A 142,456-nucleotide genomic window follows, 5' to 3' on the forward strand; every position below is an offset into this window, starting at 1 on the left:
TCTACAGAGAAGAGATACCAGCATACAAAAAGTTTTTCCGGTTACTTTTTTCCATTCTCCTAGTCCCATTACTAAAATCCCATGTGCAAAGCCAGAAAAAACAAACAAATAACAACAAACCCCATTTACCCTTTGATTCTATGCACAAGTATAGCAACTCTCAGGAAAATGCAGGTATAGCCAAACAAGAGAAAAAAGAAAACATGAACACTAACTTCAGTGAATGACAAATTTCTCCGCGAATGATACATCACTATAAGGAAAGAGAGTTCCACAAAGGCAAGGGCAGGTCTTATTCAATCTGATTTTATTCCACTTAAGCTTCTGACAGAAAGGCCTCTCTCAGTCAGTTGAGTTCACTCTTCTAGTAAGACCGAGCCCTTCAGAATTCGTGGCCCAGAGTAAACTGCACTCCAGGCTCTGGTGGTTCCTGGATGGATGAGGAAAACAGGGAAGGGAAGTGGTGATGGTTTCAGAACCTCTGGCCTCATCTCATAAATCTCAGTACCCAGTCCAGGGGCCTGTGTCATATCCTGGTTTTGCAGGGCTCTGATTTGGGGATCTACTAAAGTAGTTGCAGCAAAGGTATCGATTAGATAGATTTCAGCTGCTAGAAGGATTTAAAGCAAGAGCTAACAACGTTGAAGGGGCAGCTTGAAGGAAACCCAAGCATATCTCCTTCCCTTTTACAGGTGGTCCCTCAATTGTACCGAACGGTTTTTTGAAAACACAGAAGAAATAAAATGTGCAAAGTCACACTGAGAGACTTAGGTTTCTGGCCTGGAAACCAAAATATAAAATTAAAAAATCCTTAGTTATAGCTCCCCTTTTGTATACAATTTTGAAGTAGAGTTCCAGAATTCCATACATTTTCCTTACTTTTGCTTTTTTTTTTCCCAAATAATAAAAGACTACACGGAGGGTTAAAATTGGTGAGCATCCATTTGAGACTAAGAATCAACTCTTGCCTCACATGATTTTTTTATATCTTTGCCTGAAGTTCATTAGCTGAATAAAACTTAATTTCCTTATCACCATCATTAGTATTTCCAATGTTCGTTCATGTATATAAAAAAATACCAAAAAAAGCAGTAAAATATCCAAATAATTGCACAAATGCTGCTGAACAAAGACATTAATATTGCTGAAACTGGTTACAGTCAGGCCTCTCTCAAAATATTCCTTTGTCAAGATTGAATGACATAATCCGAAACCCTGGCATGAAAACCTGTTTAGCGATGGCATTAATATACTATATGAAAGGGAAGGTTATACACAGTCAGAAATCTGAACAGACAAAGCAAGCCTTTCTATTGTGGAATTCAAATATCAGACACTTCCTGCTATCTCCCTGTCAGTCTTTTATAACCTGGAATGAATTAAGCTGAAGTGATTATCCTCTAATTATATCTAGCTGCATTCTTCAGTATGGAAATGACATTCTGATGGGAGGTGAAGATAGACGTTTGGGGAAGAAAGGCAAAAGGGATTTTAGAAGCTGAGGGGAATTCAGGGGTAAAGCAAGCCCAGGTGAGACCCTGAAGAAAGTGTTCTGAGAAGCCAAGAAACAGGCACCTGGAGGAGCAGAAGAATGAGAAAAAGGGAAGTGGGAAAACAGCAGAACCAAATTTCAACTACTCTGTGTTTTCTCAAATATGCCCTAGTGACTCCAATTACTTTACCCACTTAAGCCCACTCATCCATTCATCAAATATTTACCAAACATCAAATATTCAACAAATAGTAAGTACCCATTCTGTGCCACACGCCACACAAGGCTGTGGAGACAAGATAAAAACTACAGTTGACCCTTGAATAATATAGGTTTGAACAGCGCAGGTCCACACGCAGATTTTTCTTTTTTACATTTTTATTTAAATTCCAGTTAGTTAACACAGGGTAATGTTAGTTTCAGGTATACAATACAGAGATTTAAACACTTCCATACAACCCCCAGGGCTCATCACAAGTGCACTCCTGAATCCCCATCACCTATTTCACCCATTCCTCCCCTTCCTTCCCCTATAGTAACCACCAGTTTGTTCTGTATAGCTAAGAGTCTGTTTCTTCTTCTTCTTTTTTTAATGTTTTTTTTTTATTTTTGAGAGAGACAGAGACAGAGCGCAAGTGGAGGAGGAGCACAGAAAAAGGGAGACACAGAATCTGAGGCAGGCTCCAGGCTCCTAGCTGTTAGCACAGAGTCCGACGCAAGGCTCAAACTCATGAACCACGAGAGCATGAGCTGAGCTGAAGTAGGACGCTCAACCGAAGAAGCCACCCAGGTGCCCCAAGAGTCTGTTTCTTGGTTTGCGTTCCTCTCTCCTTTCTTCCCCCCTTTGTTCATTTGTTTTGTTTCTTAAATTGCACATGAGTGATATCATATGGTATTTGTCTTTCTCTGACTGACTTATGTTGCTTAACATAATACTCTCTAGCTCCATGCATGTTGTTGCAAATGGCAAGATTCTGTACTTTTTTATGGCTGAGTAATATTCCATTGTGTATATACCACATCTTCTGTATTCACCCATCAATCCATGGACACTTGGGCTGTTTCCATAAGTTAGCTATTGTAATAATGCTGCTATAAACATCAGGGTGCATGTATCCCTTAGACTTAGTATTTTTGTGTTCTTTGGGTAAATACCTGATAGTGCCTTTGCTGGACCATAGGGTAGTTCTACTTTTAACTTTTTGAGGAACATCCATATTGTTTTCCATAGTGACCACACCCACCAACAGTACAAGAGGTTTCCCCCCTCCTCCACATCCTCACCAACACCTGTTGTTTCTTGAGTTGTTAATTTTAGCCATTCTGACAGGTCATACAATTTTGTTTTGTTTTTTATATACAGCACAGTACTATAAATGCATTTTCTCTTTCTTGAGTTTTCTTAATAACATTTTTTCTATGTTACTATAAGGATACAGTATATAATACATATAACATACAAAATATGTGTTAATCAACTATTTATTTTATTGGTAAGGCTTCCGGTCAACAGTAGGCTATTAGTAGTTAAGTTTTTGAGGGGAGCCAAAAGTTATACGTGGATTTTCAACTGCTGTGGGGGTTGATGTCCCAACCCCTGCATCAAGGGTCAACTGTACAGAGCACCTGCCTTAGGAAGACAGATGTGTAAATCCCTACACCTAGTCCTACAGAGGAGAATGTTTGAGAGAATTAAGTGGGGATTGTGAGATAAAGGAAGGAAAAAGGTGATGTTCAGTCCTCGTTTTTAAGTATGAGTAGGAGTTCGCTACACACACACAAAGAGTAGAGGAATTCTGGCACTGGGAAAAGTAGGAACACACAGAGGAGGACAGGGAACATTGAACAGCTGGGCCTTGTTTGTGTTTAGGTAATGTACGCATTAGAGGTAGGGTGGAGCTGAGACTGAGAAAAGGTATACTGTAAGCAATGGGAAGCCATTAAGCAAAAGGTGTGGAAGATCAGATCTGATTATACTGTTACTAGCTACACTACACTATACTATACTATACTATACTATACTAGCTAACTCTGCTAACAGTACAATAAAAGGTAAACTGCAAGCCATAACCAAGGAGACTGGATAACAGACTATTTTAAGAGCCAGTTCCTACACTGTCTCTGGCTTATGAACTTTACATTTGTCACCATTGCATTTTATTTCATTAGAGGCTCATCTTCTCTGTTATTGCCCTTACCAAGTGATTTACAATTTATGCTCCAAACAACATACATTTTTAAGAGTGAATGGAAGCACTAATCAGGTGGGATATCAAAGCAATAGACATAAACTCAAACTTTCCATGGCAAAGAAGGTGATAAAATCTCTCCATCACTGGGAGTTATGAGCATAACACATATTTTGATCCTAGAAAAATGGCAACTCTTGACTTCCCATTTACTTTTTGGGGTTTTTTAACTACTTTTGGTATGCTCTGAGTTTACAAACTCTAGCATGTTGGCTGTAAATGGTTCATCTCAGCTGGAGGCTAGTTTACTAATTTGTTGATCAACAGCCCACGAGCTGTCTCACTGTGGCACACATATAGTCTCCGTTATCAAAATGGAAAGATCATCCTTTTTGACTATCCCGGGTTGGTTGCCCTTGCAAAGGAGGATGCCTCCAGGCTAGCCCTTCCAAGGTCATTTAACCTGCACTCAGGAAACATAATTTGAATACTAACCTTAAAAAGCATAATTAGGAAACTATATTTGCTTACAGAAAATCAATACAGGATATCCCAAGGCCAAATATTGACATCCACTAAAAGACTTTCCTACTGTTTCTTTTTTTTCGTACTATTTCTTTGAACAATATAGATAACAAAGAATTACCATATATCTAAAAAGATTTTTTTTTTTTTTAGTTTCCTGGATTATTCCCATACACTCTTGCTATCAGTTTGGCAGTATCTGTTTTTCTAAGCTACACACACTAGTTCAGCTTTAATTAAAAGCCCTGTTGCCATAGTTTCTCAGAAAACAGCTCAAGGCATGTTTGAGTCCATTATTTTCTTGAGGTTTCTAGAGAAATTATAATGTAGCAGTAGCCAGCCAAAATTTCCTAATTTTACCTCCCACCCAGTACAGCATATGATTCAGACATATAGCTAGATATTCTAAATATTTTAAGAGGGTCTAAACAACTAAGAATGTTATTTAAAATTCAGCCTTTGGTTTCTACTGTTCTGCCACATCAGTATTGTAACCAGCAGACTACAGCTAAAAGAGCAGACCAAGGGGGAATTCAGCCCCTCAGTCTGCATCTGACTGCACCTGTGGAAAACACCAGCACATTTTTCTTTCTAATAATAATGGACAAAATGCACTATATTTACAAGTTATAATAATCATATTGCTTCATATATTCTAATAACTCAGAAATTTAAATTCCAATATGCTTGAAAATGACCTCTCAGAAAATAGATTAAATATTGTAAATTCACTCATTTAAGAATTTCAAAAATTAGTGGGTGGAGCTCAGAGATCCATATTTCTTAAAGCTAAAACTTGATCCTATCTGAATCCCATCTTGTGTTCAGATGGCAGTTATCACCGTCTGTAAGTCCTAAAGAGCAAGCTCAAAGGTTGCTCTGAGCTTTCAAGGTTCAAAAATGTGAATTAACATTGATCCCTATGAATCTTAGAAGAGGCAAATGCCAGTTCAGCTTGCTCTAATTCAGCCCCATTCCTCTGATGGGTAGCTATGAGCATGGACTATGCAGGTAAAAGGACCAGAGTTGGGGGGCGCCTGGGTGGTGCAGTCGGTTAAGCGTCCGACTTCAGCCAGGTCACCATCTCGCGGTCCGTGAGTTCGAGCCCCGCGTCAGGCTCTGGGCTGATGGCTCAGAGCCTGGAGCCTGCTTCCGATTCTGTGTCTCCCTCTCTCTCTGCCCCTCCCCCGTTCATGCTCTGTCTCTCTCTGTCTCAAAAATAAATAAATGTTAAAAAAAATTAAAAAAAAAAAAAAAGGACCAGAGTTGGAATTTCAACTTGGAACAACCTCTGTAGGACCTTAGGCAAGTGATGATTAAATGAGATAGAACATATGTAAAGATAGGAAAGCTCTCAGGGAATGGCAGCTATTATCATTTCCCCATCTCTGACCCAGGATGTGGGGCAGGATAAGATCTCACTATTTCCAGGAAAGCCTAAAATCACCCTGCCCTTTTTGACTATCAATTTAAGAGCTAATATAAACTACTTGATTACTGATTTTCTTCAACTCAAATATTACATAGATCGTTTGACTTCCTCATTCTCTAACACTAAGCATCCTTTTATTCTCTTTTTTCTATACAAGATGGACAGATTCTAAAAACTATCTGAGAGATAGTAGGACCATATTTCCAGCCAGGAATATAAGGAAGTAAAAAAATTCCCTATGCATGTTAGATTTGTAGGTACTTGCTAATGAAAAAATGCAGGGTGAATGAATGAAGTTTCCATTCATCACAGCTATGTGTCTCTTTACGTTTCAATCGATAGGTTTATATATTTTAAAAAATCACATACATGTACTATTTTCATGGATCCTCAGAATATCCTGCAAAAAGAACAGTTATTACTATTTCTGGTTTACCAAAGAAGAAAGTAAGCGTTGGCAATATTAAGTGATTTATGCTAGGGAAGCTAAAGAATGGGACTTGTCCTCAGGTCTTTTTTATTTTTTTAAACATTTGTTCGTTTATGAGAGACAGAGAGCACAAGCAGGGTAGGGGCAGAGAGAGGGAGACACAGAATCCTCAGCAGGCTCCAGGCTGTCAGCACAGAGCCAAACTCGGGGCTCAAATTCACAAGCTGTGAGATCATGACCTAAGCCAAAGTCAGACACTTAACCGACTGAGCCACCCAGGCGCCCCTGTCCTTAGGTCTTTTAACAACTAAGTTGGGATCATGTCCACTATACCACTTGACTTCTGCAGCCCTATTACTGCAGCATGGTAAAGACAAGCAGAGATACATTGCCCCAGGGAGTTTTTGTAGCCCCATATATTCCCTGAATATGTATGTCTTCACTGTTAAACAAACTTGGAGCACATCAGCGTCCATGCTGTAAGTAAAAGATGTGAGCTAGAATTTCCAGTTGTACACTATAGATTGAGAATAACTTTATGAATTACTATCTCTCCAAGCATTACTGATAATATACAGGAAGTTATCTACAACATCTCACACCTGAACCATAGTGGGAATTAAAGCTCAACTCACCTCACCCTGCCAAAGGCATTACCCAGGACACATTTTTACCTGGCAGAGATTTTTGAAAATGATCCCAACCCTAACTAGACAAAGATACCTGGTTATCTTAGTGCAGGACTTCTTTTTTTTCTTTTTTTAATTATTATTATTTTTTTTTTTAAAGAGCAAGCACAAGCAAGGGGAGGGGGCAGAGGGAAAGAGACAAAGAATCTTAAGTAGGCTCCACACTCAGCATGGAACCCACACAGGGCTAGATTCCACGACCCTGGGGTCATGACCTGAGCCAAAATCACGAGTCTAGACACTCAACTGACTAAGCCACCCAGGCGCCCCAATACTGCAGGATTTCTTAACTGGAATCTATCTCTGCCCTAGGAATTCACACATGAGCATTAAAAGGACCTCCTTAGTCACTTGCATACGTATATGCAAACGTATATGTCTATGTATCCCTAACATTTCTAGAGATATAGACCATAGATTTCATCAGATTCTTACAATGTCCCTCAGAAGTTGAGATTCCACAAGAGGACTTCAGAACAGTAGACATAGACCTCATGATTATAAATTAATTATTAAACTTTTAAGTTTCTTTTTTCGTTGCAAATTTCTGTTATATTACATCACTTTTGAAAAGCCAGACAGTTTTGAGGCGCCTGAATGGCTCAGTTGGTTAAGCATCCATCTCTTGATTTCAGCTCAGGTCATGATCTCACAGTTCACAGGAGAATTGGGCTCTGTGCTGACAATGTGAAGCCTGCTTGGGATTCTCTCTCCTGTCCCTCCCCTCCACTTGCTCTCTCCTTCAAAATAAAGGAACTCAAACAAACAAAAACTAGATAGTTTCACCAAATCTTCTCAAATATATTTGGGATTCCTTTGGGATGCCCTTTAGCAGCTTTTAAAACAAAAGGCAGTTAGCTACACTCTACATCCGTCTGAAATGCTTGAAAATGTCTGCTTCCTCCTCCATACAGTGCACTGCAGAATGGGTAGTGGCAGGAATTTACTTATTTAACGTTTATTAATGATTCTCCAGAGTTGGCCAGTTAGTTACTTAAAGCTTGTTAATGGTCTACTGCCTAATTCTTAATGTGAGAATTCTATACTCTGTGTAAATAACATCAATAACATGATAAAATGTATATTGTTTTCTCCAAAATCTGAGGGGTGTTCTTTAATCTCAGTCTATTTCGTTTCCAGAAATTAGAAGGAAATCTAGAGAACACATCAATCTGGAGAATGATGAGATTGATCAGAAAAGAAAAGAAACTTTTCCAAATGAAAACATATTAAAGTTACTAAAAATTCTGTATAATGATTAAATAAATGGAATCTGCAGTGTTACATGAGTTATACGTAGCAATACACACTTCATTTTAGATGGCAAAATTCTACAAGATTTTCCAAAAAACAAATAAATAAAAGGGAGAAAAGCAACAGGCTTAAGGTGGAAGGAGGATAGACAAATTAAAAACGTATCAGGGTTTTGAGTAAAGTAGAATAAGCATATGTCTCCCCTTGAACACAACTATATAACTGAACAGAATGCACAGAGCAACTAGCTATCTGAGGATTCTGAAAAGCAACTAGTAACAAGGAACTTGAAGGAAAACTGCCAGAACTCGAAGTATCACCAAACTAATCATGAGTTTGCCATTTTTCGTCTCCAGTATCCCCCAGACTGAATGCAATGCAGCTGCACACCCTGAAACCCAGAGCTAGGTACTGAGGATCAGAGAGAGAGAACTCCAAGAGAAGACCCCTTATTCTGACTTGCAGAGTGAGGAAGGGAGTGCAAAAATCCCCCCCATTTTTTCTCCTAACTTCCAGCGTCAAGCAATCCCACTGGCAGTGACATTAGAAGTCCCAAAAGAATAGGAACTAAAACTCTTAGGAAGGAAACCTTCCTCTCTGATCCCAAGAGACTGAGGTCAACTCTCACCACTTTATATTCTCTCTGTCTTCCTGCCATTTAGCCCTGGATGCAGGCATAGTCACAGAAGTGTGCAACAGAACACACACTAATTTTTAATGAAAGCCCCAACTTTCTGACCAGATAGAAGAAAAAAGAAATCTGAAAGCACTGCCAACTATACAGAAAGACAAAGAACTAAAGGGGAATACTATTAAGCCAACAAATTAGACAATTTAGATGAAATGAACAAATTCCTACAAAGATACAAATGATCAAACGGACTCAAGAAGAAATAGAAAATTTGAGTAGGCATATAAAAAGTAAAGAAATTGAATATTTAATTTTAAATTGATAACTTAAAATAGTCCCACAGAGAAAACACCAGCCTCACATGGCTTCACTGATGAACTCTACTAATATTTAAAAGAATATCAATAATTCATATAAAATAAAGAAAAATTCTAAATGGATCAGAGACTACATGTAAGAATCAAAACTCTAAAATTTCCAGAAAAAAAAATAACAGAAAATTTTCATGACTCTAGGAGGCAAAGAATTCTTAGATATGATATCATAAAGGAAAATAATTGATAAATTAGACTTAACAAAAAGATTTAAATTTTACACTTAAAAAGGTAGCACTAAATAAATGAAAAGACAAACCACAGACCATAAGAAAACATTCACAAATTTTATGTCTGTTAAAGGACTTATATCCAGATTATATAAAGAACTCTTACAAGAAGACACAGAACCCAGCTTAAAAATGGGCAAAGAGGGGCGCCTAGGTGGCGCAGTCGGTTAAGCGTCTGACTTCAGCCAGGTCACGATCTCGCGGTCCGGGAGATCGAGCCCCGCGTCAGGCTCTGGGCTGATGGCTCAGAGCCTGGAGCCTGTTTCCGATTCTGTGTCTCCCTCTCTCTCTGCCCCTCCCCCATTCATGCTCTGTCTCTCTCTGTCACAAAAATAAATAAGCGTTGAAAAAAAAAAAAAATGGGCAAAGATCAGCCCTGGTATGAGTCCACCCTGTGTGGCTATTCTCTGGAGCAGCAGTCCTTTATCTCCATCTACCTTCTCTCCTACCTGCGTATGGACTGAAGCCCCAGAACTATCTTTCCAGGTATGAACTACAAGCTGACAAAAATTATCAGTTTAAGATGGATAATGATAAAAATGAACACCAGTTATCTTTAAGAATGGTCAGTTTAGAGACCAGTGCAAAAGATGAACTGTACAATCATGTATTTGATAATGCATTAATATCCAAAATATATAAAGAACTCAAACAACTCAAGAGAAAGAAAACAACCCAATTAAAAAATAGGCAGATCTGGGGCGCCTGGGTGGCGCAGTCGGTTAAGCGTCTGACTTCAGCCAGGTCACGATCTCGCGGTCCGGGAGTTCGAGCCCCGCGTCAGGCTCTGGGCTGATGGCTCGGAGCCTGGAGCCTGTTTCTGATTCTGTGTCTCCCTCTCTCTCTGCCCCTCCCCCGTTCATGCTCTGTCTCTCTCTGTCCCAAAAATAAATAAAAAACGTTGAAAAAAAAAATTTTTAAAAAAAAATAGGCAGATCTGAACAGAGAGCTTTCTTTTCTTGTACCTATAATCCCATTTATATGTGGAATCTATAACAAAACGAAACAAAAGATCAAACTCATAAACACAGAGAACAGATTGTGGTTGCCAGAGGAGGAGGAGTGGAGGATAAGCAAAATATGGGAAGGGGTCAAAAGATGCAAACTTACAGTTATAAAATAAATAGGCCAAGGAGAAGTCATACACAACCTGGGGACTATGGTTGATAATACTGTATGGTATATTTGAAAGTTGCTCTGACAGTGAATCTTAAAAGTTTTCATCATAAGAAAAAAACCTTGTAACTATGTGTGGTGATGGATGTTAATTAGACTTATTATGGTGATCATTTCACAATATATATAAATATTGAATCATGTTGTACACCTGAAACTAATATGTTGTATGTCAATTGTCTTTCAATTTAAAAAAATCAAATTAAGAGGCACCTGGGTGGCTCAGTCGATTAAGCGTCTGACTCTTGATCTCAGCTCAGATCTTGATCTCAGGGTCATGAGTTCAAGCCTGGCACTGGGCTCCGTGCTTGGCATTATGCCTACTTAAAAATAAAAAATAAAGGACGCTTGGATGGCTCAATCAGTTAAGCATCTGACTTTGGTTCAGGTTATGATCTCACAGTTTGTAGGTTCCAGCACCGTGTCGGGCTCTGAGCTGACAGCTCAGAGCCTAAAGCCTGCTTCAGATCTGTGTCTGCCTCTCTCTCTGCCCCTCCCCCGCTCATGTGCTGTCTCTCTCTCTCTCTCTCAAAAAATAAACATTAAATAAATAAATAATAAAATCAAGTTAAGTCATTAATCTGTTCCTCTACACAATTGATTTATTTTGAGAACATTATATAAATGTTTGATTCTTATATGTAGGACATAACCCATTGTTCATTATTTTTGTTAAATCCTATATAGCCTTTTACCGTTTCATTGGTATGTTTCATTCATTTATATGTATGTGATAATAAATATATCTGATCTTCAGTCTAAAAAAAAAGATGAATTGTACAATGTTGAGGCAGAGACAATGAATTATGAAGGCAGCCCAATTACAGTAACACTGACAACTTTGAAAATGTCTGTACAGTCAATGATTTCCTTTGGGTGCTTTGGCATAACACCACCTGTGGTCTGTGATTCAAGGCTGTGCATTTCTGTGGATAGCATTTAGTACTATGTAGGAAGATGCACAGTCAGAAGATGAAGAGGAGGAAGATGTGAAACTCCTAAATATACCTGGAAAGCGATCTGTCCCTGGAAGTGGTAGTAAAGTTCCACAGAAAAAGGTAAAACTTGTTGTTAATGAAGATGATGATATGATGGAGAGGAGGAGGAAGATGATGATAATGATGATGATTTTGATGAGAGAGCTAGAGGGAAAACCCCAGTAAAGAAATCTATATGATATATTCCAGCCAAAAATGCACAGAAATCAAACCAAGAATGGAAAAAACTCAAGACCATCAATACCAAGATCAAAAGGTTAAGAATCCTTCAAAAGAACAAGAAAAAAAAAAAACCCTTAAAACACAGAAAGGACCTACTTCCGTAGAAGACATTAAATAATGCAAAATGCAAATAAGTTCAGAAAAAGGTAGTTATCTTCCCAAAGTGGAAGCCAAAGTCATCAATTATGAGAAGAATTGCTTTGGATGACTGGCCAGGTGGCATATTCAAGATCTCTGGCAGTGTAGGAAATCTATTTTTTTTAATGTTTATTTATTTTTGAGAGAGGGTGAGCACTAGCCAGTGAGGGGCTGAGAGAAGTGGTTACAGAGGATCTGAAGCAGGCTTTGTTCTGACAGCAGCCTGATGCCGGGCTCGAACTCAACTCAAGATCCGTGAGATCATAACCTGAGCCAAAGCCAGCCCCTTAACTGACAGAGTCACCCAGGCGCCCCTGAGGAAGTCTCTTTTTAAACATTTTTTTAATGTTTATTTATTTTTGACAGAGAGAGAGAGAGAGAGAGAGAGAGAGACAGAGCATGAGCGGGGGAGGGGCAGAGACAGAGAGGGAGACACAGAATCCGAAGCAGGCTCCAGGCTCTGAGCCGTCAGCACAGAGCCCAACGCGGGGCTTGAACCCACAGACCGCAAGATCATGACCTGAGCCAAAGTGGCACGCTTAACTGACTGCGCCACCCAGATGCCCCAGGAAGTCTCTTTTTAACACACTAAACAGTTTGTTAAAATTCTCCCATCTTGGGGCACCTGGGTGGCGCAGTCGGTTAAGCGTCCGACTTCAGTCAGGTCACAATCTCGCGGTCCGTGAGTTCGAGCCCCGCATCAGGCTCTGGGCTGATGGCTCGGAGCCTGGAGCCTGTTTCCGATTCTGTGTCTCCCTCTCTCTCTGCCCCTCCTCCGTTCATGCTCGGTCTCTCTCTGTCCCCAAAATAAATAAAAACGTTGAAAAAAAAATTTTTTTTAAATAAATAAATAAAATTCTCCCATCTTATTTCACTGCTGTGAAAGTTTCTATCTGGCTGTCCTTTTTATGATGCAGAGTGAAAACTTTCCCTACTATGTTTGATAAATGTAGTCCAGGTTCCATTGCCAAGACTGTGTTGTCCAAAATGCCTGTTTAATATTTTTTTAAGTAGGTTTCGCACCCAGTGCAGAGGCCAACGCGGGTCCTGAACCTACAACCCTGAGATCAAGACCCGAGCCAAGATCAAGAGTTGGACGCCTAACTGACTGAGCTATTCAGGCACCCCCAAAATGCCTGTTTAATTTTTAAAGATGGAAGTCCATGTTTTGCTTGGTTTTAAGTATGTATGGAATGTTACAACAGGATATTGTAGTAGTGGTGGTCAGACAAATGGAAATGGTGGGAGACAAAAAAATACAGGTGAAATACTCAGTATTTTAATAAAATAATAAAAATTAAAATGGCCAGGGTGCCTGGGTGGCTCAGACAGTTGAGCGTCCAATTCTTGATTTTGGTTCGGGTCATGATCCCACCACATGGGATTGGAATTCTCTCCTTGGGATTCTCTCTCCCTTTCTCTCTACCCCTCCTCTGCTCTCTCTCTCTCTCTGTGTCTCAAAATAAATAAATACACTTTAAAAAATAATGTAAAATAAAATAAAAATGGCCAAAGATTTGAACCATATGAACATGAAAAGATGCTCAAAATCATTAGTCATCAGGGAAATGCAAATTAAATTTGTAGAATACCACTTCAGACCCACTAGAATGGCTATAATTAAAAAGGCAGACAATAATAAGTACTGCCAAGGATGTGAAGATACTAGAACCCTCATACATTGCTGGTGAGAATATTAAATTGTATAGCCACTTTGGAAAACAGTTTGACAATTTCTTTAAAAATTAAACATAATTTTATCATATAAATAAGCAATTCTACTCCCAGGTATCTACCTAAGATAAATGAAAACATATGTCCACACAAAGATGTTAAGCAAATATTCATAGCAGCATTATTTATAAACAGCTAAAAACTGAGCGGGGGGAATTCAACGTCCATTAACCGATGGATAAACAAAGTGTGGTATATTCATAGAATGGAATGCTAATCAGCAACAAAAATGAACAACAAAGTACTAAAATATGCTACAACATGGACGAACCTCAAAAACATTAAGCTACATGAAAGAAGCCAGAGGCAAAAAGACTACATGTTATATGATTCTACTTATATTCAATGTCCAGAAAAGGCAAATCTATAGATACTGAAAGTAGATCAGAGGTTTTATGGGGTGAGGGGTTGGTTGGGGAGCCTAGGTGGCTCTGTTGGTTGAGTGTCCAACTTCAGCTCAGGTCGTGATCTTGAGGTTCATGAGTTTGAGCCCCGCGTCAGTCTCACTGCTGTCAGTGCAGAATCTGCTTCAGATCCCCCGTCCCCTTCTCTCTCTGCATCTCTCTCTCTCTCTCTCTCTCTCTCTCTCTCTCTCTCTCTGTCTCTCTCAAAAATAAACATTAAAAAAAAAAAAAAGAACCACTATAGGGTGAGAGGTGAGAAAAGGAATTAAATGCAAACAGGCATGAGAAATCTTTCTGAGGTGATGGAAAATATTCTAAAACTGGAAATTATATGTCAAAAAATGTTGAAAAATTAAGCCAGGGCTAGAAATTTCAGGTGGAAGTAATTTACATATATATGAAATCTGAGATATTGGAATAGGCTGTCCAGGGAAAACAATAGAAAAACCTTAAAATGAGTGCTTTGAGGAGTGTAGTACACAAGCAAACCAGAGAGAAATCAAAAGATTACCTATGGTAGATTGCAAATGTGACCACAATTCTCTGCATCAGGACTCTTATTTCCCCCACTCCCTGTGACCTGCCGTGGCCAAAATAATGTGTGAACAGAGGCACTACATATGTTCAGAGCCTAGACCTCAAGAGGCTTCGCTTATTCCACATCTGGAACCCAAATCTAGCCACAAGTGAACCAACTTGGGTTGCCTTACTGGAAGAGGAGAGACCTGTCGAGGAAAACTGAATGTGCCTGAGGCAGACCAAAGACACAGGAGTTCTGGCTGCAATGAGCCAAGCCTGACTCAGACCAGAACCACTGCCCAGCCAGGCACAGCCCAAACTGTCAATCTCTACCTCCTAGGCACAGAAATAGAAAAGGGGTCAATGAGATTGACTCAGGTCTGGGAATTGTCAAAGTCACTGGTGGCAGAGCAAGTCACTGCAAGAGCAAAGTGAGAATAACAGTAAAAACTTCTTTATACAGTCAGCTAAGGGTCTGTACTGAGCAGAAGGGCAAGTGAAGTTAAGTCAGATAGGCTGAAAGTTAGGAGAGACTGAGACCAGAGGTCTTGATGAAGGTAAGGAAGAAACTCATCAGGAATATGTGATGAAGTACAGAGAAAGGAGGTTGTGTAATCAGAGATATTTCAGAATTCAAGATCTGGGAGTTACAGCAGTTCTAAGACATGATGAAATATGCTCAGGATGGAAAACTGAAGGCTATATATAGACATTTGTCCATTTCATCTTCATTGTCAAGTTGTGTAGAATAAAATTGTATAGAATATTCTCTTAGTCTTTTAATGTCTGTGGGTTCTATAGTTACAAACTCTCTTCCATGTATCACAACAGTGATTTTTGTTTTTCTCTTGATCAGTCTAGCTAGACATTTAAATACTTTGTTGATATTTTCAAAGAACCAACTTTATTTTCTCTGTTGTATGTTTTTTCTCTATTTCATCCATGTCTGCTCTTTATTATTTCCTTCCTTCTACTTACCTTGTGTTTACTTTGTCCTTTTTATCCCTTAGCTACTTAAAATTGAAAATTTGTTCAGATTTTATATCTTTCTTCTTTTCTAAAATAACCAGTTAAAGCTATATGTTTTCCTCTAAGCACTGCTTTGGCTGCATCCCACTATTTTGAGATGTTGTGTTTTCATTACCATTTAGTTCCAAATATTTTATGGCCCAGAATATAGTCTGCCTTTGTGAATGAGTCAGGTGAGTATGATGTTCTATAAGTATCAGTTAGTTAATGATAGTTGATGGGGTTAGTAACAGCACCTATATTTCTATTGATTTACTCTATGCATATTCCATCAATTGCTGAGAAAAGAATGTTAAAATCATCAAGCATGATTACAAAATTGTCTATTTCTCCCTCTATATTTTTTTTAAGATTTTATTTAAGTAATCTCTACACCCACCATGGGGCTTGAACTTATAACCCTGAGATCAAGAGTCACATGCTCTACTGATTGAGCCAGCCAGGTGCCCCTAAAATTACCTCTAAATTTGGTAATTTTTACTCCATGTATTTTGAGGCTCTATTATTAGATACATACATGATTATGTCTCCCAGAACATTTAGCCCTCTTATCATTATGGAACATCCCTCTTTACCTATCTCTATTTGCCTTGATACCTATTTCATCTGATATTAATATGGCCACTGTGACGTTCTTTTCATTATCATATGCATCATTTATTTTTTCCATCCATTCACTCTCAATCTAACTGGGTCTTTAAGTAAATCTCTTATAAACAGCATACAATCAGATCTTACTATGTATCCATTCTGATAATCTGTCTCTTAGTTGGAGTGTTTAGCCCACTAATATTTAATGCAACTATTAATATGGATTTAGGTCTAACATTTTATATTTTATTTTCAGCCTGTCCTCTCTGTTTTTTTGTTCCTTTGTTTCTTCACTCCTTCCCTCTTTGGATCATTTGGATATCTTTTAGGATTCAATTTGGGTTTATCTATCAGATTTGCATTGTTTTTATTGGCTATTCTGTGAATTATAATGTGTATTCTTAACTTTTCACTCTACTTAGAGTTAATATGCCACTTAATATAAAATGTAGAAATGTTACAATCATATAGGGAGTCCATTTACTCCCCTGTACTGGTCTATACTATATGGTCAAATCTCTATATATACATCATACATCCCACAATACAATGTTACAATTCGTGCTCTAAACAATGTATTTCAAAGAAATTAAGAGGAATGAAATAGTATTATATATTTGGTATTTCTGATCTGATGCTCTTTATTCAAATTTAGCACCACATTTCTCAAAACTAGTTGAGCAGAGATTACCAAACCACATTTGGCCCTCATGTGGCATGAACGCATAAATTACACATTAAAACTGCCCTAATCTTTTCCCTTAAGATCATGACAGTTAAAACAATACCACCTGAGGGGTACCTGGGTGGCTCAGTCGGTTGGGCAGCCAACTTCGGCTCAGGTCATGATCTCACAGTTCGTGGGTTCCAGCCCCGTGTTGGGCTCTGTGCTGACAGCTCAGAGCCTGGAGCCTGCTTTGGATTCTGTGTCTCCCTCTCTCTCTGCCTCTTCCCCACTCACACTCTGCGTCTCTTGAAAATAAATAAATGTTAAAAAAAAAAATACCACTTGACACCAATGTGATTATAAACAAAACATAAAATTCTGGCACTGGAACTGAGTGACAATACTGGTGATAAGGTATATTGATTACAAGACAATTCAGAATATACTTACATTGACTTTTCATTCTATAAATTGGAGTAAAAACATTAAATATTAAAATTTTTGTTCAAAACTCCCACATCAAAGTATGCAAATCCCTTCAATAACAAACAAAAATGTCAGGGAATATTTTCAATTCATTTTTAAAAGTGCCTGAATCTGTATTTTCAAAGTAAACACACGATGTTAACTAAGGCATAACTATCTGAAATAAAAAATGAAAATCATTTTAAAAAATGAAAACCATATATTTCTCTTTAAGTAAAATTAATATTTGGAAATACAAGAATATTTGGAAATATTCCAAATATTCCAAATACAGGAATATTTGGAAAGTTACAGAATCCATGAAAATTGAGAGTTAAACTGACTTTAGAAAACATCAAATATTCAATCATTTAGCAAACATTTACTGAGCTTTATTCTGTGCCAGACAGTGAGCTAAGAACTAGGGACTTAACACTACCCTCAAGATACTCAAAATCTTGCAGAAGAGACAAACAAAAAACCTCAATTACTATTATGAAGAGGGAGCTAGGAAAGTTTCTCAAAGCAATGACTTATGAACTAAATTTTTAAGGAAAGTCAGAAGTTAGCCTTTCGTGCCTGAGTATTTTTGTTTTTATTGGCCGTGAGTGGGCAATGAGAGGAATGGAAGAGAAAGAGAGGCTTTCTCAGCTGGAAATAATATGGACAAAAACAATAATCCTAAAAGGTCATGGTCTGTTTCAAGAATTGTAACTGTAGACAAATGGTTAGAATAGAACTATCACAAGGACATCAGTATAGGGATCATTTTGATGTTATATTAAGAAAGTTGAACTTGGGAGGCACCTGAGTGGCTCAGTCAGTTAACCATCTGATTTCAGCTCAGGTCACGATCTCACAGTTCATGAGTTCGAGCCCCATGTTGGGCTCTGTGCTGACAGTGTGGAGCCTGGAGACTGCTTCAGATTGTGTGTGTGTGTGTGTGTGTGTGTGTGTGTCTCAAAAATAAATAACAATTAAAAAAAAAAGAAATAAAGTCGAACTTGGGGCTCCTAGCTGGCTCAGTCTGTGGAATATGCAACTCTTGATCTCAGGACTGTAAGCTCAAGAGCCACACTGGGTGCAGAGATTACTTAAAAATAAAAAATAAACCTAAAAAAAAAGTTGAATTACCTTGAAGGAAGTGGGAAGCCACTGAAAGATATTAAATAGAAGAGGAATATGGCTTATCCAACCTTCCTCCCTTGACTACCTCTACTACAGAAACTAGGAAAAATAAAAGCTCATATACCAAGCTTTCCTTTCAGATAGACTCTGACGCAGTTCTGACCTGTGAAGTGTAAGAAAAAACTTAATGTGAAAGGCTTCTGGCAAAAATTTTGATCCTGATGAACATCTTTCCTGTCCCTTCCTCTCCCTTCCTTGAATTTGGCCATGATGTCTGGAGCCATGCTAGCCATCCTGCAACCATGAAGCTCAAGCAAAGGCTGCAGCATCTCCAGACTTCTTGCTATGAGAGAATACAAATCCCTGTTTATTAATAATCCATTTTTATGTTGGGATTACTTGAATAAGATTGTCTCCCTGACTAAAAAAACATTTAAGAATTTGTATTTGAGAATGATCCTTATTAAATTAGTGTGTATGGACTGGGGATGAGGAGGCAGGGAGGCTGCTCTGGAGGCTTATTATAGGGCCTGAACTAAGGTAACCATAGTGGATGTAGTAAAGGAGGCATAGACTCCAGAGAGATTTAAAAGAGGACAGGATAGACAGGAAGGGATCTGTCATATCTTCCAGATTTCTAGTTTGAGCAGCTGCAGAGGGTAGGGGTGAGGGTAGTGCCACTCTTCAAAACAGTGGCAGTTAGGGTTTGGGACTGATGGGTTCACTGTTCAGTTTGAGATACCTATGGTACCTCCATGTGAAAATGAGGGAAAAGTCATTGACTGTCTCTATCTGGAGGTCAAGAGTGAAGTCTGAATTTGAGGTACAGATTTCAGAGTAACCATTATATGTAAGTAAACTAGAACAGTAAGTATGACTAGATCCTGCAAGGAGAGTTTGAATAGGGCAGGCAAAACTAAGGCCCCACACATCTATTAAGATAAAAAAGTAGGTTAGTTGTGGCTTAGGGCTGGGGGATGGAACTAGGAAGGGGGAGTGGGGAGTGACTGCTTACAGGTATGGAGTTTCTTCTGAGGGTAATAAAAGTGTTCTAAAAGTAAACTGTGTGATGGTCGCATAACCTTGCAGATACACTAAAACCCACTGGCTGAAATATTTAACAATTTGGAAATCATTGATGAGCTAACAATGAGTGATATTTTTTGTTTATTTTTTTATTATTATTTTATTATTATTTATTTATTTTGAGGGAGAAAGAGAGCATGAGCAGGGGAGGGGCAGAGAGAGAAGTAGAGAGAGAATCCCAAGCAGGCTCCATGCTCAGCACACAGAGCCCAATGCAGGGGCTCTCTCTCATGACTGTGATATCATGACCGTGAGATTATGACCTGAGCCAAAATCAAGAGTCAGATGCTTAACCAACTGAACTACGCAGGTGCCCCAAGAGTAAGTGATTTTTAGTAGCAGTGGCAGAAGCCAGATTACACAAAGTTGAGGAATAAATGAGAGGTGAGGAACAGAAGGTGACAAAGAATCTTTTTCAGGAAATGTTTCTTGCCAACAGAAGAGCTGGTGGTATAGGGAGGTTTGTATTGTTTTCAAAAGGCAACACAGGGGCTCCTGGGTGGCTCAGTCACTTAAGTGACTGCCTCTTGATTTCAGCTCAGGTCATGATCTCATGGTTCATGAGATCAAGCCCAATGCCGGACTCCCTCGTGCCGAGCATGAAGCCTGCTTGGGATGATCTCTCTGTCTCTCTCTCTCTCTCTCTGTCCTCCCCCCCACCCTCGCTCATGCTCTCTCTCTCCCTCAAAATAAATAAACAAACTTAAAAACAAAAAAGGCAGTACAAATGATCCTTATGTGTTAAGGAAAGGAGCCTACAAAGGGGAAGCAAAAGAAGTTAACAGAGGAGGGGATGATTCATGGACCAACATCCCCCAAGAGCTAGGAAGAAAAGGAACTCACCACATAAGCATGAAATACTAGAAAGGAGGACAGATGGGTTGTCTATCAGACTAGGAGGAAAGTTTAAGATATACTTTGTTTGTAGGAGCCAAAAAGTTTATTGCTTGATGGCACTGATATTCTCTGTGAGTTAGGAGGAGACAAAAGTCACAGGCCAAGGGTGAAGGAGTAAGCTTGAGGATTTAAGGAGGACATAAACACTTAGAATAATTCCTATGGGAGACATATTTGCAAGGAAGAAGTTTAAAAGCAGAGACATATTTCGAATACTTTAAAAAACTGTAATATATTTCAAAAGCTGTTCAAAATGGGCTTGTACATAACAAATTACCTGCAAATTTATTATACTTGGCATTAAGATTTGTAATGACCACACTGAACACATGAGCAGGATGTCACAAATTCCCGGACATATGGTATCTGCAGTTAAGATACAACCCAGGGGCGCCTGGGTGGCGCAGTCGGTTAAGCGTCCGACTTCAGCCAGGTCACGATCTCGCGGTCCGTGAGTTCGAGCCCCGCGTCGGGCCCTGGGCTGATGGCTCGGAGCCTGGAGCCTGTTTCTGATTCTGTGTCTCCCTCTCTCTCTGCCCCTCCCCCGTTCATGCTCTGTCTCTCTCTGTCCCAAAAATAAATAAACGTTGAAAAAAAAAAAAATTTTAAGATACAACCCAGTGAGGGGCGCCTGGGTGGCGCAGTCGGTTAAGCGTCCGACTTCAGCCAGGTCACGATCTCGCGGTCTGTGAGTTTGAGCCCCGCGTCAGGCTCTGGGCTGATGGCTCAGAGCCCGGAGCCTGTTTCCGATTCTGTGTCTCCCTCTCTCTCTGCCCCTCCCCCGTTCATGCTCTGTCTCTCTCTGTCCCAAAAATAAATTTAAAAAGTTGAAAAAAAAATTTTTTTTTTAAAAAAAGATACAACCCAGTGATACTTGAGCACTGGACCTGAAAAACGTTTATCCTGCAAAAGTGCAGCTTCTGGGTGACCAGAAAAGCCCATACCCACTCATTTTCCCAGGCCCTCTGCAGCAGTGGACATGACTCTCCATTCTCCCTGAGCATACAAAAACAAAAAAACAAAAAAACAGTGATAGGGCTGTTTTGCTATAGTTGCTGGGAAAGAAATCAAAAAGTGATTTTTTTGCTTCTCTTGAGAGGGCTCATAGCAGGTGCCTTCCTAAAGTGTTCAAACAAAATAATGTTATGCCAAAGTCCTTTGCTAACTGTCAAGTAGTATGCAAAAAATATTGTTATTGTAGCTGGCATCCACTTATATTTCTACCTCTACACTTCTTTTTGCAATCTCAGGAACCCTTTTTTCTAATCACATTAGCATATTCTGAGCTCTGAAAAGAGGCACATGCCTTCCTAAATCTTTGCCTATCCTCACGTGTTCTGCTGGGGGGTTGCTCTCATTTCCTCTCTGTCTTGCCAGATACCACCCAACCTGAATGCTTCAGTGTAAATATCATCGCCTCCTGCAAGGCCTTTCTGATCACCCTAGCTAGAAGCAGTCATTTCACCAGGACGATTCCAACCATTCCTTTTCTATACATAATTTGTTCCTTGGTATTTTTGTTAATTATATCTTTATCTTCATCTGCCTTAATCTCCTAGAAGGCAGGAATCATGTTTTACATGATGCCTTTTTAGCATGATGCTTTGCACATAGCAGAAACATGGCCTATTACTTCTGGAGGGGCTTCAGATATCATCTTCATGTTACCAGTGAACACCAAGTCTAAGTCTCAGAGATACTAAGAGACTTGACCAAGATCACCCAGTTAGTGGCACAGCTGGAACCCCAAATCAGGATTTTAAACTCTACGCTTACCTTCCTTTCTTTAAACCAATACTTGTTGTTAGCCTAGTTCTATTTTGTAATCCAAATCTCAAAAAAGAGTCACTCTTGAGCCTTAATATTAGACAAAGATTCAAACTTCTCTGGAAAAGCTTTTGTTACAACTTTTATCTAGATGCATTTAACTGGCTTGGATTGCACGGGGGAAAAATGGGTTTCTATTCTTTCTCCTTTTTTTTTCTTTTAGCATTCTGTTTGGTTGCCATGTAGCTAATACAAGGGTAAATTATATGGTAGTGGTGACTCTGGCATAATAAAGCTCTGTGAACAGGGTGAATTTGTCTTTTTTTACAAATGTATTGGCTGTACTTGTACACCCTAGCCTTTGATGCTCTTGCCACACTTGTGATTCATAGTTGGAAACAGCACAGCAGTTCAGTTACCGTAACAGAAGAAACCAGCAACTATACAATTTCAGCACTGATATTGGAAATGACCTAGAAGCAATCGTCAAGGACAGGGCTATACCTCAGACCTTCGGTTAGCCCTACTATCTAACGTCACACTTTGTACAGAACAAAAATGTAAATGTATTTATTTTGAAAATAACTGAGTGAAGCTAAATTAATACCATATCATGTGTAGACTTCAATTTATGACTGATTTAATTAGTATAAATTAATTTAGACCTAGAATTTAGTTCTAAGCAAAGAATTTATTTATAAAGATAATCCAATTTAAAAGAGAGCTAAATAATAAACTATCACTTTCTCTAATTCACTAAATTGGGTAATTCTCAATGAAATACACAAGTTTAACGAGAAGCTATGAAATATGATTATTTCACTGACCATTCTTGCACAGTTTGTTAAAGGAACACTCTGAGAACATAATGAGGCCAAGAGTTTGTGTGGACTATCCTTTCATCTACGATAACTTGGATAATCATTGGAAGTCTAAAGGATTTACCTAATTCAGCTTTGTAAGAAATTCACTCAATTTAGCTTGTCTCTTTCATTGAGAATGTTGAGCATATTATTCTCTGAGCTATGAGTGACACAGTTAAACACCATAGGGCAGACAAAATGTAGCCAGGGAGTTCTTGTCTTACTCAGTCCTTATCTTGCTATGTGACTCTTTGAGAACTGCTTAGCTTGAGTTAACTCTTTTGGTTCCTTAACCTGAAACGGGAAGTGAAGATATTTACTCAAATCCTGATAGACACACAACACAGTCATCCCCTTCCTTATATGAAACAAGGCTCCCCTTATTCCACTGAGCTGATGAATAGGGATCATTTACCACTGTTCACTCCGGGTATTCTCAAAGGGCATTATAATTGTCTTCATCCTATTGAAGTACTCCCAAGGCTCTTTCTTGAAATCTCATGGTACCTCAATTACCCATATCACTTTCTGAAATTTCCTTAAAATCAGGATTGTCACTGCCTGATTTTTACCACAGGAATCCAGTGTAACAGTTAACCATTGTGTAAAGTCACAGCATAAAACATTATAAATCCTCAGGAAAAGTACACTTCTTAGATGTTCAGATTGAATACTTGGGTTTCTAAACTGTGTCCTACTTCAATGTGAAATCACTTCTCTTCATTTGCTATGAAAACAAAAACTACACAAATTCTTTATATTCAGACATAAAACACACATTTCTATCTATCTGATTGGGTCTTTATATCTGTCGGTAAGTTGGAGTTATAGTGTTCAGACCTTGCTGGCTGGTTTAATAATTTCACATTTTCATATACTATTGTTAAAATTTAGAGGACTGTTGGGGCATCTGGATGCCTCAGTCAGTTGAGCATCTGACTTCAGCTGAGGTCATGATCTTCTAGTTCATCAGTTCAAGCCCCACATCAGGTTCACTGCTATCAGCACAGAGCCTGCTTCAGATCCTCTGTCCCCCTCTCTCTGTCCCTTCTCCACTTGAGCGCTCTCTCTCTCTCTCTCTCTCTCTCAAAAATAAATAAACATTTAAGCAAAATTTAGAGGACTATTAAGACAGTAAAGATGAATTTGCAAGTGTTGGTAGATGGTTACATTTCCAAAACATCTTATAAACATCTATGTTATTTAGTTGTAGCTTCATGAGGAAGAAATTAACTTCATGTTGAAGAAATTTGTTTATTATATACTTTGTGAGAAAAACAAAGCTGGAGCTCCTCGGGTGAGGGATGTGACTTTCTTCACAAAGCAAAGTGGGTCTTGATGCCATGGTTTTCCCCTCTGGACAAGTATGACTATCTGGGAAGGAATATCCTGAAATTTCCTGTCCAGTTGGACTCCTTCCTGAGCATGTAGGTAGCAGAAGCAATAACCTCTGCCAAGCAAAGCAGCACAGGGCTAACAAACTTCTTCACATGTGCAAGGGCTTTCCCAAAGCTCTTTCACATTTCCAAATGAGTCAGCATATCCTAAACTCATTTTCCTTATTTGACCACAATGGAAATGCTGAAAGTGAATTAGATTGGAATGAAGAAGGCACTAAGTTCTTAGTTCAGTATGATTATGACTGGTCAAAAACTCAAAACATTTTCTTTGAGAAATATTTTGCAGCAGCTACTGCTAAAAAGCAACAAGAATATCCATTATGCTACTCAAATTCTAATTTTTTGAAAAGCTGGAATCCAAAAAATTCAGAGGTATTTCTCAAGGAGAAAATCCTGCAAGAAATGGCATTTTGATTAAAAGGGAGTAAAAAAAAATAATTCCCAATGTTTTCCTTAAAGGAAAATGTTTTATTTGTGGTAAGCATAAAACAGTGAAAAAATGTGGCACTCTCATGCATTTGGGATGTTCACATAACTTTCTTTGAGTAGTTTACCAAAGAAACTTGGTACAGAAAGACACACAGATAGCCCATCAACAAATTAAGCTAATACTGTATTTAATTTCCTGAGAAAAAAACATTCTAACCAAATTCATTTTGTTATAATTAGTGACTTACATTTTTAATACAAACTCCAGGGCAATTTTAAAAGCTGGAAAGAGATTCAGCAAATGTTGAATTCCAAGCAATATCCTGAGAATGTGCATTTTTTTTTTCTGCCCAACTCTGGGTTCTATTTGCCAATTTATGAGAACTGGCACACACTGAGAAATATTTTTATTCATTCAATAAATATTTATTAAGAACCCACTATATACCAGGCAGTGGGGATACAGCCCTAAAAGGAGAGACATGGTTCATGTCCTCAAAGAGTTCATATGCTAGCAGATTAGGCAAATATGAAGTATAGACAAGATGTCAAATTGGATTAGGAATTGTGTGAAATGAGTTAAAGCATTAAACAACTGTCCCCAGCCTTCCTAACCAAATGCAAGCACAGGATAAATGCTTAACTGAGAGATAACTAAACAAGACATAGTCCTATTGCATTTTTTCATTTGTGTTTTAGCTAAAATGCCTAATGGTAAATAAAGTAATTCATAACAGGATTATTGTGGTTCTATCACTTACTTGTATGGAGCTGGTAATCTCTTCTTAAAATAAAAATCCTAAATTTTGATGTTTGCACCCTGACCATTATTTATTTTTGTCACATCTAAATGAGTTATTCTATTCAATTAAGCAGATATTCAAAAATGTTGCTTCATAACAGAGTTTATGTTGTTTCCTTTAAGTTTGAATTAATTAGTTGAATTAAGACTTCATTTAAATTGTGCAAAGATTTTTATTTTTACACATTTTTAAATTCAATTTTATAACCTGTAATGGTAGCAACCCGTTACTGAATATTTACTATGAGCTAAGTGGGTTGTTTTTTGGGTTTTTTTTTTTTTAACATAATTACTTGTAAATTTCCCCTCCCACTGTAACCCTGCAAGGTACTATTTTACAGATAGGGAAACTGAGATGCTGAGAAGTTAAAGAGAGTTTTCCAGAACCACACAGCTAGTTAGTGAAAAGAGAGAAATGGAACCTCTTGATTATCTGACTGCTTAATTTATTCTCTTAAGTATCCTAAATTGAGAAGAGAGTTCTCACCCACCCTCCAGGGCTACATGCAGTGGGATTACTCACTGTGCAACATTATAGTGATGTTGTAATAATTCAATTAAAGCTTTCAAGCAACCAGAGTCCAAGAAAACATCTATGGTGCAATAAAACATCTGATTAACTAGTGAAACGAAATGTGAAATAACGTCTCAGGTAAATAGCAAGTAAATGGAGGGTGTCTAACTACCAAGTCTTTGCTAAAATGAGTAAACCACAGCAAGCATCGTTACTGGTAACCTCCAAGCCTGGCTGTGTGAAACTCTCCTAAAAAGAGGGAAAATTGTCTCACACTAAGTAGGGGGTTGGCCTGGAAATTCATAAAGGAATGCTGGGCCTGGGAGAGCTTGGGCTTTTTGTTTTGTCCTACCTTCAGTGGGGCTGGTCCTATAACAGCCCCACCTAATCACGGCACCCATATCACCTGCTCACGTAGGGATGGTCCGCATTCGGAGAGCAAAGACCAGCGCACGGGATCAGATAAGGCCGGATCACAACCACCGTCCTTTGCAAAAAGCATCAGATGGCCCGAATAAAACATGGGCAGCTTTATGAGTGAGTAAGAATGTACACTGGAAAGACTAAAATGAAATGCATATGGATCAAATTGCTCTGCACCAACCTCCTAAGAGCTCCCCTCTGTCGTTGGCTCTCCAAGGGAACCACCACAGCCAGCTCACAGCACCCAGACAGCTTCCACCCGCAAATTACATATTGTAAACGAAACTGAGATCCACCCCGTGGCGAAGTTTCCTAAGGTCTGTAGCGCTTTTAAGGGCCGTCTTTCTCCCTCCGGTACAGTGGCTCCACCACACAAGAAATCCGCTAACACCGCCGGTTCGGCGGGCACCAACGGTGGGGAATCGCTTAAAAAGAAACCTCACTTTAGGCTTGGGGGCAGCATGCTCGCCATTCAATGCCCTGCTGGTTTCTTAACACGCATATGATTAATATTGGTACTCAGGAAAGAGAACTTCTTCTGACCTTGAGCGTGCGCGCTAAATAAATTACCTCAGAACGAAAGTGGTGGGATCTCATAACAGCATCTGGGGAGAAAAGAGAAAAACGAGACTTCATTTAACTCCTTGCTCTTCACCTGCCGAGTTACTAAGGCCTTACCTGAGGGACAAGGGTCGGGAAGACACATCCCGGACGCCTTAAATTCAGTGGGGACATACTATAGGGCGGGGAGGTTACTAGGCCATCGATCTCTAGGTGAGTTCTCCGCGAGAAGTTTCAGGGAAAGTTCTGGGAGAGTTGGGGAGCCCCGAACTCTCCGTGCCTTACTTTCTTACCCCTAAGCTCCAGCGATGGATGGGTGGAGGGAGGCTGCCGCAGCCCCGGATTCCGCTCCAATTACCCTTAGGGCTCTAGCAAACTGCCGCTAAGAACTGGCGTCCGTGCCTCCTCCCCTCCCAGCTCTGGGCATCACCGTGGGTATCCCAACAGAGACCGGAGGAAGGCGGTGAGGGCAAAAAGGGCAACCAAAGAACGTTATATACATAAACGTACTCAGCTTGCGAAGTGGGCAGCGATGGGGGTAGGGACCGCAGCGCTGAAGGGAGAGAGAACCCCGCTTCACTCTCCAAATCGGCTTAAATGTTCCTCCTAGCCCGAAAGAAAGCCGTCGCGGCGTGTCTTACCTCGGCTCCTTGAACGACCCGAAAAGACCGATTTCATCGGATGCCTCCCTTTCTGGAGCCTGCGGTGCCAGCAGCAAAAGAAGACGATGGTGGCGATGGTGCCCAGCAGAAGCAACAAGAGGAAGAGGGCACATTGGATGCTGTAGGGTCTCAGCAAGACGAGGAAAGCCGCGGCGATCATGGTGCGGGCGAGGCGGGGGCGGCTCGGCGGCGGGGCTGGAGGGCGGCGGCACAGGCACCCGCGCCGGGCGCACCACGGAGCGGCGGGCACGGGCGAGCGCGGCTCAGCGCGTCATGCCCGGCGCTCGCGGCCCCGCGCCCAGCCCAATGGCTGCGCACCCCGCGCCAGCCGCGCTATGCGAGTGATCCAGGGCTGCGGGGAGCGCTTGCCATGACTCAGCAGACGGCGACGAGGCAGGGACTTGGCGGCGGGGAGCCTCCCCCCTCTCTCCCCAGGCGCCCCCGCCCCCGTCCGTGCGCAGCCCCCGGGCGCAGCCCCGCCAGGGACGCGGCGGGCTGGGAGGAGCAGCACTGCCGCCGCGGCCACCCGGGTCCCGCGCATCGTCTTGCGGCCGCCGCCGGCCTCGGCATCCCACAAGCCGGGCGCACGTGGGTCGGGGCGGGGACTCGGCGCCCGGGCTGCGGCGGCGGCGGCGGCGGCGGCCCGCGGGGGGCGGGAATGGGGCGCCGCGGCGGGGGCTCGCCTGATGACATCACGGCCGGGCTGCGGCAACGCGGGCGCGCGGACATGGCTGCGGCGGCTTCGGCGGCGGCCGCGGGCTGCGCCCGGGCCTGAGCGCCCAGCGCCCTCCCGCGGGGCCGCCCGCCAGCCCGTGCGGTCCGCGGGTGCACAGATCGCGCGCCTCTCCGCTCCCCGACACCTGGGGCTTCCACCTATCCAGCCTCCCTGGGCCGAACTGCTGGGGAGCCCGGCGACAGGGGGCGCCAAGGAGCCAGGGGGAAAACCGTGAGGCGCTGGCGGGAGCCTGCAGGCGGTGCTACCCCCACCTCCCACCTCCCCGCGCCCCGCCCCGAGGTTGGGGCTTTGGAGGATGCAGCCGGGTGAGCTATTGCTTGCGGGGGGTTCCTCGCACGCTAAAGCGTGAATGCCGGGAAGGGCCTTCCCTGGGAATTGGGGTTTTCCAAGAACGGGAGGCCCACCCTCTCCAAGCCTCTCTAAAGTGGGAGCGCTCCCCGGTAGAACGCTCCGGTCTGCAGACATGAACTGTGACCCCCCCAAATCTAGGTGCTATTTCGCAGCCGAGAAACGGGCACTTCCATGCATTTACCGTCAAGCCCTGACTCATCTAGTGCGTTTGGAGAGAGAGGCAATTTAAGATTTAGGGACCTGGCAGATAAAGGAAGTTGGAGATTGGCTTGTAAATATTTTGAGGAGAAATATTTCAGGGAGTGTGAGGAAATAATGATCTGTCACACTCAAAATGAACACATTCCCTCCGGCCCCCTCCCGTTTCTTCATAACCAGCAAAAAGTATATTGTTGATGCCGGGAGATTTTACAGTGGTCGCTGGTGCAATGCCAACGCAGAAGGTGTGGCGGGAGCGCCGCAGTGTGCCTTTCTGCGGACAGCCACCGCCACCTGGCCCGGACGCCGCTGCGGCTGCAGTCTGCGGCATCGGTTGGCCTTGGCAGGCCCAGCGCTCGCTCGCTATACCGCGTTAAGCTGCACCCTAGGCAATGCAGGCGTTTCCTGTGGGGGGCTGTTTTTAACTTGTTTTGTTTTATTTACCCGCATAAGGCAACTGCAATTATAGTGACATAAAGTAACATATTACTGCATTTGTGGAGTTTCTAATAACTACGAAGGTGGACTCTTACTTTGGAACATTTGAGACACTGAAGAAATTGTCATAGAAAAGTAATTTGTAAAATTCTGAAAAGCATTCAAACAATAGATGACAATACTTAAGTTTTATTTGCGTGTAGGAATTTTAAATCAGTATTGTTTTCTAACTATACAAAATCAACAGTACAACTCTGCATAAAAGCTTAACCATTGATGTTCTTAAGGCCTAGAGCACATTACCATGTGTAAGCATTAAAGGAAATTCCAAAAGGCATTGGCTAATGCATTTCCTAAATGCCAGATTCATAAACGTGGGAAATCACGGATTAAATGTTCTTATGTGCAACATGTTTCCTAAAACAAAATAAACAGTCAAGTTGTTGACATGTTGTATCACATTCGGTCGTTTGTCAAGTTGTTGACATGTTGTATCATATTCGGTTGTTTGGGTTTGAAGATGCAAGGACCTTGCTTGCAGATGCTGTATAAGATGCTGTATATGGGAATGTTGAATGTCAGAGAATAGGCTATATACTACAAGTCAGGATAGGCTTCAGAGGCCCCTGGCACTCGCGGTCTGACAGGTAGGATAGCCTCATGTTCACATTGCTCAAAGGTCTCCTGATAACCGCAGCCCACTGCAGTGAGAGATTGTACTCCTGTCCATTGTGCAGGAGTATTGAAGAGTGTCCACAATGTGTGGCACATCAGGAAAGGAAGAATTCTTTACTGCATTGACTCCCAATGGCCCAGTAGAGTAATTTAAAACAACAACAAAAATGAACTAACCTTTTGCAAACATTGGGAGAAATGACTAATAGAATTTAGAAAGGTCAGTTTTACTTTGATACTTCTCACTGACTAAAATTTGTGAGTGAGCTAAAATGGTCTAAATATCCTTGAAACATGTCTAAGACCACAAACACAGCATAGTAACCAATTTGCTCCAAACTCTGCATTTTTAACAACAAAAAGCAACTAAATAGCAATTATGGTTTTCTGAGCTATTACTTTAGCACAATTGTTATCATCCTGTGTCTTGCTGCAGCCATTTATAAGTTTCAAGTATACACAAGAACATCATTTATCTCTCTTGGCAGACAAATGCTTTAACTGCGTGCAGTAGGATTATAGATATTTCTTTTTAGATGCATTTGTGTCTGTTCTTTACATCAGTTACCTCAAGGATACTAATAATAAGGAAAACAGATCATTGATAGAATTTAGTATTTAGGTTCCATTGTTTTCTGATTTGTTGCTAATTTATCATTTCCATCTCCAAATAATGGCATGTTATTAATTGCTTCTTTCTGTGTGTTTATGTAATGCTAATGCATTGTGGAATTTAATAAATATTAAATTAGCCAATCAATCCTTTTTGGAAGTTAATTTAATAGAATTCATATATTTTCTTTCTGCTAGGTTTTCATTACAAAGAATAATTGACATTGTATCAAAGGCACAAAAAGATTAAGGTTTGGCGGTAGGAATGGAGGAGGAAGGTCCTTGGTCAATGTTTCATATGAAGAAATGAGCAATCAAGATGGAAAAGTATATATAATATTTTGATTTTTTATGATAGTGAGTTAGCTCGGTCACCCAAGAGAAGACAAATGAGTTGATAAAAATAGGAGTGTTTGGTGTCAGGAATGTAGAAGATGACCTATCACGCAGCCCTTCTTCCCTTTGGATTCTCAGCCAAATTGGATTGAGAACACACATGAGGAACCAAAAGGAAACAAAAATATTAACTTTATTCAGAGTAAAGTCAGATTGAAGAACATGGCTTAGATTCAAGGCCAAAATGAGATACCTTATTTCTTTTCTCCTAACTCTGCACACCCATCTGGTCACAGCTGAAGAACTACAGGCCTTCCCAACACTAGGGCACTAGGATTCTACTTCTTACCAGGAGACCAGAGGCCAAAAAGAGCGTGACACTCTCCCACTCATGAGGTTTGCAGCATTAGTGAACAAGAGACAGGACCATATGTGAGAAGGGGACCTTTCATATATCAACTGGAAGGCCCTCCTCAACTTCCCCCATCACTGAGTCATTTGCCTCCCAAAGTAAGAGTGAGTAACGGACTTTAATAAAGATAGAAGCTCTGTGGTACTTCTCTAAGAGATGGGAAGTTGTGGCACAAATTCCTAATTCATGGGTCAGGAGAAGCATCAGGAAGAAAAGGAGGCTCCACCCTAAGCTTTGTGGTGACCAACTTAGAGAAAGGGAGGAATGAAGATGACTCAACCTTTGAGCTAGGGTGGTAGGACAATTCTGTAGGAAAAGAGGACAAACTGAATCTTAGACCCATTGAGAGAGAGGCATCAGAATGTCCATGTAAAATTATCCAACAAGCCCACGGAAACATGGGTAGAAACGTCAGAACCGGAGACAGACTGGGAGTCATGAACATGAATTATAGTTGAGGTCATGATGGACAAAATGACTAAGGAAGAGAAACTAGGAAACCAGAACTTTGGAACCAGAACTTTGGAGACAACTTTCATTTGTGGACTGCAGAGGACAGCAGAAGGCAAGTCCACGGAAGCCAGAGTAGGAAGTGTTCCAATTTAGTGGCACACTAGAACAGAGGCACAAATGGGAGGGGAAGGTGTACAAGGACTGAGGACTGGTGATGAGGTGACCTTCCAGAGTACTGATTCATTGTGGTGGGGAGAGGTTAAAACCAAACATCAACATGTTTAAGAGGGAGTAGGAGGTGAAAACAGTAGAGAACCTCTGTCCACAATCTTTGGAGAAATTTAACCCTAAAACTTAAATTCTAACTCTAAAAGTTAATTCATCTAAAAGGGACAAGTAGAGAGACCTGGATTAAAGCCTGAGTAATGGTTTTTTGGTTTTTGTTTGTTTTTTGTTTTGTTTTGTTTTGTTTTGTTTTGTTTTGTTTCTGTTTTGTTTTTTTGGTCAGAATAGCGGTACCTAAACAAGTTTCCAGGGAACCTGAGAAATGGAACCAACAGAGGGAGGGGAAATTGAGAGTTAAAGAGAGGAGGGAAGAAGGCATTCTTCTGGCCAGGTGTGGTTTAGCTGTTTCTTTGAACTTACCTGCAGTCTTCTCCCCACCCCCACCCCCATGGGTTCTTTCTGCTCTCCAGCTGCTTTTGACTCTGCAGTTAACACTCACCCTGACTGGTTAGGATGGCTCCCTGCCCATGGTCTCCTCCCCACCATCCCTGACTACTAACACTCAAACTAGGAGAGTGATTTTTTTTTAGACAAAGATAAGGAATGTCTTGGAATGTAGCCCAGGTTATCTGTAAGCTTTTATTACAACTTAAATGGAAGTGAGTGTATTACCCAACTGATAATCACACAATGACACTACATAAAAATATGACCCCTTTGGAAACAAAAAGTGTAGGTAAGAATGACTCTAGCAACAAAGTTTTAGAAATGGATCTTATTGAGTTTGGACTGGTGAAGCTTTTCACTCTCAGAATTTAAGTGGCATAGGAGAGCCTTGGTGGCTCAGTCAGTGAGTGTCTGACTTAGGCTCAAGTTATAATCTCACAGTTTGTGGGTCTGAGCCCCATGTGGGGCTCTGTGCTGACAGCTCAGAGCCTGGAGCCTGCTTTGGGTTCTGTGTCTCCCTCTCTCTCTGCCCTTCCCCTTCCTGTGCGTGCTCTCCCCCCCCCCCCCCCCCCCCCCGCCTCTCTCTCTCTCTCTCTCTCTCTCTCAAAAATAAACATTTTTTTAAAATTAAAAAAAGAATTTAAATGACATAAAAGGAAAATTGAGAGGTATCTGAGGCAATGTGTTGTGTCACCTATTTATTCACAAATGGCTTTTCATGACAGAGTGAGACCAAGACCTGTGCCAACAAAGCACATGTTCTTGTGTTGAAAGGTAAAGGAGCTTCATTATCTAGAAGAACCTACATCATCTAATGTAATCTTGGAGGCAATTTCTAGCCACCAGAATCAAGGGAGCCATCATGTGGGTGGATGTCTTTTTAAAATTTGTGTTTATGAAGGAAAAATTATTATTTGCAGTAATATCAAATATTTTCAGTACATGGGAAAGGACTCATCTTGCCATAATAAAAACTTTTGAAATAACTTACAGGCATCATTGTAAGAGAAAATATTTCAAGTGAATCATTCCAAATTGTTCTTGTGACATTTTAGGAATTTTAGAGCCTAATTAGGATTTATTGTCCTGTGGGTTACAGAATCTAGAATAATGCTGTTGGGGCATGGGGGGAAAGTTATTTTTTGTGAACATTACAGATTTCTCAAAAAAAAGTCTACGGAGTCTGAGAGTTTTTTTTAAAATGTCAGTGTAATTGAATTCATCTACTCTAGAATGCTTTGCAGACAGTTTTTGGAAAGTAATCATTTATTATCCACAAGCAAATAGAATTCATTTATGTAGTTTCTAACATTGAGTGTGGGATTAGTCATGCAGCAAAATACTAAGTCATTTGGCCAGAAAATTTACTCATAGTTGTATGAACTGCCAATGGAAAATTTGAGAGCTGTTCATAAATCAAATTATAAAGCTCTTAGAGTTATAAATCACTGAGCAGCATTGTTCATTACTATTCAGAGAGTGTAAAATATTTCCACCATTTCTAAGTAAGGGCAATTTACAAAGCAAGTTTGAAAGCTGAAGTTAGTGCCTTCGAGTTCCAAGGTAAGGCTTGTCATATAAGATACAAGCATTTGTACTGCATTCTCAAGTGAAAGAAGAAAAAAAGTAAGATAGGAGGTTTATAGTTGCATGGTAAATATGCAATGATAAAATCTTTTCAAATGTTATTTATTTTTGAGACAGAGAGAGAGAGGGAGGGGGGGGAGGGAGGGAGAGATAGTGAGGGAAGGACAGAGAGAGAGAGGGAGACACAGAATCTAAAGCAGGCTCCAGGCTCTGAGCTGTCAGCACAAAGCCTGACACAGGGCTCAAACTCAGGAACCATGAGATCATGACCTGAGCCGAAGTAGGTCACTTAACCAACTGAGCCACCCAGGTGCCTTGAGATGAATAAAATCTTGACTAATGTTTCTGCATAAAATCCCATATTATCTTAATGAAATGATAGCAACATTTCCAGCTAAATTTCCTCCATTTCTTATAATAATATTTTGTAGCCTTTTTGCATTAAATATTTTGTTCTAATAATTTATATGCTAATTCATCAGCATGCTGATAGCCTGAAAGAATAATGTCACTAAGCAGAGGTAACAAATATCCCAAGAAGAACAGAGAACTTTTTTTTTCATTTTTTTTTTTATTTTTAAATTTTATTTAAATCCAAGCTAGTTAACATATAATGTATTATTGGTTTCAGGAGTAGAATTTAATGATTCGTCACTTACATATAACACCCAGTGCTCATCCAAACAAGTGCCCTCCTTAATGCCCATCACCCATTTAGCCCATCCCCCACCCACCTCCCCTCCAGCAACCCTCAGTTTGTTCTCTGTATTTAAGAGTCTCTTATGGTTTGCCTCCTTCACTTTTTATCTTATTTGTCCTTCCCTTCCCCTATGTTCATCTGTTTCATTTCTTAAATTCCACATATGCGTGAATCATATGATACTTATCTTTCTCTGACTGACTTATTTCATGTAGCGTAATACACTCTAGAAGAACAGAGAACTTTAATGAGTAACTGATGATTAGAAAAACTGTTTTCAGTGACACACAATTCCACAGGTTATTGAAATTATCCCAATATAATGACATCCCACAGATCTAGAACAGAAAGAAAAGTATATCTTAAAATGTCTTGATTAACCTCGACACACTTTCTGGAGTAAAAAAGAGAAACAAAACAGCAAACACACCATATTAGAATATAGTAAAGTTTGCATTTCAATGAAGAAAGCCAAGAAACTAAAGCCTGTTCTTGCTGGTCCTATCTGCTGCAGGAGTTCTTAATCTGGAATTCATAAACAGACTTCTAGGGTCCTGAAATTATGCATAAAAATGTGGGTCCCTTTTAGGGACCATGATCCATAGTTTTCATCAGGTTCTTAAAGAGTTATTAAGGAGAGAGAGATGAGAGATAGAAAGAGAAAGGAAGGAAGGGAGGGAAGAAGGGGAGGGAGGGAAGAGAGGAAGGAAGAGAGAGGGAGGGAGAGAGAGAATCATCAGAACCATACAGATACCACGTTTCTGCAGTATCAAATGATTCTCTCGTTTCATCGACATTAGCATCACCTAAGTACCTCCCCTGAGACTGGGAGAAGTGTCATAAACACTGTCAGTCTAGGATGAGTTGAGGAAACTCTCAACTCTAACCTATAAAATTTCAGGGACATCTCCCAAATGCAGGCAAATGCTGTCCACCCTGAGACTAACTGGACATGATCTGCTGTGAGTTTCCTGTCCTCTTACAACTTTGAACAGGTTAGGAAAGAGGCAAGTGAGTTCCCTAAGGTAATTTTCATTGAGATGCCAGTTCTAACACTGAAAGGGAAGACTGGGTTAACTATCTAGGACCACTTCCATAGACCTCTATCATGGAAAGAAGGGCTAACTTGATTACTGAGCTGTCTTCAGGCCAGTTAAGTATCCCAATTTATAGCTAGATGTTTGGATAGATAAGTCTATTCTGAGCCAAAAACACTGGTCCTAAAATTTAGTTCTGAGCTCAGGGTCTGCAAGGATCTCCATAGTCTTAAGGCTTAAAAGAAAGGCAGAAGGACTTAGTATCCAGCTCCCCAAAACTACTCCTAGACATCCTGGTGAATGTAGCAATTACTCTTACTAAATCCTGCCTCAACCCACAATCTTTGAGGCTTTTCAACATTCTTCCTTCTGTGGAAACTTGGTAACTGGGGCCCTCAATCCAACAAGGATAATCCTTCATTTGGTATAGAAGACTGCCTGTCCATACCAAGCACTCAGCTCCATCTACTCATACGTCTAGCTTCCCACATTTGCCATGCTTATGAACTTTGACTCCCCTGCCCCCCCAACATCACCATATTTTCAGAACACTTGGCCCCAATGTCTCATCACTGTGATCCCATTCTGCCACATCATGAGGCTGGTTATTTCATCATTTGACTTTCTCATTCCAGTGGACAGGCCCAGTTTCCAGGGGTGTTCTGATCTCTCCGTCTGGCTGGTTCTATTTCCTCCAGGTTCCCTTCTGACCCTCTAGACTGTGAAGGGTTTAGTGACACAACATTTATGTGTTCCACACAGACTTTGAACTGATGCCATTACTTACTTAAGTGTCCCAGCCCGCTCTGAGTCTAGTAGGCACTATTCTTTGTAAGTAAGCACAATTGCTTTTTGTGTCCATTTGAAACAAGGCAGGAATCCACCTTGAGAAGACACGATAGGACTGCAGTTAGTGTACCAGAACCCCTGGTGGTCTGCCTTCTGTGAGCTGTTGAAGTCTGGGTTTCAGTGCCTGGATTAAGAGACACCACCAGCAGCACCCTGGGAGTTGGTTGGTCCAATCTTATTCATCTGTCCCTCTCACTCAAAGGGCGTGAGACAACATGTCCTGGACTTTTGCATTACTGAATGGCTGTCCTGGGGTGGACAACCAAGTTGTTTTAGTAAGTAGCTAATACTTCTGCTAAATGTTTCTTTACATACATTTACTCATTTAATCTTCACAGCAACAATGGATAGGTACTACTCATCTCTATTTTATAGATAAGGACCTTGAGGCATAGGGAACAGAATTTCCACCAAGATGACACAGCCAGCAAGTGCCATGATTCTCCAGCACTTCAAAAACCATATGGTTTCTGTTGCATGCTTTTCATTTACACTGCCTCCCTGCCCACTGCAGCCCCTCCCCTGAAGGAATTCCTCCCAGTTAGGTTTGGGAAGCTACCCTTTCTCTCATCTGACTGTCCTTAGGCTAACCCAACTCAGATGAATGAGGGCCAGCCAGATACTCCAGCAGTATATCAGCTGTTTCCCAGCACACAAGAGATCTTCTCCTCCCCTTTGAGGGATTTTCCTAGAGTACTTCCTCTATCCTTCAGTCTAGCAAGACTTCTTTTATTGAAAATTACCATTTCATTGCCCCATCATTGGGTAAATTCAAATCAGTACCTCCAGGAAGCTAAACAGGCTTGGGGGGCCAAGCAGAGTCCCACTTTGGAAAAGGGCCTCTATTAGAGACCATCTTTCTGTCTTTCATAAAAGGGGCACCTGTCTGGCTCAGTGGGTGGAGCATGTGACTCGGGTCTTGAGTTTAAGCCCCACATTGGCTGTGGAGCCTACTTAAAAAAAAGGGGGAGGATTGGTCTAATAATTTTTCTTTATACTTTTAAGTAAGATTGTGGTTTGTCTCATATAGTTCACAGGCATCCAAGTTAATTAACTATGTTTCTTAATGCCTCCCCCACTGCTGCCCCTTGTAAGCCACCACTCACCAAACACACACACACTATATGTGTAATCTAAGCTATATGAAGAGGATCTGGGTCTTTTTCCTTCAATTAAGAATAAAAATGCTACTATTAATAAACTAAATAAATAAATTAATAAATATGCTATTAATATACCTAACATATAGTCTCATAATGGTGTTATGAGACATAATACTGTTATTATCACCTTTTCAAAGATGGGGAAACAGGCACAGAAATGTGACATGGTTAGTAAGTATTGGATCTATGGTTATGGATCCAGACAGTTTGATTGATTCTAGGTCCTGTGTTTGTGACCACTTATGTGACACTGCTTTATTATCTAATATATTTAGAAGAGATTCAGACTGGAAAACTCTCTCAAATGACATACGTAGCAAGACTTTACCTCTACCAAAAAAAACAAACAAACAAACAAACAAACAAACAGAAAAAGGTATTTCAGTCAGCTTTCTATCCTTTGGTAGGAGGATGTTTAGTCCTCCCCCTCTTGCTGTGAATAAGATGAACATCTTCCTGAGGTTCTGTCCCCCCTTGGCTGTTTGAGCAATTTCTCCACTGGAATTCAGAATCCTGGATTCACAACATTGTCCCAAAATGCCACCACCATTGAGCCCCCTGTTCCTCTCAATCTTTGACACTCTTGAACCTTGAGGTTGACTTCCACACTTTGAACTCACAGTACCCATCTACCCTTCCTTGCTTTTATATAGCTCTCTAGACTTTAGCTGGATTGAGTAGATCCATTCCATTTCCTTGGGCTTCCTTCTTTGATCAATACTTGCATTCTCCACCCTTAACTAACTTCCTAGTCCTGACTTGCCCTATGGCTGCCCACACCCAGGTTTGGCAATACAAGTAACAGAGAAGACATGGCCCTTTATATTTCCTTCCCTTTTTATCATTCTATGAATTTATTGATAGAAAAATACTATAAGTTGTAAAGACAGATGAATGCATTTTTCTAATGACCTATACATAGAAGGTAGGGAAATAACTTAATAAAAAGTGTGAAATGTAGGTGATCATTTTTTTAATTTTAATGTTGCTTTAACGTGGTATGAAAAAATATTAGGATGAGAAAGTTATTGGTAGCAGATGAGGGGGCAAACCACTTAAGGTGATTTATTAAGTAAATTATCTCAAGTATGTGACTCAGCATATTAATTATGTTTAGACCTCAACTTTTGAGACCATAAAAGTAAAAAATTAATAGAGACATTGTAAATGCTAACCAGTTATTTCATTAATATATGATATTAATATAGGGTATAATGGGGCAGATATTTCAAAGAGAAATTACTTTGTCCTTTCATGTTATAATTGATATGATAAATTAATATTTGAAAGTTGAATCACTCCTGATTTTTATGCATAGACATTGATTCTTGCATCAGAATTATTACATTTTGTGAATTTTAGAAATTGGTCTAAAATTTAATGTTCTAGAATATGATTACTTGAAGTAAAAAGCATAATGATCTCATCTTGCCCTCAGCTTTCAAGATGAATAGAATGATCTGCATTAATCAAAAAAATGTGAAATGGAAGATGATTTACATGACTTACAGTTATTCTAAAATGTAACTTTTAATTGATTTACTTTCCTTTATGCTTAACTCTGCATCTGTTTCTGATAAATGGGGAAAAGTCACATAAATACCAAGGGTTGGTGGGGGTGCAGGGAAGATGGTAACAGAAAAATAGCCACAACTTCTCACAAAAACTGATGTTTCCTAGAGATTTTGGAGACCCTGGAACCACAGGAAGCCTTGTCCAGAGTCCTTTTAAGTTTTGCATATACTTTCTTGTGCAGGCTTTCAAATAACTCCATGCATGGCTACAAGCTTTTCATAGACAATTGATAGGGATAAGTAACATTGTAGAGGAGGTAAAGATTGTCTTCCACCATTCCCAGCCTCTGGTTTCTGTGCTAATACCTCTCTGTATAAAAGTCTTCTTCCTAAACACATTAAGATGAAAGTAAGCTATCTAACTTCAGGAAAAACAAAAGCTGGATCATTTAGCATCTGGCTCTCTTGCCAGATCAAGAGAAACAAAGAAACTCTAGTATAGATGATGAAGCTAATGTGGATGTCTAGTGTCAGTCCATTCAGGCTGCTATAACAGAATACCAGAGACTGGGTAACTTACAGAGACAATGGAAATTTATTTCCCCAACTTCTGGAGGCTGGAAGTCCAAGATCAGAGGGCCAACATGGTCAGGTTCTAGTAAGACCCTCTTCCAAGCTGCAGACTGCTGACTTCTCACTTGGTAGAAGGGATAAGGATCTCTCTGAAGCCGTTTATATGAAAGCACTAATTCCATTCAGGAGTGCTCCCCCATCATAACCTAATCACCTCCCAAAGGCCCCATCACCTGATACCATGACCTAAGTGGGGTAGGATTTCAAAATACAAATTTGGGTGGGGGAGAGTGTATGTGGAGGGCACCCATTCAGACCATAACAGCTGGGTGTGGGGAAACCAAGAGGAACAATGCTGTACCCCAGGGTTAGTCATAATGGAAATGTTTACAGACATAGGCTCAAAGGGAGAGGAAAAGAAATGGTATTCCAATATGAAAGGAGAAGATCATATAGACAAAGCTACTATAAAAGTCTGAGATGACCCCATAAGAAAGGAGGCAAGAGGTTAAATTCTCTTTGACTCTTTGTCCTCCTTCCCTTTGATCTCCTGCTTGGACACCCCACTGGCTAAATCCAACTGGGAAGAGGATAAGAAGCCCAAACAGGTCAGCTTCCTAATTAGGCAGCAGAATAGAGATGGCTAGAGAAGGGAGATGGAGGGATGAAGGGAGGGTCTCCAGAACTTGTGTCTGAGCAGGACTACAGTCCTAAGAAGCAGGTCAAGACTTGTCTCTCAGGGAGTGGGACTACAAAGCAGAAACTTCAGCAAGGAGGACACTTTAAGGGACTTAGTCAAGCGAAGAAAGCAAAAAACCTAGTTACTGGAGTTAACGGAATCTTTTGCAAGGTGATTTGATGATTAGTTTCTAAGTTCTGGCTCTAGAGACCTTCTTTAGCCTGCTTACGAGTTAGCAATTAGGAGTGGTTGTCAGGGTCCACTAGAAACCCAGTTTCCTCATCTGTCAAGTATGAATTATAATTGTACATATCCTAGAGAACTACTATGAGAATTAAATGAGATAGTAGAGGTAAAATGCTAGCACAGTACCTTATGTATAGTAAGCACTCAGTAAATGTTAGCTGTATTTTTATTGTTATTAAATGAAGGAGACAGGATTGGAGAAATGTCATATAGGGCAGGATGTCATGTAAGAGCAGTAGGGTGACCAAAATTAACTCCTTTCCTAGATAGTGATTACATAGAGGCCATTGCATGGTATCACTGCTTACTAGTTAAATTAGTTTTATTAAAAGTATTTCTGCAAACCCTGGGCCTGTAAGATTGTCTTTTTCTTTTCCCATCATGGAAAGTTAAAAATGTTTCAGGTATACAGTCCTTCAAACATATTTTACATTTCCTAGGCTCACACATAGTCTTCAGTCTAGTCTAAGTAATGTCATTATAGTTTGGCTCTGTTGCTGAATCATCCTAAAGTATATTGATCATCTTTTTAATCAGGATATTGCTGGAATAACTTGGAAATTGAAAATGGGTTAGATGTTCTTTGGAAATGGAAGGAGTAAAAAGAGTGAGTTGAAAACCTCCCTATTGGACATGAGTACAACCTAGTAATTTCTATGCAGAAATCAAGAGCACTTTGATGAGAAAGTCATACAAGCCCCAGTTTTGCTCATAGAGTGTTGTGGATATTGCAGGAGAAGCCATTCTGATCTTGATTTCTCTTCCTCTAGCATATATATAATTTTCTAAAAATACTATGGATCTCCCTCCCCTGTGTCCCACTTTACTAGAGGCTGAGTTGAAACTGGGAGCCCATTTCACAGAGAACATTAAACTGACCAGTGAATATTTAGAATTATGTTGGCACCATTTTCTTGGCACTTTGGAACTCATTTAGAGGGAAGTCTTCAGCCCATATTCTGACCTGGGTAGTGCAAAGGACCTTTTATGTCTGAACATTCCAAAACTGATATGTATAAAAAACAATCCGAAACTTTTGAAAATTATGTAAGGGCAACTAGGCTTTACTATAGTGCTGTACTTGCCTTTCACATTTTTTATTCAGTTCATAACAGAGAATTTATATTGCGATTCAAAGGCCAATGAGAATTACATTGAATTATATTTTGATATTCATCTATTTTTCTTAAATTTGGTGACTTTTGTTTATTACAATTTCAGAGGTGGGCTTCTGCCTTTTGAATTCCGATATTGACTATATCAACTTATTAAAAGTAAACCTAAATGCATTGAGTTTATATTTTTATTAACTTCATTTGCTTTCTTTAGTTATAAAGCTACCCTTTCTCTATGTCTCATTTTGTAGATAGTATGTGTTTCATAATTTGGATGTTGCTTAAAACATTGTTTTTCATACTATGAGCTATAACCTATTAGTGAGCTGTGAAATCAATTTAATACGCTATGATCAGCACTTTTAAAAATAAAACAATATAGTAAATAGACTAGAAATGGAGAGAGTGTATCACATATAGTAAGGGTGAGAATGTTTCATGAATTTTCTTTTAATTTTGTGTGTTTGTTTCCCAGATCAAAATGTAAAACCTCCAAAAAAGGTTGAAAGCCACTGACTTATATTGTTCAACCAACCACATATCATAGGTGCACTCATGGCTGTGCTTATGTTTAATTTCACATTCTACATGTACTATCTAGGGAATTAATGAAATGATTTCTTCTAGCAAAAAATAAAAAATAAAGAAGGGCAGAGAACTACTAGGTGAATCTTCTACTATCAGGAACTAAGAGTGTTTAATACCAAATTCACAATATTCCTTCTGAACTTGCTAATTGGCAGGTAATATAAACATTGAATCATCTGTTTGTAGATGGTGTAACAGAATATTGGCCTGAAGTCTCCTGAAAAGTAGTCATTCTAAAAGAGGTTTGATATGTCCCTTCTGGTTGGTCTTGAAAGAATTGTGTGTTTTTGAGGAAACTTGAGGATTTACTCTTTAACTAAATCATATTACCGATAGACTCCAGCAAAAGTCTGCTAGAGCTGATACATGAATTCAGCAAAGTCGCAGGATACAAAATCAATGTACAGAAATCAGTTGCATTTTTATACACCAATAATGAAGCAACAGAAAGACAAATAAAGAAACTGATCCCATTCACAATTGCACCAAGAAGCATAAAATACCTAGGAATAAACCTAACCAAAGATGTAAAAGCTCTGTATGCTGAAAACTATAGAAAGCTTTTGAAGGAAATTGAAGAAGATACAAAGATATGGAAAAACATTCCATGCTCATGGATTGGAAGAATAAATATTGTTAAAATGCCAATACTACCCAAAGCGACCTACACATTCAAAGCAATCCCAATCAAAGTTGCACCAGCATTCTTCTCGAAGCTAGAACAAGCAATCCTAAAATTTGTATGGAACCACAAAAGACCCTGAATAGCCAAAGTAATATTGAAGAAGAAAACCAAAGCACGAGGCATCACAATCCCAGACTTTAGCCTCTGCTACAAAGCTGTAATTATCAAGATAGTATGGTATTGGCACAAAAACAGACACATAGACCAATGGAATAGAAGAGAGACTTCAGAATTGGATCACAAATGTATGGCAAACTAATCTTTGACAAAGCAGGAAAGAATATCCAGTGGAAAAAAGACAGTCTCTTTAACAAATGGTGCTGGGAGAACTGGACAGCAACGTGCAGAAGAATGAAACTAGACCACTTTCTTACACCATTCACTGAAATAAACTCAAAATGGATGAAGGACCTGAATGTGAGACAGGAAACCATCAAAACCCTAAAGGAGAAAGCAGGAGAAAACCTCTCTGACCTCAGCCGCAGCAATTTCTTACTTGACACATCTCCAAAGGCAAGGGAATTAAAAGCAAAAATGAACTATTGGGACGTCATCAAGATAAAAAGCTTCTGCGCTGCAAAGGAAACAGTCAACAAAACTAAAAGGCAATTGGCGGAATGGGAAAAGATATTTTCAAATGGCATATCGGATAAAGGGCTAGTATCTAAAATCTATAAAGAACTCACCAAACGCCACACCTGAAAAACAGATAATGCAGTGAAGAAATGGGCAGAAAACATGAATAAACACTTTTCTAAAGAAGACATCCAGGTGGCCAACAGGCACATGAAAAGATGCTCAATGTCTCTCCTCATCAGGGAAATACAAATTAAAACCACACTGAGATATCACTTCACACCAGAGTGGCTAAAATGAACATATCAGGAAACTATAGATGCTGGAGAGGATGTCGAGAAACGGGAAACCTCTTGCACTGTTGGTGGGAATGCAAACTGCTGCAGCCACCCTGGAAAACAGTGTGGAGGTTCCTCAAAAAATTAAAAATAGATCTACCCTATGACCCAGCAATAGCACTGCTAGGAATTTACCCAAGGGATACGGGAGTGCTGAGGCATAGGGGTACTTGTACCCCAATGTTTATAGCAGCACTCTCAACAATAGCCAAATTATGGAAAGAGCCTAAATGTCGATCAGCTGACAAATGGATAACAAGATGTGGTTTATATATACAATGGAATACTACTTGGCAATGAGAACGAATGAAATCTGGCCATTTGTAGCAATGTGGATGGAACTGGAGAGTATTATGCTAAGTGAAATAAGTCATACAGAGAAAGACACATACCATATGTTTTTACTCTTATGTGGATCCTGAGAAACTTAACAGAAGACCAGGGGGGAGGGGAAGGGGGGGACAAAAGTTACAGAGAGAGAAGGAGGCAAACTATAAGAGATTCTTAAAAACTGAGAACAAACTGAGGGTTGATGGGGGGTGGGGGAGAGGGGAAAGTGGGTGATGGGCATTGAGGAGGGCACCTGTTAGGATGAGCACTGGGTGTTGCATGGAAACCAATTTGACAATAAATTATATATAAAAAAATCATATTAGCAGGAGAAAATTTTATTACAGGTAAGGTTATTACAAAAGCAACGTTTTTGTAAACTAATTTTCTCCAATATTCTTAGTGTGTTTACAACACATAACATAAACTTTACCATCTTAACCATTTTAAGGTATATAATTCAGAGGCATTAAGTACGTTCACATTGTCATGTGATCATCACCACCATCCATCTCCAGAACTCTTCATCTTGCAAAACTGAAAGTCTATACCCATTAAACAGTAACTTCCCATTCCCCCTCCCTCCACCCTGGAGTTATCCTCAACCCCAGTGACCTCGGAGTCTGATATCCATTACCATCACTAAATGATACTTAACAGGTCTGTATCAGTTATATTTGGCAAAATTCAGTTTTATCAAATAATAACGATTTGCCGTAGGATCTTCTATGTACGTATTATGTCTCTCAAGTACTGATCTTAATTTATTAGTAATAATGTACAGTGAAGTAAGGCACTGAGGAGAGAAAAGTTAAAGCAGCTGGCTTGTTCTACAGGAAAAGAAGTGAAGATGGAAGAAAAGAAAGCAGGTGACAAGGTTTAAACTGCATTTAAATACTGTAACTGAGCCCCTATGGCGTTCAGCAAACTAATGCTCATCTGCTCGCCACCTATTTTTGTACAGCCTGTAAGCTAAGAATGCTTTTTCATTTTTACATCGTTGAAAAAAATCAAGATAAGCATAACATATCATAATATGTGAAAATCATACAAAATTAAAGTTTCAGTGTTCATAAATAGTTTTATTGGAACATATCCACACTTACATGTTTACGTATTATTATGGCTGCTTTCATGCTATGAGGACAGAGTTGAGTTGTTGTGACAGAAACTATACGAGGCAATCTCATCATTTTGTACTGCTGCTCAGTATCCCACAAATCACAGTAATGCAGTTACAATAACTTCACAGTGTTTTAGTGTCATGCATATTGTCATACCAAGGCATTTTATTTTATTTATTTTTTATTACCAGTGCATGACAATCATGTCAAAAAAGAAAAAGAGAGAAAACTGCATTTCAGGTTTTTTTCTTTTTGAGAGACACACAGAGAGAGAGAGAGAACAAGTGGTGGAAGGACAGAGGGAGAAGAAGAGAGAGAAGCTTAAGCAAGCTCCACACTCAGTGCAGAGCCCTAAGCAGTGCTTAATCTAACCACTGTGAGATCATGACCTGAGCAGAAATCAAGAATCTGATGCTTAACTGACCAGGCACCCCAAGTATTACATGCTTTTTTTTAAATGCTTATTTATTTTTGAGGAGGGTGGGGAGAATGAGTGGGGGAGGGGCAAAGAGAAAGGGAGACAGAGGATCTGACAGCAGTGAGCCGGAGGAGGGGCTTGAACTTAGGAACCATGAGAACATGACCTGAGCCCAAATCAGACACTTAACCAAGTGAGGCACCCAGCAACCCCGCCCCCCTCAGGTGTTTCATGCTTTTAAAGCAGAGTGGGGTGTGGATTATTTTGTCATCAAATTGGGCAAAGCATTGCATTTATGATACAGTGACACCATAGGTGTGCTAAAAGAACATGATATATGTCAACGTTACCAAACTAAGCATTCGTCCCAATATTCACAATTCACAAGACAGCAACAGTCAGAAAAATTAGAAAATGTAAAATGAAATATCTCATCCCAGTAGAATTTCTTCACAAAAGTAAGAAATGGGGGGTTCCTGTCTGGTTCAGTCAATAGAACATGCAGCTCTTGGTCTTGGGGTCATGAGTTTAAGCCCCACATTTGGCATAGAGCTTACTAAACAATCAAATGAAACAAAATGAAGTGAAAATGCAACCAAAATAAGTTTCTGAGTGGTTCATTTGATAGCCAAGCAAGGAAAACCATTTACAGATCATGCCAGTAGCTGAAGACATGTGCCCAGAAAATAAACTTAAGACCATTAGACTTTCAGCAAAAAACAGTTGTTCAAAGAACCGAGAACATTGGGGACAACATAATAATCAATTTAAAAACAAGGCAAATAAGGGGCTCCTGGGTGGCTCAGTTGGTTGGGTGTCCAACTTTGGCTCAGGTCATGATCTCGCAGTCCATGAGTTCAAGCCCAGCGTCAGGCTCTGTGTTGACAGCTTGGAGTCTGGTTCGGATTCTGTGTCTCCCTCTCTCTCTGCCCCTCCCCCACTCATGCTCTCTCTCTTTCTCTTTCTCTCTTTCTCTCTCTCTCTCTCTCAAAAAAAAAAAGAATTGTTTTAATTTAAAAAAATAAAAATAAAAACAAGGCAAATGACTGAGTTTTTCTTGGCACTTGATGATTTCAACAGATGCTACTGATACTGCTCAGTTGTTCTTGTTTATTTGGGAGGAATTGCTGAATTTAGAGTGACTGACAAATTAGCCTCTATAAATACTCTTTGTGAAACAACCACAGGAGAGAATATTTTCAAAGAGGCTGGGAAAACAATGATTCAGTACAACCTGAAGTGGAATCTACTAAGATGTGTTACAATTGATGGTGGTAGAAATATGTGTGTAGCAGAAAAAGGTTTCACTGGAAAAATTTACAAACTTGTGAAAATATAAGGTGTTTAAAGCTACTGTCATTCATTTTATAATTTATCAGCAGGTACTTCACAGAAAATATTTTGAACATATTCCATGCTTTTTAAGATAGCTTTATTAAAATATTATTTACATACCTTACAATTTACCCAATTGAAGTTTACAATTCAATATTATTTGTATATTCACAGAGCTGCACAACCATCACCACAATCCAATTTTTAAGAAACATTTTTGTTCTCTCTACATGAAAGGGTATTCTTATATGCATTAGCAATCATATCTCCTTCCTTGCCACAATCTCTTATCCCTAAGAACCCATTAATCTATTTTCTGTCCCTATAAATTTGACTATTCTTGAGATTTCATATAAATGGAATCACATAATGTGTGATCTTTTGTGACTGGTGTCTTCTACTTTGCATGTTTCCAAGGGTCATACATATTGTAACATCAGAACTTTATTTCTTATTGCCTAATAATATTTCACTCTAGGGATATGCTACATTTTATGTATTTCTTCATAAGTTGATAGGCATTTGTTTTTTGTTTTTTACTTTTTAGCTATTATGAATAATATAGCTATGCACATTTGGATACAAGTTTTTGTGCGGATATATGTTTTTTATTTCTCTTGGGTATATACTTAGGAGTAGAATTGATGTGTTACAGGATGACTCAATGTTTAAATTTTGGGGGAATTGCCAGACTTTTCCAAAATGCCTGCACCATTTTGCAATCCCACGAGCAGTGTATAAGGGTTCCAATTTCCAACACTTATTATTTGCTGTCTTTATTATAGCCATCTTAGTGGGTATGAAGGGACATCTAATCATAGTTTTTATGAGCATTTCTGTAATGATTAATGACATTGGCCATCTTTTTTGTGTGATTATTGGCTATTTGTATATATTCCTTGAAGTGATGCCTGTTTAAATCCTTTGCCCATTTAAAAAACTGGATTGTCTCTTTATAAATGCATTGTAAGAGTTATTTATGTATCCTGTATACAAGCCCCTTATGAGATCTATTTTCAAATATTTTCTTCCATTGCATGGGTTACCTTTTTTACTTTCTTGATGGTCTCATCAAGATGATGAAGATAATGGTTTTGTTGTCATATTTATAAAATCATTGGTTAACCCAAGATCACAAAATTTACTCCTGTGTTTGCTACTAACAGTTTATAGTTTTAGTTCTTACTTTTAGGTCTATGATCTAAATGTAAATTTTGAATTAATTTGTGTGTATTGTGTGAGGTAAGATGCGCTCTTTTGCATATGAATTTTTAGTTGTTCCAGTACCTTTTGTTGCTAAGACTCTTCTTTCCACATTTAATTGTCTTTGCTTCCTTGTCAAAAATCAATTGACCATAAATGTAAAAGGTTTATTTCAGGATTCTCAATTCTACTCTAATGATTTATATGTCCATCCTTATGCCAGTACCACACTTTTTTTTTTAAGTTTATTTATTTACTTTAAGAAAGAGACAGCATGAATAGGGGAGGGGCAGAGAGAGAGGGAGACAGAGAATCCCAAGCAGGCTCCACACAGTCAACGTGGAGCCTGACCCAATGCTCAAACCCATGAAACTGTGAGATTATGACCTGAGCTGAAACCAAGAGTCAGATGAATGCTCAACCGACTGAGCCACTCAGGTGCCCCAGTACCACACTGTCTTGATTACTGTAGCTTTGTAGTGAGATTTATAATTGGAAAGTGAGCATATTCCAAGTTTCTTCTTTTTCAAGATTGTTTTGGCCATTCCCAATCTTTTGCATTTTCTTATAATTTTAAGATCATTTTGCAATTTGTGAAAATATCATTATCATTATTGAACCAATAGTGTCAATGGTGAATTTCATTCTTGTGGACTTGGCCATCATCAGTTCCATGAGTTTTTTCAGAAGTAGAAGTTGAATATTCTAACTTGCCCTGCTGTACAGCATTTCAGTAACCTTAGCAATGGTGAAGTTTCACTGCAAATGTTTGAATTCAGGGCCAAGACTGAAATTTTTTGTGAATGAGAACTGCCCTCAACCACTCCTATGGAAGGCTGAATGGCTTTTGGAATCCTGAATGACTAATGGAAATTAGCTTTTGCTGCAGACTGAATGTTTCTTAATGAATTCGTTAATAAACTACAAGACAAAATTGCAAGACAAAACATGTACTTATATGCAAAACTTACACTCAGGTAAAGTCATTTCAATAACAACAAATATGTCACTCATAAGTAATGTCTCCAGCTACTTTATACACTTCCCCTGCTGCCATAAGTGAAAACAAGAATTGAGATGTTCATCCCCATTCAGATTTACACCAGATGTAATTTTCCAGTTCAAATTACAGTTCCAGTATTGTGTCTCAGACTTCAATGAATGCAAAGAAAATGCAAAGAAATGCAAAAACCTATTTCAAAATACATTTAACTGTGCAATGAGGGGCTTCCACCTAACCTTTAATTGGAAGTAATTAATTGTTGCAATGGAGTCGCACACGAAAGGCAAATATCAAAAGAATTTAGTAGAATTCTATAAAAGTCTACTAGGAGGGGCACCTGGGTGGCTCAGTCAGTTGAGTGACCAACTTCGGCTCAGGTCATGATCTCACAGTTCATGAGTTCAAGCCCCGCGTCCGGCGCTGTGCGGACAGCTGGGAGCCTGGAGCCTGCTTCAGATTCCGTGTCTCCCTCTCTCTCTGCCCCTCCCTCACTCACGCTCTGTCTCTCTCTGTCTCAGAAATAAATAAACATTAAAAAAATTTTTTAAAGTCTACTAGGAGATGAATATCCTCAATTAAAATTATTTGCTTATATTGGGAGGTATGAACTATCTTGGGGATGATTGTGTTACATGATTTTTTTTTTAACTCAATACCCGGGATTTGTTTTCTTGCTGCTTCGAAGAATGAAGAAGTAGACACAAAATAAAATGAGCAGCAGGCAAAAGTTTATTAGAGTATAAGATTAAGAACATCTTAACTAAGAATATCTTACCTATATAAGTATAAATAAGAATATTATGAAAGCTCTCTTTGCAGAGAGGGGACATTTGAAAGTGAATACCCTCCCACTATGGTCCCTTGCCTACTATAGGTCCCTTGTTTTATAAGGTTTTAGTCACCTCCCCTTTTCTTTCTCCCTTGTTCCTTTTCAGGTTCTACCGTTAATGGTATGATAACTAGGTGGTGGGTTGTTCATTCCTGATTGGCTCGACTTCATTGTGTGAGGAGTCAGATTATGGTTATACCATCCTTCATATAACATAAGTTTTATGGTTTATTTATCTTAGTTAGGCATTTTGTATTAGGTATTTTGTTTATTTATTTTTGAGAGAGAAGGAGTGCACAAGGGAGCAGGTGAGGGGCAGAAAGAGAAGAGAGAGAGCATCCCAAGCAGAGAGATGGAGAGAGAATGCCAAGGAGGCTCCATACTGTCAGAACAGAGCCTAATACAGGGGTCAAACCCATTGAACTGTGAGATCATGACCTGAGCCGAAATCAAGAGTTGGATGCTTAACTGACTGAGCCACCCAGGAGCCCTTTAGTTAGGTATTGTCATTGTCAAATTCCTTAGGGGAACCAGAAGGGGGAGTCGGTGGTATCTGTTACATTCTTAAGAGGAAACTTACAGCTGAGGGAATTTGCTTGAGGTCAGACATTCCCAGAAGAAATGTTTTAAAATGTGTTTTTCCCCACTCAGGGACCTCAGGTTGTAACCTTTCCCTCTCTGCCTACCAAATCCTATCTTTCCTAGCATAATTGTGCAATATTGTGAATATACTAAAAAACCAGTGAACATACAATTGAAATGATGAAAATAGTGAATTTTACCTCAATTAAGAAAATTACAAACTCATGGATTAATATCAGTATATGACAGCAACTATTGGTGTAAAAGACATTTTCAGATCTGGAATTTATAAAATCTCATTGCAGGTCAGCATTAACAATGAACACCTGCAAATGATTTTGATGGTAAGGAAAACTTTGAACCCCAATTAAACAAGATCTTAGTTTTAAAAATTCTATTCTCATTAGAATTGTCATACAAAAAGTTGTATTCAATTATCATTAGTATATTTTCAATTTTGTGAATAAAAATTTTGTGAAAATTTATTTTTCTTTTGCTATATAAGAACTACATAATATCCTCGATTTTGCCTCTTGACCTGCAAAACTTAAACTATGTGACCCCTTTAACAGAAAATATTTGTCAAACTTGCTCCTGGTAAATGGTTTAATGATATTTGCTAGCAGTGGAATTTTTATCTATGGAATGCTCTTGATTGTATATCCTTGATTTAGGATTGCTTATGGCAAACATACCTAGAATCAATGGCTTTATAACTTCCTGGAAAAGGTCACGCGAGGTATAGAACTCTGAGGTTATAAAATGGTGATGTGTCATAACCTAAACACTCCTCACTGTGTGAGATGACCCTCAAACCTCATGTAGAGGCCTCACTTATTCTAGACCACAGAGTACCTATGTGATCTGAAAAGAGAGGACCTACAAAGCCAACAAAATGCCCTAGAGTGCACCCTACTTGACCTGTGCCTCTTGATTGCTTGTATAATTGAAATTGTTAATAAAGCTTGATGCTTGATAAGATCTCTGATATTTGTGGTTCAGATATGATAGCCCAGTCCCATGTGTGAGCTTAAGTATTCTTCATATATTTGAAAACACAAAGTAAGTTTTCAAAGAGTCACAATAAGCAATTTTGGCAAGACCATCCCACATATTGTTTCACACTTGGAGTAGAGAATGATGAATTTCTCTTAAAGTAGGTACAAGTACCATATTTATTATAAAAGGATTATTTAGTGTGATTTGGTAAGGAGCATATATTACCTTCTGCTCAATAGTGTACATATTTCTTGAAGTCCCTTTGAGCTCACTTCCTTCTGTAGTTAAAGTTTTATTATTTATAATTAAATATCTTTTCATAGAAATAAACCAATATATGCAAGTAATAAGGATGCTAAGACCAAATGTACCATATCATCTGTGTATAGCAAAAATTAAATTTGAACATTTCAACCCTGTTCTACCTAAGAATTATCATCTGCTTTATCAGGTTTTAAAAAATGATTATCCCTCAAAAATTTTTTTGAAATGTATTTTTGCCTTTGAGATATATTTTTCTTCCATTCTTTATGGTACAATTCTTAAAGTTACACCAAGGAAAATCTTCCACCTCAAAACTCTAGGTTTTCAGGAAAAGAAAAAACCTTTAAGCAATTCTTATTGATTTCCTTTGGAATATTTTGATCTTGATGAAATCTGCTATTATTAATGCCTTTTACAACTTTGTCCTGTGAAATACTGTTTGCATAAATTTATAATGTTTCTACGTTGGTTTTTAGACTCCTCATAACTGACTGACAAGAAAAAACTTGGAAAAATGGAAATTTTTCTTACACTATTTCATTTTATAAGTGACAACTCACTGCATATCAGTCACATCACGGAAACATGACAGCCTCGTGATGATGAAATTGGAAGACTTTTGAATCAAATGAAAATGTGTAATAAATTGGTCAGTGGGAGAAAGATAAGAAGCATTTAGTAAAAGTACTACTTGAGTGGCTAGTGCCATTACGAAACATATAGTTGCTAAATATATTATGTATCCCTTTTTGTTTTTGTTTTTAAGGAAAAACATTGATGTTGGGGCTACGTCCAGAATAGCAGCATCTACATGGGCACTCCCTCTTCCTACAATTTCAGAAAATATTTGATAACTACTTGAGAAAATGCAGAAGATCTTGCAAACAGATGACATTACGAATACCCAAGCTCTTAGAAAAGGAAAAAGGAAAAGGACAGAGACAATGGACTCAGAGAATGCAAATAGTGACATGGATAAAGGACAGGTTGGTGTTTTGTTACCTCAATGTCATTTTTGTATCTAGCTCCAGCACAATTCCATAATTCTTTTCATAATGTATGAGTTAGTACTTTCCCGTCTTCTATTAACTTATGCTTCCTTTTAATTCTTTATTCAACTAAGGGAATAAAATGCCCTGTTCTCTTTGTGATGTTGAACAAGTTGAGTGAAAAACTTACTCAAAAGTCATTTTATCTCCTTCCATATAAGTATGACCAATTATGCCATTGTTCAAACTTTCCCTCATATTCTGGGAAATGAAAGACCAGCAAACTGTCAGAAACTATTTTTCCTCTCAAAAAGTACTGAAGAAATTGAGATATCTCTTTAAGATTCAGTTTCTTTTCTTTTGTAACTCCAATTTGTGGCCCACGTTCATCACTGGTTTGGTCTAGGATCCTTTCTTATTTTTATTCGTTTATTCTTTTTTGATTGGAATTCCCCACTCCCATACTCCTCTTATGCTTTGGACAATCCATCAGTGTGTTTATTCTGGATCTTTTTATTTGTGTGTCCTTGCAATATATATATTTGTGTATGCCTTTATAATACATGTAGTGTTTATGTGCACGTATTCTTATACAATTTTTTAAATACATACTATACATTCTCATAGTTTAAAATATTTTTTGGTCTTCCGGGGATGGTGTCTAGGGGCATTCAGGATGGTCTGGCATTTGACACACTGTCATAGGCGTACAACACAGCCTCTAGCAAAACTAGGCTGTTCCAAAACCCTGGTAATGGAATTGTTTACCTTTATACTAAGAAAGTTAGTAAATCACCAAAATTTGCCTGTAGAGTGTGCTCGGTCCATCTTTAAGGAGCTTGTGTGTGAGACAAGACCTAAAGTTCTTATGAGGTTCTCTAAAACGAAAAGACATGTCAGCAGGGCCCATTGTGGTTCCACGTTGCCAAATGTGTGCTTGACAGGATCAAGCACGCTTTCTTTATTGAGGAGCTGAAAGTCGTTGTGAAAGTGTTGAGGGCACAGGAAGAGTCAGAAAGCAAAATAAATTATAAAGCTTTTCTGAGTTAAAAAAATCAAAAGGCATATATATATATATGTAAACATACACACATTTGTGTGTGTGTGTGTGTGTGTGTGTGTGTGTATTTTTTAAGGGGAACTGTGAAAAGTCTCCCTCACATCCCTGTCTCCCGTCCACCCTGTTCCCACTTCCCATCCACCCCCAATAGGTAAACCACATTTATTGCTTTCTTGTTTATTCTTCCAGTGTTTCTTATTCGAGTAAAGCAAATATAAACATAGATATTTTTATCCCCTCTTTTGTACAAAAAAGTAACTTACCAGACATGCTGCTTAGTACTTTGCTTTTTTACTTGATTTTTTTAGTTTATTTTAATGTTTTTTAATGTTTATTTATTTTTGAGACAGAGCATGAACGGGGGAGGGGCAGAGAGAGAGGGAGACACAGAATCTGAAGCAGGGTCCAGACTCTGAGCTGTCAGCACAGAGCCCAACGTGGTGCTCAAACCCATGAACCGTGTGAGATCATGACCTGAGCTGAAGTCAGATGCTTAACTGACTGAGCCACCCAGGCACCTCTATTTATTTTCAGAGAGAGAATGAGTAACTGACTGAGCCCTTTATTTAATGTTTTTTGAAGATCTTTCCACTAGTACATAAACAAGTTTCTCTCTTTTTTTCAAATGTTTATTTATTTTTGAGACAGAGAGAGTTGGGGGGGGAGGGGCAGAGAGAGAGGGAGACAGAGGATCCAAAGCACAGAGCCTGATGTGCGACTGGAACTTATGAACCACAAGATCATGACCTGAGCCGAAGTCAGATGCCTAACCAACTGAGCGACCAGGTGCCCCAGAACTTTCTCTTTTTCACAACTCCATATTATTCCACTGTATGTATGTACCAATCTTTACTTACCAGTATTACATTGGTATAATATATACCTCAACCCGTGTCAGATTTTTCAGTCAGCACTGTTTTTAACATTTATCTATATTGCTATTATACATCTGATTCATCATATCTAACCACTGCATAGCACCAGATTTTACTTGCATTGTCCTTTTCTCCAATGATGAATACCTAAATTTCCTGCACCATCTTGCTACTACAAACAATGAAAAAAAAAAAAAAATACCCTCATACCTGTCCTTTTAAGAAACAATGTGAGGGTTTCTCTGGAATAAACACATAGGAAGGATGACTTATGGCTTATAAGTTATATGTTTGTTTCTAGTTCATTTGACCAGATTTTATAAGATTACTTTCCAGAATGTCCACATCGGTCCACATGCCCAGAAGCAGCACACGAGGGACTCCTATATTTGTACTTCCCTACCATCACTTAACATTTATACTCATATTTTATATTTCTGGCAATGATGGGAGAAAATGACATCTTTTCAATTTATTGGTGCAGATTTCGGGGATTCAGTAGTTCACTAAGGAGTAAAAAAGTCACAAGATCTTGCAGGCCAGTGTTGTGATTTCTTTAGCAATTTATTTTCTTCAGAAAGTTAATAGCTTTCCAGATTACTTATTTCTATTTGATTCCATGGTTAGTAACTACAGCCAGAGATCTTGGACCAGAGATTTGGTCATAAATAAGCTTGAAAACTCTCCTCTTTTATTATGGTATCTGTGTTCATCCTCTTTTCTCTCCAATTTATGGCAGTTATCTAATGGCCATGCGAAACAATAAGCTCAAAGGTAACACACTGAATTTGATACTTATCATTGGGACAGATCTCAACAGATATCAAGAGAAGCTCTTGAGAAAGCCTCAAGGTTAGTCTTACCTCCTGCTGTTTAGATATGGCAGTAATTGGCTTTTCAAACCTTGAAGATTTAACATTACTGATTATTGGTAAATTTAGATTGTAGGCTACATTCAGGTGAAAGGAGGTAGAAAGAGAAAACCTTCCTCTTTGCAAACTGGTTAACTGACAAGAAGTCCCTGGTATACACCAAATTTCTTTTTCCAGGCTCAGTAAACACCTGGTCTGCCTTCCAAAGTATTCCAGATGACAGGTTTACCAAATATGTCACAAGGTCTGACAAGAGTCAACAGCTTTCCAACACATTATATCTCTGCTTTTTTTGGACGACAACCTGATCTCTAAATGATTCAAACATATGTCAGGTTTTGGATATCTTGCTTCTAGGTACCAAAATCTGTATTAGTTATGATGCATGTTTCAAAGGCTGTAACAAGGCCCAAATATAACAGTGGCTTTATACATGATGGAGGTTTACTTCCCTTTCACATAACAAGGGCAGCTCAGGCTTACTATGGCAGCTCCACAAAGTTGGGGCTTTCTCTTATCTTGCTGGTCTACCTTACTCAACACAGAGCCTCTGTCTCTGGGTCCAAAGTGACTACTCCAGCTTCCACCATCATGCCTTCCTCTCTGACAACAGAAGAAGAATATAGGTGGCAGACATGCCTGTTCCTTTTAAGGTCATGATCCAGTAGTGGTACACATTGCTTCTACTTCTATCTTATCGGTGGACGCTTAGTCACATAGCCACACTGAGATGCACAGGAGCCTGGGAAATGTAATCTTCAGCTGACAGCTACCTGCCCAAGTAAAAACCTATCACTCTAAGAAAAATGGGGGAACACATACCTGGAGAGAAGTAGTAGTCTCTGTCACTGTCCACTTTTCTATTGGACTCTTATCTTTTCTGTTGGTTTTTTTAGTCTATTCTAGAGGGTTTCTTGTTCTATTCTTATCGATTTGCACAAATACCATTTCTACTGAAGAAATTTAGTCTCTTATGGTTTTTGTTTTTGCAAATATCTTCTCCCAATCTGATATTTGTCTAATTAATTTTATATTTTCCATTGATGTTTACAAATAGATTTGCTTTTGCCTCATTTCATTTATTTCTTTTAGGAATTTGCTAAAAATGGTAAGAACTAGGCCACAGATTCTAATTTTTTCGAATTTCTCTCCATAGATTTATGGCATCCTTCAGTTTTCAAAAAAAAAATCTTTCATTTTTATTTAGCTAAATCCATCATTTTTTTCCCTTTATGTTAGCTACCAGGATTTATGTGGCTAATGTGAGTACATTAGCTACTTGCCTACATATGATAATAGTAATTTTCATTAGCCTTATATGTATTATATATGTCACATAGATGCATATATATAATAATGAAATACATGAACATATACATATACTTGTATATTTATAAAATAAGGAATGAGGTTGAATGTATACATTATAAATCATGCAAAAATGTAATTGTATTTTCTATAACTGATCCTACTGGGCTTTCATTTCTCCATCCCTGCTTAACAAGAAAGAAAAAAGCTTCAACTTGCTTATTCACAGTGAATTACATTTAGAGTTTTCTAGTTTTTAAAAGTCGCTTTGAACTATTGGTATTTTAGTTTCAGTCACTTCCAGGTCCTTTGAGAGTTCTGTTGGCACAGCAGGTAAAGTTTGCCATCCTGGCCCCCACTTCCATACTCTTGTTTATTCTTTTTTTCATCTTGATAAGTGTACTTTTTAATCTCCTTCACCGATTTCACCGATCCCCCCACTCACCTCCTCTCTGGTAACCAACAGTTTGTTCTCTATAGTTAAGAGTCTGTTTCTTGGTTTCTATCTCTCACTTTTTTTTCCCTTTGTTCATTTGTTTTGTTTCTTATATCCCACAAATGAGTGAAATCATATTGTATTTGTCATTCTCTGACTGACTTATATTATACTCTCTAACTCCATCCATGTCATTGTAAATGGCAAGATTTCATTCTTTTTTATGCCTGAATAGTATTCCGTTGTGTATATATACCACATCTTACTTATTTATTCATCTATCAGTGGACACTTAAGCGGCTTCCATAATTTGCCTATTGTAAATAATCCTACAGTAAACAGGGATGCATGTATCCCTTTGATTAGTGTTTTTGTATGCTTTGGGTAAAAACCCGGTAGTATGATTACTGGATTATAGGGTAGCTCTGTTTTTAATTTTTTCAGGAAACTCCATACTGATTCCACAGTGGCTGTACCAGTTTGCATTCCCACCAATGGTACACAAGTGTTCCTTTTTCTCCACATCCTCATCAATACTTGTTGCTTCTAGTGTTTTTGATTTTAGCCATTCTGGCAGGTGTGAGGTAATATCTCATTGTAGTTTTGATTTGCATTTCCCTGATGATGAGTGATGTTGATCGCCTTTTCATGTGTTTATTGGCCATCTGTATGTCTTCTTTGGAGAAATATCTGTTTATGTCTTCTGCCCATTTTTAATTGGATTATTTCTTTTGGGGGTGTTGAGTTGTATAAATCATTTTTTCTTTTATTATTATTTTTTTAGAGAGAAATCAAGTGGGGGAGAGGGCAGAGGGGGGAAGAGAGAGAGAGGGAGATCAAATTTTAGGCAGGTTACATGTTCAATGTGGAGCCCGACACAAGGTTCAATCCCATGACCCTGGAATCATGACCTGAGCCAAAATCAAGAGTCAGGTGCTCAACCAACTGAGCCAGGCACTCCTATACTATAAGTTATTTATGTATTTTGGATACTAACTCATTATTGAATATGTCATTTGCACATGCCTTCTACCATTTAGTAGGCTGCCTTTTCATTTTGTTGACTGTTTCTTTCGCTGTGCAGAAACTTTTTTATTTTGTAGCCCTGACAGTTTGTTTTTGCTTTTACTTCCCTTGTCACAGGAAAAAATGTTGCTATGGCCAATGTCCAAGAAATTACAGGCTGTACTGTCTTCCAGGATTTTTATGGCTTTAGGTCACACATTTAAATCTTTAATCTAATTTTGAGTTTATTTTTGTGTATGGTGAAAATGAGTGGCTTAGTCTCATTGTTTTGCATGTGGCTTCTTCAACACCATTTGTTGAAGAGATGGTCTTTTTTCCATCGTATATTCTTTCTTCCTTTGTCAAAGATTAATTGACCATATAACTGAGGGGTTATTTCTGGGTTTACTCTTCTATTCCATTGATACATGTGTCTAGTTTTAAATGTCAGTACCATACTGTTTTAATTACTAAAACATTGTAATAATAACTTGAAGTCTGGAATTGCGATAATTCCAGTTTTATTTTTATTTTTCATGATTACTTTTGGGGCATTTGGGTATCTCAGTTGGTTGAGCGTCTGCCTTCAGCTCAGGTCATGATCCCGCAGTTCATGAGTTAGAGCCCCACATGGGGCACACTGTTGTCAGTGCAGAGCTCACTTAGGATCCTCTGTCCCCCTCTCTCTGCCCCTCCCCTGTTTGCACTCACTCAAAAGTACATAAACATTAAAAAAAAATGCTTTGGCCATTCAAGGTCTTTTGTGGTTCCATACAGATTTTAGGATTGTTCTAGTTCTGTAAAAAATGCTTTTGGCATTTTGATAGGGATTGCATTAAATCTGTAGATTACTTTGGGTAGTATGGACATTTTAACAATATTTTGTTTCTCCAACCCATGAGCATGGAATGTCTTTCCATTTGTCTGCATCATCTTGAATATCTTTCATCAGTGTTCTATAGTTTTCAGAGTACAGGTCTTTTACTTCTTTGGTTAAGTTTATACCTAGATATTTTATTGTTTTTGGCGCAATTATACATGGGATTGTTTTCTCTTTTTTTTAATGTTCATTTTTGAAAGAGAAAAAGACAAAGTATGAGTGGAGGAAGGTCAGAGAGAGAGGGAGACACAGAATCCGAAGCAGGCTCCAAGCTGTCAGCACAAAGCCCCGTGTGGGGCTTGAACCACGAACCGTGAGATCATGACCTGAGCTGAAGTCGGAAGCTCAACCGACTGAGTCACCCAGGTGCCTCTCTTTTTTTTTTAAGTTGATTTATTTTGAGGGGTGCGTGGGTGGGTGGCTCAGTGGGTTAAGGTCCAACTTCCGCTCAAGTCATGATCTTGTGGTTTGTGAGTTTGAGCCCCGCTTCAGGTTCTGTGCTGACAGCTCAGAGCTTGGACCCTGCTTCAGATTCTGTGTCTCCCCCTCTCTCTGCCCATCCCGTTTTCATGCCCTGTCTTTCTCTGTCTCTCAATAATAAATATTTATTTATTTATTTTGAAAGAGACAGAAAGAATGTAAGTGGGAGGAGGGGCAGAGAGAGGGGGAGAATCCCAAGAAAACTCCACTCTGTCAGCACACAGCCCGACACGGGGCTTGAACCCACAAAACCTTGAGATCATGACCTGCGCAGAAATTAAGAGTCAGATGCTTAACTGACTGAGCCACCCAGTCACCTCTAGGATTGTTTTCTTAATTTCACTTTTTGCTGCTTCATTATTAGTGTACAGGAATGCAACAGATTTCTCTCCATTGATATTTTATCCTGCAACTTCATGAATTCACTTATCAGTTGTAGTAGTTTTTTGGTAGTCTTGAAAGTGTTCTATAAATAGTATCATGTCATCTGCAAATAGTGAGAGCTTTACTTCTTCCTTACCAATGTGGTTGCCTTTTAATTTTTTATGTTGTCCAATTGCTGTGGCTAGGACTTCCAGTACTATGTTGAATAAAAGTGGTGAGAGCAGATATCCTTGTCTTTTTCCTGACCTTAGGAGAAAAGTTCTCAGTTTTTCACCATTGAATATGATGTTGGATGTGTGTTTTTCATATAAGCCCTTTATTATGTTGGGGTTACCCTCTAGATCTATTTTGCAGAGGGTTTTTATCATGAATGGATGCTGTACTTTGTCAAATGCTTTTTCTGCATCTATTGAAATGATCCTATTATCCTTTCTCTTATTGATGTGATGTATCATGTTGATTGTTTCACAAGTATTGAACCACTCCTACATCCTGGGAATAAACCCACTTGATTGTGGTGAATGACTTTTTTAATGTATCACTGGATTCATCTTGCTAATATTTTGTTGAAGATTCATGACAGATATTGGCCTGTAGTTCTCTTTTTCTGTGGTGTCTTTATATGGTTTTGGAATCAGGATAATACTGGCCTTGTAGAATGAATTTCATGTTTCCTTTCCTCTTCATCTTCTGGAATAGTTTGAGAAAAATAGGTATAAACTCTTCTTTAAATGTTTGGTAGAATTTGCCTTGAAGCCATCTGTTCCTGGACTCTTGTTTTTTGGGAGTTTTTAATTACTGATTCAATTTCATTCCTGGTAATTTGCCTGAACAGACCAATTCTTTCTTTAGCTTTGGTAGGTTATATGTGTCTAGTAATTTATCCATTTCTTCTAGGTTGTCCAATTTGTTGGCATATAGGTTTTCATAATGTATTACACTTGTTTCTATTTCTGTGGTAATGGTTGATATTTATCCTCTTTAGTTTTTTTTTAATGTTTATTCATTTTTGAGGCAGAAAGACAGAGCACAAGCAGGGGAGGGGCAGAGGGTGAGGAAGATCACAGAATCTGCGGCAGGCTCCAGGCTCTGAGCTGTTAGCACAGAGCCTGAGGTGGGGCTCAAACTCACGAATCGCAGGATCATGAACTGAGCCAAAGATGAACACTTAACCAAACGAACCACCCAGGTGCCCCCTCATTAGTAATTTTGTTTATTTGGGTTCTCTCTCTCTTTTTTTTTTTTTTTTAGTGAGTCCAGATAGGGGTTTATCAATTTGGTTGATCTTTTCAAAGAACAAGCTCCTGGCTTCATTAATCTGTTCTACTGGAGTTTTTTTAGTTTCTATACCACTTATTTCTGCTCTAATTTTGTTTTCATTGATGTCCTTTTTTTCTTTCTTTTTTAAATTTTTTTAATATGAAATTTATTGTCAAATTGGTTTCCATACAACACCCAGTGCTCATCCCAACAGGTGCCCTCCTCAATGCCCATCACCCACCCCTCCCTCCCTCCCACCCCCCATCAACCCTTAGTTTATTCTCAGTTTTTAAGAGTCTTTTATGGTTTGGCTCTCTCCCTAACTTTTTTTTTCTTCCCCTCCCCCATGGTCTTCTGTTAAGTTTCTCAGGATCCATATAAGAGCAAAAACATATGGTATCTGTCTTTCTCTGTATGACTTATTTCACTTAGCATAACACTCTCCAGTTCCATCCATGTTGCTATAAAGGCCATATTTCATTCTTGCTTATTGCCAAGTAGTATTCCATTGTGTATATAAACCACAATTTCCTTATCCATTCATCAGCTGATGGACATTTAGGCTTTTTCCATAATTTGGCTATTGTTGAAAGTGCTCCTCTAAACATTGGGGTACAAGTGCCCCTATGCATCAGCATTCCTGTATCCTTTGGGTAAATTCCTAGCAGTGCTATTGCTGGGTCATAGGGTAGATCTATTTTTAATTTTTTGAGGAACCTCCACACTGTTTGCCAGGGTGGCTGCATCAGTTTGCACACCAACCAACAGTGCAAGAGGGTTCCCGTTTCTCCACATCCTCTCCAGCATCTATAGTCCCCTGATTTGTTCATTGTAGCCACTCTGACTGGCGTGAGGTCATATCTCAGTGTGGTTTTGATTTGTATTTCCCTGATGAGGAGTGACGTTGTCTGCTCTAATCTTTATTACATCCCTCCTTTTCCTGGATTTGGGGTTTTGTCTGTTCTTCTTTTCTAGCTCCTTTAGATGTAAGGTTAGGTTGTTTATTTGAGATTTTTCTTGCTTCTTGAGGTAGGCCTGTATTGCTATAAACTTCCCTCTTAACACCACTTTTGCTACATCCCAAAGATTTTGGACCATTGGATTTTCATTTTCACTTGTTTTCATGTAATTTTTTATTTCTTCTTTTATTTATTAGCCGACCCATTCATTATTTAGTAGCATGTTATTTAACCTCTATGTATGTGTGCTCTTTCCAGATTTTTTCTTTTGGTTGATTTCTAGTTTCACAGCATTGTGGTCAGAAAAGATGCATGGTAAGATTTGATTTTCTTTTTATTTTATTGAGACTTGTTTTGTGGCCTAATATGTGCTCTATTCTGGAGAATATTCTATGTGCACTTGGAAAGAATGTGAATACTGCCATTTTAGAATAGAATGTTCTGAATATGTCTGTTAAACCCATCTAGTCCAGGATGTCATTCAAAGCCACTGTTTCCTTATTGATTTTCTGTTTGGATGATCTGTCCATCATTATATAAGTGGGGTGTTACATTAGTTACCATAGTAGTCCCCTACTATTATTCTATTACTGTTGATTATTTCCTTTATGTTTTCTATTAAATGTTTTATGTATTTGGGTGTTCTGATCTTGAATGCATAATTATTTACAATTGTATCCTTTTGTTGAATTGTCCCCATTATTATTGTATAGTGTCCTCTTTGTCTCTTGTTCCAGTTTTTGTTTTAAAATCTATTTTGTCCTATATAAGTATTGCTACCCTGGCTTTCTTTTGACATCCATTTGCATGATGAATGTTTCTCCATCCCTTCACTTTCTTTGCTGCTGTTGTTGTTGTTGTATAAGAGAGGTGCAGAGGGGCAGAGAGAGAGGGAGAGAGGGAGAGAGGAGTGGGTTTCACCTGAAGCAGGGCTCATGTTCACCTGAAGTGGAGCTTGAGCTTACCTGATGTGGGACTCAAACTCACGAACCATAAGATCATGACCTGAGCCAGAGTCAGATGCTTAACTGACTGAGCCACCCAAGTGCCCTCCATCCCTTCACTTTCAATCTGCAGGTGTCTTTTTTTTTTTTAAAGAAGAGACTTTTTAATTTTTTGCATTTTTAAATGTTTATTTATTTTGAGAGAGAGAGAGGATGAGCAAAGTAGGGGCAGAGAGGGAAGGAAAGAGAGAATCCCAAACAGGCATCAAGCCCAGCATGGAGGAGCCAACACTGGGCCTCAGTCCCATGACCACGAGATCATGACCTCAGCCAATATCAAGAGTCAGATGCTTAACCAACTGAGCTACCCAGGCAGCCCTGAAATGAGCCTTTTATAGGCAGAAAATAGATGGGTCTTGTTTTTTATCCATTCTGTCACCCTATGTCTTTTGATTGGAGTGTTTAGTCCCTTTACATTCAAAGTAATGATTAATTGATATGTGTGTATTGTCACTTGTATTTTTTTACTTCTTTGTAGTTGTTCCTATAGATTTTCTCTGATCCTTTCTTCTCTTGCTCTCTTTCATGGTTTGTTGGCTTTCTTTAGTGATATACTTGGATACTTTCTCTTTATTTCTTGCATATCTCCTGGTTTTTTATTTGTGGTTACCACTAGGTTTTTATATAACATCTTCTGCATAGAGTAGTCTATATTAGGTTGATGATTGCTTAAGTTTGAAACCATTTCTTACTCCTCCCCAACGTTTTAGGTATATAGTGTCATATTCTACATCCTTTCATTTTATGAATACCTTTGACTGGTTTTTACAAAAATACTTACTTTTACTGCTCTTGTATATTTTACTTTTCATACTCTCCTTTATGGTCTTTCCTTTATATTCAAAGGAATATTTCTTGAAGGCTTGTTAGGTAGTCATGAACTCTTTTATTTTTTGTCTGAGAAACTTTTTATTTCTCCTTCGATTTTGTATGATACTCTCTGATAGAGTTTTCTTAGCTACAGCTTTTTCTTTTCAGGAGTTTGAATGTATCATTCCACTTCCTGCTGTCCTGCAAAGTTTCTGCTAAAAATCCACTGATAGCCTTATGGAGTTTCCCTTGTATGTAACTGTCTTCCTTTCTCCTGCTGCTTTAAAATTTTTTTCTTTATCATTACTTTTTGCCATTTTAATTACTATGTGTCTTGGTATGGACCTTCTTGGGTTGAATTTGGGGGCTTAGGGGAATCTCTGTGCTTTCTAGATCTGGATATCAGTTTCCTTCCCCAGATTAGGGAAGTTTTCAGCTATTATTTCTTCAAGTAAATTTTCTGCCTTCTTTTCTCTCTTTTCTTCCTCTGAGATCTCTATAACATGAATGGTATTATGCTTAAGGGGGTCACTGAGTTCCCAAAGACTATTCTCAATTTGAGCAAAAGGAAGGAAAGAAAATGAGTTTTTCTTAGCAAAATTAGTTTTTGCTCAGCTTAGTTACTCTCCATTACTTTGTCTTCCAGGTCATTAATTCATTCCTCGCTTCATCTAGACTGCTATTTATTCCATCAAATGTATTTTAAATTTCAATTATTTTGATCTTGATCTGATTGTTTTTTTATCTCTGTGTTAAAGGTCTCACTGATGTCCTGCCCTCTTTTCTCAAGTCCAGTGAGTATCTTTATGATCATTACTTTATTATTTTATCTATCTATCTATCTATCTATCTATTTTTAGAGAGATTGAGAGAGCATGCATAGGGGAGAGGGACAGAAGGAGTAAGAGAGAGAGAATCCCAAGCAGGCTCCATGTTCAGCACAGACACAGGGCTTGATCCTACAATACTGGAATCATAACCTAAGCTGAAATCAAAAGTCAGATGCTCAACTGACTAAGCCACCCAGGCACCCCTTATCATTACTTTAAAATCTCTATCAGACATATTACTCATATCCATTTTGCTTAGGTTCCTTGCTAGTATTTGTTCCTTTTCTTTCATTTGGGACATATTCTTGCATCTCCTCATTTTGTTTAACTCTCTGTGTCTGTTTCTCTGTGTTAGAAAACTCAGCTACTTCTCTTGCCATTTACAATAATAACGTTACAAAGAAGAGGTCCTCTATTGCTCTGTACTGCAGTGTTCCCTATTCCCCAGGGCCTAACACTTCAAGGAGTGTCTCCTATGTGTGTTGCATGTGCTCTGCTGTTGAATCTTGGCCTTTTTTTCCTTCAGTCCAGTTGTCTGCAAAAGTTTTCTTTGCCTACTGTGGGCATTGTTTGGTCCCTAGCAGGAGTGGGGCCCACTGCCACCTTCTAAAAGGTTCTGGAATTGTGTGGTCTCTCTGTCTACACACTGAACTATTTCTGTTTCACCAGTTTCCTCAGCACTTACCTGTTTCCTGACAAGGACAAAGGGACCATTTGGATTTTCTAGCTGCTTTGTAAGAACTCTGGAGAGTCTGGCTGCTCTCTCTGGTCCAACTGTCTAGATACTAATATTGGCCATTTCAGATTTATGACCCTGAGAAAGACCATGTTGACATGATGCTAATGCTGGACATCATGCCTCTTTGGGGAGTTTTTAATGCACTGAGAGGGAGGGAGCCAATCCTATTGCTCTAAGATTGCCCCTCATTTATCTGGATGTTTCTAACATATACCCTTACCCCGTGATCCTTCTCCCTTCCCCTCAAACAGTGGGGTCAGGAAGAGCAAAGACACTTGAATATGATTTCCTGCCATTCCAGCTACTTATTCCCTAGGCTCCTCCTGGCACCAGAATGTCTCTTCCTTTCCTGTACAACAGAAACTTTCTTTATGTCATACCTTTATCTCTTATATTCTAAAGTTTATTTTTAAAAACTTTATACTCCAGCCTTTTAGGTTTGGATCTTTATAAATTCATTACCAAGGCAAATTTGGTAATTTGAGGAAATCCTTTTCTGTCTCAACACAGCCTGTGTTTTGCAACTCAAATGTGTATGTTTCAGAGTATTGTCTTGCTATTGATCTTAAAAATTATTTTTAAAACTAAAAGGAAAGCATGAATGTTTTGTTCTAGGTGAATCTTCTCTCTCTTTTCTCTGATGCAATAAACCCCAAAATTTCTAACAGTCTCAACAGAGAGACTGTGAGTGAAGAGTTAGGGGGAAAATGGAGGGTGGGGATGAGTTACAAATATTTGAGTGGCAGTCTGGTTGATCCTTCTCTGTTATACTATTTTCCTACTTTATATTCTTCACTGAAGTTAGACAGAATACTGATTTTTGCTATGTGAGAGATGTGTGCATGAAACTTTGATGTCTTACCTTTTTCTGAGCTCTCCTGGAGAGAGGAAGACAAAGCTGAGGCTAGTTCACTAGGTAAGACATCTGTAGCAGGAAATGCCCAGGAGATGAGGGTTTTGTAGGTCCCTTCAGCACACAGAACATGGGATAAACCATTAAAGTCACTTTGAAGCTTTCTTTGTTGTGCCTGCCTTGTATTTTAGAGAGACCCATATTCAGGAAATGCCTTTCTGCCTGGTGAGAGCTCCAGTGAGGAAGAAGAGCCTTTAGCAGAATTGTCAAAGGAGGAATTGTGCACGAAAATAAAAAGCCTGAAACAAAAACTAACAAACACCCGGAAAGAAAACAGCCGACTTCGACAGTCTTTGGTCATGCTTCAAGGTAAACTTTGAGAAAACTGACATTTTTAGATGAAAGGGAAAATACATGATAAATGAAATCACCTGTCAAGAATGAAAAAGAAAATCACTACCTTAGAGAAAAAAATCAAACATCACATTTAAAAAAAATCTGTGATTTTCTAAGCACTCTATTGAAGCCTTTAATTTATAGCTTAGACAATTTTAGATTATTCCTACAAAATACCAAATGTTGTATTCACTTAATAACATTCAGTGGATACTTACTGAGCATTTAATAGAGGCTACTTACTGTGGTAGGCCCCAGAAAGAAAAGATTACTAAGACAGAACAAATACACAAAGGTGTTTATGATGTATTGATCTCATTCCCCTCTGCCAGGGAAAGCACTAGAAAATGAGGCCTGTTATGATCTATTACAGAATTACTGGAATTAAAGATCCCATATATTAAATTGTAGTTTTGTAATTGGGAAAAGTGGTTTGAGAAAATAATCACAAATTATTGAGAAATAATCACATTCCATTGAAGACTGATAAATGAGAAAGATCCATCTTTGCAAATTAAAAACCACTTGGTATAATGCCTTCTGTATGGTCTTATATTGTATTTAAGTATTTATTTTTCAAAAATTATGTTTTCCATTTGCAGTTCAGCACTAGGCACTATTTTGTGCTGCTGAATATTTGGCAATCATATGCTATGCTGGTCAGCATCTTGTTGTAAAACAGTAAATACACAGAACATTTTGAAAATAAATCCCTCTGGCTTCTGCACAAAATGAGTGCAAATAACACAAGGAAGAAAGTGAAGAAGGATCACTCTCTAACAGTACTGCAGTCATCCAGACTAACAAGATGGCAGCCTAGCCCAGGGTGATAGCATGGATGCAAAGAGGATAGTTCCACATATTTTTGGAGGCAGAAATGATCAGAGACAGATAGAACATGGTGATGAGCTAGATTTACAAAGTAATGACTCACATGCTTTCCTAAGTATATTTATTAAATTGAAGACTTCATAATTTTATATAGAAACAGCTACATCTTAAATATGTTTATTGCATCACCAAGCCATTATCTCTTTATTTTTTTGACTTTAAATATTGAATTTTTGTAACCAATGTTTTTTTCTGGTGAGGTTTTTGCAAATTTCAAAGAATAGATAATTTTCATTTTTATTTAATCTGTTCCAGAACTTAGAGTATGATTAAAAGCTAGTTTATAAACATAGCATAAATTGCTGGTTCGAAGTATTGATTTTTGAGTTATAGACTTTAGTTTGAATCCCATCTCTGCTTATTAGCTATATAACTTTGGCCATGTCACTTTCCTGGGCCCTCAGCCCCACCTTCAATCTTCTTATCTACAAAATGGGGATGAGGGTAATCTGTCATGTCCTTCCTGCTATGAAGATTAAAAGAGATCATTGGAAGAAATGCTTTCCCCAGAGCACATGATAGGTGGTCAGTAATGGCATTTATTATTATTATTGTCTCTGTTTTTATCAACACCAGAACTTGACACATAAAGCCCAAAAAGAAAATTATTAGACCAATCTTTGTTACACATTTAGATGAGAAAATTCTAAATGAAAGAGTAGCAAATGAGTCTCAATAGTATATGAAAGGAATCACTATGACCAGTTTTTTCTCTCTCCCATACTCCCAAATACCATTTCATTTTCTTCCCTCTCTGCCAATTTCTCATACCTCCTCCCATATCCTCGCTTTCAGGTGATGACTTTGCTTCCAACTTCACTGTGAAATTGGAGGATATGAAAGAGACTGTCATCTCCCTGCACACATGCTTTATTTATTTTATTTTTTTATATTTTAAGTAAGGATCTCTGCCCAACTTGGAGCTTGAATCCATGACCTCAAGACCAAGAGTTCCATGCTCTACCAACTGAGTCAGCTGGATGCCCTATCCTTGCACCCATGCTTAATGCTTCACTCTCTCCTGTCGCTCATGATGACCTATCCTCTTGTAGGGCCAAAGGCAGTATCTGTGCATCAGATACCATCTTCTTTTACCTAAGAACAGAGCTCTGGAGGTTCTCCCTGCTCTCTGCTACAAGATAAAATTTTCTTCCTCTAATGAATCATTCCCATTAAAGTCAGACATACCATTATTTCTCCCATTTAAAAAACAAAACAAAACAAAACCCCTTTCAGGCATTTTGCTTTTCCACCTTCTACCCTATTTGTCTCCTTCCCTTTAGAGGAAGAACTCCCTAAATGACTTGACACTACACACTGTGTTCAGTTTTTCCCCTTTTATTGTCTCTGGCTCCACTTCAATTAGTTCCTTTTCCTTCTATTGTAACTTCTTTTCTCTTGATCAGCAATAACCTCCATATATAAGCTTGCTAGTAACAAAGTACCACAAATTGGGTAGCTTAAACAACATAAATGTGTTGTCTCCCACTTCTAGAAGCTAGGATTCCAAAATCAAGGTGTCAACAGGGCCACACTCCCACTAAAGGTGCCAGGTAAGTTCTCTCTCAGTTTCTGGTTGTTCCTTGGGTTGAGGCCACATAATGCCAGTCTTCATATGGTGTTCTCCCTGTATGCTTCTCTCTCATCATGTTTAAAAGTCCCCCTTCTTATAAAGACACCAATCATACTGGATCAGAGCCCACCCTAATGATCTCATTTAACTTGATTACATCTGTAAAGACCCTACTTCCCAAGAAGGTCACATTCTTAGGTACTGGGGTTTAGGACTCCAAAGTTTCTTTTTTGAGGGGACACAATTCAACCCATAACATTACATATTGCTAGCCTCGAAATCCACTTCTCAATGATCATCTAACTACCCTGTAAGAGCAGACTGCAAAGTGGTTATCTTTTGCTCAGTAATTCTTTAAAACTCTCTGAACTAATAATCAGGGATCTTTTTCAACTTATAAAGCCTACTAACTAAGAAAAACAGCAGAATATATATGCCACTTTAGACATTCAGAATGGCAAATGTATTTGTGCTATATATGTATGTGTTAAGCATTTGAAACTTATCTTGTGGACCACAACTGACTAACACCATAAGATATAAGAGGCAGGGGCACCTAGGTGGCTTAGTTGGTTAAGCACCTGACTCTTGATTTTGGCTCAGGTAGTGATCTCACGGTTTGTGGAAGGAGTGCCACATCAGGTGCTGCACCGATACCACTGAGACTATTTGGGATCCTCTCTCTGCCTCTTTCTCTGCCTCTCCCTTTCTCAAAATAAATAAATAAACACTAAAAAAAGAAGATATAAAAGAGAAAAAGGTGACATATCTATTGTATAGAAGGTATCCATTTATTTTGTCATTATTTTTAGAAAATGAATGTGTACCATAAAAAGGAAAGCATTGACTAAAAACTCAAGTCTCATAACTAATGAGATTACAGTGAAGAATAAAAAATTAGTTAAGTTTTGCCCAGATTTCTTTAAGTATGATATAAAGCTTAAGTGAAATATGTGTGACTCTCCCTTCTTTCTTGAAATCCTGCTAAAAATAAACTTAAAATGCATAAAAGGAAATGACAAGAAAACCTGAAAGAAGACCACAGGAGATAAAAGATACCAATAAAATTTTACAACCTGAAAAACAGATGGATGAGTAGTGACTAACTCTGTAGAAATCTGAAAACTCAGTGTCTGTGATGGGGGTGAGGAGGGGATAGAGGTAGAGAAATTAAAAAGAAATAAGTCATATCACACCACAGAACTATAAATGGTTTAGGAATTGTCCGTGTGAAAGGGATTAGGATAGTGCTGGTAGTGTGAAAAGACCTACATGAAGAGGTCACTGAAAGGAGGAGTCACTGAAAGACCTACACAAAGACACTTTGGGACCACAAAGTTACATATTCTTCTCATGCTGTCTGCAACTACCACTCTTCACCACAGCAAAAGATGGAGGTTTTCTCTCAGGAGGGGTTGAACCAGAGCTATGAACTCAGGGACATTGGGCACACCTGAGGGAAGGTGATTATTTGAGGAAACCTTCTATCATGGAAAACAGACCAAAACAAACTAAGAGAAAAATAAAGTCAAAGGAAACAGATAATTCAGGGAGCAGAAGAAATATACATGATATAAGAACAGGGTAATTTAAGAAATGAATATCCACCCAGGGGCGCCTGGGTGCCTCAGTTCCTTAAGCATCTGACTTTGGTTCAGGTTATGATCTCATGGTTCATGGGTTTGAGCCCCTCATTGGGCTCTGTGCTGACAGCTCAGAGCCTGGAGCCTGCTTTGGATTCTGGGTCTCCCTCTCTCTCTGCCCCTAACCCACTTGCATTCTGTCTCTGTCTCTCTCAAAAATAAGTAAACATTTTTTAAAAATTAAAAAATAATTTAAAAAAAAGGAGAAAAAGAAAAGAAATGAATATTCAAAGACCAAGCGGGGAGAAACCTAGAAATTCACTAAAATGTCTGGAAGTTAAAGTTAAGAAAATCTTGTAGATATTAGAGTAAGAAGACCAAGAAAAGGAAAATAGAGAAGATTGGGAAAAATAAAGAATTAGTCCTGGAAGTCAAATGCTCAAAGAGAAGAAGTTCTTTTTTATTTTAATTAAAAAAAATATTTTATTTCTTTTTGAGAGAGAGAGCAAGAGCGGGGAAGTGGTAGAGAGTGAGGGAGACACAGAATCCAAAGCAGACTCCAGGCTCTGAGCTGTCAGTACAGAGCCTGCCCTAGGGCTTGAACCCACAAACTGTGAGATCATGACCTGAGCCAAAGTTGGAGGCTTAACAGACTGAGCCATCCAGGCACCCCTTAATTTTTTTAATGTTTATTTATTTTTGAGAGGGAGAGAGAGAGAGACAGAGTGCAAGCAGGGGAGGGGCAGAGAGAGAGAGGGAGACAGAATCTGAAGTAGGCTCTAGGCTCTGTGCTGTCAGCACAGATCCAGATGCGAGGCTTTAACTCATGTACTGCGAGATCATGACCTGAGCCAAAGTCAGTTGCTTAACCGACTGAGCCACCCAGGTGCACCCAAAGACAAAAAATTCTAAAAGATGAAAGAAGAAGGAGAAGCTAACTGACTAACACAAACTTTTAGATTAAAAGATATCACCAAAAGCAAAAAGACTTGACTAAGTCATAACACTGTGAAGTTTTAAAACACCAGAAGTAAAGGGAAGACCCAAAAGCTTTCAGAGAGAATAAGCATGTCCCAGGCTAAGGACTGGAAATCAGAATAGCATTGGCCTTTTCACCAACAACAAAGGAAGCTCCAAGATAATTATGCAATGCCTTCCAAATCTAGACTTCTATACCCAGTGATTTATCAGCCAAGTTTGAGGGTAGAATAATACTTTCACACTTATAAAATCTCACTAATGTGCTTCCTATGATTTCTTTTTCAAAGGTAACAGAGGATGCACTCCTCCCAAATGAGAGAGTAAATCTAGAAAAATAAAAACATGATATCCAGAAAATTGGTGGTCCAATTCAGGAGAAAGACAAAGAGGGGCCATAGAATGATAGTGAAGGGAAGCTCCAGGATGACAAGTATACAGTGGCCTAGAAGCAGCTAGCCCAGATTATGGAGGGGTATGGAGGGCTCCAGGGGAGAGAACTCCAAGAAAAATATGAAATTGATAAATGACATGATGTATCCAAATATAATGAAAGGAGATTTTACACCTCCGACAGGAAGTTTAGAGATGTATAAGTGAAACAGTGTAAAATAATAATAGTAATAATAATAATAATAATAATAATGTAATTATTAACTCTATGGAAAAATGTTTTAAAGAAAAGGAATTGTGAATAATATTTGCATCACTATAATAATGTAAGCACAATATTTATTGAACTAACAATTGTGTTACCACTATTCTGGGGTGATGAGAAGAGTGTGTACATGTTTGCATGTGATTAGCAGGTGTGTGTGTTTCTGTGTGGCTGGGGGAGGATTTGAAAGAGAGCAATATTGTCATACTACATAGTTGAAAATCAGTAAGTTGGGTTGCCTGGCTGACTCAGTCATAGATCATGTGACTCTTGATCTTGGGGTCATGAGTTCAAGCCCCACATTGCACGTACAGCTTACCAAAGAAAGAAAGAAAGAAAGAAAGAAAGAAAGAAAGAAAGAATTATATGGATCTGAAAAAAAACAGTAAATAGTTGTATATGCATATTATTATTTAAGACTATGAAGGTAAGTACCAGAAGAAGCATGTAAATGGATTGGAATTGGTGGTCTCTAAGAGTGTTAGTCAAGAGAGGTGAGTGACAGGGCAGAGGACTACTGTTATTCATTATAAGCCTTATTTTACTTAAAAACTGATCAATAATGAGTACATGATAGGTGTTCAAATCTAGCAGCTATCATTTTTTTTTAATCAGTAATTTCCTTATAGGTCAGAAATTGCCAGTTATATTTCTAGAAGAGAAAAAAAAATCTAGTCACATTAATTACAAACAACTATAAAATATCTACTAACAACCCTAATAAGAAATGTATGTGATCAACGAAGAAAAATTAAAAAATCACTGGAGGGGCTCCTGGGTGGACCAGTCGGTTGAATGTCCAACTCTTGATTTCAGCTCAAGTCATGGTCCCAGGGTCATGGGATTGGGCCCTGCGTCAGGACTCTGCATTGGACATGGAGCCTGCTAAAGACTTTCTTTCTCTCCCTCTACCCCTATCCCCAGCTTGTGCTCTCTCTCTCTCTCTCTCTAAAATAAAAACAAAAACAAAAACAAAACAAAACAAAAAAAAACCCAAAACCTCACTGGAGAAATATACAAACCTAAATTAATGGAGAGGTTTGTCACATTCATTGATGAGAGGAGAAGATACCAATTCATCCCCAAATAACTAATACTTTGAGTGGAATTCCAACAAAAATACTAATGATTTTTTGTTTTGTTTTGTTTTTGGGAATTTGGCAATGATTATTATAAAGTTAACCTGAGAAAATAAATAGGCAAAATCAATAAAGACCATTCTGAAAAAGAATATGTGTATAACCTATCAACATTAAATCATATAATTTCCAATTATTAAAAATGACTTGCTAGTGCAAGATCAGAAGATCAGTGGAACAGAATTTATATCCCCCAAACAGAACCTTATATGTGATACAGAAACTATCCTAGAGGCCATATGGCGTAAAGGTAAAGAGTATAGATTTAGAGGGGCCAAACCACCTGGGTCCAAACCCCGGCTCTGCCACCTACTAGCTGTGTAACCATATTCAAGTTGTTTAACTGCTCTGTGCCTCAGTTTCCTCATCTCAAAACTGGAAATAATAAAAGTACTTAGCTGGGTGACATGCGAAGCATTCAGAACAGAACCTGGCTGTGTAAGTATTTGCTATTCCAGGGTTCACTATCACATATCATCAGGGCCAGCGTCATGGATGCCTGACCTGTACAGTCCCTGACAACCCTACTCTTAGAGAGGTCCCAAATACTGGTTAAAAGCTCTGCTGTCACCATATTAAAATTTTAAAAAAGGTTTGAACAAGGAGTGCTGCATTTTCATTTTTGCAATGGGCTTGGCAATTTATGTAGCAAGTCCTGCAAGTTAATCAGAAAAAGGATAAATTATTCAACAAATGGCCCTGGGGAACTTGATATTCCAGTGCGTGTTGGGGGGAAGGTTGGGCAGCTTCAAATTAGGTGGTCATTTCACACCATATGGCACACTAAAATCATAGCTATACAGTTTAAATAAAAATGCCATCTTCTGAATTTTGAGTGGGAAGTACTGGTTTAAACACATGATGAAATTTATCTTTAAAAATTAATAATACGTATTTTCTAATACTGTTTGTTCATTGAATAGGCCTAGACACATGAACTCAAGAGCAAAGAGCCCTTCTAGCACCTAGATATGGTCTTATAATAACATTTCCTTCTAAAAGGAGCTAGGGGGGTTCCTTGGAGAAATGGCTGATTCCAGAACTTGCACAGGAAATATACAAAATGAGCCTTGTTGGGGCCTAGAACAGGAAATATAGATGAAAATCTTGTCATACCAGCAAGCAAGGCAGTTAGCAAAGACTATGTAGACATGCCAACCAGAAGAGGTTCCCACTGGCCAAAGATGGGACAATTTGAGTTTCAATAATAATGATACCCGCAACAGGTTATCATGTATATTTAAATGCATGAGTTCATAATGGTATTCAAAAAAGAAAAAACTTAATGATCATCTGGAAACTGGCAAATATAGATAAAAAGTCAAGTATTTGCCCTGTCATTATTTATTATATGAAATGAACCGAAGCATAACCAAACAGTTGATGGGAGGAAGTTTCCCTTTGTACAAGAATTCTAGCCAATAATTGAAGAAGAATTAGAATATCACCATTTTTCAACCCCTTATGATGTAATGAAATATAAATGGTGATCATCAGTGACAGCTAATACCCCAAGAAACATTAACCATGCATTCTATCACTACCTGATAGAATTTAAAACACTACCTAAATCTTATCAAGACTTTATATGTAATTACCAATTTAGAGCAAATACAGGGAACAGAATAATAAGTTAAACATCACTTGTAGATACAATCAGCAAAATCCCACTGCAGGAAACCCTGTAAAACTTACAGCCCAATTTCTTCAGTTAATAAATTCCAAAGAAAAAACTAGGACAGAGAGGGAAAAAAATCTATAGTTTATAAAAGGACAGTAACTAATCATAACATATGGACTTTATTTGGATCCTGATTCAAATAAAGAAAAAAACAACAGTGATGAGAAAATCAGAGAAATTTGGACATTTATTAGTTTTTTTTTAACGTTATTAAAGAACTGTTGATTGTCACAATGGTGTTGTGTTTCTATTTTATATTTCTGTAATATTTTTATATTTTAAACATATATGTTTATGTTTTCTTGCCTTTAGAGATACATATGGAAATATTTACAGATAAATGAGATGCTGCCTATGATTTGTTGGAAGTATTCTTGTGGATGGAGAGAAAGTGGATGGGGGTTTAAAGAGAACAAGACTGGCTATGAGATGAAACTGAAGGATGGATATATGGGAGTTTACAATTTTTGTTTATGTTCAGAACTATCCATTAGAAGTTTAAAAATTATATCCAGGTGGAAAAAGCTCATTTGTAAAAAAATATTCAAACCATACAAAATATATGACTATTTTACTGATCTGAAAGGTGAATGACTTTCTAAGCATAAAATAAATAATACACTGAAGAAGACTGCTACTTTACAATAAAAACTAAAAATGTGTGTATGCTTTCAAAATATCATGAAATTAAAAGATAAACACTCTAAGAAAAATGCTTGCAACTTATGACAAATAAAAGGTTAAAATGCTTAACATATAAGGGAGTAAATAACAATAGCTAACACACTGTGCTTATAACACATTAGGCACAATTATAAGCACTTCACAAAAACTGAATTATCAAAAATAGAAAAAGTACTGTCTGGCTCAGGTGGTAGAACATGAAACATTTGAACTCAGGGTCATAAGTTTGAGCCCCACATTGGGCATAGAGATTACATTTTAAAAAAGTACTGGGCACCTGGGTGGCTCAGTCGGTTAAGCAGCTGACTTTGGCTCAGATCATGTCTTGTGGTTCATCAGTTCAATCCTCAAGTTGAGCTCTGTGCTGACAGCTCAGAGCCTAGAGCCTACTTCAGATTCTGTGTCTCCCTCTCTATCTGCCCCTCCTGCACTTATGCTCTGTCTCTGTCTCTCTCTCAAAAATTAAATAAACATTAGAAAAAAGTTTTTTAAGTACTAATATTCCATGGTCTAACAGATAATTCATAGAAGGTCAAATAATCAATAAATAAGTATATATTTAACTTCACAATAATAAAATAATTGCAATTTAAATTTTATTAACATTTCAACCTATCTAAATAGTGAAGATTATTGTTAGTGGTTAACACCTGTTGTTGATGCTGGAGTGAAATGCTGACTTCTTACATTGTTAGTGGGTGTGTAACTTGGAAGAATCTTTCTCGAGAGCAAGTATTAGTTGAGGTTGGACAATATTTATACCTTTGACCCTATTATTATGCTTTCAGGAATTTGTAGCATTGTTGTGATCAGAGATACATATGAAGATGTATGTGCTAGGCAAGGCATAAAAGTTTTGTTTGAAATAAAGAAAAATTGGAAGCAACCTAAATTTGAAAAAAGGGAGCATTTAAATACATTATAAAACATCAATACCTCAGAATATTAGGGAGCCATTAAAATCATGTTTTCAAGTGGAAAATAACCCATCAACAGGTGAATGAAAACTTTAATTATGAAGTATCCACATATTAAAATATTAGCAATGAAAAGGAATGAATAACTGATACAACAACATGAATGAATCTCAAAACATTATGCAAAGCAAAAAAAAAAAAAGTCAGACCAAAAAAACTAAGAATATACCATTTGAAACCATTATGTGTAATTCTAGAACAGGTAAAATTTATCTCTGACCAAAAAGTCAAATCAGTGGTTGCCTCTAAGGCAAGTTTAGAGATTGACTCGGAAGGGACAAGAGACAACTTTCTGGATGGATGGATATGTTCTATATCTTGTTGGGTGTCCATTAACTGGGTATATCACTTTGTCAAACTTATCCCCTTTTACCTACTTAATTTCTGCTCACACTTTGTGTAGGATCTTGCCTTTGAGTCTATGTAAATTATACCTCAAAAGATCGTATTTTCCAAGAAGATTTAGTGAAATAGGCAAATATTAAACTTACAGTTTTAATTGGAAAAAAGAACCATGAAACAATGCTATGTATATAGTACAGTCCTAGTTATGTAAAAGAAAATACATGAATATGGGTGAAGATACACAGAAATGACAAGAAGGATACATTCCAATGAACATGTCCAACTTTCATTATTAGGAAAAAATCAGTAAATATTCTTCAAACCTCACTTTATAGAAAATTCCCTTTTTCTCTTTACATTCTAGCTGCCTTCTTACAGTTCCTCAAGTATAGAACTTACATTTCCTTTGCTTCTGATGACCTCCTCATTTCCTCCAGCTATTTAATCCCTGCTCAGCCTTTGGCTCTCAGGTCAATCTTGATGTCCCCAGAGAAGCCCTCCATATGCCTCCCCTCCCCAGGCTGAGTTAAACATATTATGCCCGTCTCTTGTGACACTTAACAATTGTAATTTTTCATTTCTTTGTATGTACCTCAGGTTAACCCAACTGCAAAGTTAAGGGCACTGCCCTCTAGACTGCTACATTTGCCTAACACTTCGGATGCCAACTATAAGCTCAGACATTTTCCAAAACCACCCTCAGCTCCATTAATTTTCTAGAGAAACTCACAACCCACTGAAAATTACAGGAAAAGAATACAAATTAGAACCAGCCAAAGTTGGAAGACACACATAGGGCAGAGTCAGGGTGGCTTCCAAATGTGAGCTTCTGTTGTCTTCAGGACGCATTGCCCTCCTAGCATTTATGTTACAATATGCATGAAGTATTGTCCATCTAGGAAGCTCACTGGAACTCCAATGTTCAGAGTTTTTATTGAAGGTTCATTGTGTAGACATGATTGATTGATTGGTTGGTTGCGTATGTTGAACTCAGTCTCTAAATCATTCTAGCTTTCTGGCTGTGGTCTGCTTCCACACTAAGACTATTGGGTGTGATTGTCCACATGCTGAGATATATCTTAGCATAAACTATCAGGTGTGGGCTGAGAGGCTCACCCTGAAAAACAAAGACATGCCTCCTGTCACTCAGGAAATTCCAAGGGTTTACAGGCTACCTTTCAGGAACTAGGTGGTTAGGTGGAGGCCAGATCTCTCTTTAAGCAGGCCAAATTCTTACTCCACACCATGGTTGGGTAAATAGTGCTCCTCCCCCTCTTTCCTCCACCTCAGTTCCAAAAGGCCAGGATCACATTTGGTTTTGCTCCCAGTCTCAGTCTTAGCATTTAATATGGTGTTTAGCAAATGTTGACAATCTACATAACATAGTTGTTTATGGCATGGAATTGCCTAAGTCTGAATTTGAATCTTGGTCTTCTTTTCAGTAACTGGGTTGACACTGGATGGGATTTTTAACTTGTCTCACTGCCTAATTGTCCTCATCTGTAAACTAGGGGTAATGATAATATCTATCTCAGAGACCAATGAGGATTAAATGAATGAACATCAGTAAAGTTCTCAGAATAGTGCCTGGAACAGAGTAAAATCTAGATAAATGTTTATTATTAAATGCTCAATAAATAATGCTTATTGAATTAGTGTCTGGCACATGAGAGATGCTTAGTAAATATCAACTGAAAGAATATAAAAGAAGATTTTCTTTAGTAAATTTTACTATTTTTCTATTAATATGGTACCAGGTGTATTGATTTGTACATATTATCAATATGTTGGTTTTCAGCTTTCAAATCAAATAGTGGTCTAAAGATTATGGCTTAATAATGTGCTTAAGAAAAGTCCAAAAATGCTTTAGAGTCTTTTTATTTCTCCAACATCCAGTACCCTCAAACATAGAGTGGGAGCTAAATTAGATAGGGCTCAATGTGTCTTCCAACTCCAACAAAATGTTATTTGTCCTTAGGAAACAAACTAGATATAACAACAGGGAAGACCATTTTACATGGAGACATGATCACCTTTGAATGTGTAAGTTTCCATTTAAAAAGGAACAAAGAGAACATTCAGCTGATTACCAAAATTCATCTTTAATATGTGAAAACATAGTTTTGAATTATGGCAATAGATTTTTATTAATTTGATGAAATTTGACTCCTTGGAAAACCACACACAAGCATCATTGAAATGTTATTTTAATAAATTTAAATAGAAATGGTTTATTTTACTGGTCACTTAAATTGGCCTGATATATTGGGAAGGTGATTGGTAATAGAATCAGCAATGTCTCCAAATGAGATTTAAAACTTCCAGATAATACTATTAACGATTAGAAAAAAAGAATCAACTCTTTAATTCATTTTCATTATTTTATAATTCATTTAGTTACTTTAGTTATGAAGTAATGCATATATATTTTTTTAAGATTATTTATTTATTTATTTATGAGAGAGAGAAGGGAGAGACAGAGAATCCTAAGCTGGCTCCACACTGTCAACACAGAGCCCAACATGGGGCTTGAACCCACAAACCATGAGATCATGACCTGGGCCAAAATCAAGAATCAGACGCTTAACTGACTTACTCACCCAGGCACCCCCAATAACCAAATATTTTTAAATTGATTTACCATTATTAAGCCATTGTTAAATTAAATAATAAAAAGTGAGTATGTCCCAATTACTTTTCTTGCCATGCTTAGTTTCTAAAAGTAGAAAATGTTAACAATTTGTCCCACCTATTTCTATACACGCAATATAATATACGTATACCACAATAAAAAATAAGAATACATGCCCCTGTTATTAAAAGTATTTGTAAACTGTTACTCTTTCTTGCCATTTTAGTGTTACCACAGGCAGTCACCCAGTTTGAAGAATTGGTTGGTATGGCAGAGGCCCTACTTAAGGGTGGAGGAACTATGTCTACATCTGCGTCCACCCTCTGGAGAGCAACAAACAACTCCTCACCAGATTCATTTGCCTCAACATGCAGTAATTCTAATTCTAATTCCAGTTCACCAATTTCCTTGAAGGCTGAAGAAGAGCATCATACTGATGAGAAACAGGTGAGTTGGAATACTCGCCCTTTCTTTTTCTGGGATATAGTAAATACAAAAGTTAAAAGAAGACTACAAAATGATGGAGCTCCTGGCTGGCTCGGTCCGTGGTCCATGGACTTGGTTTGAGTACCATGTTGGGTATAGAGATTACTCAAAAATTAAATCTAAAAAAAGAAAAAGACTACAAAATAATCATTGTTTTATCAGATAACTTTAGGTAACTTTAGGTCATGACCATAACACTGCAATTACATAAAACAATTTTTTTACAATAAATCAAAACAACATTTGTTTCACAAATATCCAATTTAGAAAACTAAAGTCAAATTGTGGTCAATGATGAGGTTATTAAACTGGAAAACTCTTTTTTTTAAGTTTATGTATTTATTTTGAGAGAGAGAGAAATGCAAGTGAGGGAGGAGCAGAGAGAGAGAATCCCAAGCAGGCTCCAATGCTGTCAGCACAGAGCTGGATCCAGGGCTTGAACTCACAAACCATGAGATCATGGTTTGAGCCAAAGGCAAATGCTTAACCGACTGAGCCAACCAGAAAACTCTTAAACCAGTGATAGGTAACTTTGCATTAAGGATTACAAAATTACATCATTGGGAGAAGGTAAATTTCAGCCTCTGCATGCTGAATAAACATAGTTCTTTTCCTACTTCCCTAATTTCTCTTCATCAAGTAACAGAAGCTGAAAAGACAGAGTTTCATTAGAATGAGGTATCAGCTTTGAAAATATGCCTTCCAGAGCAATAATTAAATACTACCAATCTAACATTGAGAATATTTGAATCTTGGTATATCAGTTTCTTTTTGCTATATAACAGAAGACCACAAACTTTGTGATTTGTAATAATACAAATGCATTATCTCAGAGTCCTATAGGTCAGAAGTGTGGTAAAATCAAGGAGTCAGCAGGTGCATTCCTTTCTGGAGGCTCTATGGAAGAATCTGTTTCCTGCTCATCTAGGTTATCATAGAATTCAGTTTCTTGTGGTTGTTGAACTGGGTTCCCGTTTTCTTGCTGACTATACACTGGAGTCCATTCCCACTTCTACAGGCAACCATATTCCTTGGTTTGTGGTCCATTCCACCATGACAGGCAAAGCCTCTCTCACTCTTCCACTCTGTTCTCCTTCTTCTGCATTTTTTTCTTAATATTTATTTATTTATATTTGAGAGGTGGGGGGAGCATCAGAGAGAGAGAGAAAGAGAGAATCCCAAGCAGGCTCCGCACTGTCAGCGCATGACCTGAACCGAAATCAAGAGTTGGACGTTTAACCAACTGAGCCACCCAGGTGCCCCCTGCATCTTTTTTCTGATCCACTCTTCTGCCTCCCTCTTCTTCATCTAAGTGCTCTGTGATAAAATTAGGTCCATCTGTATAATCCAGGATACTTTTCTCATCTCAAGGTAGTTAACTTTAATCACGCCTACAAAGTTGTTTTTCCCTTATAAGGTAACATATTCACAGACTCCAGGGATGGGGGTATCTTCAGTGGGCCATTATTCTGCCTACCACATTTAGTAGGAGGTGTTGGGGATGGGACTCATTCTTAAACCATCAAATCCAGATCACATACAAGAATTTGTATGTACTCTGGGACAAACACTACATAAATATTGGGAGTTATATCAAGGATAACATTGAACTTGAACCCCTGAAATGTAAAATACATATTAAAAGTAAATTCATCACCAGGGTGCCTGTGTGGCTCAATCGGTTGAGTGTCTGACTTCCGCTAGGGTCATGATCTCACAGTCCGTGAGTTCGAGCCCCTTGTCGGGCACTGTGCTGACAGCTCAGAGCCTGGAGCCTGCTTCAGATTCTGTGTCTCCCTCTCTCTCTGCCCCTCCCCTGCTCGTGTTCTGTCTCTGAAAAATGAATAAACCTTAAAAAAAATTTTTTTTAAAGTAAATTCATCACCTTAAAGAACGTTAATTGTGTTTTCTAGTGTGTCTTAACTCAATCAGTAATATATTTCTGCAGATACTTTCCTTTTCTTTGTTCAGGTTCAATCATTATTTTGTATTTTTTAGTTCAAGATTGAAAAATGGCAGATTGCCCGTTGTAACAAGAGCAAGCCTCAGAAGTTTATTAATGATTTAATGCAAGTACTTTACACGAACGAATACATGGCCACACACAGCCTGACGGGCGCAAAGTCCTCTACTTCGAGGGACAAAGCTGTAAAACCAGCTATGAATCAGAATGAAGTTCAAGAAATCATAGGTGATAATATAATTGTAGTACATTGTCACATTAATTTGAAATTCTTTTATCATTCCAAGTTAAGTCATTGTTTCATGGTCTTTTTGTTGTTTATTTTTCTATGAAAGGAAAATCTCAAGATAGCCTAAACCTCTTATTAAATATGGTATATTTTGCAGAAAAAATTTATATTAAAGCAGTCATTAAAATGAAACTAAATCTTATTTCAGTGACATGTTTGAAGTTTTTAAATTCATAGCTTTAGAAAAATGCTTTTCAAAATCCTTTCAAACAAAATTTCAAGTAGCAGTTTATATCTTATTTTCTGTTTCTTGGTTGTAAATCCCTTATCTTTTATGCTAGAAAAATAGAGGCTAATTTCCTATTTATGGTTTTTAAGTTAATGAATCTCCTCAAATATAATAATCTAGATTACCAAATAATTTTTTTTTTGCAAATATCAAACAAATTTAGGAAATCACTGAATCTGAGCTCTCTGTATTTTAATATACCATTTCTTAGCTACAAAAGGATCAGTCAGAATCTAGTTGTTTCAACTGTTTGCTGGGAATGGATAAAAACAAATTCCTAACATTGTGGAGCAAGGGGATCTAGAGTTAAGAGCAAGTAGCAAGGTTAAAGTTGAGTGGTACCATAGGAAGACATAGACCTTCCATATCTCTTGCTTTGCTTTGAAAACCCTGCCTATATACTCATCTATTTAAATATCTCATGGGTGTTTGGGCTGCCTTTGCAAAGTGGAGACAAAAGTATAATGTGAATTGTTTGATGTTTTATCTCAGTTCATACCTTATGATGCAAAGGCCTCAAAAAGTGTTTTTGTGTATTTGTTGTTGTTGTTGTTGTTGTTTACAGGAGTCACAAAACAGCTATTTCCCAACACAGATGATGTTTCAATTAGGAGAATGATAGGGCAAAAGCTAAACAACTGTACCAAGAAGCCAAATTTAAGCAAAAATCTGAACTCTCAGGATATTAAGTAGATCCTTTTGGTAAGTCTGCTCAATCTTCACAATCCTCTCAATGGGGCCAAAAGATGTAATACTTTTATCCCTGGAGTAGCATTCCGTGAACACTCTTCTAGAGAATACTAGTGGCCTGTGAAACACTAATAGGTATTCGTGGGGGTGAAGGTGAAGATGGGGAAGGGGATTTCAATTTGGGAAATGCTAAGTTCAGATACAGATTTTCCTTTCCCAGAGCTTCTCCGCATATTTTATACTCTTTAAAATGCCCAAGTGCACCAGAAATCTCTAAAATAGAGATAAAGTATGAGAGGTTTTCAAATGTGTTTTACTGAGAAACTTTTCTTTCTTTTTTTTTCACAGAATGTATGTTAACTTATGAGTGGGGGTAGAAAGGAGCCAGAGGAGGGACACTTGATAATTTAAGAATTGTTTCTCTAGAACAGGGGAGACACAGACCCCAGGGAGATCTCTGAGGTACATCAATGGGACTGAACTTACAACTCCAAACAGTGGTTCATGCACCAACTCCTGGCTGGAAGTCCTGAAGGGTCCCTTCTGCCATCCTTCCTTCTGCTTCTCGCTGTCTTTAAATCTTTAAATCAGTTGTTATAGTTTTTATTTGTTTGATAAGGATTTTTACCAAGATGTTTCTACTATACTAAGAGAAAGAATTATTGCTAGTGAGTTTTGAGGGAAATACACTTCATGATCAGGCCCTGCCCTTAGGCAAAACTGTTCAAGTGGAATTTTGTGTTTGCTTTAGCAACCCAGTGTCCCAGCTGGTTCACTTGTGCTCAGCTTTCCTCTCCATTATTTTGATGGAAAATATGTGGGGAAAAAATGCACTATTATGTTTTTAATATTTTTTGATAAACAGGTGTATGGGAAATACATGAGGGCGGGTTTTTCTTCCATTTTCTTGACTTCTATCTTTGACTTTGACTTTACTTGTTCTCTGCCTAACTCGAGCTACCTTTGACACCATTTTATTTTGCCTTTATTTTCTGTCCGTGTTTTAAATGGGATTTGGGCCATGTGTAATGCAGTAATTCTCCCCACCTATCCTCCACCCTGACTACTACCCCCAACGCCTTTGATGGCCCCTTACTATTTTGCTATATATAACTGAAGCCTCACTCTGATGAAGGTCAACAATAGTTTCTCTTCCTTAAAAACAAAACAAAACAAAACAAAACAAAACAAACAAAAAACCACTTATAACGACTGCAGGGGGTTCCTTCCCTTGGCTCATCCATACTGGTAGAATGACTTACAGATTTATAAAAGATAGGATATTTGTATTCTGATGAAAAATTTCAGTAGGCTGTGAATCCCACAACTTCCCAGTTGGGAAATAATTGCTTAAATGAGCCCTTAGAACTGCTTGTTTTGACATGAGGCTACCCAGGTATCCAAGTAGCTAAGTTCCCTTGCTAAATGCCATGTAACCAGAACTCCAAGGGTCTGCTATATAGGGCTACCTTTTGGAGCACACAATTATATTTCAGAGCTGTGCATAGTATTTCAATATCCCAACTTCTGCCTTTTTAATGCCTCAGCCTGCCAAGGGTAGGCACAAAACTCAACTCTGACTATCAGTCAGCAAAGTGTTAAAGAAATTAAAGCTAAAAGGGTTTTATATCAATTTTGCTTGTACTCGCAACTCAGTAGTACTGTTATTAATCACCTGACTATGGCAATGATTAAAATAGAAAAAAGGAACAAATCTTTTGCTAAGAACACAGCATGTTCTGGTGCCTTCTGGGCCTGAGCCTCACTTTGTTGACAACTTGCTTGGAATGGAAATGTGCATATTTTGAATCAGAGGTGGAGATTAACCCTAGAATGGAAAAAATTTTTTTAATTGGCAGGTATCTTTCATTTGAAGTATAGCTAAATCCAAATTAATTGGCAGGTAATTAATTTAATTGGCAGGTATCTTTCATTTGAAGTATAGCTAAATCTAAATCATTTCAAAAGGCCTGAGAAAACATGCTGGGAAAGACAGGGTCATATCGAACTTAATTTAGCCATGTTTCATGAATAAGTCTGATATAGCACCATCTAGTGGAATGCTGCTATGTTTTTCTCTTCTTGGTCATTTAACAGGAAGGAGCCTGAAGATGACTGCACTTACTCAGGCAAACCATACTCCCTCCTCATCCCACCCCCAAAAGTATTCTTTGGAAAAATAACTTTCTTTGCATTACTATTAGCAAGGCAATATGCACTGCAAAATCATGTAGACTTCCACAAATTCCTGTGCATCCACAAAGCCCAGCAACCCCCACCCACGGGCCCTGTGGTAGACCATGCCCTCCACCCAGTGCAAGGTTGCCACTGGTGGCTTGGATTTGAAACAACTGTTTCCCAGATAAGATTAATTTCTGAGAGGATAGGTCCTAAATTCCACCGTTCTTCCATTTTTATCTATTCTCTCTCTCTCCTATGACTGCCCTCAAGTTGCCTGCAGCTTATGCTTTGCCAAGAGCTTTATGTTGCCAACCTTTCTGGCCTCCCTCCATTTTTTTTTCTTATAGGAACTGAGGCAAATAAGAATTACAGAATATTAGCATATCGCCTCTATAACATCCCACTAAATGGTCAAACAGCCTTCTCCTGAAATTTCCAAAGCTACCTCAGCCTGTATAATCTCCACAATAACATTACATATGCATTTATTATTACTTAAAGATGATCCAATATAGCAGTGCTCAAATAGGATGGGACGGATTTTTGTCCCCTGCCTCCCAGCTAGGAGATACTTGAAAATGTCTGGAGATATACATCATTGTCACAACTGGATGATACTACTGGCATCTAGTGGACAGAGCCACAGATGCTGCTAACCATCCTACAAAGCACAGGACAGTCCCCCTCACGACAAAGTATTACCTAACCCAAAATGTGAATTGTGCCAATATTAAGAAATCCTGGTCTAAAATGATTTCTTTACTTTGCAGATAAAGAAACTAAAGCCAAAATGAAGTTAAGTGAATTGCCAAGATGATCTGATTAGTAACTATTAGAAAGGCAACACGAACATATAGTTCTTTGTATTTTTTGAAGAACCTTTTCTTAATCATTTTTTAAATTTGAGTGTAGACACAAAATGTTACATTACAGGTGTACAACATAGCAATTCAACAAGTTTATATATTATGCTATGCTCACCCTAAGGGTAGCTACCCTCTGTAACCATATGACACTATCACAATACCATTGACTATATTCCTTATGCTGTGCCTTTTATTTCCATATTTATTCATTCCATAACTGGAAGCCTGTATCTCCCAATCCGCTTCACCCATTTTGCCCATTCCCCCCAGTCTCCCCTCTGGCAACCATCAGTTTGTTCTCTGTATTTGCAGGTATAATTCTGCTTTTGTTTATTCTTTTTATCTTAAGATTCCACATATGAGAGAAATCATATGGTATTTGTGTTTCTCAGCCTGACTCATTTCTCTTAGCAAAATATTCTCTAGGTCCATCCATGTTGTCACAAATGGCATGATTTCATCCTTTTATGGCTGCATAATACTCCTGTGTGTGTGTGTGTGTGTGTGCGCACGTGCGCGCGCGCGCGCGCACACACACACACACACACACACACACACACACACACTATATCTTCCTTATCCATTAGTCTATTGGGCTTTTAGGTTGCTTCCATATCTTGGCTATTGCAAATAATGCTTCAGTAAACACAGAGGAACATATATCTTTCCAAATTACTATTTTACTTACCCAGCAGTAAGATTATTAGATCATATGGTATCTGTTTTTTATTTTTTGAGGAAACTCCATACTGTTCTTCACAGTGGCCGTACCAATTTACATTCCCACCAATGGCGTGTGAGGCTTACTTTTCCTCCACATCCTTGCCAATGCTTGTTTTTCTGGTGTTTTTGATTTTAGTCATTCTGACATGTGTAAGATAATGAATGTCTCACCGTGGCTTTGATTTGCATTTCTCTGATGATTAAATGATGTTGAGAATCTTTTCATGTGCTTATTGACCATCTGTATATCTTCTTTGGAAAATTGTCCATTCAGGTCCTCTGCCCATTTTTTTAAGTGGATTGTTTGGGTTTTGTTTTGGTTTGGTTTGGTTTTTGATGTTGAGTTGTATCAGTTCTTTATATATTTTAGATATTAATCCTTTATCAGATATGTCATTTGCAAATATCTTCTCCCATTCAGTACGTTGCCTTTTTGTTTTTGTTGATGGCTTACTTCCCTGTGCAAAAGCTTTTTATTTTGAAGTAGTACTATAGTCCTTTGTATTTCTTATTGCACTAGTCATAGTTCTCCAGAGAAACAGAACCAATAGGATGCATATAAAGAGACATTTGAAGGAATTGGCACACACAATTGTGAGGTGTGGTGAGTCTGGAATCTGCAAGACAGGCTAGCAGGCTAGAGACCCAGGAAGAGTTGATGTTGCAGTCTTGAGTTCAAAGGCAGTGTGAAGGCAGAATTCCTCCTTCCCCAAAAAACTTCAGCCTTTTCTCTTAAGGCTTACAACTTACTAGGTGAAACCCACCCATATCATGGAGGATAATCTGCTTTACTGAAAATCTACTGCTTTAAATGTTAATCCCATCTAAAAAATACCTTTATGGCAACATCTGGACTGGTGTTTGGCCAAACAACTGGGTATCATAGGCTAGCCAAGTTTACATATAAAATTATATGTTTTAGGGTCAGAAAGTCTGGTTTTGAAGACTGTTCCTCTTCTTAATAAATGTGTGGCCTTTGGAAAGTCACTTGAACTCTCTAAATATCAATTTATACAGGGATAATACTACTACCTACCTAGGAATGGATTCAGGATTTATGGGACCTAAGGCTTAATAGTATTTGGAGAACTCACTTTAAGAAATACAAAATTATGAATACACAATCAGCTAAAATTCCACAGAGGCTCCACATCCAAAATGGGGCTCAAACTTATGACCTCGAGATCAAGAGTTGCATGCTCTACTGACTGACCCAGCCAGACGCCCCAATATGACACACTGTTTAAAAGTTAACAAATTTCTCAAATATCACATAATGTAGGGGAAATTATATAATATTTTGCTAACAGCTCTATAATACTTTCATCCTACTTTTTTTGAGTTGCATACATGTTGATTGCCTCTTCATTTGACAAGTTTATAATAGCCTTTTCTACAGAAAGAATAAAAAAATAATTTGGCTATCCTCTAGTATAGTAGATTAAATATGTATTTTTTTTCTTTTTGACATTTTTAAGAGTTTTCTTTCAAATTCTTAACTCTTTTGTAGCAATATAAATTTTAGGATTGTTGTCAAATTTGGGGAAACCTCTGTTAAATTTCTATGATACCTGAGCTATAAGATTTCAGGGCATTTCAAGCTTTCTATGGAGTGAGTCCTCTTAGACATTCTTTGAATTGACCATAGTCATATTTTTGCTAAAGGATACTACAAACTGGAATGGCCACCATTAATATAACTACAAATCAGAGACATGACAAAGCACAAAAGGATATCCCAGTCAATCCGTGGTAAAATCCCAGAAATACCCACTGCCACCCCATGGTTACAATCAGAGAGAAAATATGGCTAAGGGGCAGTTGAAAGGGAAAGGCAGTGGTCTCAACTGATTATAGTCGAAATATCTAACTTTTGCAAATTTAACAAAAATAAATAAACATGTGGGGCGCCTGGGTGGCACAGTCGGTTAAGCGTCCGACTTCAGCCAGGTCACCATCTCGCGGTCTGTGAGTTCGAGCCCCGCGTCGGGCTCTGGCCTGATGGCTCAGAGCCTGGAGCCTGTTTCCGATTCTGTGTCTCCCTCTCTCTCTGCCCCTCCCCCGTTCATGCTCTGTCTCTCTCTGTCCCAAAAATAAATAAACGTTGAAAAAAATAAAAATAAAAAAATAAATAAATAAATAAACATGTGAACATATTGGAAGGCACTCATGCAAGCAATCTTTATTAACTTTATAGTAATTCTGCCTCTAACCTAGCTCATTTGGTTTTTGTGACTTTTGAAAGAGGTAAACCAGATTTGGGGAATTGCCTGCTATTTAAGCAGTCAATAAATGTTACTGAAGAATGACAAACAGAATTGGTGATAATTTTTTTAGGATGATTGATGGGTATGTGGGGATGGTTCATTTTACTTTGTGGATTTGAAATTTTACCCAATACAAAGATTTTTTTAAGTCATTTGAGATAAAAATATATGTAAAATATTTTAACTGTTGTCTATGCTGGAATTTCTCTGAATAGATGATAAAATAATTTCTAAGTCACGTCAGTAGTAATAGTTCCTATTAACAATTTGTATTTTTAGGCAAAAATTTATAGTAGGCACAATAACTCATACAACTGTTAAAAGCACTGTAAGAACTCTAACATAAATTTGTTTTTTTGAAATTTGCTTTCTCTAGGTATTGTAGGTATCTGAAATAAAACATCTTCAGTTTTGAATCTAACATTGGATTTTGTTGGAGAATCTGCAACCTCCCTGGCAGTGAGCACAGAGAGACATGGTGACAGGCTGGGAGATGTCTGGAATATCGCTGGCTCTCGATGGAGCAACAAGCTTGCTGAAGAAGCTGCATGTAGATTCCACCATAAATATCAGTGATGCATCAAACCAGAGAATTTCTAGTAGTCAAATAAGCATGCAATATGATTTCTTGGAAATATGCATTTTCCTGTCCCCAAACGCTTCTCTGCACAGCTAACTTAACACAATAGAGCTCTTACCACAGCAACAAAAACTTCAACCCCTACGATTTGTCATTGTCCTAAATAATCAGTCACTGTACATTTATTATAGCCAACGACTTCCCAGTTTAGTGTTTGGATCTTTAGCAAAAGCGCATGCTTGGAAAAGTAAATAGTAAATAATCAATGTACCTGAATGTGAGGACAGCAAAGTTGGTCTAAAATTTGATGATCATATCTAACCAAGTAATGGTGTTTTCACAATGAAGTTACAGGGTTATTCTTCCCTGTTACCTAAAAATGTATAAAACAGGAATCTGAAAAAAGTGAAAGCAACAAGACCTTTTTATTTTATTTTATTATTTTTTTTTAAATTTTTTAACGTTTATTTATTTTTGAGACAGAGAGAGACAGAGCATGAATGGGGGAGGGTCAGAGAGAGAGGGAGACACAGAATCTGAAACAGGCTCCAGCCTCTGAGCGGTCAGCACAGAGCCCGACGCGGGGCTCGAACTCACGGAGTGTGAGGTCGTGACCTAAGCCGAAGTCGGCCGCTTAACCGACTGAGCCACCCAGGTGCCCCAAGACCTTTTTATTTTAATATGAAACTATTCCACTGCACTCCTAGGAAAGAAAGAAACCCAAGTTTTTGTGACTGTTGAAACAATGTATTGATTTCAGAAAAATTTTTCTGTTTGTTTACATGCTTCTAACTTTTTATTGCCCAAAGTATATTAAATACAGATGTGTAATATAAAACATAAACATCATCTAAAATATCCTATATAAGATATTACATCATATATATTTGGTTGGTTTTATTGCTACACTCCTTAGTTTTAACTGGTTTGATTCCATAGTATCAGTAGAAAAAAGAATTGAAAACAAAATCATATGGGATGGATAATCACACAAAAAGAAAAATACCATTTTTTAAATGAATGAAAGATAAAACATTCTTCATCAAGAGGCTTCTACTTTGATGTCAGGTTGTCACACATGACAACTTTGCAATGACAAGCCATGCTTCTTCAGTGTACAAGGTCATGTTTAAAGTTGGAAAAGAGGATGCATATAATAGTTGGAAAGTTCAGAGTTGTGGACCCAGGGAACATTCCATAATGCTGCTTGATAAAAATGTGGTCGTACAAAATAAATATGATAAAGGAAATAACTTATGTTAACGTTTGCTACTTTTACTTAAATATAAATAAATCCCATTGAAAACATAAAAAGTATTTGCTTGTTTCTTATTAATGTATAAAATCCAGGGAAAAAATCTTTTTCTGGGCTGATTTTCTGTTGTCTTCCTACATGGAGATGATAGTTTCCTTAAGATTTTTACCTAGTAGATGGAACACTAAAAAAGAAAAAAAAGAAAAAAAGAAAAAGAAGAAAAGAAAAAAAAAAGATTTTTACCTTGTAATGGAACGTGTGGTCAGTGTCTTCATCTGTTCTATGACATCATTTTCCTGTAAATGTCTTTGATGCATTTGTAATTTTTGTAGCTCTTTTCACATTTTCTCTTACACAATCGTTGTGCTGATGTCCTGCCATAGCCTTTCTTCAACATTAATTTATAATGACATGGTTTTTCCTGGTCCGGCTATTTGCAGGTGAGTGCATGGATGGTGGAGGGGCCAGGGTTCCCTGCCAGGCGTCAGACCGTTCAGAAGCCCTCTCTTCGCAGTCACAGAGACCACAGATTCCAGCCAGCATGGCTCCTCTGACAAGATATTGTGTAGCCCTCCTCCCTTTGGTCCTCTGACCCAAGCTGAGTCTGAAAGGATTTCTGTTCCCAGCCCTGCATTCCCAGGCCCTTCACCAGCAGCAGCAAACAGGACAGAGCCCTTGCACTTACCGATGAGCCCTTGACCTTCATGGAGTAAGATTCTGCTGGATCTTTCTGAGATGTGCTGTTAGGAGCCCTCTCAGAGAGATACTCTGTGCATTTTCTCTGCATCCCAACTTGTGACTTCTGCTGAAGCTCAGCTTACGTTACCCCTCAGTTATTAGATTTATAGGCTATAGCGTTTGCATTTCTGGATGAGTTTCTCCTTTCAGGAAGTATGCTTTGCTGCTACTTTCTGAGGCCTGCTACTCATAAGGGGCCTTGACATTGTCCTTGCATTTTCTGCACAATTTAACCTTTAATAGCAACTTTTAAGTCCTTGGTTTCTGCAGGTATCATCCATTGCCTGTTTTGCTAAAAATAGCAAGACAGGGCACCTGGGTGGCTCAGTTGGTTAAGCAACTTGGTTTCAGCTAGGGTCACGATCTGGCAGCTTGGGAGTTCGAGCCCTGCATTGGGCTCCGCACTGACAGCGCAGAGCCTGCTTAGGATTCCCTCTCCCTCCTTCTCTGCCCATCCCCTGCGTGCACATGCTCATATGCTCTTTCTCTCTTTCTCTCAAAATAAATAAACAAGCTTAAAAAAAAAAATAGCAGGACAGGGTGTTGTGCAGGTGTTGGTTTTTTCCCTCCTTGTTGCTTTGATTTCTTACAGTAAGGAAAAGGTAAATAAGGCTTACTTGGATGTTCTTACCAGAGTTACATCCATTGTTGCCACTGTAGGATTGCTGGAAGAATTAAATTCATCAAGTTAAATCTGAATCAGATTAACAACAAATTTTTTAGTATATCCTTTGCAATATTTAAGATATACTTACACTAAATACTCATCCGTCTTAAATTCAAATTTAACTAGATGTCCTTTATTTTTATTTGCCAAATCTGGCAGCCTTAGCCTATCAAGAGCATAATGGGATCCTAATTCTCATTCTTTTATTCATGATATGCTTTCCCATCTTCTCTGAGGTTCTTTTGACCTTGTCTTTCCCTGATACATTAAAATTTTATGGAAATGTCTTGTTCTCCATCTCTTTTTATTCATTGTTCAGGAAACATGCTTGTCCTTTTCAATATGGATACCTCTAGCTTTTAATTCTGGGAAATATATATAGGACATATATAATTAATATAATATTAATAATTAATATAAACACAATTATAAAATATAAATTTATATATTTATATATTTATAAATTATAAAGTATATATTTATACATAAAATATAAAGTATACTTAAGTATATATGATACAATATCTATATTATTTATATTATATTAAATACTGTTACACAAACTCTCAGTGTCCCAGATGGTCCTGGCTATAATAATTCTATTAATGATGGTGGAGATAACACGTTTCTCCCTTCTTCCACCCAAATTCTTCCTTACATTGCTGTCCTTTGGGATTTATTAATTTTTTAAACATCCTTTTTTATTTTAATTTTTTTAATGTTTATTTATTTTTGAGAGAGAGAGACAGAACATTAGCAGGGGTGGTGCAGAGAGAGAGGGAGACACAGAATCCGAAGCAGGCATCAGGCTCTGAGCTGTCAGCACAGAGCCCCTGACTCAGGGCTCAAACCCACAAACTGTGAGATCATGACTTGAGCCGAAGTCGGATGCTTAACCGACTGAGCCATCCAGGCACCCGTAAGTATTCTTTTTAGGAAAGAATCAGGAGAAAAGTGAAATATAATAACTATTCTTTTTCACAAATTTCTTGATTATTCTCATAATAGTCATAAATTTCTTCCTCTAGATGATTTTTAAAATACTTCTGTCAACTTTCCACTCTCAAAAACAGAAAGGCTGAAATTTTTATTGGGATTATATTTATATACTTACATTTATTTTTTCCGTATAGTTCCTACACATATTTTTAAAAAATTTTTCTAAGACTTTACTTAATTTCACTTGTTAGTTAACATATAGTGTAGTATATGTTACTTAAGTCAGTTAACATATAGTGTAGTATTGGTTTCATGAGTAGAATTTAGTGATTCATCACTTACATATAACACCCAGTGCTCATCACAACAAATGCTCTGCTTAATGCCCATCACCCATTTAGCCCATCTCCCACTCTCCTCCCCTCCAGCAACCCTCAGTTTTTTCTCTGTATTTTAAGAGTCTCTACAGTCTGCCTCCCTCTCTGTTTCTATCTTACTTTTCTTTCCCTTCTTCTATGTTCATCTGTTTTGTTTCTTAAAATCCATGTATGATTAAAATCGTATGGTATTTGTCTTTCTCTGACGGACTTATTTCACTTAGCATAGCAAACCCTAGTTCTATCCACGTTGTTGCAAATGGCAAGATTTCATTCTTTTTGATTGCTGAGTATATTTCATTGTACATATATGTACCACATCTTCTTTACCCATTCATCAGTTCAAGGACATTTGGGCTCTTTCCATAATTTAGCTACTGTTGATAGTGCTGCTATAAACAGAGGGGTGCATGTGCCCCTTCAAATCATTAATTTTGTATCCTTTGGATAAATACAAATCCTTTGCTAGGTTGTAGAATAGCTCTATTTTTAACTTTTTGAGAAAACTACATACTGTTTTTCAGAGTGGCTGCCCCAGTTTGCATTCCCACCAAAAGTGTAAGAAGTTTCCCCTTTCTCCACATCCTCACCAACATCTGTTGTTTCCTAAGTTGTTAATTTTACCATACAGTTGTGGGTCCATTTCTGGGTTCTCTATTGATCTATGTTCCATTGATCTATGTGTCTGTTTTTGTGATAGTACCATACTGTCTTGATGATTACAGCTTTGTAATACAGCTTGAAGTCCGAAATTGTGACTTTGGTTTTCTTTTTCAACATTACTTTGGCTATTTGGTGTCTTTTCTGTTTCCATACAAATTTTAGCATTGTTTGTTTTAGCTCTGTGAAAAATGCTGGTGTTACTTTGATAGGGATTGCACTGAATGTGTAGATTGCTTTGTGTAGTGTAGACATTTTAACAATATTTGTTCTTCCAACCCATGAGCATGGAATGCTCATTTCTTTGTGTCTTCAATTTCTTTCATAAGTTTTCTATAGTTTTACTTCTTTGGTTAGGTTTATTCCTAGGTATCTTATGGTTCTGAGCACAATTGTAAATGATATTGATTCCTCGTTTTCTCTTTCTCCTACTTCATTATCGGTGGATAGAAATGCCACAGATTTCTGTACATTGATTTTATATCCTGTGACTTTGCTGAATTCATGTATTGGTTCCAGCAATTTTTTGGTGGAGTCTTTCAGATTTTCCACATATCATGTCATCTGCAAAGAGTGAAAGCTGGACTTCTTCCTTGCTGATTTGAATGCCTTTTATTTCTTACTGTTTCCTGATTGCTGAGGCTAGGACTTCCAGGACTATGTTGAACAACAATGGTGAGAGTGGCCAACACTGTCGTGTTCCTGATCTTAGGGGAAAGGCTTTCAGTTTCCCCCACTGAGGAGGATATTAGCTGTGGGTGATCTTACACATATTTCAAGGCCTAGATATTGTATTTCATACAATGTTAAGTAATATAAGTGATAATAGGCATTTTCATCTTATCTTTCAGTTAGTCTCTGACAACATGTTAGGGGATGGATGCTATCTATCTTCTTATAGTTCAGTTTGCATCTCTCTATTCATATATGTATAAGGGGACATCTGTATTACTTCTCTTGTAAACAGTCTTTCATAGTTAACTTACTTAAAATCTCAAGTCATTAAAAGCTAGAAGGGATCATGGAGTCTCTTGTCATTTTACAGATGTGGAAGTTAATCCAGAAGTTAAGGGCCCAAGTATTGTGTTTCAGAAACATAAGTTTACCAGATTCATTACCTCCAGATAAGTGTGGTCAGCCTATGCAGGAAAATCCAAAGTGAGGGAAAAGATAAATTAAGAGAATGAGAAATGAGTTTATAACCCCCTTGTAACATCTTAACTCATAAACCACTATAACTGACCCAAATCTCAAGTGAAACCTTAGGATATATTTCCCCACAGTTAAAAAAAAAAAAAATCTGGCTTTGAACCCTGAACCAATCAGCAAATAACTTCTTTTTCCAATCTTCCTATTCTAACCAGCTCCCTACTTTACAAAACACCCACTACAAGCACTTGATCCAAGCATTAATATACATGTATGTATGTATGTATTTTGCCCTAGAAGAAAAGACATTTACTCTGCTCTGTACACACCTAATAGTCATTTTATTTAAGTTTATTTATTTATTTTGGGAGAGAGAGAGAGTGCATTCGTGCGAGCAGGGGTTGGGGGGAGAGAGAGAGGGAGAGAAGGAATCCCAAGCAGGCTCCACACTGTCAGCATGGAGCCCAACGCCGGGCTTGATGTTACAAACTGTGAGATCACAACTTGAGCCAAAATTAAGAGTTGGTTGCTTAACCAACTGACTGAGCCACCCAGGCACCCCGCAATACTCATTTTAAAAGTCCTCCCTGACCTTCCCAGATTAACATGATTCTAAACTGTGCCTATGGGGCATTCTGTCTTACTGCAGAAAGCTAAATGTACTTGGTTTATTAAGACACGGGCAGGTCACTGATGTTCTTCTGTTGTAGAGTTTTAACAATCTGAAGGTGCTGCCTAGATTCTGTTGAGATCCCTGTTTCCACACTCCTTGATATGGCAAGAGGGGGCAAATTTGAGAATCTTTGGGTCTGCACCCATTCAAATTCACTTGACCCATAATAATGAAGTAAGTTTCACACTGAATGAAGCTCTGAGCTTTATTAAGCTCTTTGGCACTAAATTTATTTTTGATTCCCAGGACTAAGAATAAAACTTTGGGTTCTGTTTTGTTATCCTTTGTCCTTTTGTTAAAAGTGGCCTGTATTTTTTACTCCTGTTTAATTTTTGCTTTTGTTTTGGTTTGTCTCTATGAAGTCTATAGACAGAAAACAGGCATATATTTGGTAAGCCCACCATTCAAATTACTTGTGGAGAATAAAGAATAAAAAAAAAACAAAACATCATTATACTGGAATCCTTTGAACAAACTTGGTTTAGGTCATCTTTCAAAACTTTGTAAGAACACTCCTTAGTCTTATCTTTGTGCTTCTGAGAACTGCCTTGATTATTTTCAACGCCTGAACTGGGACCAGAGGTTTTCATGCATAGTGGTAATGACAGCAAGCCATTAGTTAGGATATGGAGACACAGAAACCATAAACAATGCTTCATCCAGGTCAGTTCTCATGGGGTTCTCTGCCTCTCCATTACATCACTACAGTTCTTACTCACCATGCCATCTTTTCAAATGGCACAATTTCACTAAGAATAATCAAGAACGACAGTGGCATCTTGGGGGAATCTTTAATTATGACTGATTGTCCTTTTCGGAGGGACTTAGAACAATAAGGGGACAAAATACCTAACCAAGAAGGTCGGCCTTCTTTGATTGCCATCAGAAAGAATCAGAGCTTAGTCTTGACAATAGAATTGCTTCCCAAAAGAGTCTATGGCTAAAGCTAATGAAAAAATGTGAAAAATTTAGTATTGTTTCACTCTTGGGAATTCCCTATTCATCTTGTGTCCTTTCTCTACTCCATTATACAATCTCCCTTCCTTTTTTTAAATTCAAGTATAATTGACTACAGTGTCATATTAGTTTCAGATGTACAATATAATGATTAAACAATTCCTTTTTTTTAAGATTTTATTATTTTTTAAGTAATCTCTACATCCAGCGTGGGGCTCAAACTTGTAACCCCCAGATCAAGAGACACATGCTCTACTGACTGAGCCAGCCAGGCATCTGTAAACAATTCTATTCACATACACAATCTCTCTTCTTTTTATGTTCCACCTACCATTTAAACACACAAAGGTCATCTCCTTTCCCACCTGAACTTGTAATTGTAAAGTTGAAATTTTCACTTAAAATTATCAAGAGTAGATTTTGAACCAAGACGAAGGCAGATGTGAAAGCCATATTTAAAGAATTTCTAAAACCTCAGGAAAAATTAGATACATTTAAGAAGGAATTCTGAGTGCTCCTATCTACTCAAAATCTCAATCTTCTTGATTTAAACTAATTAGTGCATTTATTAATATGCCCCAAGGAAAAAAACACTTGATTACAAAAAATGAATTGGAGAATGCCAGAAAATGACCTAAGTGTTCTGAAAAACTATAGAACTGAAGAATACTTAAAAATGCTGTAGTAATCAGGAGCACACCTGGCTGGCTCAGTCAGAAGAACATGCAACTCTTGATCTCAGGATTGTGAGTTCAAGCCCTTTGTTGGGTATAGAGACTACTTAAATAAAAAGGGGCGCCTGGGTGGCTCAGTCGGTTGAGCGGCCAACTTCAGCTCAGGTCATGATCTCGTGGTCCGTGAGTTTGAGCCCTGCGTCGGGCTCTGCGCTGACAGCTGATAGCCTGGAGCCTGTTTCAGATTCTGTGTGTCTCTCTCTCTGACCCTCCCCCCTTCATGCTCTGTCTCTGTCTGAAAAATCAATAAACATTAAAAAAATTTTTTTTAAATAAATAAACACTTTTTCAAAAATCTTTTTTAAAAATGCAGGAGTAATTACATTAATCTTCTTAAGGCTATATCTCAAATCCGCCCAATTTCTAGAATTGAGTAGAAATTGATCCAGTCCTGTAAACAAAGGTAAGAAGAATCCAATGAGGATATAAAGTATCACCCAGTAAGAATTTTTAGGCAGTATTCTGGAACGGATATATAGATGTTTCCACACCATGTCCATCTTCTTTAGAAATGGATCAAAATGTGAATTTTTAAGTTAGCTGTGTAAACAAAAGATTGTGTGGTAAATCATCCCTTGATCCAAGCTACAACAAATGTCAGAATCTTTTGTAAATGTTCCAGTGACAATGAGTACACCTAACACCCAGATCTTGGTTAAATACCATTTCCCACCAAAGGAAAAGGGGCTTCTTATAGAAATGGCTGATTCCAGGGCAGGGGCAGAGAAGGTACCAAATGTACTTGGAACATGGTATGTTATGCCAGAAAGTAAGGGACTGCTCAAAGAATGATGGCCATGTGAGGCTGCAAAAGGGACTACAACTGGCCAAATGTGGGACAAACTGGCATCAAAATAAATTAGGACTGTAATGGATTATAACCCATTGAATAAAACAGAAATCCATGAATCCATAATGATAATAAATCAAAAAGTAAGGGAGACGGGAAGACCCTTTATTATATAGCAGAATGCCAATTAAAAATATGGGAAGGGTGGTAGAGTTGGAAAATTACTATTTACAACTATAATAGTAAATATTGATCAGGCAAGATTGAAGTGTTAAGTTTCATGAGAAAAGGGTATTTGCATATTCTCAGTGAATTATCCCACAGATTGATTATACACTGCAAGGAGAAAAATCTAACTATGCAGTAGAAAAAAATAGAAGAAAGTGGACAATACTTTCACCAGATGATTATCACCAATAATTTTCATCATCAATAAGGGGCAGATGGATATCATGTGTCTCTGAATGTGATTCCCTAAAAGCAACACAAGATCATGTATGTAGTATTCTGGTCAGAGACATAACCTGCATGTGATCATGAGGAAACACTGACAAACTTAAACTGAGGAATATTCTATAAAATAATGGCCCATATTCTTCAAAAATATCAATGTCATGAAAAAAAGAAAGGTTGAGAAACTGTTCAAAATTAAAGAAGAATAAACAGATATAAAAATTAAAATTAAAAAAGGAAATCCTGCCATTTACAACAGCATGGATATACCAGGAGGACATTATGCTAAGCTAAATAAGCCAAACACAGAAAGATACTGCACGATTTCATGTGTGAAATGTAAAAAAGCTGAACTCAAGGAATCAGAGAGCAGAATGGTGATTACCAGGGACTGTGGGGATGAGGGAAACGGAGAGATGTTGGTCCAAGAGTACAAACTTTCAGTTATGAATAAGTTCTGGAGACCTAGTGTATAGCGTGGTGACTATAATAATAATGTATTATATACTTGAAATTTGCTGAGAGTAGATCCTTTTTTTTTTTAAGTAAGCTCCATGTCCAATGTGGGGCGTGGATTTGCGACCCCAAGATCAAGAGTTACACGTTGTACCAACTGAGCCAGCCACGTGCCCCAGGATAGTAGATGTCAGGTGTTCTCACTACACAGACACAAAAATGGTAACTATTTTTGTGATGGATGTATTAATTAACTTAATTGCGGCAATCATTTCACAATGTATAATAATATCAAAACATCATGTACATGTAAATATACACAGTTTTATTTGTTTACCATACCTCAATAAAGCTAGGGAAAAAATTGCTTTATTTCTATAATAGCAATGAACAATCAAAAATCATAACCCATTGAATAAAAATAGAAATCTATGAATCATGATAATGGATAGATATATCAAAAAGTAGGGGAGTAGGGAAGACCTTTTTTATAGTAGAATGACTACTGAAAATGTGAAGGGTAAAATTTCTAGAAGGAAATAAAGATGAAAATGTTTGTAACTTTGTTTAGGCAAAGATTTCTTAGATATACCACCAAAAGCATGATCAAGAAAAGCAAAAAATTGGCAAATTAAACTCAATCAAAAGTAAAACTTCTCTTTGAAAGACAATTTTAAGAAATGGAAAGTCAAGCCACAGACTGGAAGAAAATATTTGGAAATCACATATGTGTTAAAGGACTTGATTCCAGAATAAATAAACAACTCTTAAAATTCAATAACAAGAAAATAATTTACAGGGTGGGCAGAAGATCTTAACAGACAAGACTGATGAAGATACATGGATGGCAAATGAATGCATAAAAAGATTTTCAACATTATTAGTAATTAGGTTAATACAAATTAAAATCACAATGGGATATCACTACATACCTATTAGAATATCTAAAATGGAAAAGACTATCCACGCAACAATTACTGAATTGAAAGGCATAACCATATTTGGGCTCCAGCCACATAATCACTGCCTGTTTTCCAAGAATGTAACTAAATGACTCCCACCTGCAACCTTTCAAAGTACTTGTTCCACTGAAATCCCACCAGCACATTAAAGAAATTGTTTAAATGCAAATCTCTCCTAGACTTTTAAGAGATTTAAAAATGGTTAATTTACATACAGCTTTTGAGTCTATCATCTTGGCAGATGTTTCTTTTTCTCAATTTTCATCTGCAAGTCCCAAATTAGCTGGTACAAATGCACCTGCAGTTTTAGTCCACTTTGTGGAAATGCAAACAGATTCATCAAATACTAGCTAGGATGTAAGTAATCAAACACCATGTTCTCCTTTAGACCAGCAAAAACAAGCCTTCAAATGAGAAAGTAAATATCTGCTGGGCATAAATAACAGACATAGATAAAGTCAGCTGAAAAATTAACAGACAGTATTTCTCCCAAAGAAATACTGCACTTGTAGAATCAAGGTGACCTTGGTGACTACTATCTTATTTACACAATGAGAAAATTTGTTCCCAAACTCATAGAGTAACAACATTGTTGTTTGAAAATCTATCAGTAAGAATGAAATAGCCCTTCCATGGCTGGTCACTGACACACAGAGAGCAAGCCACATATCAAACCAAGTGCAAGGCTACAGGTAAGAGGGTTCTGGGCCAACAATTAGTATGTATGTTAATTTTGTAGTTTTTAAGTTAACAGGACTCTGGGTCCAAATTGTAGTCCAGACATGACGTTGAACTCTTACACACAGCCCTAATTGGCTTTGAACCTATCAAAATACTGTTTCATTTAAATTTCATCTACCTCTACCTTCCTAAAAATTTCCTAATTACTCTATTGCTTTGTCTTGTGAGATGCCTTAGTTCCTCTGCTGTGTGATCTCACGCATTGTAGACCACTGTCAAAATCATAAAGGGGATTTTGTGGGACCACAGATAGGTTAGGTGATCTTGGTCTGATAGGGCTAGGAGGAAAAGCTTTAAAGTATATTCTCAGTTAACACATGTTTTCATAAACTGTATCTGTTCACATTCGTTAATGTGTAAATACTGAAAAGAAAAAAGTTGGCCACTATTTAGTAAGGAAGTATCTGAGCAAACAACGAAAGAGCATTTTAACACTACTGATCTAAATTATCTAGAACGATATTTGTATTGAAAGAGGAGGAGGAGAAGAAAAAAATTAAAAAGTAGAAGAAAGGTGGGGAGAGGGAGACAGATTAAGAAAGAAAAGCCATCTATTAATACTACCTTGGTACCGTAAAAGCCTAGAGGAACGCAACCGCCACATCTCAGAGTTCCTTTCCACTTTTCAAATATACGCGGGACGGTCTCGGGCGGCACTAGAACTACAACTCCCAGGTTCCTGCGCGGCGCGGAGAAGGCAGGCCGGGACTGTGCGAAAGAGACTCCGGGGATAGCGGGCCACAGCCGGCCGCTCCTCCTTTTGAAGCGGTTTCGCACCTCTTTCCGCCCGCGGCGTCGGTGGCGTCGGCGGCGTCGGCGCTCACGCAGGGGCGGGTCACGGCGGCGCGAAGCGGTGCTGGGCGGGAAGGGAAGTCGTGGCGGCGGTGGCGGCGGGGACCGCAGCAGCGGTGGTGCTGTCAGTTAGGCCGTCGGAGAAATGGGAGACCCGGGGTCGGAGGTGAGTGGTGGAGCGTCGGGCCGCGGCGTTCTCAGCCGCGCCGCGAAAGGGCTTTGTGTTTTGTTGAGTGTGCGGCCTGCCGTGCGCCCGCGGGGCGAAAGCCTCGGCGTCTCGGGCCGAGCCCAGCGTTCGGGCCTGGTGCGGGTCCTAACGACGACCCAGCGGTAACAATGGCCGCCCGGCCGCCCCCGGTCCCCTACGCCGGCCCCGGTGCTCCCTGTTGTCGCCGCTCTGCCCGCGAGAGCGACATTTTGAGACAGGATCGCCCTTCGGCGGTGAGCGCGCATCCCTCCTCCTCGAGCAGATAGGGGAATTCGCAGGGGCTGGGGAGTCGTTTTCGGCGTCCGCTCCCCATGGCTCCGCGTCTGCAGAGGCAGAACGCGACTCCATGGAGTTCTGTTCTTAGTCGGATTTGCATGCAGTTGTGCTGTTAGGTTTCCTCAAGAGCTCGTGGTTTTAAAAAGCTTTTTCTTTTTCGTTCCTTTTGGGAAAGTCTCTTCCACCAAGTACGTGGCTGTATAGATAAGCGTGTTTTGGCTTCTTTTTATAGACAATAGAATCTGTCCCTCCAGCTGGGCCCGAGGCATCTGAGTCAACAACGGATGAAAATGAAGATGACATTCAGTTTGTTAGTGTAAGTAGCAACGACATTCGGGTTTTTCCTAGAGTTCCAAGACTGCGCGTGGTAAGCCATTATGTGATTGTACTGCATCTGTCCACCCCTCATTGAGCAACTGTGTACGAACGTCCGATAGGTACTAGACACCGGGGAGCGTGGCGTAGGATTAGGAAATTTACCCAAAGAGGTCTCTGAGCAGCTGCGGTAGCCGTCACAAAGACTGCCGAAAGTCCGTGGTGCTCACTCCATCACGCTTTTCGTGCGTTTACTTAGCGCTGTTTTAATGCTTAGTCTAGGCGTGTTTCCAAGAGGGACAGGGTTGTCCTGTAACAGATGACGATGCAGGCGAGGGAGAGAGGACAGGTGATGATGAGGAAGGAGGTAGAGAACAAGAAGGCTTGCAAGAACTCAAAATCTGAGCGTTATGTAGCTGCATAACATGAAGGCGACTAGCTTGAAGACTTCCCTGACCTGTGAGATCATGGTGTTTGTTACAGCATAGTGCAGGAGTTGATGTTCATATGGAGATCCCTGCATCACCAGGAACACACATATTTTTCAGAATTTCGTCCCTTCGGGTCAGTGGTCTTTAAGCATTACCAAGCGTAAATGTGCGGATTGCGGGGCCTCACCCTTCCATACCCACTGACTCAGAATTTGTAGGTGGGACCTAAGAGTCTTTTGGAAAGATGAAAGGACGTATGAATCTCTGAACCACAGTTTGTAAAGCCTTGGTTTAGGCAGAGTGGGGGTTATGACGTATTTGGAGATGATTTTCACCCAAAACTGTAAAGAATTCCAAAGACTCAGCTTAGAGTGGTGTCTTAGCTACCTAAAAACTTGTCCAAACCAGTAATTACTTGAGGTTTGCTGTGAAAGGTGTATAATTTTTTTTTTAAATGAGTGCCTGTTTAATGTATGTTTGTTCTTGAATTGCTATAGATTTAGGGCAACCTGATAAACCACAATTTTTTTCATAAATTGTTTTTTAAATCAAATAAATTCTCATCTTTAAACGTTGTGGTGTTAACATGTTGTTTCTTGTAGGGTCATATAGAAATTATTTACAAGATTATTTCTATGACATTCTTGCCCATTAATTGTACACATGGTACTCCCCCTTTTTTTTGACACTTGGTACTTTATAATTTTGGGGGTACAAAGAGAGGTTGTATGCTAACTCTGCCTTCCCTGTGTTGTGGAGTAAATGATGTAACTATGAAAATTGAAGATCCACAGTGTCTGTTTTTGTACTGAAAAGTATTTGGAAAGAGTATTTCATGGGTCTTCAGGAAAAGTAATTTTGGTTCCTCCTGACTGTGGTATAAAAATCAAAGCAAATGGGACATTATGATCTTCATGATATTTTGTGCAGCCAGAACTAGGAGTGGCATAGATGTTATATGACACATGCCTTTGAGAAATGGAAGGACTCTACAAAGTTAAGGTTGGAAAAATGAATAGGTACAGGTTTGTGTAACACTCTGTGGATTAAAGTATTATATTCTAAATTCTTACTGAGTTGCTATCTGATTGAGTTGCTTACTGAGGTTTAAAACTCTTAATTTGAATTTAATTTTAAATACAGAGAATCTTTTGTATCTTTAAAAAAAAATTTTTTTTTAATGTTTATTTATTTTTGAGAGCGACAGAGACAGAATGCGAGTGGGTTGGGACAGAGCGAGAGGGAGACACAGAATCCGAAACAGGCTCTGAGCTGTCGCACAGAGCCCGACGTGGGGCTCGAACTCACGAGCTGCGAGATCATGATCTGAGCCGAAGTCGGACGCTCAACCGACTGAGCTACCCAGGTGCCCCTGTATCTTTGCATCCAGAGTTTTGTACCTCCAACTTGATAGAACCTCTTATTTAGCCTTGTTTCCAAAAATTGATCAAATATTTGACAGCTCCATAAGGAGAAATGAATTATATAGGCATACCATGTTTTATTGCACGTCACAAATGCTGTGTTTTTTACAAGTTGAAGGTTTGTGGCAACCCTGTGTCAAGCAAGTCAGTTGGCACAATTTCCCAATAACATCTGCTCACTCTTGTGTCTTTGTCATGGTTCAGTAATTCTCACAGTATTTCAAGCTTTTTCATCATTATTTTGTTGTGATCTGTGATCAGTGATAAATCACTGAAAGATCAAATGATGTTTAGCATTTTTTAACAATAAAGTATTTTTTAATTAAGCTGTGTATGTGTTTTTTAGACATAACACTATTGCACACTTAAAAGACTACAGTATAATATAGACATAACTTTTATGTGCACTGGGAAACCAAAAAATTCATTTGACCCACTTTATTGTGATATTCACAATATCATTCCTGGCAGTATTTTGGAAGTATGCTTATGTGGATCTAAGTAGAATTGCAGTATCAGAAAGGAGAGTAGGGATGCGTGGGTGGCTTGGTTGGTTGAATGTCCAGCTCATGATTTTGGCTTCAAGTCATGATCACATGGTTCATGGTTTGAGCCCCATGTTGGGCTCTGCGCTGGTGGCATGGAGCTTGTTTAGGATTCTCTGTCTTCCTAGGCCCCTCTCCTCTGCTCACACACTGTCTCTCTCTCAAAATAAATAAGTATAACATTAAAATCTAAGAAAAAAGAGGGGCGCCTGGGTGGCGCAGTCGGTTAAGCGTCCGACTTCAGCCAGGTCACGATCTCGTGGTCCATGAGTTCCAGCCCCGCGTCAGGCTCTGGGCTGATGGCTCAGAGCCTGGAGCCTGTTTCCGATTCTGTGTCTCCCTCTCTCTCTGCCCCTCCCCCATTCATGCTTGTCTCTCTGTCCCAAAAATAAATAAACGTTGAAAAAAAAAAAATTAAAAAAAAAATCTAAGAAAAAAGAGGGTAAAAATATTTCTGTTGCTTTTAAATGGTTACACACACACACACACACACACACACACACACACACAAAACTGATGATTTAATTCTACTTTATTTTTTAATTTAATTCTACTTTAAAATACATTCAGAGGGGCACCTGGGTGGCTCAGTAGGTTAGGTGTCCGACTCTTAATCTCAGCTCAGGTCATGATCTCACGGTTCATGAGATTGAGCCCCAAGTTAGGCTCTGTGCTGACAATATTGAGCCTGCTTGGGATTCTCTGTCTCATTCTGCCTGTCCCCTGCTTGTGTGCACGTTCTCTCTCTCAAAATAAATAAGCTCTTAAAAAAACTCTTTAAATAAAAATAATAAAATTAAATAAAATACATTCAGAAACAGAATTTACTTCCCTTTGTAACCCCATTCTGTGCTGGGTTCCACCAGGATGTGCTTATTTCTTCATGTTTTTTATATTACCATCTAGTAAAGATGAAATGCTGCTGGGTATGGTTCTCTGCTTGAGGATTCTTCAGATACAAAAAGAACATTTTTTTGTGTTCCTTTTATATCTTTTATCAAGAAGTATGTTACTGGGGTGCCTGGGTGGCTCAGTCAGTTAAGTGTCTTTCTGCCCAGGTCATGATCTCACAGTTGATGAGTTCAAGGCCCACATTCAAGCTTTGGATCCTCTGTCCCCCTCTCTCTCAGCCCCTCCCCCGCTTGCAATCTGTCAAAAATAAACATAAAAAAAAAAGTATGTTACCACTTGATGTATTCTAGTATGGATTCCTTAGTCTTTTCATATAAATTTCTTTCCAGCCTTCATTTTGCATTAGAGCATCTCCTTTGTGTTCTGCCATATAAATATATATGTATGTGCAGCTAAATAAACACAGTATCCTGAAAGAAAGGAATGATAGAAATTTGGGGGTACAAAAAAAGCCCTTTGTTATAAATTTTACTATAATATATATACAGAAGACTGTACTTCCTCATTGTTAGTCTTCACTCTATTTCAATACATTACTGTTTGTCTGGATTATCTTGTTACTAGTCTTCCCACACTTCATACTTTCCTCATCTTGAAACAGAGCTCTAATTGTTGTTCCTATCTCAACACTATTGATTGATTCATTTACCTATAGAATAAAATCTAGGTTTTTGAGCCAGGTATTTAAGGCTTCATGTGTGTTGCAGGTAGTATGTATGTAAAGAAAGAATTGAGAAAATCAGGGCTTCATGTTTGCTTGTGTAGGATGTGGAAGGTAAAGCAGAGCTATTGAAGAACTATGCAATTTTGAGCTTAGATAACTAAAAGATTATTGATAGTCATACATTTAAAAAATACACTACCATGAGGTCTGTGTCTTTTTTTTTTTTTTTAATTTTTAACGTTTTTTATTTATTTTTGAGACAGAGAGAGACAGAGCATGAACGGGGGAGGGACAGAGAGAGAGGGAGACACAGAATCGGAAGCAGGCTCCAGGCTCTGAGCCATCAGCCCAGAGCCCGACGCGGGGCTCGAACTCACAGACCGCGAGATCGTGACCTGAGCTGAAGTCGGACGCCCAACCGACTGAGCCACCCAGGCGCCCCTGTCTCTGTCTTTTTAATACCATCCCTGTACTCTTCCCATTTTCAAAGGAATCCACATAGTTTTATTCCTCTATGTAGATTTAGTTTTTCTTTGGGTTTTGTCATTGTTACTTCTTCATCTCCTCTGAGTCTTTCATGTGCTGCTTTTGTTTCTGATTATTCTGTTCCACCTACAAGACTTCCTCTCTGGAGGAATTCTTGCTAATTCCAACAACAACAACAAAAACCTATTGATTGTAAATGCAAGTTTGGTTTGAATGGTTTTCATGACTTGTGAATTTGCTCAATCCTTTTTTAGGAAGGACCATCAAAACCTGTTCTTGAATACACTGATCTGGTCTGTGGTGATGATGAAGAGCGTAGCATCTATCATAGTGATGTAAGTACATTATATCTGTGGTTTTTCAGTTCTGTCATCAAGTGCAAAATGTGTTAGAGGTGGCTTGAACTGGCTTGCAAGAACTGATGGTTCGATTTTCAGTTTTATGAGCTGATTTGTTAAACATAGCCGTTATTAAAAACTAAAGTGTATAAACCTACAAGGAAATAAATTACTACATTTAAGGTAGTAAATACTCAAAACTCCTCATAACTTTATTTATTTACGTCTGTTGTATCTGTATGATAGAAATATTTTATAACAGCATACTCCTCCTGCAACATGATTGGAGTATTTACACCACGGTAATCAGCAAACTCAAAATTGGGGCTTGATTAATTATTTATTGATTATCTGAACTTCAGAAAGTGATGGATAAAATGTTAATGTAGAGTAAGCCAAAAGATGTAAATTACTAAACTGTATGTAATATGAACAATTGAGGAAAACTTGCATTATTTGAAAACTCTCCTTTGATTCAACAAAGATGTTGATATCATTGGTGACTGAGTGGAGTTCTGATATAAATCTTCATTTTTTTCACTTTTTACCTTATTTGTTAAATGAAAACGTTAACCACTTTTTACATTGGAACTATACTCATTTTTAAATCATATGAGCAGCTTCTTTGTTGGATGATAAACATTTGTAGTCAGATTTCATGACATTACTGGTTATAAAATTTTGAAAACTGGGGTGCCTGGCTGGCTCAGTTGGAGGAGCATGTGACTTGATCTCAGGGTTGTGAGTTTGAGCCCCACACTGGGTATAGGGATTACTAAAAAATAAACAATAAATAAACTTAAGAAAACAACGTGGTAGTGAATTTTTCAACAAATAGCAAGTCGTATTGAAGTTATAGGTACAAACTGAAAGGCAAGGTAAGTGATTTAAAATTTATTTCTAAAATCATTAACAAATTTTTTTAATGAGGTTATTTTTGGTTTTTTAGATATAGGGCTCTGTTACTTCAACCTAGAGTGTTTTCTCTTTTTTTCTTAAAGTTTTTTTTTTTGTTTTTTTGTTTTTTGTTTTTTTAGTTTATTTATTTGAGAGTGACAGAGACAGCACAAGCAGGGAAGGGACAGAGAGAGAAAGGGAGAGAGAATCCCAGGCAGGCTCCATGCTGCCCATGGAGAGCCCAATGCAGGGCTTGAACTCATAAAACCACGAGATGATGACCTGAGCCGATACCAAGAGTCTGACACCTAACCAACTGAGCCACTCAGGCACCCTGTAAGTTTTTATTATTATTTATATTTATTTTTGAGACACACACACACACACACACACACACACACACACACACACACACACAGAAAGTGGGGGAGGGGTGGAGAGAGGATCCCAAGCAAGCTCCACACTCAGCGCAGAGCTCAACACAGGGCTCGAACTCACAGACCATGAGATCATGACCTGATCTGAAATCAAGAGCTGGCCACTTAACTGACTGAGCCACCCAGGCACCTTCAGGTTATTTTATTTAATTTTTTTTAAGTTTATTTATTTTGAAAGAGACCATGTGAGCAGGGGAGGGGCCGAGAGAGAGACAGAATCCCAAGCAGGCTTCACACTGTCAGCACAGAGCCCCACTCAGGGCTTGAACTCATGAGCTATGAGATCATGACTTGAGCCGAAATCAAGAGTCAATGCTTAACTGACTAAGCCAGCCGCCCCCATTAACAGAAACTTTTACATCAACTCTTAAAGTGTTATCGTGAACTTGACTTATATATGTAAAATTATTTTTCAGATTCTGTTCCCTAAAATGCCAAAACGACAGGGAGATTTTTTGCATTTTTTAAATGTGAAGAAGGTGAAAACAGACACAGAAAGAAATGATAACAGAAATCATTGTGGACTGTCCAAGTCAGAGGAATCAAATTTCAAATATGTTGAAAAACCAGTCATTGAAGAAAATCCATCATGTTCATCAAAGGAAGAAACAGATAATCTTGTGCTTCCAGATTGTTGGAATGAAAAACAAGCATTTATGTTTACAGAACAGTACAAATGGCTTGAAATAAAAGAAGGTAAATTAGGATGTAAGGATTGTTCAACAGTTCGGCATTTGGGATCAAAAGCAGAAAAGCATGTCCATGTGTCCAAGGAATGGATTGCATATTTAGTAACCCCTAATGGCAGTAATAAAACTACTAGACAAGCTTCTCTGCGGAAAAAAATTAGGGAACACGATGTTTCTAAAGCCCATGGTAAAATTCAGGATCTGTTGAAGGAATCAGTTAATGACTCAATTTCTAATTTAGTGCATAAAAAAAAAAATAAAAATATTGATGCTACCATAAAAGTTTTCAATACAGTTTATAGTTTAGTAAAACATAATAGACCTTTGTCTGATATTGAGGGGGCAATAGAATTACAAGAGAAAAATGGAGAGGTCAGCTGTTTAAATACACGATACAGTGCAACAAGAATAGCAGAACATATTGCAAAAGAAATTAAAATGAAGATATTTAAGAATACGATAGAAGAGAATGCCAAAATCTGCATCATAATTGATGAGGCATCTACAGTTTCAAAGAAAAGCACTCTAGTGATTTATCTCCAATGCACAGTTCAGTCGGCTCCCGCACCGGTTATGTTGTTCGTTGCTTTAAAAGAATTGGTCTCCGCCACAGCAGAGTTTATTGTCAATACGTTATTGACTACTTTAAATGATTGTGGGTTTACTAATGAATATTTGAAAGCAAATTTAATTGCATTTTATTCTGATGGTGCTAATACAATGCTGGGAAGAAAGTCTGGAGTAGCTACAAAGTTGTTAGAATATTTTCCTAAAATCATTATTTGGAACTGTTTAAATTATCGATTACAGTTGTCACTTGATGATTCAATATCTGAAATAAAACAAGCTAATCATTTTAAACTATTTCTTGATAAAATTTATTCCATTTATCACCAGTCTAATAAAAATCAAAACAAGCTTTTAGAAAATGTAGCTAAAGATCTTGAAATTGAAATTGTTAAAATTGGCCGGGTAATGGGACCAAGATGGACAGCATGTAGTTTACAAGCTGCTACTGCTGTATGGCATGCATATCCTGTATTATATATGCATTTTTCTCATTCTTGTTCTGGTTTGGCAAAGAGATTATCTAACATTAATTTCTTACAAGACCTGGCTTTAATGATTGACATTCTTGAAGAATTTTCACTACTTTCAACTGCATTACAGTCAAGATCAACTAACATTCACAAAGCACAAAAATTGATCAAACGCACCATAAGAGCTTTGGAAAATTTAAAAATCAGTATTGGAAAGCATGAGTCTCAAATTGAGGGTTTGATTAAGTCAGATAAGTTTAAAGATATTCCATTTAATAAAAACAATGAATTTAATGCTCTTCCAAGGAGTATGTTACTAGAAAATATAATTGAACACATGCATTTACGTCTTTTATCTGACAGAAACCATGACGAAAGTATTTTTAATTATTTTGACTTGCTAGAACCTTCTACATGGCCTTATGAAGAAATAACTTCACCATGGATAGCTGGTGAAAAAAAATTATTTCATCTATGTGAAATTTTAAAATATGAAATTGATTTGAATGATTTTTGAGAATTTGTACATGATAATATAAAATCAAACAATGTTTCAATTCCTATAGCTATACAAAAAGCTAAAAAGATAGTTAACACTATTGCAATCAATAATGCTGAAGCTGAAAGAGGTTTCAATTTAATGAGTATAATTTGCACAAGGGTGAGAAATAGCTTAACAATAGATCACATATCAGATTTAATTGACAATAAATTTATTGGGGAAGGAGTTAGCAGATTGGGATGCAACTCCATTTGTAACGTCCTGGTCAAATTGTAACCATAGGTTGGCTACAGATAAAAGAGTTAGGCAAAAATCAGCAAAAGCCTTCTGTGAGAATCAGTTGGCTATATGGAACTTACAATAAAGGGTATTGTGTATGTTTTTATCATTTGTAAATTGTGTGCTATACATCTCTTATACATAAAAAATTCTTTGAAAGTCAATTGTTAAACTTTTATTAACATGTTGTTTAAAAGGCATTCTCCAAAAAGCTAAAGTTGATTGTTTTTAGGAGTTACATAGTTAGAGATTAGCCCACGTCTGCTAGAGGGCCATGATATATATTCTGTACAGAACATCCAGCCATTTCCACTTTTGCTGTCTTACTTTTTACTTAAGATGCAAAAGAATAACAACCCAGTCAAGTTCTAAGCCCTAGAAATTATATGGATGCAAAATGAAATAAAAATTGCAAACCTTTTGGCTCTTTCTCATTTCTGTATCTGTGCTAATACAGTAATCTCTAGCACGTGTGGCTATTAAGCACTTGAAATGAGCTCAGTAGGACTAAGCAAATTTTTAATTTCAGTTAAATATAAAAAAGTGTAAAATATTTTAAAAACTCAACTTTTAGAAATACATTTGTTACCTTGCTTATGATTCTTGTAGCGTGCCTGTCAGACTCATGTGTCATGTCTAGTATTACATAAAAACACATCACTGAATTGGTGTCAACAGATTCAGTGCACATAACTTTTTTTCTATGAATTGATATAGCATTTTTATCTGAGTATTTTATATAGACAACAGGAACTAGTGATACTTATATAAATCATACTGGTAATTAGATTGAAATACCTATTTTAATTGTAATTATTTTTCTAGTTTAGACATGAATATGAACACATTTTTAAATTTAAAATGAAGGCATACTGAAAAAGAAGTAGAGATGCAGAAGCTAGTACTACAACTGGAACAGTAAACAAGCTGGAAGAAGGTACGTTACAGATTTCATGATGAATGGTAATTGCAGTGGCTGTGGGCAGAGGAAAATGAGCTGTTACTTAACAAACACAGTAGACTGGGTAATATTGAGACTGTTTCAGCAAATGCATAATGACTGAATGAAAATCTTTCAAAGTCAAAAAAGAATTGAAATTTAGCTACTTGAAATCAGAATTAAATGTTGAACAAAAAATTTTTTTAGCAATTTTTAAACGAGTTGAGCTTGTAAGTTTGGCCAGCTATAAAACAGCTTAAATTTTTACATGAAATAGAACTGGTTTTAGATGGATAGATAGTGAAATATTCAGTAATAGAAATTGTTAGAAAATTATGAGGTAAAGCCTAAAAAATGTTTTATTAGGAAAGTGCAGAGTCCTTAGTTAAGTAACCAAACTTTGTTTATACAAGACCTTTCTTACATATAAAAGATAAGTTGATTTAAAATCTGAAAAATTCCTTTTTTTTGGATGAGTTATGTAATAGGTGCAACTCAGGTGAAACTTGGAGTGCATTTTGTCTTACAGGACTTAAACGTTTATGAAGCAATAGTTTGAATTTGTGGCCTAAAAAAATGACCCTTGTGTAGCTTTTTTTTTTTTTTTTGTAAGCTCTGTGCCCAATGTGGGGCTTGAATTCACAACCTCAAGATCAAGAGTTGCTTCCTCTATTGATGAGCCAGCCAGGTGCCCCTGTGTAGCTATTTTTTAATCTTTTACATTTGTCACAGGAGTTTCAACTAGAGAAAAAAGTTACTTCTATCACAGTAAATGGTACTCCAGCCAGGTTAGGTAAAATGTCATATTTTATTGAAATTTTTAGATGAGACATTTCCCTTATTGGTTCATTCTACCTATATGATACATTTTGAAGATAGTTGTCAATTTTCTGAAATGGTCTCTATGAAAGGTGTCATGGATACAGTTAAATATTCATTTAATGAGTGCAAACACTATGAATCAACATCAGCTTAAAGGATTGCTGAAAGAATTAGAAGAATGAATTTAGTGATCTTATGTACTCTGCCAGTTGGTTGAACTGTGGAAGTAAAAACTTACTGTAATGTTAACACTAGTTCAGGATTTTCTTTAACAACAAAAAAATGCTAGCCAAATATTTAATACTTAAAAAGAGAAAATGGTGGAGGCACCTGGCTGGCTCAGTTGGCAGAGCATGTGACTCTTGATCGGGGGGTCATGGATTCAAGCCCCATGTTAGACAAGAGCTTACTTTAAAAACAAGTTAAAAGAAAAAAGAGTAAATGGTGGTTTTCTCCCCATTGAATCTAAATTAGATCTCCCCAGTGATCTAAATTTGAAGCTGCAAGGAAAAGAAAAAGCCTATTTGTGTCCTACTTAGACAAGCACTAAAATTTATTTTGAAATAGAAACTTTTAAAAATAAATACAAATAATTTCACACGTTTTTCTAAAAGTCCGTATGCACAAACTTTTAACTGTATTTGACATTGTTATGTAAATTTACTATGTAAACTATAAGAAAATTTGAAAAATGTTTTATTTATTGATTAATTTGCTTTTAAATTTATTCCATAATTCTGAATTTGATGTTAACAGTACTGAGCTGACCCAAAATTAATTGAATTTACTTAGACAAATACAGTCTTCAAATTGATATGCTTTTGCTCTGAAGGCAAATCAATTCTTTTTAAAAAGATGAATGGGATTTTTTTCATTATGGATGTAATTATTTTCTTGGAAAATATTCTTTTCTTTCAGTTATTAGAAAACTGGAATAATTTGAGTATATGAATCTATTTTTCAACTAAATTTTATGAAATTTATATATAAATCAAGTATTTGTGATAAAAAAGGCATTCAGATTAATAGATGTGCTTTACATGTAAAATACACATCAGATTTTAAAGACTTAGCATGTATAATATCACATTAATAATTATTGGTAATATGTTGAAAAATATTTTGGTTCTATTGAGGTAAATAAAATATTAAAATTAATATTATCCATTTATTTTTACTTTAGAATTGTATATGTGGCTTACATTATTCTGTTGGACAGTACTACTCTATATGATGGTTACTGTCAAGTAAGGATTCCTTCAATCCAGACTTCATTCTTGACTTCAAGATCCATAGTCAACTTCCTTCTCATCATTTTCACATTGTCCCATAGGTATCTCAAACTGAGTATGTCCAAACCTGAACTTATCAGACCTTCACTATATTGGTCTCAGAGAACAGCACAAACATCCATCCTGTTGCTCAAACTAGAAACTTAGAAGACACTTGAAATTATTTCATCATTTTGCCCTATCTCTAACATCTTTTAAATATCTCTGTAATCTATATTTTCTTCACTATCCCCACTGTAGTTACCTTAGTTCAGGCCCTTGTTTTTCTTGCTTAGAATTCTTTAATAACTTCCTAACAAGTCTCAGTACCTTTATTTTGCCCCTTCCTTTTTCTGTTTTTTTTTTAATATGAAATTTATTGTCAAGTTGGTTTCCATACAACACCTAGTGCTCATCCCAACAGGTGCCCTCCTCAATGCCCATCACCCACTTTCCCCTCCCTCCCACCCCCCATCAACCCTCAGTTTATTCTCAGTTTTTAAGAGTCTCTTATGGTTTGCCTCCCTCCCTCTCTAACTTTTTTTTTTCCTTCCCCTCCCCATGGTCTTCTGTTACGTTTCTCAGGATCCACATAAGAGTGACAACATATGGTATCTGTCTTTCTCTCTTTGACTTATTTCACTTAGCATAACACTCTCCAGTTCTATCCACGTTGCTACAAAAGGCCATATTTCATTCTTTCTCATTGCCAAGTAGTATTCCATTGTGTATATAAACCACAATTTCCTTATCCATTCATCAGTTGATGGACATTTAGGCTCTTTCCATAATTTGGCTATTGTTGAAAGTGCTGCTATAAACGTTCAGGTACAAGTGCCCCTATGCCTCAGCACTCCTGTATCCCTTGGGTAAATTCCTAGCAGTGCTATTGCTAGGGTAGATCTATTTTTAATTTTTTGAGGAACCTCCACACTGTTTTCCAGAGTCATTTTGCCCCTTTCTTAACCCATCCTCCACACTAATTCAGGAATGGACATTCTAAAATACACATTTATTCTTACAATTTTTATTAGTTAGAAAAACATTCAGACTCAGATGGCAGAAAACCAAACTTAAATCACTTAAATGGGTTTATAATCTTGAATAAGAAATCTGGAGATGGCTGCAGACTCAATAGTCTCATTGCTGTGTTATCTAGGATGCTTTCGGTCTTCCCCTTCAGGTTATAGGATGGCTGGCACAGTTGTAGACAGGCTGGAGTTAAGCCATGAAGGCAAGGGGTGGAGCAAGCCCTGTGTAGTCATCAGGAAATCAAAAGCTTTGCCAGAAGCCTTTTCAAGTAGATTTCTATTTTACTGACAAGAACTTTGTCAACATGACCATCTCTCACTGCAAGAGAGGTTTGGAATATGAACCTCTACCTTTTCTAGCTTCTTTAGTAAATATAGACAGTGGAGAAAGGGGAGTGGATGTTGGGTTAGCCAGTCTGTTAGGTTACCATATTTCTCTACTACTGAAAATCCTTCACTCGTTCCTCGCTTTCTTCAAGATAGTAAAGTTCAACCTTTCTGATTCACTTATAAGAAGGCAATGTTTTTGCCTTTGTCCTCTACTAGTGAGTGTCTTAAAAGGAGTCTATAATCCTGGTTAGTAGCAATGTCAAGCACATAGGAAAGTTCAGTAAATGAAGTTTCATACATATGAATTTATTTTTATGAATTGGTTATCTCACCAAATATTCCTATTTCCCAGGGGACTTCTAAGGGAAATAAAATACAGTTTTTAATTTTAGACATATTGGTATGAACTAAAATTTCACATTTACTTTGAAGACATACTGGGGTAATTCTTTAAAATGAGTTGAAAACATTGCCTGTTTTATGTAATATTTCAGACATGTTACCAGTTTTAGACAGAATTTTCAGCAAGAATTTCAATATCTAGCATTTTTTAAAAATTACAAGGGACGCCTGGTTGGCGCAGTCGGTTAAGCGTCCGACTTCAGCCAGGTCACGATCTCGCGGTCCGTGGGTTCGAGCCCCGCGTTGGGCTCTGGGCTGATGGCTCAGAGCCTGGAGCCTGCTTCCGATTCTGTGTCTCCCTCTCTCTCTGCCCCTCGCCCGTTCATGCTCTGTCTCTCTCTGTCCCAAAAATAAATAAACGTTGAAAAAAAAATTTTTTTAAAAATAAAAATTACAAATGATAATGTGAAACAGAAACACAAACATCTTCTTATCTGTACTGCCCAGTTTCATGACTTAAATTTGTGTTTTAGTTTCCAATCACATTGGTACCAAATGATACTTGTTATGAGTTAATGAGAAAGGTCAAGAACAGTCTTACTATATAATTTATATGTTTATCCCGAAAGGGGGACAGTGGTATACTTTGGTTGTATTTAAGTTCAAGTAGTTTTGAGAAGTGGTGCAGATTTGACAAAAAAGCATGAGAAATGGTAAATAAGCAGATATAAAAGACCATTTTCTTGTTAATTTCTTTAAGATATAGCAAAATTAGGGCACCTGCTTGGCTCAGTTGGTAGAGCATGCAGCTCTTGATCTTGGTGTTGTAAGTTTGAGCCCCATGTTAGTGTAGAAATTACTTAAAATTGTTAATTACTTAAAATTTGTAAAAAAATTAAATACAGCAAAAGTTATAACATTGTTTCATGATATACACTAAAGGATAAAAAAGTGGAGGTGATGGTATAGGAAAGTATTTGGTTGTAAAGTTTCTATGTATTACATGAGATGATACAATGTTAATTAAGTAGAAACAAAGTTAAGAATGTACATCTTAATTCTTAGAATAACTAACTTACTTAGAATAACTAAGAATCCAATCACTTCTTGGAATTCTCTCTCTCTCTCTCTCTCTCTCTCTCTTTCTCTTTCTCTACCCTCTCGTATGGCCCTCTCCCCTGCTCGCATGCTCTCTCTCTAAAATAAAATGTTAGGGGTGCCTGGGTGGCTCAGTCACTGAAGCATCCAACTTTGGCTTGGGTCATGATCTCACCGTTCCTGAGTTCAAGCCCCATGCCGGGCTCTGTGCAGATAGCTCAGAGCCTGGAGCCTTTTACAGATTCTGTGTCTCCCTCTCTCTCTCTGCCCCTCCCCCCCCTTTCAAAAATAAAAAACATTAACAAAATTAGTAATAATAAAATTAAAATCAGAGTTACAACTAAAAAAGCAATTGATGGAACTTTGTTAAATATTCAAATATCGAAAAACAGAGCAGGGAAAGGTACAGAAGAATAAAAAACAGAATAAACAAAATACAATTGTAGATTTAAATATAGCCATTGCATTAACTACAAATGGTCTAAACATACCAATAAATAAGGCAGATTGCCAAAATGAATAAATAGCAATACCTACCTCTGTCCACTAGAAATCGATTTTAGATAAAATCACAAGTCAAAAATACCTGGATGGAGAAATGTACTTTGCCCTGTTCCTCCTGCTGTGTATAACTAAAAACCCTGAATACATTATATATAAATAAACACATAAGAAGATTGAAAGATGGAGAGAAGGCAGACCAGGTAGGGAGGGGCCTTAGAACTCAATAGAACCACAGAGTGGTGAGTTTCTGGAGTTTTCTGTTTGCCTCATATATCTCAGGCTGAAGAAGCTGAACAAGCTAGCAATCTGGAAATGCCAATGGATGCAGACAGAAAAAAAAAAAATGCCTGCCTTGTCATGGTCAAAGGATCAGGAAAGGGCAGGCTAGCGAGACAAAACGTATTATTTTACACAATAACGTCTCTATTTCAGGCAAATACTATGGAAAAACAGTAGCCACACTTCCACTCAAGGCTGCCAAGGCCAAGTGGGGAGCCTGGACTCCTATCCTGGCCAATTTACAATGAAGTACCCCTAACCCTAATCCTAATCCTAATCCCCATCCCCCACTGAGATGTGTCAGGGGAGGCCTAATGCAGAGTCATGATTTTTACCTTTGCCCAGTATAAGAAGCCCTTCCCTCACCACCTCAGGTATTACAGAAGTTACTTAGGGGGCCTGGACGTCCTCACCACCTGGGAGTACATGGCAGCAACATCCCCTTTCTGCTCCTATAGTGGTGTCTGAGAAGAACAACTAAAGTAGAAAGTTTATGATGTAGAATCTCAAAACAACCAGTATGGCAGTATGTCTAGGTTCGTTGGTTGGTTGGTTGGTTGGTTGGTTGGTTGGTTGGTTTTGAGAGAGAGTGCAACCAGGGGAGTGGGGGAGAGAGAATTCCAAGCAGGCTCTAGGCTAACAGCATGAGATCATGACCTGAGCCCAAATCAGGAGTCAGACACTTAACTGCCTGAGCCACCCCGGCATCCCTGTCTGGGTTTCAATAAAAGATCACATGTCATTCCAAGAACCAGGAACACCTTAAAAAAAAATAGATGGCAACACTAAGTTGACAGAGATGTTAGAAATATCTGACAAAGATTTTAAAGCAGCCATCATTAAATGCTTAAGCAAGCAATTAAGAGCAAGCTTAAAATAAATGAAAACAATGTCTCAGCACAGAAACAGGAAGTCTCAGCCAAGAAATAGAAGCTATAAAGAACCAAATGGAGATTTTAAAACTGAAAAATACAATAACCTAAATAAGAAACTAAATGAATAGGCTTAACAGAAGAATGGATGAGACAGAGGAAAGAATCCATGAACTTGAAGATGGAACAAAAATTACCCAATTGGAACAACAGAAAATAGACTGGAAAAAAAAAATGAGTCCAGCCATAGAGACCTGTGGGACAATGACAGAGGATCTAATATTCATGTCATCAGAGAGCTAGAAGGAGAAGAAAGGGCAGGGCTGAAAGAGTGTATTAAGAAATGTTGGCTGATGGGGTGACTGGCTGGCTCAGAGCATGCGACTCTTTTTTTTTTTTTTTTAATTTTTTTTTTTAACGTTTATTTATTTTTGAGACAGAGAGAGACAGAGCATGAACGGGGGAGGGTCAGAGAGAGGGAGACACAGAATCTGAAACAGGCTCCAGGCTCTGAGCTGTCAGCACAGAGCCCGACGCAGGGCTCGAACTCACGGACCGCGAGATCATGACCTGAGCCAAAGTTCGGCCCTCAACCGACTGAGCCACCAAGGCGCCCCTGATCATGCGACTCTTGATCTCAGGGTTGTAGGTTTGAGCCCCACGTTAGGTAGAGATTACCTAAAATTACAATCCTAAATATATTGCCTGAAAATTTCCCATACTGAGCAAAGACAGAACCTCAATTCAAGAAGCTGGCTATGGGGAGGAGAAAAACAAAAACCAAAAGAACTTTAAACAGGATAAATCAAAGAAATCCAAACAACATATATCAGAATCAAATCTATGAAAACTAAAGAAAAAATCTCTTTACATATATATATATATATATGTGTGTGTGTGTGTGTGTGTGTGCACACACATACACATATACACACATATGTGTGTATATGTGTGTGTGTGTATATATGTGTGTGTGTGTGTGTATATATGTATGTGTGTGTGTGTGTGTGTATATATATATATTTAATATATATTTAATATAATATATATTATATATATATTATAAATATATAAATATATATATATATTTAAGTTTATTTGTTTTGAGAGACAGGGAGGTGAGGGGAGAGAGAGAGAGAGAAAATCCCAGTCAGGCTCTGTGCTGCCACCACAAAGCCTGACACGGGGCTCAAATTCATGAACCTTGAGGTCATGACCTGAGCTAAAATCAGGAGTTGGACGCTCAACCGACTGAGCCACACAGGTGCCCCTAAAGACAAAAATCTTGAAAGCATTAAGGGAGAAAGACACCTTATGTATAAGAAGAAATAATTTGAATTATGGAAGAGGCAGGAAGGTGGTGGTACATCATTTTCAAGTACTGAAAGAACTATCCACAAAGAGTGCTATATGCAGAGAAAATACCCGTGAGGAATGAAGAATTCAAAATATTTTCAAGATGGAAGGAAAACTTCTTTAAGAAAATTTGAACTCAATGCACCTTTGCTAAAAGAATGACTGAAGGAAGTTCTATAAACAAATGAAGCCATTAAAGAAGGAATCTTAGAATAATATTAGAAAGGAAGAAAATACAGTAAGTAACAATAAAGGCAAATAAGCAGAACAATGTTATTTGAAAGTGTATTCGTTGTATGTAGATGTATGTTGCAAATGCTAGAGTAACCACTAAATTTTTTTTTTTAAAGTTTATTTATTTTGAGAGAGAGAGAGAAAGAATCCCAAGCAGGCTGCATGCTGTCAGTGCAGAGCCCGACACAGGGCTCCGTCTCATGAACCCCGAGATCATGACCTGACCTGAAATCAACAAGAGTCAGACACCGAACCAACTGAGCTGGGTTAGGTGCCCTAACCACTAAAAGTTTTTTCAAGTATAATTGAGATGCTGAGAGAGGAAATAAAATAGAATTATATAAAATGTTCAATTAAAACCAGAGAAGGTTTAAAAAAAAAAGGACTGAAACACAAAAGAAAAGAAAGAGCAAGCTAACACATAGAAAAGTAGTATATATTAATCCATCTATACCAGTAATCACTCTAAATATGAATGTTCTTTTTTCTTTTTTAAAATCCAAGTTAGTTAATATACAGTGTAATAATAACATATAGTATAATTCAGTAATAGAATTTAGTAATTCATCACTTATGTGTAATAACCAGTGCTCATTCCAACCGAGTACTCTCCTTAATGCTCATCACCCATTTAACCCATCCCCCCACCCAACAACCCTCAGTTTGTTCTCTGTCTTTAGAGTCTCTTATGGTTTGCCTCCTTCTCTGTTTTAATCTTGTTTTTCCTTCCCTTCCCCTATGTTCATCTGTTTTCTTTCTTAAATTCCACATATGAGTGAAATCATATGATACTTATCTTTCTCTAACTGACGTATTTCACTTAGCATAATACATTTTAGTTCCATCCACGTTGTTGCAAATGGCACTATTTCATTCTTTTTGATCACCAAGTAGTAGTCCATTGTATACATATATATGTTTGTATACATATATACACATATATGTGTGTGTGTGTGTGTGTAGATATATATATATAAATGTGGATATATGGATAAATGTGAATGTTCTAAATATACCAATTAAAAGAGATTGTTGAATAGATTTAAGAAAACAACAAGATCCAACCATATGTTGTCTACAAGAAATATTTAGGTAGAAATCTAACAAAATATGTAAAAGATCTATATGAGAATAATTATAATACTCTGATGGAAGAAAGCAAAGAAGACCCAAATATATTGAGAGTTATCCCAGGTTCATGGATAGCAAGACTCAGTATTGTTAAGATATCAGTTCTTCCCAGCATTATTTATAGTTTTAGTGTAATCCCAATCAGAATCCCCACAAGATAATTCTGTGGGTATCAACAGACTGATTCTAAAGTTTATATGGAAAGGCAGAAGAAACCCAGAGTAGCTAATACACTGTTAAAGAAAAAGAACAATTTTGGACGATTAACTCTACCTGACTTCAAAACTTGCTATGTGACAGTCAGGACAGTTTAGCATTGGCAAAAGAATAGACAAATTTGCAGAACAGAGTAGAGAGCCTAGAAATAGACCCATAAACATATAATCAACTGATCTTTAACACGGGAGCAAAAACAAGAAAGGATAATCTTTTCAACAAATGGTGCTGAAACAACTGAATATCTACATGTACAAATTGCTATGGTACATCTGCAGCATAGAATACTATACAACACAAAGGAACAAACTATTCTTATTTTTTAAGGTAAACTATGCCCAACGTGGGGCTCAAATTCATGACCCTGAGATCAAAAGTTGCATACTTTTGGACTGAGCAAGCCAGGCATCCCCAACTTATTTAAAACAACTTACATGAATTTTATATAATTATTCTGAATAAAAAAAAGTCAATCTCAAATGATTACATAATGTAGGGTTCCATTTGTGTAACATTCTCAAAATGCAAAATTTTAAAAATGGAGAACAGATTAGTGGTTGCCAGGAGTTAAGGATAAGAGGGAAGTGAGTGTGTCTATAAAAGGGCAGTGTTAAGGATCTTGTGCTGATGGAAATGTTGTACATCTTGATTATATCGCTATCAGTATCCTGGTTGTGATATTGTGTTATAGTTTCATAAGATTCACCAAGGGAAAACTGAGGAAAAGATACATAGTATCTCTATTATTTCTTAAAACTACATGTGAATCTAGGGTTATCTCAAAAGAAAAAAATTTTTTTTCTAAACATTTATTTATTCTTCAGAGACAGAGATCAAGTGCAAGCGAGGGAGGGGCAGAGAGAGAGGGAGACACGGAATCTGAGCTGTCAGCACAGAGCCCGATGCGGGGTTTGAACTCATGAAATGCAAGATCATGACCTGAGCCAAAGTCAGATGCTTAACCAACTGAGCCACCACCCAGGTGCCCCTAGAGTTATTTTCTAAGGACGAATCCATGAGAAAATAAATGAAAAAATAACTTCTCAAATAACTGTCAAGTTGTGAAATCAAGAAAGAAAATCCAAGGGAATAAAAAGTATATATTTTTTAATGTTTATTTTTCAAGGAAAGAGAAACAGAGTGTGAACAGAGGAGGGGCAGAGAGGGAGGGAGACAGAATCTGAAGCAGGCTCCAGGCTCTGAGCTGTCAGCACAGAGCCCGACGCGGGGCCCAAACTGATGAACTGTGAGATCATGACCTGAGCCAAAGTCGGACACTTAACTGACTGAGCCATCCATCACCCCACAAAAGAAAATTTTAATTAAACTAAAAACAGTCTAGACATGTTTGATGATGTAGTCAGTAGTAGTAGTATACAGCTATGGTTTCTCTCTTGTCCTAGGTTGGTAAACTCAACAGAAACCTAAGTGCAATTACACTGATTCACTCCTATATATTATTGGAGGGGAGCGAATTTTCATTATGAGCAAAACCATACTAGTACAAATCAACAAATTTTTATAAATTTGAATGTGTGCAGGAAGCCTAGCAACCCTCACTGCATACCCTGTGATAGATTGGGCCTTCCACCCACTACTAAGTTCAATAGATGCCATTGACCTAGTTTTGAAGGGCAACGTAAAGATGACCTAGTGGGATCTGTCTCTTTCTTTTGTTTTTGTTTTTTTTTTTCGTACACAGTGAAACTGAAGTTTCCAGAGGTCAACAAAATTGCCATGGCCACATAGTTTGTCATGAACAGTTAACCAATACTATCTTATGGTTCTATTCAATATTTTGGGGAGTGAAAATGTGATTTTATGTCATATTTCACCTTTTAATATCTACATGACTTTGGAGAGTTGATTGATCTCTCTGAACTTCAACTTATTAACCTTTCAACAAAAATAATGTAATAACTTCATGAACGGTTCTAGGTTTTGTAGGTTTTGCACACTAAATTTGGCAAGCTCTATTTAAGAAAAAAAACCCACAAAATTATGAATACCATGTTACATACAATTTGAAGTATTTCTTAGGCCAAGAAAATCATACACATGGAGTCTCTCTTCATTTAACAACTTTGTAATTATAATTTTCTTTTTAATTTTTTTTAATGTTTATTTTTGAGAGAGAGCGCATGCTAATGGGGGAGGGGCAAAGAGAGAGGCAGACACAGAATCCGAAGCTGGTTCCAGGCTCCAAGCTGTCAGCACAGAGCCCGACACAGGGCTCGAGCCCACGAACCACGAGATCATGACCTGAGCTGAAGTCGGACACCCAACCAACTGAGCCACCCAGGTGCCCCATGTAATTATCATTTACTATAGGAGGAACAGAAAACTAACTTGGAGTATCTTCTAACATAAGCTGATGGAAATTTGCCTTTTATTTTTGATAGCTCACAGAGGTTTCTTTCAAATTCTCAACTCTCAACTAGTAATGCAGTGTCATTTTTAGGATTGTTGTCAAATTTGAGGAAACCTCTATTGACTTTCTTTGATATATCTGAGCTATGAGATTTTAGGGCATTTCAAATTTTCTGTAGAATGAATGTCTTAAATATTTTTTGAATTGGCCACATTCAGGGTATTCTTAGAAGACATCCCAAACTGGAGATGGCCAGCAATAATGTAATTAGATATGGCAGAGAGATTGCAAAGCACAAAAAATATTTCCAGTCAATCCTTAACAAAATCTCAGAAATACCTACTGCCACCTCTACTTCCGCTACAACAGGAAGGGAAAATGTAAATAAGGGGCAGTTGAAATGGAAAGAGACAGTAGTCTTAACTGACTATGGTAGAAACAGACATTTTTACATACTTTACAAAAACATAATAAACATGAAGATATTGATAGGGCCCCTTTTTTGGAAGGTATTCATGTATAGAAACTATTAGCTTTGTACTAATTCTGTCACTGACCTAGTTCATTGGGTTTTCTTGAGTTTTGAATGAGGTAAGGCAGGCTTGGGATGTTTCAGACACTTAATAAGGAGTCAGTAAATGTTACTGAAGAATGACAGAATTGTTGATAATTTTTTTTTTAATGTTGCGTGTGTGGGGAGAGAGGATTCATTTTACTTCGTGTTTGTTTTTTTTTTCAACGTTTATTTATTTTTGGGACAGAGAGAAACAGAGCATGAACGGGGGAGGGGCAGAGAGAGAGGGAGACACAGAATCGGAAGCAGGCTCCAGGCTCTGAGCCATCAGCCCAGAGCCTGACGCGGGGCTCGAACTCCGGGACCGCGAGATCGTGACCTGGCTGAAGTCGGCCGCTTAACTGACTGCGCCACCCAGGCGCCCCATTTACTTCGTGTTTTTAAACTTCCCTAATGAATCTTGTTTACTTATTTATTTTGAGAGAGGGAGTGCATGTGTGTGTGCAAGCAGGAGAGGGAAAGAGAGAAAGGGAGAGAATTCCAAGCAGGCTCTGTGCTATCATTGCAGAGCCTGACATAGGACTCAGTCCCACGGCCATGAGATCCTGACCTGAGCTGAAATCAAGAGTCAGACGCTTTACCGACTGAGCCATCCAGGTGACCCTATGCTGGAATTCTTAATAAATTATACAGTTCCCAACTCGCCTTATGAATAATGGTTCTTTACAATTCGTATTTTTAAGCAAAAAACTTGTTGATACAAAAATAACATACAACTATTAAAAGTATTACAAAACAGTGCCATAAATTTGCCCTATTTTTAAAAATTTGCTTTTTATAGGTACCTGAAACAAGGCATTTTCAGTTCTGAATCTAACTGGATTTTGTTGGAGAATCTGCAGCCTCCCTGGCAGTGAGCACAGAGACATAGTGACAGGCCAGGAGATGTCTGTAATATCACTAGTTCTCTTCATGGGGCAAAAAGCTTGCTAAAGAAGCTGTACATATATTCTACCCTAATTATCAGTGATTGATCAGGTCAGAGAATTTAGTAGCCAAATAAGCATGAGGTATGTTTACTTTGGAAATATTCATTTCTCTATCCCCAAATAAAATTGGTATGTGGAAAAATTGTAAGTTACATTCCTACCTCATACCAAATTCCAGAAAAAAAATTAAAGATGGAATTAAGAGTTAAAATTGAAGCTATAAAAGAAAAATTAACATTGGTGAATATTTTTATGTTCTTTAAAAGGAAAGAACAGTCTTAATATAAAAGATGCAGCAAAAGTGCCAAAGGAAAAACTAATGTATGAGTTCCTACATGTGTATTTGGTAGACTGCTTTTGTGGTAGAATGTGTGGCCAATATTTTCATCTGTTCTATGACATCATTTTCCTTTAAATGTCTTTGATGCATTTGTAATTTTTATAGCTCTTTTCACATTTTCTCTTACACAATCGTTGTGCTGATGTCCTGCCATAGCCTTTCTTCAACATTAATTTATAATGACATGGTTTTTCCTGGTCCGGCTATTTGCAGGTGAGTGCATGGATGGTGGAGGGGCCAGGGTTCCCTGCCAGGCGTCAGACCGTTCAGAAGCCCTCTCTTCGCAGTCACAGAGACCACAGATTCCAGCCAGCATGGCTCCTCTGACAAGATATTGTGTAGCCCTCCTCCCTTTGGTCCTCTGACCCAAGCTGAGTCTGAAAGGATTTCTGTTCCCAGCCCTGCATTCCCAGGCCCTTCACCAGCAGCAGCAAACAGGACAGAGCCCTTGCACTTACCGATGAGCCCTTGACCTTCATGGAGTAAGATTCTGCTGGATCTTTCTGAGATGTGCTGTTAGGAGCCCTCTCAGAGAGATACTCTGTGCATTTTCTCTGCATCCCAACTTGTGACTTCTGCTGAAGCTCAGCTTACGTTACCCCTCAGTTATTAGATTTATAGGCTATAGCATTTGCATTTCTGGATGAGTTTCTCCTTTCAGGAAGTATGCTTTGCTGCTACTTTCTGAGGCCTGCTACTCATGAGGTCCCTTGATGTTCTCTTTGCATTTTCTGTTTAATTTTATTATTTTTTCAACATTTATTTATTTTTGAGAAAGAGTGCAAGTGATGGGAGGGGCAAAGAGAAGAGGGCAGAGGATCCAGAGCGGGCTCTGCTCTGACTGACAGCGGAGAACCCAGTGCAGGGCTCGAACCCATGAACTGCCAGACCATGACCCAAAGTCAAGACGCTCAACTGACTGAGCCACCCAGGCACCCCTCTATTTAATTTTAATTGGTTTTCTTTTGGGTTCCACAGATTTTGTCTGACACCTCTTTGCTGAAAAAGTGGGGCAATATTTTTTTAATCCTCTTTCATTTTGTTGTTTCTAATTTTTTCTTGTTGCTTTGATTTCTCAGGAGGAGAAAGAAAGTTAGGTTACCAATGTGTTCATACCATAGAGTTACATCCAGTTATATCCAGTGTTCAGAAGCCTAATGCAACTCTGATTCTCATTCTTTTATTCAGAACCTGTTTCCTCATACTCCTTAAGGTTCTTTTTGTCTTCTCTTATATACTAGAACTGGATGAAAATGTGCCTGTTGTGTATCTTTTCATATGCATTGTTTGGGGCACATGATGGACCATTTAAATCTGGATACTTGCATTTCTTCAATTCTGGGAAAATTTATTACTTATTATATAATTTTTAAAGTTCTCCTCCCCATTTTTCATTTTATCTCTCTCTGGAATTCCAGTTGTCCTAGAAGTCCAATCATTATGGACTGAATCTCTAGGTCTCCTATCATTTCTGTACAATTTTTCTTTTAAGTCTCAGCTTTTTTTAAATCTCAGCTGGGAGATTTCTTGGCTATATAACTTGAACGTGTCAAAACTCTAATTTTTTTTTTTTTTAATGTTTATTTATTTTTGAGACAGAGAGAGACAGAGCATGAATGGGGGAGGGTCAGAGAGAGAGGGAGACACAGAATCTGAAACAGGCTCCAGCCTCTGAGCTGTCAGCACAGAGCCCGACGCGGGGCTCGAACTCATGGACCGTGAGATCATGACCTGAGCCGAAGTCGGCCGCTTAACCGACTGAGCCACCCAGGCGCCCTAAAACTCTAATTTTTAAGACCTGTTTTTTATTCTCTGATAAGTTTCTTTTTTATTAAAATACTTTATTTCTGGATTTCCTTTAGCCTTATGAAAAAAATTTAATAAATTATTTTGTAGGCATTGTGTTTCACTCAAGACCCCTTTTCCTCATTATCTTAAATTTACTTTTCTTTTCCAAGGCCTTTCTGTTTGAATCCTGGATGTTCTTTCATATTTAATCTGTTACCTGGGTAGCTTCACTTATGAGTCACTGGATAGAAAGCCATTTGTTTGGGGGGGGGGGCATCCTTCATATCAGTTTGATACTGAATCTTGTGGTTGGTGTTGAATTGCTCTCCAGATCTTCTGGTACTCCTGGCTGATAATATTTTACATACAAGACAGAGAAAAGGGACTGGAAGTAACAGTGTTTCAATGACAGACTTTGTGTGAATTCCCTTTTCAGTTCTCACTCATGCCCACAACTATACCCAGTGCCTTGGGCCCTGAATGTCTGCTTTTGACTAAGTGCAGAAAATGTCTTCTGAATAGATAGGTGGAGATGTGTAGGAGGAGAGATTTATAGTTCCTGTATGCAGTCTCTCAAACTCTCTTTGATATGTGGAACCTTATCCCCATTATCCATTATATCTGGTATCAATTATGAGCCCCTCCTGGGTTTTCTGGGGCAAACTGGTTTGCTTCCTCTTCCCTTGAAGTAAGTTACTACTCTATTTTCTGTCTCCCATAGTTTTCTCAACTGTCTAATGGAAACAATATCAGATAATCCCTCATAAGGTTGTTGTATGAGTCAAATGAAGTTACGTATGTAATATGCCTAACAGAGCACCGAACTTGAAGTAATCATTCTACAAATGGCAGTTATTAGTGTTATAAAACCTCTCAAAATCCCAGACAGTCCTATTCATATTAATTCCCTAAACAGTAGTGCCCAAAAAATCTCTGTTGGTGTTTTTGTGGACTTAATAATTTCTGTATATTCATCTAAGGAATAAAATTGGAAGAGAAGTAAAATAAATTCATGCTTTAATTCTGCCATTTCAGTGTCTTAATTACTAGAGATTTATAAATTATAGCATCTGATAGTTAATTATAACTCAATGTTTTTTAAGAATATTATTACTATTTTCATAAATTTATTAATCTAGATGAGTTTTAGAATCATCTGGTCTTCCCCAACTCCCTTTTCCCCAAAAAATACCCTTGGAACTTTTACTGGAATTACACTTAAGTAATTTTCAAATCTGGGAAAAAGTTGTATCTTTACAAAACTGATTCTTCCAATTCAAGTACATGGACAGTTTAAATTGTAATTTTTCTTTTCTTTAGTAAATATTTGCATTTTTAAAATATAGGTCCTATGTACTCATAAACTTAATTCTTTGGCATTTCATATTTTTATATGTTGCTACTCCAAATGGAACATTATTTTTATTTTTGTAATTGGTCGTTGTTATATAGAAAAATAGTGATATTAATATGTTTTCCTTTTTAAAATTTTTTTTAATGCTTATTTTTGAGAGAGAGACAGAATGTGAGTCGCAGGGTGGGGGGGGGGGGGGGGCAGAGAGAGAGGGAGACACAGAATCTGAGGTAGGCTCCAGGCTCCAAGCTGTCAGCACAAAGCCTGACGCAGGACTCAAACCCAACTATGAGACCATGACCCGAGCTGATATCAGACACTTAACCAGCTGAGCCACCCAGGTGCCCCAATATGTTTTCCTTTTAAGTCTCCATATTACCCTTTTGATTCACATTAGTTTTCCAAGTTGGGGGGGAGGGGAGATTTCTTCTTCAAATAATGGTTATTTTACCTCCTCTTTCTAATGCTTTTTGCTCCATTCTTTTCCTTGGAGCATTACTTGTGACTTCTAGACATAGGAGTAGTAGTAACAGGCAAGTTTATTTTCTCTCTTAACTTAAATAGGAATGTCTTTAGAGTTATGTCTGATTATTTGTTTTGGCTGGAGACAAGACATTCTTTAACAAATGTCCCATTGATTGGTATTTTGCTTTTGCTGCTTTAAGCAACAATGAACAAGAAAGTACACACATGTGCATACACGCACAAATCTTGCACATAACTTTCATTAAAGGAAGACAGTTATTTGGGATTCTAATACCTGGGGCTTTTGTGGTAAATAATCAAGCTCTATCCTCAGAGGAAAAAAAAAAAATAGACCATTTTATATTTGAGTGACAGGAGCCAGAGGTGAAAAAGAGGGAAAAGGAAAAGAAAGGAACTGTGTCTAGCTCCTTGGAGTTACCTGCCACACAATCCTGGTAGCACTTCCAGGATCATTTGCTTCCCACGTCATTCTGTTTTATGATCACACTAGAATGGTGTGAAGACTATACCTCATGATTTTTAAAGTAATCTATTTGGCATTATTTTTTTCTATTGTGAATTAAGTTGAACATGTGAACAGCAATTGCTACATCATAAATTCAAAAGTGGTTGAGGGACGCCTGGGTGGCTCAGTCAGTTAAGCGTCCGACTTCGGCTCAGGTCACCATCTCACGGTTCATGAGTTAGGCCCCGTGTGGGCTTTGTGCTGACAGCTCGGGGCCTGGAGCATTCTTAGAATTCTGTGTCTCCCTCTCTCTCTGCCCCTCCCCCACTCTCACGCTCGCGCGTGCTCTCTCTCTCTCTCTCTCTCTCTCTCTCTCTCAAATAAACGTTAAAAAAAAAAAAGTTGTTGAATAGGTAGAGCCATTTGCTCCTTAACCAAATGACCTTGATTGTATTACTTCTGTGGGTTATTTCATGTACATTTTTTCTAATTTTTGTCTACTCACTTTCCAACTGTTCTCTTTTCCTATAATTTTCAGTATGCTTACAGGTAGTAAGTCTACTCTATTTCTGTTATCTGCTACTGATCATCCTGGACTCAAGAATGCACTACACCCACTTAATGTAATTAAAGAGTAAATAGGCTCGGGGCACCTGGGTGGCTCAGTCGGTTAAGCATCCGACTTCGGCTCAGGTCATGATCTCACGGTTGGTGGGTTCCTACCCCACGTCCCGCTCTGTGCTGACAGCTCAGAGCCTGGACCTCGCTTCGGGTTCTGTGTCCACCTCTCTCTCTGTTCCTACCCTTCTTGTGCTCTGTCTCTCTCTCTCTCAAAAATAAATAAACATTTAAAAAAAAAAAAGTAAATAGGCTATGACAGGTCTGAGGATACCCCCCATGATTAGTAGAATAATTTTTAGGTAGTGACAAATTTATTTTGGGTTCTAGAGAACTAACAAAAATTATTTAAATTAATCAATTATATTAATTTTGAATGAGTAATACATGCGCACAGTAAAATATTTTAAAGATCCAAATGCTTCCATATTGAAAAATGTCTTATATCGAACACATGGCCCAGAGGCAACCACTCCTATCACCTTCCTATATTTCCAGATTGTCTATGCGTGTACAGTCATGCACATATATTTTTCAAATTGTAGGATTTTGTATACACTATTCTGATCTTTGTGTTTTTTTAGTTAACATAAAGATAATTGCATATAAATACATAACACTTCTTTATTCATTAGAATTTTTTTTCTTGAAGTATAACATACATACAAAACAATGTATTAGCTATGAGTGTACAGTGTGATGATCTTCCACAAATTGAACATACTTGTGTAACCATCACCCCAGAAGGTCATTTGTGCCCCTTCCAGCACTATTCAACCACAATTTCCCAAATATAACCACGATCCTAATTTGTTTTTAAGTAATCTCTACACCCAAAGTGGGGCTAGAAGTCACTACCTGAGGTTAAATGTCACATGCTCTACTTACTGAGCCAACCAGGCACCCCAATCCAAATTTCCAATAGCCAATTTTGTATGGTTGCAACTGTTTCCACTGTATGGGTATATCCTACTTTATTTGAAATCACTTTGAGTTGGACGTTTGGGTTGTTCCCAGTTTTTTATTGTTACAAACAGTCCTGCTAGGAGTATCCCTGTGCATGTGCCGTTTCAAGTATTTGTGAATACATCTGAAGGGTAAGTTCCTAGAAAAGAGTATTACACATTTTGTTATTACCGAATTGCATTTTGTTAATAAACTTATAATTCTAGCAATCCTATAGGATGCCTCTTTCCCCACATCTTTGCTTTGTACAGCATATTCTAAAATTTTTATCTTTACAATATGTATAGATGAAAATTATGTGTACTTTTAGTTTTTACATGTTTCTTTATGGATAAGTGTAATCATTTCTTATATGTTTAGGAGGCATCTTATTTTCTTGTGAGTAGTCTTCATATTCTTTACTTTTTAACTGAAAGTCATAGGATATTAAGAGTACAAAGGAACCCATGTCTTCATTTGTATTCTGTTTTTATATTTTTAAAGATTTTACTTTTTTAAATTTTTTCCCCAAAGTTTATTTATTTTGAGAGAGAGAGAGAGGGCAGAAGTGGCAGAGAGAGAGAATCCCAAGCAGGCTCCACACTATCAGCACATAGCCAGACGTGGGCTTCAAATTCACAAACCATGAGATCGTGACCTGAGCCAAAACCAAGAGTCAGACGCTCAACCACCTGAGCCCCCCAGGCATCCCAGTTTTTATTTTTAAGTAATCTTCATACCCAATGTGGGTAGTTGAACCTACAACCCTGAGATCAAAAGTTGCTTGCTGTACCCACTGAGCTAGCCAGACACCCCTCCATGTCTTCATTTTTATTTTATTTTTTATTTTTAAATAGATTCCACACCCAATGTGGGGCTTGAACTCATGACCCGGAGATCAAGAGTCAGATGCTCCACCGACTGAGCCAGCCAGGCACCCCTATGCCTTCATTTTTAAAATATGGAAATTTTTCCAAGCAAAGTTATATCGCAAGATATTATTGTATTTGAGATAATAATGGCTATCAGAATCATTACCTCTAAATAAATGAGATGTACTTATACATGAAAACCCAAAATGAATCAAAAGCTAATTTAAGGGATTGAGAAATATGCTTATGTACCCAGTGAAGATCTTAACTCATAAACTACAGTAACAGACTCAAGGCCCAAGTATCCCCTTAAAGTTCTTAACTCGGGCCACATTAACAGACCCAAAGTAAAGCCATAAGAAACATCTTCCTCCAGTTCAAAAATCTTGCTTTGGGGTACCTGGCTGGCTCAGACAGTGGAGCATGTGATTCTTGATCTCAGGACTGGGTTTTTGAGCTCCACATTGGGTGTAGAGATTACTTCAAAATAAAATCTTTAAAAATAAACAATTTTTTTTTAATTAAAAGTCTTGCTTTGACTGTGATGAGCACTGGGTGTTGTACGGAAGTGTTGAATCAAATCACTACATTGTACACCTGAAACTAATATTACACTGTATGTTAACTACCTGGATTTTAAATAAAAACTTCAAAAAATAAAATAAATATTCTAATACAGGGGGGAAAAAAAATCTTGCTTTAAGCCTGAATCAATCAATAAATAACCTTGCTTCTCCAAACCTACCTATTCCTGTCAGTTACTCACATTTAGGACCTATATTAAAACCACTCAGCACAAATATTAATACCCATTCAAAGGCCCTTCCTAACCTTCTAAGATTGTGATTCTCCTAAACTTTGCCCTCGTGTGTGTCTGTATTGGGGGAGGTAGGGGTTCTCCTTTGATGTAGCAAGATAAGTATAATTGGCTTATTGTTACTTTGGCATGTCACTGTTGATCTTCCATTGGTGGGCTTTGGCAGTTTTGAGGTCCCACAGAGACTCTGTTAAGATCCTTATTACCATGGACCAGGAACTTCAACATGGTAGCTCTGTGCATATCTGAGACTCCTGAAATCTATTTGCCCATAATGATGTGGTACTTTCATAACTGAATCTGAGCTTTAAGCTTTCATGGTACCTTTCAACATAAGTTTATTTTTACTCCTAGGATTAAGAATAAAATGTTAGATTCTGATCAATTTGTGTTATTTTGCCTTTTGGTTAAATTTGGCTCGTATCATTGTCTCCTCTTCCTTTTAAGCTTTCATTTTGATGTCTTCTGCGTTGTTTTTCTGTAAAAGAAAATCTTTGAGGAGAGGACAAAGCATAGGGCTGATGAGCCTACCATTTGAGTTAGCCCTAAGTACTAAAAAACAAAGTCTTGTTACAGTGTCATCCTTTCCACAAACTTTGACTAGGGTCATCTTTCAGAATCTTATAAAAACTCTCCTAAGTATTGTTTCCTTGCCACTTAGAACTCACTTGATTATCCTCACCTGTTTGAACTGGGACTGCAAGTTGTCATGCCTACAGTTAATGACAGTCAGCCATTAGTTAGAACATGGAGACAAAAGGAGCAAAAACACCACTCTCTGAGTTTTCATGGGTTAATCTACCCTCCATTGGGATGGGCACGTGCTTCTTTTTATGTTTTCTCATTATTGTCGTAACTAATGCTCCTATCTTTCTAAATGCCACAATTTTACCAAAGGAAATTGAGAACTACGTTGGACACTTTGAGGAACTTTATGAGCAAAACTGTACATTTCAGAGGGGCATATGAGAGATACATTTGATGGTAAATTTTGAATTAATCTGGAGAATTTAAGTCTTGGCTTCCCTGAATTATACCAAATAGCATTTTTATTAGTATGTCCCTAAGGAATTAAGTCTTTGTTAGAAAAGGTGGAGATAGGAGCACCTTGGTGGCTTAGTTGGTTAGATGTTTGACATTTGACTTCAGCTAAGGTCTTGATTGGGCTCTGTGCTGGGCACGAAGCCTACTTAAAAAAAAAAAAATGAACATAGAAAATTAAAAAAAGAGGGTCTAAATATTTCTGAGGTCTAAAGAACTCCATCTAAACATCATCCATGCCAGCAAAGGCTGATCAGGGAGTTCAGATTTCTTCTCCCATCAGCCTGTAAGCAGGTGTGCTCATCCCACTCCTCCCCCACGGGGCTAAGAAGAAAAATCACATTGTACTAATCAATTGACACCGAAAAGGCATTTAACAAAATCAGCGCTTATTCGTAATTTTAAAAAGTTTTTAAAAAAACACAAAAACCCTATAGTTAACATTACACTTGGTGCTGTAAGAGTTAATAGTGAGATTAGGAACAAGACGAGGATATCCATTCTCATCACTTTTTCAACATAGTTCTGGACATTCTAGCCAGTACATGGAGGCGAGAAAAAAAATAAAAGGCATACAGATGGTAAAGAAAAAAATCAAAACTGTCCCTATTTGCAGACAATTGACTATATAGATAATCCCAAGGAGTCTCAAAAAAAAACAAAACAACAACAACAAAAACCAACCGAAAACCTTGCTAAAACTAATAATAAGTGAGTTCAGCAAGGTTACAAACACCAGATCAGTATACAAAACCCAACTGTATTTCTGTATACTAGCAATAATCATATAGACACCAAAGGTAAAAATACAACTGTTTACCATCTTTCTACCAAAAAACCTTAAATATAGGATTATATGCTAAAAACTACACAGTGCAAATGAAAGAAATCCTAGAAGACCTAAATAAATGGAGAAATGTGTTCATGGATTGGAGTACTCAATATAGTAAAAATGTCAATTCTCACCAAACTGATCTACAGCTTTAATGCACTTCCAATCAAAATCCCAGCAAGAATTTTGTAGATTTAGACAAGATTATTCTAAAATTCATATGGAAAGGCAAAGGAACTAGAATAACTAAAACAATTTTGGAAAAGAAGAATAAAGTGGGAATAATCAGTCTACTTGATTTCAAGACTTACTATAAAGCTTAGTAATCAAGATTGTGTGATATTGGTAGAGGGATAGACATAGCTCAATGAAACAGAATGGAAAACCTAGAAATAGACCAACACAAACATCTCCAGCTATTTTTTTTCCAGCTGAAAATATAGCTGAAAAAGCTGAAATATAGTTTTTTCAACAAATATTGCTGAAGCAAATGGACATCCATAGTCCAAGAAAATGAGCCTCAACCTAAACTTCATACCTTATAAAAAATTAACTCAAAATCGATCATAAACTAAAACGTGAAATGTGAAATTTCTATAGACTTCTAAAGATTTATAAAAATTTTTAGAAATTTAGAAATTTATTTTTTATAAATTTATAAAGGTTTCTATAAAAGTTTTAGAAAAACCAGGGTAAAATCCTTGGGATCTAATGTTTGACAAAGTGTTCTTGGAGTTAACACCAAAAGCATGATCCATAAAAGGAAAAATTAATAAAATGGATTTCATCAGGATTAAAAGTTTTGCTCTGTGAAATACACTGTTAACAGATGAAAGACAAGCTACAGAGTCTGAGAAAATATTTAGAGACTACATATATGATGAAAGACTAGTACCTAGACTATATAAAGAGGTCTCAAACTCAATAGTAAAAAAAAAAAAAAAATCCAGTTAGAAAATAGGCAAAAGACATGAAGAGACATTTTGACACACAGAACATACAGATGGCAAGCACATGAAAAGATGATCAATATCATTTACCATTAGTAATATACAAATTAAAGCTACAATGTGACAGCACTACACACTTAAAATGGCTAAAATAAAAAATAGTGACAATACCAAATACCAGCAAGAATGTGGAGAAACTTGATCACTCATATATTGCTGATGGGAATGTAAAGTGTTACAGCAACTCTGGAAAACAGTTTGGCTAAACCATTATGACTCAGTTATTGCACTTAGGGGTATTTATCCCAGAGAAGTGAAAATTTACGTTTACATAAAAATCTTTACAGAATGTTCATAGCAGCTTTATTTGTGACAGCCAAAAGCTGGAAACAATCCAGCTGTCTCAACATTTGAATGGTTAAATTGTGTTACATCCATACCTTGGAATACTACTGAGCAATAAATAGTAATGAAGTATTGCTACATGAAAGGACCTGGAAGAACCTCCCGAAAATTATTCTGAGTGGAAAAGAAAGCCAATTCCAAAAGTTATATATTGTGTGATTCCATTTATATAGCACTATCTGTATCTATATATATCGTCTCTATATATAGATATAGGTATGTATAGCATTCTTGAAATGATAAAATTATAGAAGTGGAGAACAGATTAGTGGTTGCCAGGGGTTAAGGAGGAGTTGGAGCTGGGAGGAAAAAGGGTATGGCTAGAAAGGGGCAACAGGAGGAATCCTTAGACATACAAAATATCCTTACACATAAAAAATCTAGAAGAGGGGCGCCTGGGTGGCGCAGTCGGTTAAGCGTCCGACTTCAGCCAGGTCACGATCTCGCGGTCCGGGAGTTCGAGCCCCGCGTCAGGCTCTGGGCTGATGGCTCGGAGCCTGGAGCCTGTTTCCGATTCTGTGTCTCCCTCTCTCTCTGCCCCTCCCCCGTTCATGCTCTGTTTCTCTCTGTCCCAAAAATAAATAAACGTTGAAAAAAAAAAAAATCTAGAAGAATCTCCAAACAGATTTTATATCTTAGCTGTATCACTTGTCAACATCTTGGTTGTGATAGTGTAGTACAATTTTGAATAATGAATAATGTTACATTGGGGAAACCGGGAAGAGGGTATATGGTATTTTTCCATATTCTTTTTCTCTTGTTTTAAGCAGCTACTACTACCTTTGCAGGCATGGATGATATTTAGATGGAGTTCTTTGAACCTCAGAAATATTTAGATCCTTTTTTTGATTTTCCTATGTCCACCTTTTTTTGTTTTGTTTTGTTGTCTTAGATATCCTATTCCATGCTTCTCATGAAAACTAGGCAGCCTACAGCTTATCTTGAATGTCCTCCCAATTGCCTTTCACCACAATTTCCTCTGTTCTTGAAAGTATCTGTAGGGTTGAAGTTAACCACCACCCATTGCAATGAAGTCAGCTCCTTTGTGAAGAGGTTGGGAGCCATGTGTTGCACAGCTTGCTTCTCCTCTGAGGTAAAATTTCTAAACTAGGGCTCTGGACACTGGCAAGCTTCTCTTTTAGTGACACCTCATTCAAGGAGCTAACCAGTTGGTGGAGGAATGGGGGCATCAGCCTGAGGTCCTCTGGTCTTCTCTCTTCTTGCACAGACATTGCCTTACCAGGTGAGTCAGGGGTGACAAAGGACTAAGTATTCTCAGTGTGCTGTGTTCAAGGCAGAACTTCTATTCCATTAGTATCATTTGTATGGAAAACGAGACTCACTACTTCTCAACTGCACTCACCTGAGATAGTCTCAGCAACAGGTAGCTGGGGACAAGATGAGAAATGCTGATATCCTGCTCGTTCCAGGAAAAGAGCTCTCTCTAACCAGGAGCTAGGGGTTAGTGAGTAGAGAGGGAGCCCTGTGCTTTTGGCTGCAGCAATCTGGAGTAGATTCTCTGCCTCACTGAGCTGGGAGGGGAGTGGTAGGGAGTGATCTTGGTTTGAATACCACAGACTCTTCCCTTGGTTACAGAATTTTCCTAGATTTTCTTAAATAGATGTTTCTTCATTTGCTGTTTGTCCTCAGGATTGCTTCCATAGGCTTTAAGTGTTTTTTTAGATATAATCTTCACCAGTTTCACTTTGGGAACAGGTCAGCCTAGCCCCTCACACGATCATGCCAGAAGTACTATGAATTATTTTTTACAAATGCATGTGAATTTAAACTTATCTCAAAAGAAAAATCAGAACATAAATATGTAGCATGGCTAAACTACATCTAAGACAAGTGTTATAGGTCTTACAGTAGAAAAAGTAGACCGACAAGAAAAGTAGTTAATTATCTCTGATATTCTAAACCCCTAATATCTACAAAGTGATCACCAGGTAAGATGCAAGGAAGGCTCTTGACATGATTCTGAGTATCTGTATTCTGTGTACAAACATCAAGAAATCATGTAATGAAATTTTTTTTAACATTTATTCATTTTTGAGAGACAAAGTGTGAGTGGGGGAGGGGCAGACACACACACACACACACACACACACACACACACACACACACACACACAAACAGAATCCAGAGCAGGCTCCAGGCTCTGAGCTGTCAGCACAGAGCCTGACGCAGAGCTCAAACCCATGAACCACGAGATCATGACCTGAGCCAAAGTCAGACACTTAACCGACTTAACCATGAAAAGTTTTTTTTTAAGGAAATCAATGAATTCATAATTAAAATTTTTAAAAAGAGAGGAGGCAAGACTCTTCCTTACAGAAAAATGCCAACTAAAAAAAAGTTGAAAGACTGTAGAGTTGGGACATTATCATTTTGTAACGATCATAGTAAAGGTTGATATAATCAGAATATGCTCTCTATAAAGGAATGTTTACGTGGTCTGAAAGTATACCCTCACAGATTGCTTATTAGTTTTAAGGGATAATACTGGATAACACCTTGAACAGATGATTAAAATTAATATCCTCAATGAGGGGCAGTTAACCATCATGTGCTTCTAGATGCAGTAATCTAAAACACTTCAACATCACTTACAGTATTTTGTCTGGTAATGCAAAACTTGAATCTAACAGTAAGAAAACATATGAAAAACCAAAATTGAAGAACATTTTATACAACAATGGACGTTTGTACTTCAAAAAAATCAATAGCATGAAAAACAGGCTGAAAAAGGGCTCCAAATTAAAGAAAAATACACACATAACAGCTCAATGCATTACATGATCCTGGAGTAGACAATTGATATAATGTGATAAAGACTATAGATTAGAAAAAAAACAGTATCATATAAATGTTAAATTTCCAGCTTTTAATATTACTACTTTTTTGGACTGCATGTTTTTGTGTCCCCCAGAATTCTTATGTTGAAACCCTAATTTCCAATGGATGGTATTTGGAGATGGGACCTTGGGGAGGTAATAGGTCTTGAGGGTGGAGCCCTCATGATGGGATTAGGGTCCTTATAAGAAGACCCTAGAGAGCTGTTTTCCATCGTGTAAAGATATAAGATATATATCTTGGACTTCCCAACCTCCCAATCGAGACTAATAAATGTTTGTTATTTAAGCCACCCATTCTGTAGTAAATTATTAATAGCAGCCCAAGCAGACTAAAACAAGTACTATGGTTATGTCAAAGAAAATCCTTGATTCTTAAGAAACACCCACTGGAACATTAAGGTGTTAAGGAGGCATGATACATGCAACCTGCTCTTTGATGATTTATAAAAGTATATGTGTATACATAGATCTCTCTGTGTGTAGACAATATGATAAAACAAATATTTTTCCTGCAGTTTTTCCTTAAGTGTGAAATCATACAGAGATGTCTTGCTCCTGTTTAGGATTTTTCATTCTCCTTTAGCTTGTGTGAAGAAACAAATATTAAAAATGCCTTCAATTCCTCCACAGTTTCTCTTTGGTAAATAGACTTTGACAACTATTCTAACATGTACATTATCATAGAAGTTAGAGAGATCTTAATACTTATGATTGGCTAGCAAGATTGTTAACAATTATATCTACACTTATGCTGTGCAACAAGACCAATTCCTTCATTGAATAAAAAGCAATTTTAATACTTTTGGTTGTCTGTGGTGTTTTCAAAACCCTTGTGACCCACTACAAACTGAACCATTGGAAGTTTTGTTCACTGGCTTTACATGGAGGAATAATGTCACTATGATGCAAACACAGTGAAAAATGTCCTTCAAATAGTCCTACAGAGGGGTAGGAAGTTTTGCAAATTACTCAAAATGTGTAATAATGGCACCAAAAACTACTCTCCCCAGTTTCCTCATACAGGCAAATACATCATTGCTTGAAGGGGGAAATGTCTACATTTTAAAGAAGTAACAATTACAGCTTGCTTTAATGAAAAAAGTGGCTTGTACTTCTGAATGAACCATAGAAATGAAAAACCCTCTTTTGTTCTGTGCTCCAATAGGCTTCTTTTCCTTATGTGCAACACTTGTACAGAATTCTAGACCTGACAGGAAAAAAGAAGTTGCATTTATAGACCTATGGGCTAGTCTTTTATACTCTTTTCAGAACCAAATGCTTTTTGTTCTGCTCCCATAACTCCCAGGAAATGATTATGTCAACTGGTTCTGTATTATTCTAAGAGCCATCTTCTTCCCTGAAGAAAATTCTGTTTTGGAATAAATGCCTATAAATCCATTTCTTTATTAGTAGTTGTTGAAGAGACCATTGTAGTTGCCAGGTCTTAAAACCAGAGCATTTAATCAAAACCAAATATGGTCTTAATAATAGAATTGCATTAGAAGTATTTGTGCTTTTACTAAAGTATAGTAAGATTTGGTTCTGTGTATACATGAATTCTTTGGCCCAAATTGAATGCTCTTTAAGTAAATTACAGGCACATGATACTTCCCCTTTTTTCAGACTTATGAAAATATTGTATAATTCTCAATGAGGGTTTGAGCCTTTTAATGCATTTAATTTGCCTCTTGGTGGCATTCTCTTAGTTAAGAACTAGGTCTCC

General features: G+C 37.9%; 2 protein-coding genes and 1 pseudogene across 9 annotated transcripts; all 3 read left to right on the forward strand.

Annotated features, from left to right (window-relative positions):
- The first annotated feature begins 5,204 nt into the window (after positions 1–5,204).
- On the forward strand, positions 5,205–27,713 carry LOC125166450 (uncharacterized; annotated as a pseudogene).
- A 750-nt stretch (positions 27,714–28,463) lies between these two features.
- On the forward strand, positions 28,464–91,344 carry BEND6 (BEN domain containing 6). Of its 2 annotated transcripts, XM_047859429.1 has the most exons (8): positions 28,464–28,762; positions 53,108–53,327; positions 65,422–65,457; positions 67,277–67,454; positions 80,849–81,069; positions 83,107–83,299; positions 84,155–84,291; positions 90,693–91,344. In XM_047859429.1, exons 2-7 carry the CDS (start codon positions 53,208–53,210, stop codon positions 84,280–84,282), a joined length of 876 nt encoding a protein of 291 aa, XP_047715385.1. In that variant the 5' UTR covers positions 28,464–28,762; positions 53,108–53,207; the 3' UTR covers positions 84,283–84,291; positions 90,693–91,344. The 2 variants fall into 2 exon arrangements, with proteins under 2 accessions (XP_047715385.1, XP_047715386.1); XM_047859430.1 differs by lacking the exon at positions 65,422–65,457.
- Positions 91,345–102,309: 10,965 nt separating this feature from the next.
- KIAA1586 (KIAA1586 ortholog) lies at positions 102,310–130,131 on the forward strand. Of its 7 annotated transcripts, none has more exons than XR_007152172.1 (6): positions 102,319–103,405; positions 103,956–104,039; positions 108,755–108,835; positions 110,589–110,868; positions 113,513–113,619; positions 126,562–126,817. XR_007152172.1 is itself a non-coding variant. In XM_047858757.1 (5 exons), the coding sequence occupies exons 1-5, from the start codon at positions 103,385–103,387 to the stop codon at positions 113,545–113,547; spliced, it is 501 nt and encodes a 166-aa protein (XP_047714713.1). In that variant the 5' UTR covers positions 102,320–103,384; the 3' UTR covers positions 113,548–114,265. The 7 variants fall into 7 exon arrangements, 3 of the variants coding, with proteins under 3 accessions (XP_047714712.1, XP_047714713.1, XP_047714714.1); XR_007152171.1 differs by lacking the exon at positions 126,562–126,817 and adding an exon at positions 127,536–130,131 and having other exon boundaries at positions 102,320–103,405; XR_007152175.1 differs by lacking the exon at positions 126,562–126,817 and adding an exon at positions 127,536–130,131 and having other exon boundaries at positions 102,322–103,405; positions 113,508–113,619.
- The last annotated feature ends 12,325 nt before the right edge of the window (positions 130,132–142,456 follow it).

This window comes from Prionailurus viverrinus, chromosome B2, assembly GCF_022837055.1.
Source record: "Prionailurus viverrinus isolate Anna chromosome B2, UM_Priviv_1.0, whole genome shotgun sequence".
Lineage (NCBI taxonomy): Eukaryota > Metazoa > Chordata > Mammalia > Carnivora > Felidae > Prionailurus > Prionailurus viverrinus.

What these genes read in the sequence shown, in the direction of transcription:
- KIAA1586 (XM_047858756.1), top strand. Translation starts at nt 103,385, where the DNA reads ATGGGAGACCCGGGGTCGGAG. An exon ending in TGGGAGACCCGGGGTCGGAG is followed by an intron (nt 103,406 to 103,955) that starts GTGAGTGGTGGA and finishes TTCTTTTTATAG; the next exon opens with ACAATAGAATCTGTCCCTCC. An exon ending in GTAGCATCTATCATAGTGAT is followed by an intron (nt 108,836 to 110,588) that starts GTAAGTACATTA and finishes ATTATTTTTCAG; the next exon opens with ATTCTGTTCCCTAAAATGCC.
- BEND6 (XM_047859429.1), top strand. Translation starts at nt 53,208, where the DNA reads ATGCAGAAGATCTTGCAAACAGATGACATTACGAATACCCAAGCTCTT. An exon ending in ATCATACTGATGAGAAACAG is followed by an intron (nt 81,070 to 83,106) that starts GTGAGTTGGAAT and finishes TGTATTTTTTAG; the next exon opens with TTCAAGATTGAAAAATGGCA. An exon ending in TGAAGTTCAAGAAATCATAG is followed by an intron (nt 83,300 to 84,154) that starts GTGATAATATAA and finishes TGTTGTTTACAG; the next exon opens with GAGTCACAAAACAGCTATTT.